Raw genomic sequence first — 138,529 nt, 5'->3', positions numbered from 1 at the left:
GTTACACTACACACTACCACCGGCCCCTACGCTTCCCCTCCAGGGTCAGTTACACTACACACTACCACCGACCCCTACGCTCCCCCTTCAGGGTCAGTTACACTACACACTACCACCGGCCCCTACGCTTCCCCTTCAGGGTCAGTTACACTACACACTACCACCGGCCCCTACGCTTCCCCTCCAGGGTCAGTTACACTACACACTACCACCGACCCCTACGCTTCCCCTTCAGGGTCAGTTACACTACACACTACCACCGATCCCTACGCTTCCCCTTCAGGGTCAGTTACACTACACACTACCACCGACCCCTACGCTTCCCCTCCAGGGTCAGTTACACTACACACTACCACCGACCCCTACGCTTCCCCTTCAGGGTCAGTTACACTACACACTACCACCGACCCCTACGCTTCCCCTCCAGGGTCAGTTACACTACACACTACCACCGGCCCCTACGCTTCCCCTTCAGGACATGTAACCACTTGAATGTCTCTCTCTCCTGTCTGTAGATCGTCCTGCTGATAGGGTTCATGTGTGTCACCCTGCTGGTTTCCAGTCTGGTGTGTCTGACGTTACCAGGTGAGACACCAACCTTAAGTCATTGTTGGGGGAGTCATGTAGTTCAACTAGTAATTTAACTATATTTTGCAGTAGCTCAGTGGGAAGTTGAACTAAATTCAAATCTTGCAGTAGAGGCTGGTGGGAGGAGCTATTGGAGGACGGGGTCACTTAGGGCTGGAATGGAATGAATGGAACGGTATCAAACACAGCAAAGATATGGAAGCCACATGTTTGATGCAGTTCCATGTATTCTATTCCAGCCTTTACAGTGACCCCGTCCTCCTATAGCTCCTCCCACCAGCCTCCACGGAAATGTTTTCAGTAATGAATAACTTATTTATTTTTTTACATGTAGCTAACTACTGGAACTACACACAAGTATTTTTATTTTTTTGCAAAAATAAAATATGGGTAAATAGTTAAGAATGTCCTTTTCTTTTTCGGCATTAGACTGGCCTAGTTCTCAGTTGAAACTTTTTTTTTAATAGGCTAAATTACACATTGTGTTAACATCTGACTCTGTAGGGATATGTTTAGATATGATAACCTATCACAAAGTAGCTTGTTTTCAAATGAACTTGAACGGATCAGCTAGTCCGAAGCACCCTAAAACCGGTGGGAGGTATGACATGAACAGACCCGAGCCAGTGCTTGTGGTTCCTTTTCTTTTGTATCGTTTACTAAACGGGTCTTCTTTCGCACGAGTAAATAACTCCAGTACAGGTAACGTCCAGCTCTGAAACGCCAGCGTAACAAAACAAACATAAACTAAGCCGTTGACCAAAAGGCTGTGGCCGAAAAGGGAACGCAAAACAACAAACGGCTACTCCTGTCTTAGACTGTCGTCTACACATAACAGTTACAGGAGGACGCTTCTCTCTACCTAAAACCTGCCTAGATTAACAGAGAGACAGGTACCCAGTCACAGAAGCTTTCTCTGAGGTAGGAAACACTGACGTCCTCACAGGTCCCCGTCTCTACTCCCCATCCTCACCCAGCTCCTCTCCTGGCACTCCTATATAGAGGAAGACGCAAAGCAATTAGTGGGCCCAGGTGTGTACTAATCCCCTTTACACTGAGTACCAATCCCCTTTACACCGAGTACCAATCCCCTTTACACCGAGTACCAATCCCCTTTACACCGAGTACCAATCCCCTTTACACCGAGTACCAATCCCCTTTACACCGAGTACCAATCCCCTTTACACCGAGTACCAATCCCCTTTACACTGAGTACCAATCCCCTTTACACCGAGTACCAATCCCCTTTACACCGAGTACCAATCCCCTTTACACCGAGTACCAATCCCCTTTACACCGAGTACCAATCCCCTTTACACCGAGTACCAATCCCCTTTACACCGAGTACCAATCCCCTTTACACCGAGTACCAATCCCCTTTACACCGAGTACCAATCCCCTTTACACCGAGTACCAATCCTCTTTACACCGAGTACCAATCCCCTTTACACCGAGTACCAATCCCCTTTACACCGAGTACCAATCCCCTTTACACCGAGTACCAATCCCCTTTACACCGAGTACCAATCCCCTTTACACCGAGTACCAATCCCCTTTACACCGAGTACCAATCCCCTTTACACCGAGTACCTTTACACCGAGTACCAGGAGGGTGCTGTCGCATCGTCTTCCTCCAACTGGTCACTGAACTCTCACATTTAGTTCAGTAAACTATATTTTTCTTAAGGGTAGCTTGACTTCTTCCAGTGTTAAGTAATTGGTAGCTTGGTAAGCTATATTTTCAGAATAGCTTCCCCAACACTAATCTCTCTCATCTATCGACACACCTTCTTAGTATTGTTTTAAATCTAATTGAACTGCGTGGAAATAAGTGGACTTATATGATCTAAATACTAGAGTAGTTGTAAAGGAATCTCACCTGGAATGACTAACCTGAATGTTTGGAAAGGACACTAAAGGCCATGGTTCTGTTTTTAATGTGTGTGTTGAAGTGTTTGCGGGCCGATGGCTGATGTCGTTCTGGACAGGCAGCTCGAAGATCCATGAGCTGTATACCGCAGCGTGTGGTCTGTACGTGTGCTGGCTGTCCATCCGCGGTGCCACCGTGCTGTTGGCCTGGATGCCCCAGGGACGCACCATCATCATGGTCAAAGTCCAGGAGTGGAGCCTCATGGTAAGAGTAGCCCCAGAGGGTTTTCCTCTCTCGAGCAAATTCAGTTAAGTGTGGCAACCGGCCTTGAAATTAAGCCTGTGTGTCTATGTGGACTCTGTGTCTATGTGGACTCTGTGTCTATGTGGACTCTGTGTCTATGTGGACTCTGTGTCTATGTACGCTGACGACTCAACAGTAAAGTAAAACAGAGAGCTCCAGTCAGTTTTAGAATGGGTATGTAGCAATAGGCTGCCGCTAAATAGCTCAACTAAAAGCATCATTTTGGAGACAAATCACTCTCTCAACGCTAAACCTTGTTTACACCTATTGTTGAATAATGTGGCTATTGAGCAAGTTGAGGAGACGACTGCTAGGTGTCACCCTAGATAGCAAGCTGTCATGGTCAAAACATATCAACTCTATGGTTGCTAAAAGGGGAGGAGGTCTGTCCATGATGGGGTGTTGCTCTGCCTTGACATCTCAGTCGACCAGACATGTCCAACAGGTCTACGTTTTGTCACACCTGGACTACTGCCTAGCTGTGGGGTCATGTGCGGCAAAGCAGGACATGGGTAAATTACAGTTGGTCCAGAACAAAGCAGGACATGGGTAAATTACAGTTGGTCCAGAACAAAGCAGGACATGGGTAAATTACAGTTGGTCCAGAACAAAGCAGGACATAGGTAAATTACAGTTGGTCCAGGACAAAGCAGGACATAGGTAAATTACAGTTGGTCCAGGACAAAGCAGGACATGGGTAAATTACAGTTGGTCCAGAACAAAGCAGGACATGGGTAAATTACAGTTGGTCCAGAACAAAGCAGGACATAGGTAAATTACAGTTGGGTCCAGAACAAAGCAGGACATAGGTAAATTACAGTTGGTCCAGGACAAAGCAGGACATGGGTAAATTACAGTTGGTCCAGAACAAAGCAGGACATGGGTAAATTACAGTTGGTCCAGAACAAAGCAGGACATAGGTAAATTACAGTTGGTCCAGAACAAAGCAGGACATGGGTAAATTACAGTTGGTCCAGAACAAAGCAGGACATGGGTAAATTACAGTTGGTCCAGAACAAAGCAGGACATGGGTAAATTACAGTTGGTCCAGAACAAAGCAGGACATGGGTAAATTACAGTTGGTCCAGAACAAAGCAGGACATAGGTAAATTACAGTTGGTCCAGGACAAAGCAGGACATAGGTAAATTACAGTTGGTCCAGAACAAAGCAGCACGTATCTCACTTAATGTACATGGAGGGGAAGTTACAGCTCAAAGATGAGGAGAGATTGACTGCATCACTGTTGGTCTTGGTGTGAGGTGTTGATGTGTTGAAGGTACCGACCTGTCTGTCCAAGCAGTTGGCTCACAGTTCGGACTGCAACACCAGACATGCAACCAAAGGTGTCTTCACCGTCTCCAGGTCCAGAACAGAGGCTGGGGAACACACAGTATTAAACAGAGCCATGACTACATGGAACTCTCTGGTAACCCAGGTAACTCAGGCTAGTAATAAAACCAGTTAAAAAAAACAGATAAAGAACACCTTACTGCACAAACGGCACTGTGAAGAGAGACAGCCATTTTAGGGATCTTGTATTTTAATTTGCACTGTAGTGCTGTATGTATTACAGCTAGATATTGTTTGTATGTACTAATATATAGACTGTGATCTTTTTAGATTTGTGTTTCAGTCCTTTAATTATATTCTGTACTATGTATCATGTCCTGTTTCATGTGGACCCCAGGAAGAGTAGCGAATGCTTTTGCAGCGGCTAATTGGGACCCTAAATCCTCTTTTCTGGAGGTGTGTATAGAGGAAGATGGACTGTAGTAGACTGTACTGGTTATGTATAGAGGAAGATGGACTGTAGTAGGCTGTACTGGTTATGTATAGAGGAAGATGGACTGTAGTAGGCTGTACTGGTTATGTATAGAGGAAGATGGACTGTAGTAGGCTGTACTGGTTATGTATAGAGGAAGATGGACTGTAGTAGGCTGTACTGGTTATGTATAGAGGAAGATGGACTGTAGTAGGCTGTACTGGTTATGTATAGAGGAAGATGGACTGTAGTAGGCTGTACTGGTTACGTATAGAGGAAGATGGGCTGTAGTAGGCTGTACTGGTTATGTATAGAGGAAGATGGACTGTAGTAGGCTGTACTGGTTATGTATAGAGGAAGATGGACTGTAGTAGGCTGTACTGGTTATGTATAGAGGAAGATGGACTGTAGTAGGCTGTACTGGTTATGTATAGAGGAAGATGGACTGTAGTAGGCTGTACTAGTTATGTATAGAGGAAGATGGACTGTAGTAGACTGTACTGGTTATGTATAGAGGAAGATGGACTGTAGTAGGCTGTACTAGTTATGGAGGTGGCTGTATGTCCAGGGTCAAGATCTTCATGCCATTATCATTTATATTTCAACATCCAATCATGTCTTACCTTTTAATGTTTGTGTGTGTGTGTGTGTGTGTGTGTGTGTGTGTGTGTGTGTGTGTGTGTGTGTGTGTGTGTGTGTGTGTGTAGATTCTGAAGACCCTGGTAGTAGCGTTGCTGGTGGCTGGTGTTATCCCTCTACTACTGGGCCTGCTGTTTGAACTGGTCATCGTTGCTCCCCTACGTGTTCCTCTGGACCAGACGCCTCTCTTCTACCCCTGGCAGGTACTGTGTGTGTGTGATAGTAAAGGTCACTGTTTTTTTTATATGGTATCTTGTGTGTGTGTGTGGTGTATGTGTGTGTGTGATAGTAAAGGTCACTGTGTTTTTATATTGTGTGTGTAGGACTGGGCTCTGGGGGTGCTCCATGCCAAAATCATCGCTGCCATCACCCTCATGGGTCCACAGTGGTGGCTGAAGACTGTCATAGAGCAGGTGTGTTACCCTACACCACGCCATTATCCCTTACACAATGATCAATCTCACACGAAGTTTGACCAACTCTTTCCGTTGTGACTAATTGAATTGCTCGGCCTCTGACCGTAAGGCGCTACAGAGGGTAGTGCGTAGGGCCCAGTACATCACTGGGGCCAACCTTCCTGCCATCCAGGACCTCTATACCAGGCGATGTCAGAGGAAGGCCCTAAAAATTGTCAAAGACTCCAGCCACCCTAGTCATAGACTGTTCTCTCTGTAACTGCACCTCAAGCGGTACCGGAGTGCCAAGTCTAGGTCCAAAAGGCTTCTTAACAGCTTCTACACCCAAGCCATAAGACTGCTGAACAATTCATCAAATGGCCACCGGACTATTTACATTTGTTTTTACACTGCTGCTACTCGCTGTTCATTATCTATGCATAGTCACTTTACAAATGACCTTGACTAACCTGTCCCCTGCACATTGACTCGGTACCGGTTCCCCCTGTATATAACCTCCACATTGACTCTGTACCGGTACCCCCTGTATATAGCCTCCACATTGACTCTGTACCGGTACCCCCTGTATATAGCCTCCACATTGACTCTGTACCGGTTCCCCCTGTATATAGCCTCCACATTGACTCTGTACCGGTACCCCCTGTATATAGCCTCCACATTGACTCTGTACCGGTACCCCCTGTATTTAACCTCCACATTGACTCTGTACCGGTACCCCCTGTATATAACCTCCACATTGACTCTGTACCGGTACCCCCTGTATATAACCTCCACATTGACTCTGTACCGGTACCCCCCCTGTATAGCCTCCACATTGACTCTGTACCGGTACCCCCTGTATATAACCTCCACATTGACTCAGTACCAGTACTCCCTGTATATAACCTCCACATTGACTCTGTACCGGTACCCCCTGTATATACCTACACATTGACTCTGTATACCGGTACCCCCCTGTATATACCTCCACATTTGACCTGTAAACCGGTACCCCCTGTATATACCTCCACAGTAGAATCTGTACCGTACCACCCTGTTATAACCTCCACATTGACTCGTAACCGGTACTCCCTGTATATAACCTCCACATTGACTCTGTACCGGTACCCCATGATATACTCCACATTGACTCTGTACCGGGACCCCCTGTATATAACCTCCACATTGACTCTGTCGGACCCCTGTAATATAAACTCCACTTGACTCTGTACCGGTACCCATCCCTGTATATAACCTCGCACATTGACATCCTGTAAACTGGTACCCTCCCTATATACACCTCCACAGTGACTCTGAACAGGTACCCCCTGTATATAACCTCAACATTGACTCTGTCCGTACCCCCTGTATATAGCCCCTCCACATTGAATCTGTACCGGGTACCTCCCTGTATATAACCCTCCACATGACTCTGTACCGGTACCCCTGTATATAACCTCACATTGACTCTGTACCGGTACCCCCTGTATATAAGCCTCCACATTGACTGTACCGGTACTCCCTGTATATAACCTCACATTGACTCTGTACCGGTACCCCCTGTATATAGCCTCCACATTGACTCTGTACCGGTACCCCCTGTATATAGCCTCCACATTGACTGTACCGGTACTCCCTGTATATAACCTCCACATTGACTCTGTACCGGTACCCCCCCTGTATATAACCTCCACATTGACTCTGTACCGGTACCCCCTGTATATAACCTCCACATTGACTCTGTACCGGTACCCCCTGTATATAACCTCCACATTGACTCTGTACCGGTACCCCCTGTATATAACCTCCACATTGACTCTGTACCGGTACTCCCTGTATATAACCTCCACATTGACTCTGTACCGGTACCCCTGTATATAACCTCCACATTGACTCTGTACCGGTACCCCCTGTATATAACCTCCACATTGACTCTGTACCGGTACCCCCTGTATATAGCCTCCACATTGACTGTACCGGTACTCCCTGTATATAACCTCCACATTGACTCTGTACCGGTACCCCCTGTATATAACCTCCACATTGACTCTGTACCGGTACCCCCTGTATATAGCCTCCACATTGACTGTACCGGTACTCCCTGTATATAACCTCCACATTGACTCTGTACCGGTACCCCCTGTATATAACCTCCACATTGACTCTGTACCGGTACCCCCTGTATATAACCTCCACATTGACTCAGTACCAGTACCCCCTGTATATAACCTCCACATTGACTCTGTACCGGTACCCCCTGTATATACCCTCCACATTGACTCTGTACCGGTACCCCCTGTATATAACCTCCACATTGACTCTGTACCGGTACCCCCTGTATATAACCTCCACATTGACTCTGTACCGGTACCCCCTGTATATAACCTCCACATTGACTCTGTACCGGTACCCCCTGTATATAACCTCCACATTGACTCTGTACGGTACCCCCTGTATATAACCTCCACATTGACTCTGTACCGGTACCCCCTGTATATAGCCTCCACATTGACTCTGTACCGGTACTCCCTGTATATAACCTCCACATTGACTCTGTACCGGTACCCCCTGTATATAACCTCCACATTGACTCTGTACCGTACCCCCTGTATATAACCTCCACATTGACTCTGTACCGGTACCCCCTGTATATAACCTCCACATTGACTCAGTACCAGTACCCCCTGTATATAACCTCCACATTGACTCTGTACCGGTACCCCCTGTATATAACCTCCACATTGACTCTGTACCGGTACTCCCTGTATATAACCTCCACATTGACTCTGTACCGGTACCCCCTGTATATAACCTCCACATTGACTCAGTACCGGTACTCCCTGTATATAACCTCCACATTGACTCTGTACCAGTACTCCCTGTATATAACCTCCACATTGACTCTGTACCGGTACCCCCCTGTATATAGCCTCCACATTGACTCTGTACCGGTACCCCCCTGTATATAGCCTCCAACATTGACTCTGTACCGGTACCCCCTGTATATAGCCTCCACATTGACTCTGTACCGGTACCCCCTGTATATAACCTCCACATTGACTCTGTACCGGTACCCCCTGTATATAGCCTCCACATTGACTCTGTACCGGTACCCTCTGTATATAACCTCCACATTGACTCTGTACCGGTACCCTCTGTATATAACCTCCACATTGACTCTGTACCAGTACCCCCTGTATATAGCCTCCACATTGACTCTGTACCGGTACCCCCTGTATATAACCTCGTTATTGACTCTGTACCGGTACCCCCTGTATATAACCTCCACATTGACTCTGTACCGGTACCCCCTGTATATAGCCTCCACATTGACTCTGTACCGGTACCCCCTGTATATAACCTCCACATTGACTCTGTACCGGTACCCCCTGTATATAGTCTCCACATTGACTCTGTACCGGTACCCCCTGTATATAGCCTCCACATTGACTCTGTACCGGTACCCCCTGTATATAACCTCCACATTGACTCTGTACCGGTACCCCCTGTATATAACCTCGTTATTGTTATGTAATTTTCTTCTGTTACTTATTTTTTTCACTTTAGTTTATTTTGTAAATATATTCCTAACTGCATTGTTGGTTAGGGGTTTGAAAGTAAACATTTCACTGTAAGGTCTAAACATGTTGTATTCAGCACTTGTGACAAATACCTTTTCCCCCTACGTGAACAATACATTTCGACCCTGTGTAAAGTGACCGGCGAGGGGTAACATCGCCACCTCTCCTCCTGTCAGGTGTATGCTAACGGCATCAGGAACATCGACCTCCATTTCATCATCTGTAAGCTGGCTGCCCCTGTCATCTCGGTGCTGCTGCTGTCCCTGTGTGTCCCCTACGTCATAGCAGCTGGGGTCGTACCTGCCGTAGGTCAGTCAACAGTGTGTGTGTGCACGTGTGTGTGTGCACGTGTTTGTTTGTTTGCGTGCATGTTCATGGGAAGTGTTTGCATGCACACCTGTGGGTGAGTATGAAGTGTTTAGCTCTAACTCTACTAATAGATCTGTACCCCTCCTGGTGTGACTCCAGATATAACTCTACTAATAGATCTGTACCCCTCCTGGTGTGACTCCAGATATAACTCTACTAATAGATCTGTACCCCTCCTGGTGTGACTCCAGATATAACTCTACTAATAGATCTGTTCCCCTCCTGGTGTGACTCCAGATATAACTCTACTAATAGATCTGTACCCCTCCTGGTGTGACTCCAGATTTAACTCTACTAATAGATCTGTACCCCTCCTGGTGTGACTCCAGATATAACTCTACTAATAGATCTGTACCCCTCCTGGTGTGACTCCAGATATAACTCTACTAATAGATCTGTACCCCTCCTGGTGTGACTCCAGATATAACTCTACTAATAGATCTGTTCCCCTCCTGGTGTGACTCCAGATATAACTCTACTAATAGATCTGTTCCACTCCTGGTGTGACTCCAGATATAACTCTACTAATAGATCTGTACCCCTCCTGGTGTGACTCCAGATATAACTCTACTAATAGATCTGTTCCCCTCCTGGTGTGACTCCAGATATAACTCTACTAATAGATCTGTACCCCTCCTGGTGTGACTCCAGATTTAACTCTACTAATAGATCTGTACCCCTCCTGGTGTGACTCCAGATATAACTCTACTAATAGATCTGTATCCCTCCTGGTGTGACTCCAGATATAACTCTACTAATAGATCTGTACCCCTCCTGGTGTGACTCCAGATATAACTCTACTAATAGATCTGTTACCCTCCTGGTGTGACTCCAGATATAACTCTACTAATAGATCTGTTACCCTCCTGGTGTGACTCCAGATATAACTCTACTAATAGATCTGTACCCCTCCTGGTGTGACTCCAGATATAACTCTACTAATAGATCTGTACCCCTCCTGGTGTGACTCCAGATATATCTCTACTAATAGATCTGTTCCCCTCCTGGTGTGACTCCAGATATAACTCTACTAATAGATCTGTACCCCTCCTGGTGTGACTCCAGATATAACTCTACTAATAGATCTGTACCCCTCCTGGTGTGACTCCAGATATAACTCTACTAATAGATCTGTTCCCCTCCTGGTGTGACTCCAGATATAACTCTACTAATAGATCTGTACCCCTCCTGGTGTGACTCCAGATATAACTCTACTAATAGATCTGTTACCCTCCTGGTGTGGCAGGTCTGTCAGGTGTGTCAGGTATGACCCCAGAGATGCAGATTCTGATACAGAGGAGGATCTACCCATTCCTCCTGATGGTAGTGTCCATCATCGGCATCCTCTCCTTCCAGATACGACAGTTCAAACGCCTTTATGAACACATCAAGAACGACAAGTAAGCACCCACCCCTATCTCCATACCTGGCCTGTTCCTTCAAAGCTCCTTGTACAGCGATAGTACAACCCTGGTCCCAGGGAGTGTCAGGATATGCAGGCTTTTGTTCCAGCCCAGCACTTCCACACCTGATTTGAACTATTCAAGGTCTTGATCTGCAGCTGACACACAAACTAGGTAAATGCTCTAGTATTGTGATTGACATGTGACTGTTTTTTTAACCCCCGTGCCCTCTTTGCCTTCCTGCAGGTACCTGGTTGGCCAGCGGCTTGTCAACTACGAACGCAAGGCTAGGGGAACCAGCTCTGTCCCGCCACCTAACTCTATCCCAGAGTAGTCAAATTTACTTTTGGAAACCACCCATCTCCCTCCCTCCCTCTCTCTCCCCCCTCCCTCCCTCTCTCTCCCCCCTCCCTCCCTCTCTCTCCCCCCCTCCCTCCCTCTCTCTCTCCCCCTCCCTCCCTCTCTCTCTCCCCCCTCCCTCCCTCTCTCTCTCCCCCTCCCTCCCTTCTCTCTCCCCCTCCCTCCCTTTCTCTCTCCCCCTCCCTCCCTTTCTCTCTCCCCCCTCCCTCTCTCTCTCCCCCTCCCTCCCTCTCTCTCTCCCCCTCCCTCCCTTTCTCTCTCCCCCCCCTCCCTCTCTCTCTCCCCCCCTCCCTCTCTCTCTCCCCCTCCCTCTCTCTCTCCCCCTCTCTCCCCCCTCCCTCTCTCCCCCTCTCTCCCCCCCTCCCTCTCTCTCCCTCCCCTCCTCTCCCAGTCATGTTCATGCCTTGCTAAGTGTTAAGTGCAGCCTGAGGATTGTACATATGTAAATACTTTGGATGCAGACTTGTCTGAAATTGGACAGATTTGGATTAATGCAATGACCATTGTACATCTTAAGTGTATGTATATTAATTTATTAAATCAAACTGACAATTTGTTTCTGTCTTGTTGTTTATCATGAAGAAGAAAAAATACATTTAAAAAAAATTAGAGGGGTGGTGTGATAGTTTCATCCTTTGGGACAAGTTGAGATTCCAGCATTATTCCAAACTCCTCCTTTAGTATGTCAGGTATCTCTTCATCAGTCAGCTCTCTGGTGGTTTTAGTCACAGTCCCAGCTTCATCTGAGGGAAACTGGCTGGTGATGAGTTTATGGCCTATGTAGGTGAGCCTCCCGGTAGGCTTCAGGATGGAGCACAGAGACTTACAGAAGAAGATGGAGCTAGGGGAGCTCTGATGGTAGTCGCACATCTCTATGAAGTCTCCTCTGTGTCTTGTGTCCAGAGTGAACTTGTATAGCTCAGTCCATTGCCCAGTTTCCCTCTCTTCATCTTGCCACTCCAGAAAGTGCATCTCTCCGGCTTGTCTGATCCTGTACACTCTGTGGCCCTGCTTCTGAGGTTCTTCCGTCTCTAAGGACATGGGGAACTCGAACCCTGATCCACCAAATGCCACGTCACACAGCCACCGATGCCCCTCGAGCGTCACCATCGAGATGAAGTGGTCGAATGGCGGGCCATACAACCCTGTGATGGCGTTTCTCACTTGTCCCGCTAGGATGTTGACCTCAAATCCCATTTCTGACAGAAGCCAGGAGAACAGACCGTTATTCTCGAAGCAGAACCCTCCGCGGCGGTGGTTAACGATTTTATCATAGAGGTGCGGGAGGTCGAGTCGTACGCGCCCCCCGCTGTGGACGGTGAGATTCTCGAACGGGACAGTGCTCAGATGACAGCGGTGTACACGCTGGAGCGCGGCCAAGGTCGGCGTTGGCAAAGCAGGTCCCTCGTACCCAATGCGTAGCAAATACTTCTGAACATCCATTTCTAATCGAGAACTTTCTAATCGAAAAAAAAACAAGTAAATCGTATTTTGTATAAAGTGAACGAAATATTTTATCTTTAAGAACAAAATGTCGATAGGAAGAAATGCTATGCCTCGGATTTTGAAAATAGATTAGGCGAAATGTGCAGTTCCTGTGTGTGGAGGATATTCCTTTCGGTTTGCTTTCAGTCCTGCCAAAGGTTAATGTTACACTAGTAAACGGTCGCGCTGCCTCCTGGCGGACACCAATCAGTAGTGATTAGGAAAGAATAGTCCAAGCTGACTGAAGGATTATAAAGCAGGTACTCTAGGTCCAGGTCTAAGACGAATATAATATACAATCCTAATAAAATAGACGCCTAGATTAGTAGAATATGTCTAGAGACCTGATTAAGGTTACTTTTACAAAGGCATCCAAAATCGAAACAAAAAATCAAGAGATTAACAAAAGCATGCAACACAGTTGGCACTCCAAAGCTTCTCCTTTTATTTTCGGCCCAGGGTTTATTCATTACCGTTTATCGTTTAAGAACCAGACGGAAGCAAACAGAGAACAGGGCGAAACAGAAAGGGACCTACCGTTGCATGTAATCGGTTTCGCAACAGACAGAACATTTTGCAACAGAATCGGCGTAATGAATACACCCCAGATATACTAGCGCGGGAATACAACAGGTGTAAACCTTGCAGATATATATATAAAAGTGTGGGCCACTTGCACCCTCTACCGGGAGACGAAGGGAAATGCACAGGGGAGCGTGGTCGGTGACGTCACGCAAAGTCTCCCATGGGGTGGGGTCGTCACGAGATACCACAGCTACGAAATTATAATCCCCGACCATTTCTACTATCTATCTCTTTCAAATGTGATTTTAAACCTAACTTTAACCTCACTGCTAACCTTAAATTGAGACCCCCCCCCAAATATATATATATATATTTCATGCATTTTTACGATATAGTAGTGCTTAATTTGTAAATCGGGAGGGCCCGGAACACAGTGAGGAAAAAAGTGTCCAAAACAACGTAGCAGCCAAGTAGCCTACTATCTATGGTGGTGAAACAGACAGCACACTCCAAGGTTTTTTTTTCTTAAAAAAAGTAATAATTAACAACAAATCAATACAGAGAGTACATGAGGGAACACACGTATATATAGATTATATACAATGGACAATTGGGCTAGGGGGTACAATATCACATTACACACGGACCTTAAGGGACATGCATACACTTATAATTCTAACAGCCTTTTTGTTAGTAGAGTATTTCATTGTCTTAAAATACAGTTCAATTTCTTTTTGTACGGTAAGAAAATGTGTTTTTTTTGTTGTTGTAAATTTACATTTGTGAATATGAAATTTGGCCAAAAGAATAATGAAATTAATTAAATAAAAATGTTTCATCTTATTCATATCGTAGGTAAAGAATCCAAGCAGTAACATCTCTCCACAATAGTGTAAGACCTTCATAAATGTGTTCAATTATAAATCTACTGATGTCTTGCCACAGTTTTCTTACATGAATACAATGCCAAAAAAGATGCAACACTGTCTCTGGGTGGTCATTACAAAAGGAGCAATTTGGTTGATGTTTTCCTTAAACATCTTCATATAGTGGTTGGCAGGATAATATTTATGAATAATTTTAAAGGAAACTTCCTTAATTTTGTTAACACCTGATAACCAGGTGGCGAATCGCATCTCTGCATGTCTGACAGACATATCAGTGTGGATGACGGATCACCACCTCAAGCTGAACCTCGGCAAGACGGAGCTGCTTTTCCTCCCGGGGAAGGACTGCCCGTTCCATGATCTCGCCATCACGGTTGACAACTCCATTGTGTCCTCCTCCCAGAGTGCTAAGAACCTTGGCGTGACCCTGGACAACACCCTATTGTTCTCCACTAACATCAAGGCGGTGACCCGATCCTGTAGGTTCATGCTCTACAACATTCGCAGAGTACGACCCTGCCTCACACAGGAAGCGGCGCAGGTCCTAATCCAGGCACTTGTCATCTCCCGTCTGGATTACTGCAACTCGCTGCTGGCGGGGCTCCCTGCCTGTGCCATTAAACCCCTACAACTCATCCAGAACGCCGCAGCCCGTCTGGTGTTCAACCTTCCCAAGTTCTCTCACGTCACCCCGCTCCTCCGCTCTCTCCACTGGCTTCCAGTTGAAGCTCGCATCCGCTACAAGACCATGGTGCTTGCCTACGGAGCCGTGAGGGGAACGGCACCTCCGTACCTTCAGGCTCTGATCAGGCCCTACACCCAAACAAGGGCACTGCGTTCATCCACCTCTGGCCTGCTCGCCTCCCTACCTCTGAGGAAGCACAGTTCCCGCTCAGCCCAGTCAAAACTGTTCGCTGCTCTGGCACCCCTATGGTGGAACAAGCTCCCTCACGACGCCAGGACAGCGGAGTCAATCACCCCCTTCCGGAGACACCTGAAACCCCACCTCTTTAAGGAATACCTGGGATAGGACAAAGTAATCCTTCTAACCCCCCCTAAAAGATTTAGATGCACTATTGTAAAGTGGTTGTTCCACTGGATATCATAAGGTGAATGCACCTATTTGTAAGTCGCTCTGGATAAGAGCATCTGGTAAATGACCAATAAATCCATTCCAATAAGGCATGACATTTTAATCATTTAGCAGACACTCTTATCCAGAGCAACTTACAGTAGTGAATGCATACATTTCATTTCATGCATATTTTTAGTTTTTTTGTACTGGCCCCCCGTGGGAATCAAACCCACAACCCTGGCGTTGCACACACCATGCACTACCAACTGAGCTACAGGGAAGACATAAGGTATACAACATCCTGCTGAAGCAAGGTTCGTATCGCTCTGTTGTTGAATGGACCAAAAGAGAAACAAATCTTTCCTACTGATGAGTCAACAGGGTTAATGGAAGGTAGGCTCTGAGAGTCAGGTCTTGACATGTTCCTGAATAACAGAGCAACACCTGAGGGAATGGCATCTAAAACAATGGCAAAATCTTTAGGTGTTACAGGGACCTTTACATTTACATTTACATTTGTCATTTAGCAGACGCTCTTATCCAGAGCGACTTACAGTAGTGAATGCATACATTTTCATACATTTTATTTTATACATTTTATACATTTTATTTTTCATACATTTTCATACATTTTATTTTTCACCTTGTAAAGTGATAAGAATTCCTTATAACTGGGTAAAAGACCCTCTGCATTTACCAGTTGGCTCACCAATAGGACATTATTTACCAGTTGGCTCACCAATAGAATATTATTTACCAGTTGGCTCACCAATAGGACATTATTTACCAGTTGGCTCACCAATTGGACATTATTTACCAGTTGGCTCACCAATAGGATATTATTTACCAGTTGGCTCACCAATAGGACATTATTTACCAGTTGGCTCACCAATAGGATATTATTTACCAGTTGGCTCACCAATAGGATATTATTTACCAGTTGGCTCACCAATAGGATATTATTTACCAGTTGGCTCACCAATAGGATATTATTTACGAGTTGGCTCACCAATAGGATATTATTTACCAGTTGGCTCACCAATAGGATATTATTTACCAGTTGGCTCACCAATAGGATATTATTTACCAGTTGGCTCACCAATAGGATATTATTTACCAGTTGGCTCACCAATAGGATATTATTTACCAGTTGGCTCACCAATAGGATATTATTTACCAGTTGGCTCACCAATAGGACATTATTTACCAGTTGGCTCACCAATAGGATATTATTTACCAGTTGGCTCACCAATAGGATATTATTTCGGAACCAATATTCTAAAAACAAATAAGTATTTTTATACATATATCCCGATTATTCCATATATAATATCTGTGTGGAGAAAAATTGTGTTTATAAATTAAGGACCATGACAAGAAAACCTGCCGATGAAAAGCAGAAAGTTTCACTGGAACATTGTCAATATTATAATTGCAAAACAACTTGAAGTTAAGGCCACCAAAAGTAGAGAAGACATGATGAGGAATAAAATTCCATATAGAAGTGGGTCTTAGGAATTGTTTTATCCAATTGACCACTTCCAGCACCCGACAGAGATGGCCGCCTCACTTCGCGTTCCTAGGAAACTATGCAGTATTTAGTTTTTTGTACTCACTTCCGTCATCATGAAGTGCTTTGAGAGACTAGTCAAGGACCATATCTCCTCCACCCTACCTGACACCCTAGACCCACTCCAATTTGCTTATAGGTCCACAGACGATGCAATCGCCATCACACTGCACACTGCCCTAACCCATCTGGACAAGAGGAATACCTATGTAAGAATGCTGTTCATTGATTACAGCTCAGCATTTAACACCATAGTACCCTCCAAACTCGTCATTAAGCTCGAGACCCTGGGTCTCGACCCCGCCCTGTACAACTGGGTCCTGTACTTCCTGACGGGCCGCCCCCAGGTGGTGAGGGTAGGTAACAACATCTCCACCCCGCTGATCCTCAACACTGGGTCCCCACAAGGGTGTTCTCAGCCCTCTCCTGTACTCCCTGTTCACCCACGACTGCGTGGCCATGCACGCCTCCAACTCAATCATCAAGTTTAAAATGTAAAATGTAAGTTTGCAGACGACACTACAGTGGTAGGCTTGATTACCAACAACGACGAGACGGCCTACAGGGAGGAGGTGAGGGCCCTCGGAGTGTGGTTTCACGAAAATAACCTCACACTCAATGTCAACAAAACAAAGGAGATGATTGTGGACTTCAGGAAACAGCAGAGGGAGCAGCCCCCTATCTACATTGACGGGACAGTAGTGGAGAGGGTGGAGAGTTTTAAGTTCCTCGGTGTACACATCACGGACAAACTGAAATGGTCCACCCACACAGACAGTGTGGCGAAGAAGGTCGCAACAGAGCCTCTTCAACCTCAGGAGGCTGAAGAAATTCGGCTTGTCACCAAAAACCCTCACAAACATTTACAGATGCACAATCGAGAGCATCCTGTCGGGCTGTATCACCGCCTGGTACGGCAGCTGCTCCGCCCATAACCGGAAGGCTCTCCAGAGGGTAGTGAGGTCTGCACAACGCATCACCGGGTGCAAACTACCTGCCCTCCAGGACACCTACACCACCCGCTGTCACAGGAAGGCCAAAAAGATCATCAAGGACAACAACCACCCGAGCCACTGCCTGTTCACCCCGCTATCATCCAGAAGGCGAGGTCCATACAGGTGCATCAAAGCGGGGACCGAGAGACTGAAAAACAGCTTCTATCTCAAGGCCATCAGACTGTTAAACAGCCATCACTAACATTGAGTGGCTGCTGCCAACATACTGACTCAACTCCAGCCACTTTAATAATGGAAAAATTGATGTAAACAATTTATCACTAGCCACTTTATATTATATAATGTTTACTTACCCTACATTACTCATCTCATATGTATATACTGTACGCTATACCATCTACTGCATCTTGCCATCTTGATGTAATAAATGTATCACTAGCCACCTTAAACAATGCTGCTTTATATGTTTTCATACCCTACATTACTCATCTCATATGTATATACTGTACTCTATACCATCTATTACATCTTGTCTATGCCGTTCGGCCATCACTCATTTATATATTTATATGTACATATTCGTATTCATTCCTTTACACTTGTGTGTATAAGGTAGTTGTTGTGGAATTGGTAGATTACTTGTTAGATATTACTACATGGTCGGAACTAGAAGCACAAGCATTTCGCTACACTTGCATGAACACCTGCTAACCATGTGTATGTGACAAATACATTTGATTTGATTTGATCTTAAAAGTATTATTTAAGGTAGTAAAGTCCAGAAAATTCAGCCCACCATTTTCATAAGTGTTCTTTACAACAGTTTTCCTAATGTAATGGGTGCGGTTTCTCCACAGAAAGTTGAAAAGCATCTGGTCTATCTCCTTGCTTATTTTACTGTCAAGATATAAAGATAGAGTGCCATATATTAGTCTAGAGATACCTTCAGCCTTGGTTATTAGGACTCTACCTTTTAAAGATAAGTCCCTCTTTAGCCATTGATTTAGCTTCTTCTGGGGTTTTTTAATAAGAGGGTTAATATTTAGTAAGCCTCTAGACATCTGATCCTTTGTAATGGATATGCCTAAATATGTAAGTTCTTCTTTTACTGGAATACCATAATAGGAAGGTGTCACACAATCTTTGACAGCTATGAGTTCACATTTATTAATGTTAAGATATACCAGATGCTTTGGAAAAGGATTGTATCACATTGATCGATATGGGAATTTGGTTTGCGTCTTTCAGATAAAAGTGTAGTATCGTCAGCCAGCTGGCTTATAATCATTTCTTTACCAGCTCTGGAAATACCTTGTACAGGACTATTATTTAAATAATTTGCAAGAAGTTGGATGATTAATAAAAACAGGTACGGAGAGATTGGACAACCTTGCCTAATTCCTCTCTTTAACTCAAATCTAGGTGAGGTGCCATATTTCAATTTGATAGAGCTGTTACCATTTGCATAGAGAGTCTTAATAGCCTTACAGAAACAAATCCCCAAAGCCAAGTCTCACAAGGGAGTGGAAGAGGAACTGATGCTCTACTGTGTCAAATGCTTTATAAAAATCTAAAAATAATATGAAGCTATCCTCGGTTATTAGGTCTGAGTAGTCAAGTATGTCTAATACTAGTCTGACATTGTTAGAAATATGTCTGTTCCTCATGAAGCCAGACTGTGTTTCATCAATGATTGCATCCAGGACTTCTTTAATTATTTTTGCAAGTAGTAAGGCTAAATGAGGGAAAGGCTGCTTACTTCGTCAGAGGACGAGGCTTCATCAACGGTTTAGAAATCCATGTTCCTCCCTAAAATCTCACCAGAAGGAACAGATTGATGGTTTCAGCCATGGTATTCTCATTTTCCTTGTATTGTTTAACTAACAAGCATCAGGTGACTTTTTTTCAGAATACTCAGGTACTTCAATTTATTAGTTTGTTCTTGTATGACCAGAAGGCCTATTTTGTTTACAAACTTACGAAGAAGACTGAAAGCTGTATTTATTTTTCATGTACACAGTAACTAAGATACTGTTTTAAAGGGCATACATGTCTGCTCTGACTTTACATGGGTATTGTTCTATTTAGTTATTAATACTTATTTCCAAGTTAAAAAGGTCTTAGGAACATGTATATGTAAAACATTTTTTATTCAATTTTTTTAATGATCAGTTTTCATATGCACTTAAAATAGTAGGCACTCTTTTATTTAAATTATTATTTTGTATTTTATTTCTCAGAATAGTTCCTGATTACACTAAAGAGGGTTTTTAGTCTCTCTTACTGCAAGAACCCTTGGTTTGGTCTTTTCAGTTGAGTTGAATTTCAAAGCCGGATAACGTCTAGCTCAAAGATTATGGAATAAGCTATTTTCACTTTAAATTGACTTAAATGGTGCAGATCTCGGTTCCTTGTCGTCTTTGACTCATCCTACAGTTTATACTTTTATATAATCTTTGTTGTTTTGTCTTTGTCTATAGTTTCTCTTAATGCTAAGGGGTTACGAAACAATGTGAAGCGCAAGGCCTTATTTTTATTTGCTAAGCAATTTCTTCAAGAGTCTCACTCAAATTTCGGCTGATGCCAACTTCTGGAGGTCGCAGTGGGGCAACGGTATTTGGCTTTCCCATGGATCTGAACGCTCCGCTGGTGTCACTGCAATGAAAAATACCTTTGGTGGTAATATTCTACACTCGGAATGTGACCCCATTGGTCACTTTATTTGTCTTGTGATCAGTAACAATGACATTACGCTCATTACTGTAAACTTCTATGGGTACAACACCAAACATGAGAATGATGAGTTGCTTGAGTCTATAGAGAAACATATACTTCATTGGTTATCTACATTTCCCAATTCGTTATTATTGATAGGAGGAGACTTCAACATTACTATAGATAATTCAACTGATAGATGGCCCCCAGGTTGGCCAACCAATCAGAATTTGGGTTTAATACTTTTTATGGAAAAGTTTGATCTTACTGATATATGGAGAGAGAGGTTTCCGGCCGACAGATCATTCACTTGAAGTAACAAAACAGGTTCCAGACAATCCAGAATAGATTTTTGGCTTATATCCAAATGTATTGATGATGAGTGTGTTACTACAAATATTTGTACTACTCCCCTCACAGACCACAGGGCCATTTACATTGATATCAAAATATTTACCCCTGATACTAACCTTGGTAGAGCATCCTACTGGAAGCTAAATAGCTCGTTATTAAATAATGATATAGTTAAATTTGAGGTTAAAGATCTGCTCTCACACTTCTGGGAAAGGGCTTGTGAAGAAAAATCTTATTGCAAGAACTGTGAGCTCTTTAAATTTGAGGTGTCCAAATACCTTATAAAATATGGTAGTAATCTTGCTAAGACCAGAAGAGCTGAGGAGGAAAAGGTGATCATTAAGATACCTTCCCTTTCTCAGAGGTCCCCAGCCGGCCTCTCGGGGGAGGAGAAGATGGAACTGATTGAGTTACAAAATAACCGGGATAATTTAATATAGATTAAATAAACTGGATAATATATATAGATTAAATAAACTGGATAATTTAATATAGATTAAATAAACTGGATAATATATATAGATTAAATAAACTGGATAATATATAAATAGATTAAATAAACTGGATAAAACATATAGATTAAATAAACTGGATAATATAAATAGATTAAATAAACTGGATAATTTAATATAGATTAAATAAACTGGATAATATAAATAGATTAAATAAACTGGATAATATAAATAGATTAAATAAACTGGATAATATATATATAGATTAAATAAACTGGATAATTTAAATAGATTAAATAAACTGGATAATTTAAATAGATTAAATAAACTGGATAATTTATATAGATTATATAAACTGGATAATATATATAGATTAAATAAACTGGATAATATAAATAGATTAAATAAACTGGATAATTTAAATAGATTAAATAAACTGGATAATTTAAATAGATTAAATAAACTGGATAATTTATATAGATTATATAAACTGGATAATATATATAGATTAAATAAACTGGATAATATAAATAGATTAAATAAACTGGATAATTTAAATAGATTAAATAAACTGGATAATTTAAATAGATTAAATAAACTGGATAATTTATATAGATTATATAAACTGGATAATATATATAGATTAAATAAACTGGATAAAACATATAGATTAAAATCAGAAGGAACCTTTATTAGATCTAGGAAAAAATGGATTTAGGAGGGAGAACAGAATTCATCCTATTTCTTTAGACTTGAGATATTTCACTCTACAAATAACACTATCCATAAGTTAAACATTGATGGTGTTATTACAGGTGACCAAAAATGTATCGCTAAATACTGTAGCAATTTTTACAGAAAATTGTATAGCTCTACGTACTGTCAGGAATACACAGATATGATTTTTAACTCACTGAATAATGTTCACTCTATCAGTGATATAGAATCTAAACAATGAGATGAACCCATCAACGTTGAAGAGATTATAGAGTCTATCAAACATCTAAAGAACAATAAATCACCAGGTGTTGATGGAATTACATCAGAATTTGACCAATTATTTTCTGAACAAGTAGCTCCCTTCCTATTTGAAGTCTTTAGAGAGTATTAAAAACAATGTTCTCCCTCCAACAGTGAGTCAGGGTTTAATAACACTAAGCCTAAAAAAGTAGTGCTGCTCATCGATAACTGGCGTCCAATTTGCCTTCTTAATACTGACTATAAGATATCAGCACTCTCCAAGGTGCTAATTCATTCTAAGTATTTTAGACGTCACTGCAGTATGCCTACATACTTGAGTATAGCGCGGCTTACACAAGTCCGAATTTCATGGAGCCTAATTTTCTAGACATCAATGTACAACAACATTTTTAGAAGACATTGCAGAACACCCGCAGTGGGGCTTACAAGACCCGAATTTCATATCATTTTCAAGACATCGATGTAGCAACAGAACATATAGCGCAATATCGGAATATAACTTCAAATGAAATAAATCAACGTAGCCTACAGCAGAACACACATATGAGAATATATAGGCCTGCCTATGTGATAATATGAAGCACATATTCAGATTACAAGTTAAAGGGAAAAAAATGTCCTGCCTTAGTTTTCAAAACCACCCACAATTACTCTCCCCATGTCGAGTCCATTTAACTTCTGGGAGTCATCTTGTTGCTCAAAGCCATGAGCGGACATGTGGCTGTGATGTTTAGCCTCCTTCTAAGGCTGTTCTGAAGACTTCGGCTGTAGTTTCTATTTTCTTCTTCTTTGTCTTGAGTGTTAACCTGGGTGTCTTCTTTAGCCTTGTCTACAAGGCTTGCTGCCACAAAATGCGCCTTGGTTCAGGCATGTTCAAAAATCTTTTTTACCGAGGGCTCTTCGTTGTTGTTGTTTTAACGTCTGATGCGTAGGATGTTCATTTACTGTACATTCCACCCACTCTTTTGCTAGTTTAATCCCTCCAGGTGTTTCTAGACCCAAGCGCCATACCTTTCTGCATGTTGTACAGCCCAACTTTGAATTCCGCATGACAAGCCAGGGGTTCTACTTTTGCAGTGTGGGTGGATGCGCTGCACCCCTCCCCCAGCTCCCCGTCTCCCTCTCCGGCTGAGTCTGACTCGCTAGCAGGCCTACTAGCTGGTGGAGGTGCCGGTGGTCATGCTGAACTGGAGGGATTATTATCGCTATCAGGAACAGTTTGCCCCTCACTCCGCTCCTCCGGCACGGACAGTTCTCTGGCTCGTTCTGGATTCAATTCACCATCTTTCTCTTTGATTTTTGACTTGAAAAATGTCAAACTCGATTGTCTTTTCTTATACATTTTTTATTTGGCTTCAGATTCAGTAGGGAGATGACTTGATTAGGCTACGGGACGTGATTACGTAGGGACCTTAACGCTGATCGCTTTTATTACAATGTCTACCGTGCGAACAGTGAAATAATTAATCAATCATGCTGCGAGAGGTCAAATCTGAGTGGTACCGGATCTGGGCAAATAGGTGCCGGAACAAACAGTCAAATCTGAGATGTGCCGGATCCTGTTCTGGCAGGATCCAGCTCAAATGAAGCACTGGTGCTATCTAGTGGAAACCCTTCAGATGGGAGAGTAAAGATGGCGCCCACCCACATACTGCGATGCTGTCAACAGGGCTTAGCTTGGATACCTGTGGTTTTTATCATCCTAGTCATATGTTGATGATATTAGAGACCATGTGAGGATATGACAGAGCTGAGTGACTTGGTGTGTAGAGAGAAGAGGAGAGGTCCTAGAAGCGTGCAGAGCCTGAGATGCCCTGACAGGGTTGAGAGGAGGATCTGATGGTTCACGATGTCCAAGGCAGCGGATAGATCTAGGAGGATGAGAACAGAGGAGAGATTCAGTTTTTGCAGTGCGGAGAACCTCTGTGGCTCACGCAAACACACACACTCAGTTCAGAGTCAATTTAGAAACTACTACAAAATGCAACCCTTCGTAGACTTGTCCTGAATGTTTTGACTGTGTTTTCTGCAATGTGTGTCTGACTGTGACTGTGTGTGGCGCTTGCAGTCATCTACATCGTGTTCTTCCAGCTGTCCTTCATCATGTTTGTGTGGTCCTACTGGAACACCATCTAACCCGTCCTGCCAACCCCTCCAAAGAGGTACCTTTCCTTTAGATAACTGCCCTGAAACATCTACAATGACGTGTAAGTGTCCAAACTGTTGTAATGTTCAGATGAAGTAAGGTCATAACTCAACTTCGTTTTTGACTCTCTCTCTCTCTCTCTCTCTCTCTCTCTCTCTAATTTATATATATATTTCTCTCTCTCTCTCTCGCGCGCGCGCTCAATTTCAATTCAATTTAAGGGCTTTATTGCCATGGGAAACATGTTCACATTGCCAAAGAAAGTGAAATAGATAAACAAAAGTGAAATAAACAATAACAAATGAACAGTAAACATTACACTCACAAAAGTTTCAAAGGAATAGACATTTCACATTTCATATTATCTCTATATACAGCGTTGTAACGATGTGAAAATTGTACGAAAGGGAAAATAAATAAACATAAATATGGGTTGTATTTACAGTAGTGTTTGTTCTTCACTGGTTGTCACAAATCTTGCTGCTGTGATGGCACACTGTGGTATTTCACCCAATAGATATGAGAGTTTATCAAAATTGGATTTATCAAAGTCTCTCTTTCAGGGTGAACAACTGTGTGGGATTTTTCTGTTTGTTCATTGCAGCCACGTACTGCAGTATTTCATCAAGTTCTGGACAGCGAGTAATGGTTTCCCATCTCCTCCATTTCTCAGTCTGTTCACATTCTGCCTCCCCTCTGACCCCCCCCCCCCCCCCCCTTCTCTCTCCCTCTCACACAGACATGATTATTGTCCTCTGGTCTGTCTGTTCATTTCTACCCTGCCCCCCCCCCTCCTGCCCCCCCCCCCCCTTCCTCTCTGTTCATTCTACCCTGCCCTCCTGTCCCCCCCCTTCCTCTCTGTTCATTCTACCCTGTCCCCCCCCCTCCTTCCTCTCTGTTCATTCTACCCTGTCCCCCCCCTCCTGTCCCCCCCTCCTCTCTGTTCATTTCTACCCTGCCCTCCTGTCCCCCCCCCCCTCCTCTCTGTTCATTTCTACCCTGCCCTCCTGTCCCCCCCTTCCTCTCTGTTCATTTCTACCCTGCCCTCCTGTCCCCCCCCCCCTCCTCTCTGTTCATTTCTACCCTGCCCTCCTGTCCCCCCCCCTCCTCTCTGTTCATTTCTACCCTGCCCTCCTGTCCCCCCCCCTCCTCTCTGTTCATTTCTACCCTGCCCTCCTGTCCCCCCCTTCCTCTCTGTTCATTTCTACCCTGCCCTCCTGTCCCCCCCCCCTCCTCTCTGTTCATTTCTACCCTGCCCTCCTGTCCCCCCCCCTCCTCTCTGTTCATTTCTACCCTGCCCTCCTGTCCCCCCCCCTCCTCTCTGTTCATTTCTACCCTGCCCTCCTGTCCCCCCCCTCCTCTCTGTTCATTTCTACCCTGCCCTCCTGCCCCCCCCCCCCTCCTCTCTGTTAATTTCTACCCTGCCCTCCTGTCTGTGGCATCTCACCACCCCTGACTTTGCCACCTCCCTGCTCCTCTGTTCTCCTCTGTCCTCCTCACCTACAGTCCCACCGTGAAGCCGGTGCATTTTGGACTTCTAACCCCTTTTAACACTGTGTTTAACGGGGGCTGAGCTAGAGAGGTGTTTGTGAGACAAGGGCAGATCCTGAATGTGGAGTTCGAATGGTAATCATTTCTTTAAAATACTTCATTGTAGGGCTGGACATGCAGAAAAAGTCTGTTCTTTTTGCAGGGGTCTCAGGACTGATAGGGTTAACACACGTTCTCTCTTTCACCCCCTCACATACACATGGTTAGCAGATGTTCTTGGTCACATACACATGGTTAGCAGATGATATTGCGAGTGTAGCGAAATGATTGTGCTTCTAATTCCGACCGTGCAGTAATATCTAACAAGTAATCTAACAAATTCCAACCTTTCCCCCTCTCATTCGCTCGCTCTCTCTCTCTCTACCCTACGTTTCTCTCCCCTATCCTACCACCCACCCTCCCTCTCTCTCTCTCTCTCTACCCTACGTCTCTCTCCCCTATCCTACCACCCACCCTCCCTCTCTCCCTCCCTCCCTCCTCTCCCTCCTCTTCACTCTCTCCCCCTCTCTCCCTCCCTCTCTCACTCCCTCCCTCTCTCTCCCCCTCCTTCCCTCTCTCTCCTTACCTCTCTCTCTCCCTTTCTCTCTCTCTCCCTTTCTCTCCCCCTCCCTCTCTCTCCCCCTTCCTCAGAGGCATTCAAAGCTCCACAGGAAGAACTTCTGGCAGCTACCCATCTTCACCAGGTTGGAGGGAGGGAGGAGATGGTGGGAGGGATGAAATCTGAATCAGATGTATGGATGTGCACTACTTGTAACAACCAGTCTCTAGACCAGAGTGTCTTCTCTCTGCCGGTGTGGTGTGGTACTGTGGTGTGGTACTGTGGTACTGTGGGGTGGTACTGTGGGGTGGTGTGGTACTGTGGGGTGGTGTGGTGGTGTGGTGTGGTACTGTGGGGTGGTGTGGTACTGTGGGGTGGTACTGTGGGGTGGTACTGTGTGGTACTGTGGTGTGGTACTGTGGTGTGGTACTGTGGTACTGTGGGGTGGTACTGTGGGGTGGTGTGGTACTGTGGTGTGGTACTGTGGTACTGTGGGGTGGTACTGTGGGGTGGTGTGGTGGTGTGGTGTGGTACTGTGGGGTGGTGTGGTGGTGTGGTGTGGTACTGTGGGGTGGTACTGTGGGGTGGGGTGGTACTGTGTGGTGGTGTGGTACTGTGGGGTGGTGTGGTACTGTGGGGTGGTACTGTGGGGTGGTGTGGTACTGTGTGGTGGTGTGGTACTGTGGGGTGGTGTGGTGTGGTGGGGTGGTGTGGTGGTGTGGTACTGTGGTGTGGTACTGTGGGGTGGTGTGGTGGTGTGGTACTGTGTGGTGGTGTGGTACTGTGTGGTGTGGTACTGTGGTGTGGTACTGTGGGGTGGTGTGGTACTGTGTGGTGGTGTGGTGGTGTGGTGTGGTGGTGTGGTACTGTGGTACTGTGTGGTGTGGTACTGTGGTGTGGTACTGTGGTGTGGTACTGTGGTGTGGTACTGTGTGGTACTGTGGTGTGGTACTGTGTGGTACTATGGTGTGGTGTGGTACTGTGGTACTGTGGTGTGGTACTGTGGTGTGGTACTGTGTGGTACTGTGGTGTGGTACTGTGTGGTATTGTGGTGTGGTGATGTGGTACTGTGTAGTACTGTGGTGTGGTACTGTGTGGTACTGTGGTGTGTGGTACTGTGGTGTGGTACTGTGTGGTACTGTGGTGTGGTACTGTGGTACTGTGGTGTGGTACTGTGTGGTACTGTGTGGTACTGTGTGGTGTGGTACTCTGTGGTGTGGTACTGTGGTAGTGTGGTACTGTGTGGTGTGGTACTGTGTGGTACTGTGGTACTGTGGTGTGGTGTGGTACTATGGTGTGGTGTGGTACTATGGTGTGGTGTGGTACTATGGTGTGGTACTGTGGTGTGGTACTGTGGTGTGGTACTGTGTGGTACTGTGGTGTGTGGTACTGTGTGGTATTGTGTGGTGTGGTACTGTGTGGTATTGTGGTGTGGTAGTGTGGTGTGGTACTGTGTGGTGTGGTACTGTGGTGTGGTATTGTGGGGTGTGGTACAGTGGTGTCGTACTGTGTGGTGTCGTACTGTGGGGTGTGGTACAGTGGTGTCGTACTGTGTGGTGTCGTACTGTGTGGTGTGGTACTGTGTGGTGTGGTACTGTGTGGTGTGGTACTGTGGTGTGGGATGGGGTGTCGTACTGTGGTGTGGTACTAAGGTGTGGTGTGGTACTGTGTGGTGTGGTACTGTGTGGTGTGGTACTGTGTGGTGTGGTACTGTGTGGTGTGGTGTGGTACTGTGTGGTGTGGTACTGTGTGGTGTGGTACTGTGGTGTGGTACTGTGGTGTGGTATGAATGGTGTGCTGTGTGGTGTATTACAGTCAGGGAGATGGACTGATGTTCCCAGCAGCGGCTAGTCAATATTGACCCAGAACAGCCCACTATCCCCCGGCAGCCAGAGGCCAATAAAAGGTCATCAAAACTGATCAGTCGATCAGAAGGTCAATCAATGTGACAGTACCAACAAACGGTTATCAGATGTAGATGAACAAACTGAAACGTGAGAGATTAAAACTGTTTTATCTAGTGAAACGTCAGATATTATTATCTAAATATGTTCAGTAATGCGTAAACAGTCAGATGTTGGTAAATCTATCATTTTATTCCCAAGACGTCCCAGGCCAGTCCTCTCAGCGAGTCTCAGAACTGTCCCCTAGGCAACGAACAACACGCCAACGTGACAGAACACCTGGAGAATGACACCCTGAACTTTGGTAGGTATCTGGTCTGGTCAACATTAATCTTTGCCTCCATGACATTTGGTACGTCCTGAGTGGCTCAGTGGGTAGAGCATGGCGCTTGCAACGCCAGGGTTGTGGGTTTGATTCCCACGTGGGACCAGTATGAGAAAAAGTTTTAAAAAAATAAAATGATCCATTCACTACTGTAAGTAGCCCTGAATAACAGCTAAATGACTAAAATGTGAATGTACATTCTGCTCAGGCACTTTTAACCCCTGACCCTTGGTCTCTGTTGGAGAATGAGTTATGAGGTGAGCCAACCAGATTTCTGCACCTGTTTACAGCTGTCTTCTATGTGACTAGATTTCATAAACTCAGTTTTGTCTCAGGAGAAGAAACCAGCCATCTTACATGATGCCTTAAGCAACGTCACACTTTTGTTGAACAGCATCCCGATGCATACCTGTAGCTATAGAAACGTCCCACAGCATAGCCATGTAAACACACTCCTTTCACTCATCTCCGTAGTCGCACCCTCCAGCCTGGTCTTTTAATCATCAGTTACACACGCACACACACAACCATACATGCAGTTGTACGGAAGAACCACATACGGTGGTTCACACAGAGTGGCTATTTAACTGTGCCAAAAGCTGAGTGTTACATGGACCAGGGCTGAGGAAGGACCTGAACTGGGAGAAGACTATATCTGAGCTGGGACCTACTGGAACATAATGGTTTTGTACAGATTTTTCACCCAACATTTATAAAATTGATGGTATGAATCTGGAAGATATCACCAAGACTACATGGAAGAAACATTATTTTGTTAACACATCATTTAGAAGAGTGTTTGGATTGTTGGATGGGTGGACTGTGCAAAGAAGACCCAATCGAGGGGATGCTGGACTAAACCATTGCTGGAGTGAAATGGGGGGGGACTCCTACCGGGTGTTGATAATGGCATAGCACAAGATGGCACGGTTGCACTTTCAATATTACATTTTAATGTCCATCACATTATGTGCTGCATTCTTGATGTCCAAAATCATAGATTTAAGAAAGGTACAGTTTGTCTTAAGAAGGTGTGTGTTGTCAGATTTGATAAGAGAGAGAAAGTCTGTTTGCCTACATGCATGTGGGCAGAATTGTTAGGACAGAGACATAGTGTGCGCAGGAAAGCAGGTGCTTGCTGTACCTGACAGCATACAAGGACCAGCTTTACGTTTTAGTGAAGGGTGAATAAATAGTTTGGCTTACATGCATTCACAAGCTGCTTGTCGACCCTGAAGGTCATGTCATGTGAGAGTATACATAAGTATAGCCTCAAGCTCCTCCTCAACCAGTTCCACCTCATGGTCAGAGGTTTATTACACGCTGATCAATGATTGTTTTAATTTGACTGGAATTGAAATGGAATTGATCACAACCTTGCTTGAACATGACCTTTTACGAGGGATGTGTCTCAAAATACACCCTATTTCTCAATATAGTGCACTACCAGAGCCACATAGGTGTTAGGGGTTAAAGTAGTGTGCAGGCTGGGGAATAGGGTGTGAATTGGGATCAGTCTGAGATCACCGTTGGTTGCCAAATAAAGGGCTGACCAATCAGCTGCTCCGACCTCTGAACTGGAAGTGTTTCCAGCACGTGCGCGATCCCATAAAATCTTAATCATAGACCATTGAAAGGGAATGTCTTGTAGTATTGTAGTCGTTCTTATTCTATGCTTGATACCTTAATGCTTTCACATCATTGGCCAGTGTCATGGAAACTAAGTGACTTGATGTTTAAGGTTTACCTGTGTGTTCCCAGTGTCTGGGCCACCTTGCAGTACTGGTGCTGGCCAGCAGGTGGTGAAACCTCCCAGCCTGTCTAGCTACCTTCTTTCTGTTGTACAGTGCTTGTTCTTCCTCGAAAATGAGTTGCCTCACAGTTAAGGTCTATAGTGGACCAGTATGTGTCCTATGCAGTAAGATTCCCTGTGATGTTAAAGTATGCGGGGCTCAGCTTGTGTGACCTTTGATGGTGAGGTGTTATTTAAAATAAAATAAAAAATATTTGTTTTTATTTCACCTTTATTTAACCAGGTAGGCCAGTTGAGAACAAGTTCTCATTTACAACTGCGACCTGGCCAAGATAAAGCAAAGCAGTGCGACAGAAACAACAACACATAGTTACACGTGGAATAAACAAAAGTACAGTCAATAACACAATAGAAAAAGTCTATATACAGTGTGTGCAAATGGAGTAAGGTGGTAAGGCAATAAATACGCCATAGTAGCGAAGTAATTACAATTGAGCAAATTTACACTGGAGTGATAGATGTGCAGATGATGATGTGCAAGTAGAAATACTGGTGTGCAAAAGAGCAAAAAAGTAAATAAAAACAATATGGGGATGAGGTAGGTAATTGGAGGGGTATTTACAGATGGGCTATGTACAGCTGCAGAGATCGGTAAGCTGCTCAGATAGCTGATGCTTAAAGTTAGTGAGGGAGATATAAGTCTCCAACTTCATCGATTTTTGCAATTCGTTCCAGTCATTGGCAGCAGAGAACTGGAAGGAAAGGCGGCCAAAGGACGAATTGGCTTTGGGGATGACCAGTGAGATATACCTGCTGGAGCGCGTGCTACGGGTGGGTGTTGTTATGGTGACCAGTGAGCTGAGATAAGGTGGAGCTTTACCTAGCAAAGACTTATAGATGACCTGGAGCCAGTGGGTCTGGTGACGAATATGTAGCAAAAAATGGTGTAGTGTATCCACTTGTTATGCCAGTCACTGACAGTCACTCAATTAGCCCAAGTCAGCTAACATTTTTTTGATTGCTAGGTAAGGTATTCTAGCCAGCTATCTAAAATTACCGACCGGGTACACAGGGTATGTGCCTAGGGGCCCTGGCCACGGTGTTGTAGTAGTCCAGACCAAGACCACATATTGAGTGTCTTGGTGTCGGAAACATTTGTGCTCTGTCTTGAATCAGTCTTGGACAGTGAGACTCTTCATTTCTTCCTGAGACCAGCAGAGTAAAAACCTCATAATTATCAGTTTCCATTCAGTCAGCGCCTAAAACCGGTTCGCCAGGCCAAATATATACACTCCTTTCTTGAAACAATATCTTAACAGCCTTTATATATTTCATAGGCATGTTTGCTCAGTGTCAAACTTAGACAGGTTGGGGATTCTGAAAGGACAGCAACCGTAATACCTGTGCACTCATGTAAGAGAGTGCACTTTTTGTAAAACACAAAGGGCCAGTGGTGTAGTGGAGGGCAGGTATAAGCTGTTTACCCACTTTTTCCGTGGGCATTGCTTACTGACTTCTTAATCCCTACTGATGTGTATCTAAGTAGTGTAGTGGAGGTGTATGACTTATCTGTTATGTAGTACAATAGAGAAAGTACACAAAGTAGCCTACACAATCGCAAAGCATGTGAAATATATTCACATGGGCGCAGCACACGGACTAGTTTCAGCAGAATATGCCGGCAGCAAGAGTATGCAGCTCTCAACTGGTTTTGACATGGATCAGCTCACAGAATAATTAGCCTGTAGGGTATGAAAGACATTTTAGCTGATAATATCTAGCAGTAAATGCTATCTAAGGCAACAATGGGTATACGAACCAGGTATTGAAAAAGTTTAGTCTGAAGTGTTGGTTAGCAATTGCCATCATCAAATCAAATTTGATTTGTCACATGAGCCTATACAACAGGTGTAGACCTTACTGTGACATGCTAACTTACAAGTCCTTAACCAACAATGCACTTTTAAGGAAAATAACAGTTAAGAAAACATTTACACAATAAACTAAAGTATAAAATAACAATAAGGAGGCTATATAGAGGGGGTACCGGTAGAGTCAGTCTGCCAGGTACAGGTTAGTCGAGGTAATTGAGCTGTACATGTAGGTAGGGATAAAGTGACTATGCATAGATAATAAACAGCGAGTATCAGCAGAGTAAAAAAAAGGGGGGTGGGGGGGGGGTCAATGCAAATAGTCCGGGTAGCCATTTGATTAGCTGTTCGGGAGTTTTTTGGCTTGGGGGTAGATGCTGACAAGAAGCCTTTTGGACCTAGACTTGGCGCACCGGTACCGCTTGTCGTGCGGTTGCAGAAAGAACAGTCTATGACTAGGGTGGCTAGAGTGAAGGCACACTGCTGGTCAGTGCTGGGGGGGTTCCTCAGAGAGTCAAGGCAGCAGGCAGGGCACTATCGTGTCACCCCAGGTGAGTCGGCACCAGGCTCACCCAGAGCCCCCTGTTGCTCACATGTATGTGTTTATTACATTTCCTGTATTTTCCCCGCGTTCCCAGCATAAGGCGCTCGTAGATTCAGGCGCAGCTGGGATTTTTATTGACCGTTCATTTGCACATAGTTTAGAGATCCCCCTTGTTCCTGTGGATATGCCCTTCCCTGTGCATGCCCTAGATAGTCGACCATTAGGGTCAGGGCTAATTAGGGAGGCCACCGCGCCACTAGACATGTTTATGCAGGAGGGTCACAAGGATAGAATCAGTCTCTTCCTTATTGATTATCCTGCGTTTCCCGTGGCGCTGGGCCTACCCTGGTTGGCCTGTCATGACCCCACTATTTTGTGCCAACAGAGGGCTCTCAAGGAGTGGTCATGAAAGTGCTCAGGGAGGTGTGTAGGGGTTTTCATCGGTGCGACTACGGTGGAAAGTCCAGACCAGGTCTCCACCGTGCGCATCCCCTCAGAATATGCCGATTTGGCTCTCGCCTCTGTAAGAAGAAGGCGACTCAATTACCACCCCATCGACGGGGGGAATTGTGCGATAAATCTCCTGGTAGACGCAGAACTTCCCAGGAGTCACGTGTCTCCCCTGTCACAGGAGCCTTCCCTGTAGCTCAGTTGGTAGAGCATGGTGTTCGCAACACCAGGGTTGTGGGTTCGATTCCCACGGGGGGCCAGCACAGAAAAAAAGAAATAAAAAATGTATGAAATTGTATGAAATGTATGCATTCACTACTGTAAGTCACTCTGGATAAGAGTGTCTGTTAAATGACTAAAATGAGACGGCGGCTATGGAAACATATGTCTCCGAATCCCTGGGGCAGGGATACATTCGGCCCTCCACTTCACCTGCCTCCTCGAGTTTCTTTTTTTGTGAAGAAGAAGGATGGAGGTCTGCGCCCGTGTATTGACTATCGTGGGCTCAATCAGATCACGGTGAGGTACAGCTACCCGCTGCCTCTCATTGCCAGTGCAATCGAGTCAATGCATGGGGTGGGCTTCTTCACAAAAATTGGATCTCAGGAGCGCTTACAACCTGATGCGTATCCGGGAGGGGGACGAGTGGAAGACGGCATTTAGTACCACCTCAGGGCACTATGAGTACCTCGTCATGCCGTACGGGTTGATGAATGCTCCATCAGTCTTCCAGGCCTTTGTTGACGAGATTTTCCGGGACCTACACGGGCAGGGTGTAGTGGTGTATATTGATGACATTCTGATATACTCCGCTACACGCGCCGAGCATGTCTCCCTGGTCCGTAGGGTGCTTGGTTGACTGTTGGAGCGTGACCTGTACGTCAAGGCTAAGAAATGTCTGTTCTTCCAACAGTCCGTCTCCTTCCTAGGGTACCGCATTTCCACGTCAGGGGTGGAGATGGAGAGTGACATTACAATAGTTTACTTTCACTTGCCCATTGTAACGTCAAATTAGCCTACGGGTGGGCAGCTATAGGTCTCAGTGGGCCACTATAGGTTTCTAACGGACCGAAAAATCGCTATAGGTTTCTAACAGACTGAAATATCCCTATAGGTTTCTAACAGACTGAAAAATTGCTATAGGTTTCTAACAGACTGAAATATCCCTATAGGTTTCTAACAGACTGACATATCCCTATAGGTTTTTTTAACAGACTGAAATATCCCTATAGGTTTCTAACAGACTGAAATATCCCTATAGGTTTCTAACAGACTGAAAAATCACTATAGGTTTCTAACGGACTGAAATATCCCTATAGGTTTCTAACAGACTGAAATATCCCTATAGGTTTCTAACAGACTGAAATATCCCTATAGGTTTCTAACAGACTGACATATCCCTATAGGTTTTTTTAACAGACTGAAATATCCCTATAGGTTTCTAACAGACTGAAAAATCTCTATAGGTTTCTAACGGACTGAAATATCCCTATAGGTTTCTAACGGCCTGAAAAATCGCTATAGGTTTCTAACAGACTGAAATATCCCTATAGGTTTCTAACAGACTGACATATCCCTATAGGTTTTTTTAACAGACTGAAATATCCCTATAGGTTTCTAACAGACTGAAATATCCCTATAGGTTTCTAACAGACTGAAAAATCACTATAGGTTTCTAACGGACTGAAATATCCCTATAGGTTTCTAACAGACTGAAATATCCCTATAGGTTTCTAACAGACTGAAATATCCCTATAGGTTTCTAACAGACTGACATATCCCTATAGGTTTTTTTAACAGACTGAAATATCCCTATAGGTTTCTAACAGACTGAAAAATCTCTATAGGTTTCTAACGGACTGAAATATCCCTATAGGTTTCTAACGGCCTGAAAAATCGCTATAGGTTTCTAACAGACTGAAATATCCCTATAGGTTTCTAACGGCCTGAAATATCCCTATAGGTTTCTAACGGCCTGAAAAATCACTATAGGTTTCTAACGGCCTGAAATATCCCTATAGGTTTCTAACAGACTGAAATATCCCTATAGGTTTCTAACAGACTGAAATATCCCTATAGGTTTCTAACGGACTGAAATATCCCTATAGGTTTCTAACAGACTGAAATATCCCTATAGGTTTCTAACAGACTGAAAAATCGTGGTGTTTTAGCGAATTTGGAGAGCAACTTGACTTGGGACAGTGTTGTGTTGGAGACACACGGGCAGAGCCACAGGTCTCCACCAGGATCCCAAGACAATGTACTCCCGTAGCCTAATAGCCTATAGTCGTTAGAAGGATAGTTTCCTTAAGGGGGAATCACTGCTGTTAGTAAAGCATCATGGATAAGGTTGTTAATAGATGCCATTATGCAGACATTTTTTTTGCAAGGTGTTTACCCCTAGGCTACGCAACAGAGCATTGTAGAGCGAATTCGGAGGGCAGACTGACAGGGACTCAACCACAGTTCTTTTCGCATTCAATGACCGTGCCAAGAACGTTTTTTTTGTTGGTGCTCATAACGCACCATGGACGTGTATGTCTATAGTCTGAAATTGCCAGGGGGAGCTTGGTGTGTGTGTGTGTGTGTGTGTGTGTGTGTGTGTGTGTGTGTGTGTGTGTGTGTGTGTGTGTGTGTGTGTGTGTGTGTGTGTGTGTGTGTGTGTGTGTGTGTGTGTGTGTGTGTGAGAGAGAGAGTCATTAGATGCAGGGGTGTAAATTTCACTGGGGACATGTCCCCCCCACACATGTTCTGAAATTGCATTTTTGTCCCCAGTCTCATCATTGGAATGTCATACAAAATTAGGCGACGGTGTGCTTTAGGACCATGTGGACACATCTGAGCGGTTGAGTGGGCTGTTTGGAGACTTTATCCAACTGGGAGAAAAAAAATTAAGAATAATAAAATTATGTCCCCCCCACTTCTAAAACCAAAGTTGCGCCCCTGATTAGATGATTGATAATCGTGAGTGCACACTGCGCAGTGACGCCTGTTTGAACTAGTGTATCAGATCATTAGATTGATGGCCATTCTTTTGTTTTGCCCTTACTTGTTACCGCCTCCACACACACACCTGCATACACACACAAGCCACCCATCTCTACCTATATGTAACCACGGTCCCTCTATCTGAAAATAATCTGTGGCACAACCTCTTCCTGATCCTAATACTTATATGTGCTAAAAGAGCAAGGATTTCCTTGTTACTAAAGCCAATTCTAAAGTATACTTTCACCAGGTCATCTAACACAGGCATTTCAACAGTGGTGGGCACAGTAACAGGGAGCCAAGGAGACATGCAACCGACATTAATCTTGAAATATAACCGCAACGTCATTGTCAAAATGGTGTCTTTATTATTTTGCCATTTTATTCTCTAAATATTGCCACAAATACCACCACCACTCCATTTTTTTTCTCCTCTCTTGGCCTTAATACTCTTCTGTATGTTTCCACAGCCATGTTTCTCACCAAATTTATTATAAAAACACAAAAAGATCTCACCATGTTGAACAAACAAATTGTCTGTTGGCATTTAAAATTATACCAGCATTTCATGTTTCCATCAGCCTGGTTGTGACTTTTCTTATGCGCCAGGTATTCATCAACATGAAGGTAAGCATGACTTACCCCAGGGGGCTAGCTAACCCCTACTAGCCTACTACTGCACTGTTGGAGCAAGGAACACAAACTTTTCGCTACATGCGCTACATATACCATAACTTCCTGTTTCCATCACAGCAGTCTTGATATTTTTTTATATGGTATGACTTTACTCAAAAACTGTTGATGGAAACATGGTTAGTGGTACTGATCCAATGATAAAGACATTGAATTTCTCACCAGGGGTTTGACTGATGATGTCTTCTGGTACCAATAAGATAGGGTACTGTTCGCTTAATTTGGAGTTGAGCATTTTGATAACTAGAAACATATTCGTTTTGTCTTTGTCTTCTCTATTCAGCATTAGCCATTTGTTTTCTGAACTATGTTTTTCCAAAGATTGTGGTTTGAAGTAATGCAAAATACCTATTTAAGTGCTTTTCACTGACCGTTGCAACTCAACAATCAGCTATTTGGTAGGCAATTTGATGCGCAAATTTAATTCAATTTACTTTAGGTGAAGCGTATTTTCTTCTTGCCGCCGATGCCGACATCAATGTTAAAGTAACCGGTGCATAAAACAGCTGGCAGTGAGGCTTACAAGGCCGAGTTCAAATGTCAACATCAATTCAAAGCAACACGCACTGCCTAAACGGCTGACTGACAAAGCGAACAGGCTGGCAGCCTCTCTGAGCGACCCTCTGCATGGTCCTAGAGCCATTATTTCCTTTACACTAAACAGCTGTTGTATTTTAATCGAGATTGGAATGATTTTTGTCCATTTTTTTCTAGCCTACTTTTACATTTTTGGTCTTGAGCTAGCTGCCCTACCCAACTGAAGCCGCTTGTAATAATCTGTATTGTGCTGTATTACTAGGCAGAGCTCCCCATGCTCTTGTTTACACCTGGGGTGGCATTGGCATAGATCATCAACATACTACAACTATGTGTGTGTGTGTATGTGTGTGTATGTGTGTGTGTGTGTGTGTGTGTGTGTGTGTGTGTGTGTGTGTGTGTGTGTGTGTGTGTGTGTGTGTGTGTGTATTTATATTTATATTACATGATATGATTTTCTTTTCATCAACAAGTACCGTAATTTCCGGACTATAAGCCGTAACTTTTTTCCCACGCTTTGAACCTCGCGGCTTAAAAAATGACGCGGCTAATATATGGATTTTTCCCGCTTTCAATTTTTTTTTCTAAAAAAAAAAACATTCTGTGACGTGCTCAGTTTTTTGGCGGCATGAAGCTTTCATTAGACCAATGAAATTGCCGAACGGGTTAAGGTCAAACAACTTTTTTGTTTACTGTTTAGATTAAATCGAGCGCTCTCAAACTTCCCATCATTCTGATTACGGTAGTCATTTTGTCACCCTCATCATGGCAAAGACACGGAGAAATGCATATGATGCAGCTTTCAAGTTGAAGGCGATTGATCTGGCTGTTGGAAAAGGAAATAGAGCTGCTGCACGGGAGCTTGGTCTTAATGAGTCGATGATAAGACGTTGGAAACAGCAGCGTGAGGAATTGACTCAGTGCAAAAAGACAACTAAAGCTTACTGCTAATTTTAAATGTTTTGTTACAAGCCGTGTTTCGTTAAAGCCTATTTATTTTTGTTACAAGCCGCGTTTCGTTAAAGCCTGTGTAAAGTTCATTTGTTTCAATGTACCTGCGGCTTATAGACATGTGCGGCTTATTTATGTTAAAAAATAAATAAATAAAAAAATTCAGTGGGTGCGGCTTATATTCAGGTGCGCTCAATAGTCCAGAAATTACGGTAATATTATATCGATAGAAAACCCTGCAAAGTGCACATCTTGTGGAACTGGCACCAAAATCAAAGAAAAAACATTTGTAACACTTGTTATTTTGACCATTGCAACTGTCAATGCAGGAAAACATATCCCAATGTAGCACACACAGACGTTTATGTAAATGATTAATGAGATACATAATGACTTGCCTAGTTAAATAAAGGTTATATAAAAAATTAGATCAAAATAAAAGCATTATATAACAGCATGGAAATGGCAGTGTATTTGGAACGGTATTGGCAATGCATGTGCCAAACAAGACTGGTATAGAGACAGCAGTCAGGATTTATTCAATCATATCAGGAAACAAAATATGTAGCCAACATGTAATGAATCATTAGTTTATGAGAAAACAGTTTCAATCAAACAATCACTTTTTATTCACTTTTTAGTCTATCTCGTGAGGGTTAATGTTCTGGTGGTTTCCGTTTGATAAACACCTGTCAAAACAGACAGCCTCTTGTGTAATTATGCCTTTTGAAGCATTTGGGTTGGGCAGGATCCCTCACAGCAGTGCGTGCCTTTTCTTGTCATGGTGGAGACTGTTGTAGACCATAGCTGCAGCCACCTCTTTCACTTGAGCTTGAGTTTGTGGTGTGTGGCATTCATCCAGTTCTCTCATGGAAAGGAATTAAAAAAAAAAAACTGCAGTATGAGTCAACACATGTCGTACTGTTAGAAGTATCTTCAATGGCACTGAACACGGACTGTAGTGTGTGCAGCTTATAGTGGGAGCAGCGTGTCGTTACTGCAGTCTGCAGATATTATAGTGGGCTAGCTAGTCATAAAGATAAACCACTTTAGTCAGGAAAAATACATGTTGAATTGAGTGGGTAACTGCCCTTTCAGTGCTTTATCAGATTACGTTTTGACATTCAACATTCATGAATTGGAGATATTCATTAGAACAAATAACACATTTAACATAGCAAAGTGCCAACTGGCTACATAGACAGACTGGAATACAGATAACTAGGCTAGCTGAGTAGGGGCTATCTGTGGACCGCAGACTAGGGTGCGTGGCGTGTGGTGCACAGTGTTGTGTTGCTAGCTAGATAGTGTTGTGCTAGCTATCGTGTACTAACTAGCTAGTGTAGCACACTCCTCAGCCTGAAGTGTCCCCACTTGCGCCAGCGAACAGCTTGCTTTTCGACTGGTAAGATGCCAGGAGGGCGGTCACGTGTGCTAGCAAAGCAGAGGTCCTGAGTTTGCGTCAGGTATGGGACGAATCAAGAGGAAATGGTAGCCGGCTGAGAGTCAGACTTGGCCGACGTCATGTGGCCCGAGTCTGGGCCGCCTTCGGCAGTATTACTTATGGCTAGGATGCGGGGATGGACCTCGGGCCGATTCCTGTGTGAGTTATCTGGCCCAAATGTATTACTTGGGACTCGGGCCGATTCCGGTGAGAGTTATCTGGCCCAAATGTATTACTTGGGACTCGGGCCGATTCCGGTGAGAGTTATCTGGCCCAAATGTATTACTTGGGACTCGGGCCGATTCCGGTGAGAGTTATCTGGCCCAAATGTATTACTTGGCGCTCGGGCCGATTCCGGTGTGAGTTATCTGGCCCAAATGTATTACTTGGGACTCGGGCCGATTCCGGTGAGAGTTATCTGGCCCAAATGTATTACTTGGGACTCGGGCCGATTCCGGTGAGAGTTATCTGGCCCAAATGTATTACTTGGGACTCGGGCCGATTCCGGTGAGAGTTATCTGGCCCAAATGTATTACTTGGGACTCGGGCTGATTATGCTCTCTGGCAGATGATTACACGGGCTGCTTTATATAATTAACATTTCATTATTTATTTATTTTTAAATATTTTCCTCATTGTTTCTGTGATCAGAAAAACACAATTAACATTTTAAAGAAATTCTTTAAGAGTCCTGTGTAGTATTTTAGTATTTTGATACTTTGCGCATATTGATAAGCATTAAAAACTTTGTGGATGGAGCCTCCCGAGTGGCGCAGCGGTCTAAGACACTGAATCGCAACTGCGTTTCTACAGATGCTGGTTCGAGACCCGTGCCGGCCGTGACCGGGAGTCCCATGAGGCGACGCACAATTGGCCCAGCGTCGTCTGAGTTAGGGGAGGGTTTGGCCGGCTGGGATGGTCACCAGGTGTATGGTGTTTCCTCTGACATAAAAACATTTTAGTGGATGCGTATAATTTGTATGTATAAATATTTAGAATAGTAATATTTAAAATGACTAAATCAGGTAATTTTATATACATTTATTTAAATTTGCATCGGGCCACTTCTGGGGGGATTCTTGTAAGATGCTGGCAAAGTCGGCTGAATTCCGGTCGACGGAAACCATCGGGCCGATTCTGGGCAGTCATTCAATTTGATTCCGGTCCGACACCTGATTCCGGGCTGATTCAATCAGTTCCGCTTCTGGGCCGATTCCTCATTGCTAGCTGGGTAGCTAGTGTGCACGCAGTGACGTAATGCTAGTGGGCGCGGCATGTAGTGACGTCATGCTAGATATTATTGGGCTAGCAAAATTATTAGCTAAATGGTGCTACAAACTCCAAAATAGCACTTATAGCTATATGAAGCTACTTTTGGTCATGAAATTCACAACGAGTTCACAACATAACAGGTTAACAACAAGCCTCTTAACTATAGACATGCAGTATAGGCTACACACAAAATGTCTGCCACAAGTACTGTAGTGAGCTAGTAATCCGAATGTCCACTAACCACTAGCATGCTAGCAAAATTAGTTGACAAATTCATGTATAACCAACACATTTTGCAACAATCAATTATATATCTTAATATGTTTATGTTTTCGTTAATATGTTGTTTGTGGGGGATACTTTCTGATACAGATGTAAAAGGAATGGACAGGATCAGATTAGTGTCATTTACTGCACTGGCTTCATGAGTTGTGTAACCAGGAAGCTTCACCTCAGTGGATTCCTGGAGTAGCTACTGGACACGTGGTGAACCTAGTCTGATGAGCCAATGTACACTTTGTTACTTCTGATCAACAAATCATACAAACACAGCTAATGGATTCCTGGAGTAGCTACTGGACACTTGGTGAGCCTAGCCTGATGAGCCAATGTACACTTTGTTACTTCTGATCAACATATCATACAAACACAGCTAATGGATTCCTGGAGTAGCTACTGGACACTTGGTGAACCTAGCCTGATGAGCCAATGTACACTTTGTTACTTCTGATCAACATATCATACAAACACAGCTAATGGATTCCTGGAGTAGCTACTGGAGACTTGGTGAACCTAGCCTGATGAGCCAATGTACACTTTGTTACTTCTGATCAACATATCATACAAACACAGCTAATGGATTCCTGGAGTAGCTACTGGACACTTGGTGAACCTAGCCTGATGAGCCAATGTACACTTTGTTACTTCTGATCAACATATCATACAAACACAGCTAATGGATTCCTGGAGTAGCTACTGGACACTTGGTGAACCTAGCCTGATGAGCCAATGTACACTTTGTTACTTCTGATCAACATATCATACAAACATAGCTAATTGCCTTCAATAGGCTATACATAATAATGAATACTCTAAGCATCGCATTGAATAAATGTATAATTAGTGTGTGCATTTTGAAATAAATATTGAATCAGTAGGCTATGATACAGCAATAAAAAAAGTCCCGCTCAGTCTTTGTAAATTACACTAAACTAGTTTTGAAGTGTGTGGAACACAAGCTTACCAAATACAATACCACCGCAGAGTTTACGTCATACAAGTGCAGCTAATTGCATTCTGAGGTCAAGTGTTAAAAATTCCACCACATAATTAACCAATAAAGCATGAGGGGGTGTGGTATATGGCCAATAAACGACAGCTAAGGGCTGTTCTTAGACACAATGCAACAGCCCTCAATGTGGTATATTGGTCATATACCACAAACCACCGAGGTGCCTTATTGCTATTAAAAACGAGTGGTACTTGCTAAGCAAGCACCGTGATTACAAAACTGAGTGAACAAAACATTAGGAACACCAATTCTTTTTCCATGACCTGGTGAATCCAGGTGAAAGCTATGATCCCATATAGACTGGTTGATTGTTTATCAACAAAACCTACATCTGGGGGAAGACAGACAGGGTTGGCCTAGAATATTGACAACATATATTTGGTCTCCAATGTTTATTGAAAACATAAATACATTTGCACAATGAGCACTTGTCTCTCAAATAAATAATTACAGTTGTTGGTTAGCTAGCTAGCAAATTTTAGCCATATTATCATTGACATGAAATCAGTCAAAACACCTCAAGCATCTGAGTGTATGGTTGTTTGTGGGGGAAAGGGGTTGTGTCACATCCTGATCTGTTTCACCTGTTCTTGTGCTTGTCTCCACCCGTCCTGTACCTTTGCCTCTACTCTGGATTATCGACCACTGCCTGCCTGGTCGTCTGCCTGCCCCTGTTACAATACACATTGTTACTTCACATAGTCTGCACTTGGCTCTTACCTTGATTCCTGATAGGTTGAGTGATAATGTGTGTGTGTGTGTGTGTGTGTGTGTGTGTGTGTGTGTGTGTGTATCACACAACTGTTGCTAGGGAGGAAAGATGTTAGGGACAATATAGGATGAATCACAATTGTTTGCTAAAATAATAATTGCTTGCCTTTAGGTAATTTTTGTAATGGCAATACTGGTAAGAGGTAACAATCCTTTGCAATCCTACCAACAATCCTACCTACATTATTACAAATATTAATAGTTTATTATGGACATTAAGATAAGCAGGATTTTATATATATATTATTTTTTATATGGATGTGTATATATATATATATATATATATATATATACTGCTCAAAAAATAAAGGGAACACTCAAACAACACATTTTACATCCTGAATGAAAGAAATAATCTTATGAAATACTTTTTTCTTTACATAGTTGAATGTGCTGACAACAAAATCACACAAAAATAATCAATGGAAATCCAATTTATCAACCCATGGAGGTCTGGATTTGGAGTCACACTCAAAATTAAAGTGGAAAACCACACTACGGGCTGATCCAACTTTGATGTAATGTCCTTAAAACAAGTCAAAATGAGGCTCAGTAGTGTGTGTGGCCTCCACGTGCCTGTATGACGTCCCTACAATGCCTGGGCATGCTCCTGATGAGGTGGCGGATGGTCTCCTGAGGGATCTCCTCCCAGACCTGGACTAAAGCATCCGCCAACTCCTGGACAGTCTGTGGTGCAACGTGGCGTTGGTGGATGGAGTGAGACATGATGTCCCAGATGTGCTCAATTGGATTCAGGTCTGGGGAACGGGCGGGCCAGTCCATAGCATCAATGCCTTCCTCTTGCAGGAACTGCTGACACACTCCAGCCACATGAGGTCTAGCATTGTCTTGCATTAGGAGGAACCCAGGGCCAACCGCACCAGCATATGGTCTCACAAGGGGTCTGAGGATCTCATCTCGGTACCTAATGGCAGTCAGGCTACCTCTGGCGAGCACATGGAGGGCTGTGCGGCCCCCCAAAGAAATGCCACCCCACACCATGACTGACCCACCGCCAAACCGGTCATGCTGGAGGATGTTGCAGGCAGCAGAACGTTCTCCACGGCGTCTCCAGACTCTGTCACGACTGTCACGTGCTCAGTGTGAACCTGCTTTCATCTGTGAAGAGCACAGGGCGCCAGTGGCGAATTTGCCAATCTTGGTGTTCTCTGGCAAATGCCAAACGTCCTGCATGGTGTTGGGCTGTAAGCACAACCCCCACCTGTGGACGTCGGGCCCTCATACCACCCTCATGGAGTCTGTTTCTGACCGTTTGAGCAGACACATGCACATTTGTGGCCTGCTGGAGGTCATTTTGCAGGGCTCTGGCAGTGCTCCTCCTGCTCCTCCTTGCACAAAGGCAGAGGTAGCGGTCCTGCTGCTGGGTTGTTGCCCTCCTACGGCCTCCTCCACGTCTCCTGATGTACTGGCCTGTCTCCTGGTAACGCCTCCATGCTCTGGACACTACGCTGACAGACACAGCAAACCTTCTTGCCACAGCTCGCATTGATGTGCCATCCTGGATGAGCTGCACTAGCTGAGCCTCTTGTGTGGGTTGTAGACTCCGTCTCATGCTACCACTAGAGTGAAAAGCACCGCCAGCATTCAAAAGTGACCAAAACATCAGCCAGGAAGCATAGGAACTGAGAAGTGGTCTGTGGTCCCCACCTGCAGAACCACTCCTTTATTGGGGGTCTCTTTCTAATTGCCTATAATTTCCACCTGTTGTCTATTCCATTTGCACAACAGCATGTGAAATTTATTGTCAATCAGTGTTGCTTCCTAAATGGACAGTTTGATTTCACAGAAGTGTGATTGACTTGGAGTTACATTGTGTTGTTTAAGTGTTCCCTTTATTTTTTTGAGCAGTGTATATATATATATATATATATATATATACAGTTGAAGTCAGAAGTTTACATACACTTAGGTTGGAGTCATTAAAACTCGTTTTTCAACCACTCCACAAATTTCTTGTTAACAAACTATAGTTTTGTCAAGTCGGTTAGGATATCTACTTTGTGCATGACACAAGTTATTTTTTCAACAATTGTTTACAGACAGATTATTTCACTTATAATTCACTGCATCACAATTCCACTGGGTCAAAAGTTTACATACACTAAGTTGACTGTGTCTTTAAACAGCTTGGAAAATTCCAGAAAGTTATGTCATGGTTTTATAAGCTTCTGATAGGCTAATTGACATCATTTGAGTCAATTGGAGGTGTACCTGTGGATGTATTTAAAGGCCTACCTTCAAACTCAGTGCCTCTTTGCTTGACATCATGGGAAAATCTAAAAAAAAATCAGCCAAGACCTGAGAAAAAAAACTGTAGACCTCCACAGGTCTGGTTCATCCTTAGGAGCAATTTCCAAATGCCTGAAGGTATCACGTTCATCTGTACAAACAATAGTACGCAAGTATAAACACCATGAGACCACGCAGCCGTCATACCGCTCAGGAAGGAGACGCGTTCTGTCTCCTAGAGTTGAATGTACTTTGGTGAGAAAAGTGCAAATCAATCCCAGAACAACAGCAAAGGGCCTTGTGAAGATGCTGGAGGAAACAGCTACAAAAGTATCTATATCCACAGTAAAACGAGTCCTATATCGACATAACCTGAAAGGCCGCTCATCAAGGAAGAAGCCACTGCTCCAAAACTGCCATAAAAAGCCAGACTACGGTTTGCAACTTAAATATCAGGAATTGTGAAAAACTGAGTTTAAATGTATTTGGCTAAGGTGTACGTAAACTTCCGACTTCAACTGTATATATACACATACACCACCGTTCAAAGTTTGGGGTTACTTAGAAATGTCCATGTTTTTGAAAGAAAAGCTATTTTTTTGTCCATTAAAATAACATCAAATTGATCAGAAATACAGTGTACACATTGTTAATGTTGTAAATGACTACTTGTAGCTGAAAACGACTGATTTTTAATGGAATATCTACATAGACGTACAGAGGCCCATTATCAGCAACCATCACTCTTGTGTTCCAATGGCACGTTGTGTTCGCTAATCCAAGTTTAACATTTTAAAAGTCTAATTGATCATTAGAAAACCCTTTTGCAATTATGTTAGCACAGCTGAAAACTGTTAAAGAAGGAATAAAACAGGCCTTCTTTAGACTAGTTGAGTATCTGGAGCATCAGCATTTGTAGGTTCGATTACAGGCTCAAATTGGCCAGAAACAAAGACCTTTCTTCTGAAACTCATCAGTCTATTCTTGTTCTGAGAAATGAAGGCAATTCCATGCGAGAAATTGCCAAGAAACTGAAGATCTCGTACAACGTTGTGTACTACTCCCTTCACAGAACAGCGCAAACTGGCTCTAACCAGAATAGAAAGAGTAGTGGGAGGCCCCGGTGCACAACTGAGAAAGAGGACAAGTACATTAGAGTGTCTAGTTTGAGAAACAGACGCCTCACAATTCCTCAACTGGCAGCTTCATTAAATTGTACCTGCAAAACACCAGTCTCAACGTCAACAGTGAAGAGGCGACTCCGGGATGCTGGCCTACACTATATACTATATTGATAATGTAATAAAATTCAGAATATGTCCACCTATCTATTTCTCTAGTCTGATTATGTTTTCATGTTCCTATTTTGTGAATGAAGTACATGCCTCTATAAACTGTTAAGGTGTAGAAATAATAACGCATGTTTTGTTTTAATCCACTGGGATTCATTCTCTTCCCTTCTGCATCTTCTATTTAGTTAAGTCGCAATTTAGCATGGCACAGCAGGTAATTAGCGTTCTATACTAGAAAAGTAGAAAAAGCCACACGTTAGCTTTCCAGGAAGTGGGTCGCTGACCACTGTTCTAGAGTCAGAGAGAGAAAGGGATAGACGAGTCAGTCTTGGTATTGCAAAATTGGTCAGTCACTCTCACGCACACAAATCATCCAACCTTGAATCATTCTAGTTTCATTCTAATCAGGGATGCACACGGTCTTCGAGAGGGACCCATCCCAGCTGGGTCAGAGCAGTGGTACATATAATCCTTATCCTCTCTCCAAACCAGTAACATTACTGGCTGCTACCGTGTTACTTACCTGATGGTGTTAACACCGCCATGGTTACGCCAGCTCAGGTAGACGGACAGTGAAATAACATTTTGATCTGTCTGAGGATGAGTGGGGAGGAAGTGATGAAGAATGACTGGTTTGGTGAAATACTTTCGTTGCTGACACTGGCATGTCCTTCACACTGACGTGTCCTTTTCACTGACACAGTTTTTTGTACAGTAACGTAATATTTGCACGTGTAAAGACGTGTGTGTGTGTGTGTGTGTGTGTGTGTGTGTGTGTGTGTGTGTGTGAATAGCGGCTGTGCTGTTATCTGACACACAGAGTTTAGGAAGAACGCAAACACCACTCAGTTCAATACCAGACACACTGGAAACCCCACAAGGACAGGTAAGGTGTGCCACAGGTGTGTGTGATCACCAGTCTTGTACACACCTGTCTGGACTCAAGTGTGGTGATTCAGGTGTCATTCAGGTAAACACACACCCTCAGTTCGACCTGATCAGACCAGCATGGACTAGGGTACGTGTGTGTGTGTCCTTGCGTCTTTAAATGTGTTTGCACATGCAGCTCAGAGATCCTAGATTTAGAAAAGAAAGCGAGAGAGAGAGAGAGAGAGAGGGGAGAAACAGAGAGAGGGGGAGGAGAAAGAGAGAGAGGGGGGAGAAAGAGAGAGGAGAGAGAGAGAGAGAGAGAGAGAGAGAGAGAGAGAGAGGGGAAGAGGGGGGAGAAAGAGAGAGGGGAGAGGGACAGGGGGGAGAAAGGGAGGGGGGAGAGCGAGAGAGAGCGAGAGAAAGAGAGAAAGAGAGGTGGGAGAAAGAGAGGGAAAGGGGGACAAAAGAGAGCGAGAGAAAGGGGGGGAGACAGGGAGAGTTTTTAGTTTCATCCCCATGTGGCGTAAGAAGCGCACATTTTTTTTATCTGAGCATTTGAAGGAGCCATGGTCAGAAAAAAATTCAGGGTAGGGTATAATTTATGGTAAAGGTGTCTGGGGGAAACAGCAGGGTAGGGTGGTATGTATGGTCAGGTATCTGGGGGAAACAGCAGGGTAGGGTGGTATGTATGGTCAGGTATCTGGGGGAAACAGCAGGGTAGGGTCATATGTATGGTCAGGTATCTGGGGGAAACAGCAGGGTAGGGTGGTATGTATGGTCAGGTATCTGGAGGAAACAGCAGGGTAGGGTGGTATGTATGGTCAGGTATCTGGGGGAAACAGCAGGGTAGGGTGGTATGTATGGTCAAGTATCTGGGGGAAACAGCAGGGTAGGGTCATATTTATGGTCAGGTATCTGGGGGAAACAGCAGGGTAGGGTGGTATGTATGGTCAGGTATCTGGGGGAATTAGCAGGGTAGGGTCATATGTATGGTCAGGTATCTGGGGGAAACAGCAGGGTAGGGTCATATGTATGGTCAGGTATCTGGAGGAAACAGCAGGGTAGGGTCATATGTATGGTCAGGTATCTGGGGGAAACAGCAGGGTAGGGTGGTATGTATGGTCAGGTATCTGGGGGAAACAGCAGGGTAGGGTGGTATGTATGGTCAGGTATCTGGGGGAAACAGCAGGGTAGGGTCATATGTATGGTCAGGTATCTGGGGGAAACAGCAGGGTAGGGTGGTATGTATGGTCAGGTATCTGGGGGAAACAGCAGGGTAGGGTGGTATGTATGGTCAGGTATCTGGGGGAAACAGCAGGGTAGGGTGTATGTATGGTCAGGTATCTGGAGGAAACAGCAGGGTAGGGTGGTATGTATGGTCAGGTATCTGGGGGAAACAGCAGGGTAGGGTGGTATGTATGGTCAGGTATCTGGGGGAAACAGCAGGGTAGGGTCATATGTATGGTCAGGTATCTGGGGGAAACAGCAGGGTAGGGTGGTATGTATGGTCAGGTATCTGGGGGAATCAGCAGGGTAGGGTCATATGTATGGTCAGGTATCTGGGGGAAACAGCAGGGTAGGGTCATATGTATGGTCAGGTATCTGGAGGAAACAGCAGGGTAGGGTCATATGTATGGTCAGGTATCTGGGGGAAACAGCAGGGTAGGGTGGTATGTATGGTCAGGTATCTGGAGAAAACAGCAGGGTGGGGTCATATGTATGGTCAGGTATCTGGGGGAAACAGCAGGGTAGGGTCATATGTATGGTCAGGTATCTGGGGGAAACAGCAGGGTAGGGTGGTATGTATGGTCAGGTATCTGGAGGAAACAGCAGGGTAGGGTGGTATGTATGGTCAGGTATCTGGAGGAAACAGCAGGGTAGGGTGGTATGTATGGTCAGGTATCTGGGGGAAACAGCAGGGTAGGGTCATATGTATGGTCAGGTATCTGGGGGAAACAGCAGGGTAGGGTCATATGTATGGTCAGGTATCAGGGGGAAACAGCAGGGTAGGGTGGTATGTATGGTCAGGTATCTGGGGGAAACAGCAGGGTAGGGTCATATGTATGGTCAGGTATCTGGGGGAAACAGCAAGAGATGGGGGGGTTAGTACTATCAAATCAAATGTTATTGGTCACATACACATGGTTAGCACATGGTTAGCTGTCTGTGTGGGTGGATCATTTCAATCTTTTTGTGATCCGTGATTGACTGTAGACCCTGCCACATACGTCTCGTGTTTGAGCTGTTGAATTGCTACTCTACTTTGACTCTATACTGACACTTTGCTTGTTTGATTGCCTTGCGGAGGGAATAGCTACACTGTTTGTATTCGGTCATGTTTTCTGTCGCCTTGCCATGTTTAAAAGTAGAAGTTCGCGCTTTCAGTTTAGCGCAAATGCTGCCATCAATCCACAGTTTCTGGTTAGGAAATGTTTTAATAGTCACAGTGGGTACCACATCTCCGATACACTTGCTAATAAACTCACTCACCGAGTCAGTGTATACATCAATATTATTGTCCAAGGCTATGCAGAACATATGCCAGTCCGTGTGATCGAAGCAATCTTGAAGCGTGGAATCCGATTGGTCGGACCAGCGTTGGATGGACCTGAGCACGGGCGTTTCCTGTTTTAGTTTTTGTCTATAGCAGGGGAGCAATAAAATGGAGTCATGATCGCTGGAGACTTACTTATATTTCCCTCACTAACTTTAAACATCAGCTATCTGAGCAGCTAACCGATCGCTGCAGCTGTACATAGCCCATCTGTAAATAGCCCACCCAATCTACCTACCTCATCCCCATATTGTTTTTATTTACTTTTCTGCTCTTTTGCACACCAGTATCTCTACTTGCACATCATCATCTGCTCATCTATCACTCCAGTGTTAATTTGCTAAATTGTAATTACTTCGCTACTATGGCCTATTTATTGCCTTACCTCCTCACACCATTTGCACACACTGTATATAGACTTTCTTTATTTCTACTGAGTTATTGACTGTACGCTTGTTTATTCCATGTGTAACTCTGTGTTGTTGTTTGTGGTGCACTGCTTTGCTTTATCTTGGCCAAGTCGCAGTTCTAAATGAGAACTTGTTCTCAACTGGCCAACCTGGTTAAATAAAGGTGAAATAAAAAAAATACAAAATAAACTATCAGCAGTGGTGTAAAGTACTTAAGTAAAAATACTTTAAAGTACTACTTAAGTAGTTTTTGGGGGTATCTGTACTTTACTTTACTATTTATATTTTTGACAACTTTTACTTCACTACATTCGTAAAGAAAATAATTAACTTTTTACCCCATACATTTAGCCTGACACCCAAAAGTACTCGTTACATTTTGACAGGACAATAGTCAAATTCACACACTTATCAAGAGAACATCCCTGGTTATCCCTATTGTCTCTGATCTGGCAGACTCACTAAACATAAAATGCTTCATTTGTAAATGATGAGTGTTGGGGTGGGCCCCTGGCCATCCGTCAAAAAACAAAAAAAACTAAATTGTGCCATCTGGTTTGCTTAATATAAAGAATTTGAAATGGTTTATACTTTTACTTTAAATTTTAGCAACTCCATTTACTTTTGATACTTTAGTATATTTAAAACAAAATACGTTTACACTTTAACACAAGTAATATTTTACTGGGTGCCTTTCACTTTTACTTTTCTATTAAGGTATCTTTATCTTTACTTTTACCTAAGTATGACAATTGAGTACTTTTTCCACCACCGACTATCAGGTAGGTACATCTCTCTCTCTCTCTCTCTCTCTCTCTCTCTCTCTCTCTCTCTCTCTCACATGTTAGCAGTACTGAATGTTTTCTTTGAGTTGAGAAGAAGAAATAGAGCCGTTGGCTATTGTTTCAGAATGGAGGACGCTACAGAGTCATGTTCAATCATGAGTTATTATCATTGTGTAACACCGTAAACTAGTCAGGCATAGCAATTATAAAAGGCATTTTCTCACATGAAATGATAGATAGCAGGGTAGCCTAGTGGTTAGAGTGTTGGACTAGCAATTGCAAGGTTGCAAGTTCAAATCCCTGAGCTGACAAGGTACAAATCTGTCATTCTGCCCCTGAACAAGGCAGTTAACCCACTATTCCTAGGCTGTCATTGAAAATAAGAATTTGTTCTTAACTGACCTGCCTGGTAAAATAATAACATTAAACTGTCACTTGGATATGAAACAGACAGTAAGGCTGAACTGTCTGATGGATTGTTCCCTAGAATATACAGTTGAAGTGGGAAGTTTAAATACACTTAGGTTGGAGTCATTGAAACTCATTTTTCAACCACTCCACAAATTTCTTGTTAACAAACTATAGTTTTGGCAAGTTGGTTAGGACATCTACTTTGTGCATGACAAGTAATTTTTTCAACAATTGTTTACAGACAGATTATTTCACTTATAATTCACTGCATCACAATTAAAGTGGGTCAGAAGTTTACATACACTAAGTTGACTGTGCCTTTAAACAGCTTGGAAAATTCCAGAAAGTTATGTCATGGCTTTAGGAACTAGGCTAATTGACGTCAATTGGAGGTGTACCAATTGGAGGTGTACATGTTAATGTATTTCAAGGCCTACCTTCAAACTCAGTGCCTCTTTGCTTGACATCATGGGAAAATCAAAAGAAATCAGCCAACACATCATAAAATAAATTGTAGATCTCCACAAGTCTGTTTCATCCTTGGGAGCAATTTCCAAATGTCTGAAGGTACCACGTTCATCTGTACAAATAATAGTACGCAAGCATAAACACCATGGGACCACGCAGAAGTCATACTGCTCAGGAAGGAGACACGTTCTGTCTCCTAGAGATGAACGTCCTTTGGTGAGAAAAGTGAAAATCAATCCCAGAACAACAGCAAAGGAACTTGTGAAGATGCTGGAGGAAACAGGTCCAAAATTATTTATATCCACAGCATAAAAAGTCCTATATCGACATAACCTGAAAGGCCGCTCAGCAAGGAAGAAGCCACTGCTCCAAAACCGCCATAAAAAAAGCTAGACTACGGTTTGCAACTGCACATGGTGAAAAAAATCGTACTTTTTGGAGAAATGTCCTCTGGTCTGATGAAACAAAAATAGAACTGTTTGGCCATAATGACCATCGTTATGGTTGGAGGAAAAAGGGGGATGCTTGCAAGACAAAGAACACCATCCCAGCCATGAAGCACATGGGGTGGCAGCATCATGTTGTGGGGGTGCTTTGCTGCAGCAGAGACTGGTGCACTTCACAAAATAGATGGCTTCATGAGGAAGGAAAATTATGTGGATATATTGAAGCAACATCTCAAGACATCAGTCAGGAAGTTAAAGCTTGGTCGCAAATGGGTCTTCCAAATAGACAATGACCCCAAGCATACTTCCAAAGTTGTGGCAAAATGGCTTAAGGACAATGAAGTCAAGGTATTGGAGTGGCCATCACAAACCTCAAACCTATAGAAAATTTGTGGGCAGAACTGAAAAAGCGTGTCCGAGCAAGGAGGTCTACAAACCTGACTCAGTTACACCAGATCGATCAGGAGGAACGGGCCAAAATTCACCTAACTTATTGTGGGAAGCTTCTGGAAGGCTACCCGAAACGTTTGACCCAAGTTAAACAATTAAAGGCAATGCTACCAAATACTAATTGAGTGTATGTAAACTTCTGACCCACTGGGAATGTGATGAAAGAAATAAAAGCTGAAATAAATCATTCTCTCTACTATTATTCTGACATTTCACATTCTTAAAATAAAGTGGTGATCCTAACTGACCTAAGACAGGGAATTTGTACTTGGATTAAATGTCAGGAATTGTGAAAAACTGAGTTTAAATGTATTTGGCTAAGGTGTATGTAAACTTCCCGACTTCAACTGTATATAGAATAGAATAGAGTGAATGCAACTTTATTAGCCACTCAGGTATGTACACTGCCTGTATATTCAATTCTGCTTTTCTAAGGAAGTGGGGAACAAGTTATAAATACCTCACATGATGACACCACTGTGCTCATCTCCATAGCAGCCAGCGGCATGTGATGGGGGAACGCTAGGGATAAAGTTGGCTTCGGCACCTACTCAGGAATGCCCCCCCTCTCCCTCTCTTTCACCCCTCCTTAACCACATTGTGTCTCAATTATTATTTTTTTAATTTAACCTTTATTTCATTAGTCAAGCCAGTTATGAACAAATTCTTATTTTACAATGACGCCCTACCCCGGCCAACGCTGGACCAATTGTGCGCCGCCTTATGGAACTCCCAATCACAGCCAGTTGTTTTACAGTCTGGAGTTGAACCAGTGTCTGAAGTGACACATCTAGCACTGAGATGCAGTGCCTTAGACCGCTGCGCCACTCAGGAGCCATTACCGTGAATTAAGTGGTTAACTGCCAGTGATAAACTCTCACAAACACACATCCTAGTTATTTCATGTCTTTTAAATAAATAGAGCTTTTTTCCATCAAAAGTGTACTTTGTTCTGATGGAAATAGAAAGTTTAGACAAGTTATTTCTGTGAGCCTACTCATGTAGCACGCAGCACCTTCACAGAATCCGCTCTGCACGTAGATAGATAAAGGATTCATCTTTATACTGTATATGTACCATTATAGCCTATGTGACAGCATGGGCAACGCCATTGATGCTACAACTCAATTGACTACTTTGACTAGGCTACTTTAAAATGGCGGAAACATGATGGAAGCCCTCAATGGCGCTGCCCATGTTAAGACAGCCTTTTGGCTACCAAATGCCTCTATAATTTTCTATGGCTCTTAACTGCAGAGAGAGCGAAAGAGAGAGGGGAGTGCGAACTAGTAGGCAAACGTTTGAGTAATTCACCGCGCGCTGGGCATGATTGCACAATTGGTCCCGTGGAGGGGTCCCTAGCCCTACAACGAGCAGAGACAAGCCTGTGAGTTCCCTGAAAGCGACCGTGCGATGAAGCCGGAGCAGAAGGCAGGTCCAACTATTTCTCAAGTGTTTAGAAATCCGTGATTCCTCTCTGATTTCGCCCGCAGTTGCGCATTCCAGAGGGGAGCCGGAGCGGATGCCCCTAGCAGCAGCACTCCACGCATACTTTATTTATTCATTCATTTCCTATCACCACTGACTGCTGCCAACTGAATGCGTCTGAGTGGTTGAGGGATAGATACCTCTTTGTTTTCGTCCCCCGCCTCCCTCTCTCTACTTGCTCCAGAACTTCTAACCAAGCTGACTAAGGATGGACGGGAACCGAACCATCGACCCAAGCTGCAGTGAAAAACCTCCCGTGGCCATCGACATCATTCTCCGTGAGTTGAGCCGCTCGTCTAGGCCCGTAGCTGCGCTTTCATAACTAGCCAACGAGAACTTTTTAGCTGCCCAGCTACTTTTTTCTGACTGATTGATTGCGCTTGTCCTGTAAACATTGAAAATACATTGCCAATTTGCCACCAGGTCCATGGGCTATTAAACACACATTCAGGTTGGTTACATTCTAGGCTACGTTAGCTAAGTTTCCATCGAATTGAGGACAGATTTTCATGCGAATATTCTAAAATCCGCACGAAAACAATGCTATCGTCTAATTGAGATGTTTCCATTAAATGGACTTCTTGTGACTAGGGTACTACGGGGTAACTAGCCCCCACTAAGAACAATGTCTAATTGCTGACTCAAAAAATAAATGTTTGGAGAAAAAAAAATGTGTATGTGGATGAAGGTCATTCTTAGGCTAATAAACTGTGAAGGGAAATAAATGGCTACAGGTTACACTTTTTTTTAGTTATTTAATGAAATGTTGTTTTTAGAAAAGGGATGCTTTTTTTAAGTGGTGGGGAGCAGTTATCCCATAATTTTATAGGGTAAGGTTTCACAGAAGTGTTAAAATCAATTTAATCCGTTTTATTTAGTAAGTAAAACTTAGAAGCCAAGTCTAGTTATCTTATTTTAATCATTTAAATAAAATATGGGTGGGAAATGTTGTTGCACATGTCACCATTAATACCAGCAGTATGAGGAGATTTGATATAAAGCCCCTCTTTTTATCTCAGCTGCACAATCATTCTCTTTGTTCTTTCTTTGATGTTCCTTTTCCATACAATCCATTTTGAGGTGGTGGAAAAACTACCCAATTTTCATACTTGTGTAAAAGTATAGGCACCTTTTTAAAAGAAAATTACTCAAGTAAAAGTTAAGGTTACCCAGTAAAATACTACTTGAGTAAAAGTCGAAAAGTATTTGGTTTTAAATGTACATGAATATCAAAAGTAAAAGTATAAATCATTTAAAATGTCTTATATTAAGCAAACCAGATGACACAATTTTCTTTTTTTTTTTTAAATTTACGGTAGCCAGGGTCACAGTTCAACACTCAGACATAATTTACAAACAAAGCATTTGTGTTTAGTGAGTCTGCCAGATCAGAGGCAGTAGGGATGACCAGGGATGTTCTCTTGATAAGTGCGTGAATTAGACAAATTTACTGTCCTGCTAAGCATTCAAAATGTAACGAGTACTTTTGGGTGTCAGGCAAAATGTAAAGAGTAAAAAGTACATTATTTTCTTTAGGAATGTGGTGGAGTAAAAGTTGTCAAATATATAAATAGTAAAGTACCAATACAAAAAAAACGACTTAAGTAGTACTTAAAATATTTTTACTTATGTACTTTACACCACTGCTATTATGTACAATTGCACTAAATCCCAGCAGTCTTTAAAATGACATTCGAGGGCAAAAGGTTTTAAAATAGTTATTTTTAATTCATTATAATAAAAAAATGGAATATAATGTTGTAATGGAATATAACGAATAACATTAACATTGAAATTGCACATTTAATAATTAACTTAACTAATTAATTCAGTGTAACATTGATGTGGCAACTGTCTTATGCTCTGCTATTGGACGATTCTAATTTGTACATAAATCACAAATAAATCTATCCCCGGTAAAATTGGAGCACAACTCATGAGCATATGTACTTCCTGCACTGCTCACACCTAATCCAGGTCATATCTGTGACTGAAAACAGCTCTCTTAAGGATCGTACCTTTTTTTTCTTTCAATTTTCTCCTAAAATGACATACCCTAATCTAACTGCATGTAGCTCAGGACCTGAAGCAAGGATATGCATATTCTTGATACTATGTGAAAGGAAATACTTTGAATTTTGTAGAAATGTGAAGTGAATGTAGGAGAATATAACACATTAGATCTGGTAAAAGATAATACAAACAAAAAATCATGCGCTTTCACATTTTTGTTTAGTTTTTTCGTCATCTTTTAAATGTAGAGAAAGGCCATCATAATGTTGCAGTTTAGGCGCAATTTAGACGTTGGCCACTAGATGGCAGCAGTGTGTGTGCAAAGTTTCAGATTGATCCAGTGAAGCATGGCAGTACTGGACAATATTTTGTATCAAGTTTGCCCAAATGTGCCGAATTGGTCAATTGATACATTTTCAAGTACATAACTATAGAGAAAATACAAAAATGATATGGTAATACAACATTTAAATTGACATACACCCAGGAATGCCACACATGATGGATCATTAGCTTATAGACTTACTTTCACACATCTAGATGGCCGGGTGGGGTGGGTGTGGAGCCAGAGACAGCAGGGGTTCAGAATGTAGATCCCAGTTCCTACATTTGAATAAAAAAAAGTATTTTATCGAACAAAACTATGCTACATTTTAGCTCTGGGACCCTCAGGATGACTAATCAGAGCAAGATTACTGAATGTAAAAACATTATCAGGACATTTTTTGTTGTTGAGCAAGAGCAGTGGCAGCCTGGTAGTCGGAAAAAATAATTTGTTCACATCGTGTGGTCTTAGTGTGAATTACAGGGTGGGGGCAGTTACCCCAGGGGGCTAGTTACCCTCTAGTACCCTAAAAGTTTGTGTGTAATACAAGCGCAGTTAAATACCCATGTATCCAATTAAAAATACAAGTCAAATGGGTTTGCTTCGCATTTTCAACTTTACATAGCGAATGTGGCCACATGGTTCACCTTTTTGCATTTCTGTTTTCTGGAACCATATTTTCAGTTCACATTTGGTTCAAATTTTACTTCGATATGATGGTTATGATATCAATATTTGCGCATAAAGGTGTTACTGCCACCATTTCTTGCATAATTAATTCTGCAGACACAAAAATATCCCACCTTGTATTTAGTTTTGTCGACATTTGGAAAGTTTAAGAAACAGCACTTTATCAGACGTGTACTTTCCTCACATAAACAGGCCGGATGGAAACCCAACCTGGACTCAGAGATAGACGTACCCTAGTAAATGTAAATCCGAGACATTTAATTAGTATGTTATGTTTTGTATGGTATGTATTAATTAGTAGAGGTCCGTCATCCATATTAACCATACCAAACGTAACTTATCGTGCCAGATCGAATCCCCGAGTTGACAAGGTTAAAAATCTGTCGTTCTGCCCCTGAACAAGGCAGTTAACCCACTGTTCCCTGGTAGACCATCATTGAAAATAAGAATTTGTTCTTAACTGACTTGCCTAGTTAAATAAAGGTAAAAAAACGTATAATAATACTAATTTGAGTATCCTGGTATGTAGGCCTGCTTACAATCCTAAAGTATTGTCACGCAAAGTAGTTTCCCTCTACAGCACCCCATGGTTCCAGTAGGAACAGTATAAATAGGATGTGACGGATGCTCTGTTTGGACGACATAACTGTTGGTCTGACCAACAGCAGGCAGGCATAGCATGTGTGTACTGCAGATCTGCCCATCCCTGACGTTTGACCGCATGGTCAACAGTCCTACATCATACCCCTGCTCTGCATCACTCTGGATAACCTGAGTTCTGAATCCGGTCTTGGTGTTGATATAGTGTGTGTTGGAAAGGAGGGTGCATTTTCCTCCCTAATGGCTAAATTACAGTAAGCAGACCCTAGATCTGAAGAAGCAACAATTTCATGACACTGTGTTAAAAACACATCTGTAACTCGCTGGAGTGGACTGAAACACAATCCTCTCCCCATCCCTCCCCTCGCTCTTCTCTAATCATGTCCTTATGGGTTTCTCATCTCCCCCCTTCCTCCCTCTCTTCTCTAATCTTGTCCTTATGGGTTTGTCTCATCTCCCTCCCCTCCTCTCTCGCTCCTCTCTAATCATGTCCTTATGCCTCTTTCACAAACCAAGATGCTCTCCCAGAAATCAGGGAGCAAGGGCTTCCTTCCCCCACTTCCCTAAGGAATTAACATGGTCCACACACACCCACACAGTTGTGAAGAGAAGACGACAGCGCCTCTTCCCCCTCAGGAGGCTGAAAAGATTTGTCATGGGCCCTCAGATCCTCAAAAAGTTCTACAACTGCACCATTGAGAGCATCTTGACTGGCTGCATCACCGCTTGGTACAGCAACTGCTTGGCATCCGACCGCAAGGCGCTTCAGAGAGTAGTGCGTACAGCCCAGTACATCACTGGGGCTGAGCTCCCTGCCATCCAGGACCTCTATACCAGGCGGTGTCAGAGAAAGGCCCAGAGCTAAATGGCTACCCAGACTACCTGCATTGAGACGACAGTGGGCCGCAGGATCTCGTCACGGTATCTCAGTGCATTCAAATTGCCGTCGAGACAATGTAATTGTGTTTGTTGTCCGTAGCTTATGCCTGCCCATACCATAACCTCACCGCCACCATGGGTCACTCTATTCACAATGTTGACATCAGCAAACTGCTCGCCCACACGATGCCATAAACACTATCTGCCATCTCCCCGGTACAGTTGAAACTGGGATTCATCCGTGAAGGGCACACTTCTCCAGTGTGCCACTGACCATCGAAGGTGAGCATTTGCCCACTGAAGTCAGTTACGACGCCAAACTGCATTCAGGTGAAGACCGTGGTGAGGGCGACGAGCACGCAGATGAACTTCCTTGAGATGGTTTCTGACAGTTTGTGCAGAAATTCTTCAGTTGTTCAAACCCACAGTTGCATTAGCTGTCCGGGTGGCTGGTCTCAGATGATCCCGCAGGTAAAGAAGCTGTATGTGGAGGTCCTGGGCTGGCGTGTTTACACGTGGTCTGCAGTTGTGAGGCCGGTTGGACATACTACCAAATTCTCTAAAACTACGTTTAGAGAGAAATTAAGATTAAATTCTCTGCAATAGCTCTGGGAGACATTCCTGCAGTCAGCATGCCAATTCCACGCTCCCTCAATTTGAGACATCTGTGGCATTATGTTGCACATTCTACTGGCCTTTTATTGTCCCAAGCAGAAGGTCCACTTATGTAATGATCATGCTGTTTAATCAGCTTCTTGATATGTCACACCTGTCAGGTGGATGGATTATCTTGACAAAGGAGAAATGCTCACTAACAGGGATGTAAGCAAATTTGTGCACATAATCTGAGATTATTTTTGGTGTGTATATGGAACAATCCTGGGATCTTTTATTTCAGCTCACGAAACAACACTTTACATGTTGTGTTTATATTTTTGTTCAGTACATTTGCATACACTTCAAACAGACATACCTCACCAGACACGCCACTGTGGATTTCTTCACTGTACCCAAACCAAAAACAGATTTAATGTTTCGCTCAGTTATGTATTGAGCCATGTCATCATGGAAAGCTCTGCCATCAGCTCAGGGAAAAAACAAGTTTAGCTTTAAAAAACGGATATCAGATTTTTGTTTTTATCACAGTGCCTCGCCTGTTTTTTAGATCTAATTTAACTATATATAATAATTTGTATTAATTATTAGTATGTGTATATATGAATAGTGTGTAAATAGTAGTTATTGTCTGTTGGTGTCTTTCCTATATTAATGTAATATCATATGTTGGTCTTGTGTATTACTGTACTTTGTCATGTATTTGTACGTTTTTTTATTTGGACCCCAGGAAGAGTAGCTTCTACACGTGCAGTAGCTAATGGGGATCCTAATAAACTAGACTGAAAGTTGACTCGGTTCTCCCTGTATATATCCATGTTATTTTTACTTGTTATTCCTTATTCACTGTGTATTTATTTACACACCTACTCATTCAAGGGTTTTTCTTTAGTTGTACTATTTTCTACATTGTAGAATAATAGTGAAGACATCAACACTATGAAATGACACATCATGTAGTAACCAAAAAAGTGTTAAACAAATCAACTTTTTTTATTTAAGATTTTTCAAAGTAGCCACCCTTTACCTTGATGACAGCTTTGCACACGCTTGGCATTCTCACAACCAGGTGAAGTTCCCACATATGCTGAGCACTTGTTGGCTGCTTTTCCTTCACTCTGCGGTCCAACTCATCCCAAACCATCTCAATTGGGTTGAGATCAGGTGATTGTGGTGGCCAGGTCATCTGATGCAGCACTCCATCACTCTCCGTCTTGGCCAAATAGCCCTTACACAGCCTGAAGGTGTGTTTTGGGTCATTGTCCTGTTGAAAAACAAATGATAGTCCCACTAAATGCAAACCAGATGGGATGGCGGATTGCTGCAGAATGCTGTGGTAGCCATGCTGGTTAAGTGGGCCTTGAATGTCACCAGCAAAGCACCATCACACCTCCTCCATGCTTCACGGTGGGAACCACACATGCAGAGATCATCCGTTCACCTACTCTGCGTCTCACCAAGACATGGCGGTTGGAACGAAAAATGTAATTTGGACTCATCAGACCAAGGGACAGATTTCCACTGGTCTAATGTCCATTACTTGTGTTACTTGGCCCAAGCAAGTCGATTTTTCTTATTGGTGTCCTTTTAGGAGTGGTTTCCTTGCAGCAATTTGACCATGAAGGCCTTATTCATTAAGTCCCCTCTGAATAGTTGATGTTGAGATGTTTGTTACTTGAACTCTGCAAAGCATTTATTTGGGCTGCAATTTCTGAGGCTGGTAACTTTAATTAATTTATCCTCTGCAGCAGAGGTAACTCTGGGTCTTCTTTTCCTGTGGCGATCCTCATGAGAGCCAGTTTCATCATAGCGATTGATGGTTTTTGCGACTACACTTGAAGAAACTTTCGAAGTTCTTGAAATGTTCCTTATTGACTGACCTTCATGTCTTAAAGTAATGATGGACTGTTTTTTTTCTTTGCTTATTTGAGCTGTTCTTGCCATAATATGGACTTGGTATTTTACCAAATAGGGCTGTCTTCTGTATACCACCCCTACCTTGTCACAACACAACTGATTGGCACAAACGCTTTAAGAAGGAAAGATATTTACAAATGTAACTTTTAACAAGGCACACCTGTTAATTGAAATGTATTCTAGGTGACTACCCCATGAAGCTGGTTGAGAGAATGCCTAGAGTGTGCAAAGCTGTCAAGGTAAAGGGTGGCTAGTCAAGAATTTCAAATATAAAATCAATTTTGATTTGTTTAACACTTGTTTTGGTTACTACATGATTCCATATGTGGTATTTCATAGTTTTGATGTCTTCACTATTATTCTACAATGTCAAAATAGTAAAAAAAAAGAAAACCCCTTGAATGAGTAGGTGTGTCCAACCTTTGTATATACACAGTACTATTCAAATCTTAACTCTTCATTGTCGGAAAAGGATACATAAGTAAGCATTTCACTGTTAGTCTAAACCTGTTGTTTATCCTCTCTGGTATAAGTGGGACGGTAGCGTTCCACCTCGACAACAGCCAGTGAAATTGCAGGGCGCCAAATTCAAAACAACAGAAATCCCATAATTACAATTCCTCTAACATACAAGTATTATACACCATTTTATAGATAAACTTCTTGTTAATCCAACCACAGTGTCCGATTTCAAAAAGGCTTTACGGCGAAAGCACACCATACGATTATGTTAGGTCAGCGCCTAGTCACAGAAAACCTTGGCTGGAAAAAGGCTTTATGGAGAGGACTCACAAAAGTCAGAAATAGCGATTAAATTAATCACTAACCTTTGATCTTCATCAGATGGCACTCACAGGACTTCATGTTACACAATAAATGTTTGTTTTGTTCGATAATGTCCCTCTTTATGTCCAAAAACTCGCCAATTTCAAGTGAGGTTATGTTCAGTATTCATTGTCTCAAACAAACATCCGGTGAAATTTCAGAGAGCCACATAAAATTACAGAAATACTCATCATAAATATTGATGAAAGATACAAGTTTTATACATAGGATTAAAGATAAACATCTTGTTAATCCAGCCGCTGTGTCAGATTTCAAAAAGGCTTTACGGCAAAAGCACACCATGCGATTATGTTAGGTCAGCGCCTAGCAACAAAAACTATAGACATTTTCCAACCAAGGAGAGGTGTCAGAAATAGCATTAAAATGAATCACTTACCTTTGATGATTTTCATCTGGTGGCACTCCCAGGACTCCATGTTACACAATAAATGTTTGTTTTGTTCGATAATGTCCCTTTTTATGTCCAAAAACCTCCATTTTGTTGGTGCGTTTAGTTCAGTAATCCAAAGGCACAGTGTGCTCTCAACATCCAGACGAAAAGTCAAAAAAGTACAGTGAAAGTTCGTAGAAACATGTCAAACGATGTTTAAAATCAATCCTCAGGTTGCTTTTGTCATAAATAATCAAGAATATTTCAACCGGACAAAAACTTCGTCAATAGAAAAGGAGAAACAAGAAAGGTGCGCTCCCGATCACGCGCTGGACTCATGTCTGGAAATGTCCACTGTCCACTCATTGAAAGTGCTGTATATCCCTCATTTTTCAGAGTAAAAGTCTGAAACAATGCCTAAAGACTGGCCACATGTAGAAGAAGCCATAGAGATCGTGAACTGGGTCCTAAGTCTTTGTATGGTGGATAGGCTTTCAATGGAAAAACAGCCTTTCAAAATAATAGTACTTCCTGGTTTTTGCCTGCCATATCAGTTCTGTTATACTCACCGACATTATTTTAACAGTTTTGGAAACTTCAGAGTGTTTTCTATCCAAATCTACTAATTATATGCATATCCTAGCTTCTGGGCCTGAGTAGCAGGCAGTTTAATTTGGGCACGCTTTTCATCCAAAATTCCGAATGCTGCCCCCTACCCCAGTGAAGTTATGAAGCATGTGACAAATAACATTTTGTTTGACATGGCTCTCTGCAGACATGTATACAAGTGTATTTGTGTATGTGTCAGTTTATTCTTAGTTAATTGTGTGCGTGCGTTTGCATGTGTGAGTTAGTTACTCTGTGTTTGGCAGAGGGGATGGTGCTGTTTTTGATTTCCTGTTCACTACTTTTCATTGTCTTCCCATAAACACCTCCTCTCTCTCTGTCTCTGTCTCTGTCTGTCCTTAGAGTTGGACATCTTTGGTATCATCCTGTTCTCAGTGCTGACCTTCATGGCTGCGGTGTCCATGCTGGTCTACATAGAGGAGTGTTGGTACGTCTACCGGAAGATTCCCTCCCACAAGAAGAGCGCCATCATCTGGGTCAACGGGGCAGCGCCGGTAAGAACACACTGAAGGCAGTCTTTAATCTGGTTCCTACTGGTACTACTGCTCTGTCCCCCTACAGTAGAAACACATGTGGTAAGAACACACTGAAGGCAGCATTTAATCTGGTTCCTACTGGTACTACTGCTCTGTCCCCCTACAGTAGAAACACATGTGGTAAGAACACACTGAAGGCAGCATTTAATCTGGTTCCTACTGGTACTACTGCTCTGTCCCCCTACAGTAGAAACACATGTGGTAAGAACACACTGAAGGCAGCATTTAATCTGGTTCCTACTGGTACTACTGCTCTGTCCCTCTACAGTAGAAACACATGCGGCCAAGGAGCAAAATAAAAACTTTAGTTATGACCCATCCCATCAGTTTACTAGGAAATTCTAGGGCAGTAGCACGGTTAGGAAGACTGCATTGTTAAAGTATCCAAACTAAGGCTGAATGTCTCGGCTGTGTGTGTCAGGTGATTGGCACCATGTCCTGTCTGGGGATGTGGATTCCCCGAGCCACCATGTTTACTGACATGACCTCCGCCTGGTATGTTACTCATCCTCCGCTCTCTTCCTCTCTCTCTCCTGTCTTTCATTTTCTCTACCTATCAGTTTTTCTCTCATATTGTCTCTGTCTCTCCTATCCTCTTTCCTCTCTTCCACCTTCTATCTCTTCCTGTGTCTGAGTGGATCTGGGGTTCTCTTGATCTCAGACTCCTTCTGTGACAGGCAGGAAACCCTTTAGAGAGCAGGAAGAGGTACCCTGTGTCAACAAAACAAAGAGATACTAAAGACACCATTACAATAGTCTGTGTAGATCTTTCCAAACCCATCTCTCCCTCTGTCTATCTTCCCTCCTTCACTGCTTGGTGTTCTTGATGTGTGTAACATGTTTGTGTCTGTCTCCACAGCTACTTTGCGATCGTAGTGTTTAAATTCCTGGTGCTAATGATCGAGGAGGTCGGAGGCGACGAGGCCTTTCTACGGCGAGCAGGGAGGAACAAACTGAAGATCAGTACTGGTCCCTGTTGCTGCTGCTGCCTCTGTCTACCCCATGTTAACATCACACGGTAACACACACTGTTTAGTAGTAAAACTATCTGTATTGGTTCAGGCCCCGGCAGGTTGAATGTACCCCTGGCCACTCACCCTGTCTCTATATGGACCCATACATGTCAGAAAACATTATCACCCCAAATATACCCCTTACTGGTCATTGCACCCTATAGGACTCAGTAAAGAGGCATGACATATTACAAAATCATACTAATATGTTAAAAAAATTGCGGTATTACACTCCGTTATAATTCTCTGTATTAAATATATGTTGATGGAATGTTTTCCTCTGGTTTTCTCCAGACGGAGTTTGTTCCTGCTGAAGTTGGGATCGTTCCAGTTCGCCCTGATGAAAGTTGTCTTCACCATTCTGTCAGTCATCCTCTGGACCAATGGCAACTTCGATGTTACAGATGTGAGTGTGGGGCTTCAACACACGCATACCTACAATCACACATACAGAACCATGTTCTTCCCAAACGCACATGCCCATATGAAAACACACACACACACACACACACACACACACACACACACACACACACACACACACACACACACACTCTCTCACAGACGCAACAGTGTTGCCTCTGTCCCACTCATCTCCACAACCGGGGCTTGAACCAGGGATCTCCACACACATACACTCCCAACACCGTATGTGTTTCAGACAGCGGTATCGGGAGTGTCTATCTGGATATCCCTGGGAGTGGGGGTCCTGACCATCATAGCACTGTGGCCTGTAGCCATCATGTTCATGCATCTCAGGACCGTGCTGCGCAGCCTCAAGATCATTCCCAAATACGCCATGTACCAGGTGAGATTACACACACACACACACACAAACATTATGTAAGTGAGCCAATCAGAGGAAAGACGTAAAGCACGGCTCTCCAACCCTGTTCCTGGAGAGCTACCGTCCTGTAGGTTTTAACTCCAACCCTGTTCCTGGAGAGCTACCCTCCTGTAGGTTTTAACTCCAACCCTGTTCCTGGAGAGCTACCCTCCTGTAGGTTTTAACTCCAACCCTGTTCCTGGAGAGCTACCCTCCTGTAGGTTTTAACTCCAACCCTGTTCCTGGAGACCTCCCTCCTGTAGGTTTTAACTCCAACCCTGTTCCTGGAGACCTCCCTCCTGTAGGTTTTAACTCCAACCCTGTTCCTGGAGACCTCCCTCCTGTAGGTTTTAACTCCAACCCTGTTCCTGGAGAGCTACCCTCCTGTAGGTTTTAACTCTAACCCTGTTCCTGGAGAGCTGCCGTCCTGCAGGTTTTAACTCCAATCAAGGAACAGGGTTGGAGTTAAAACCTACAGGATGGTAGCTCTCCAGGAACAGGGTTGGAGAACTCTGGTATACAGTAAGGCCCTCCTCAACCAATCCAGGAACAGGGTTGGAGAACTCTGGTATACAGTAAGGCCCTCCTCAACCAATCCAGGAACAGGGTTGGAGTTAAAACCTACAGGATGGTAGCTCTCCAGGAACAGGGTTGGAGAACTCTGGTATACAGTAAGGCCCTCCTCAACCAATCAGAGGTCAGTTAATACCCTGAAACAGCAAATGATAACATGTGTTTACTCATGCTGACCAGTGTTTTTATGTTTTACCCATGATGCTGTGTGTGTAGCTGGTGCTAGTGCTGAGTCAGCTCCAGTCAGCCATCATCAACATCCTGGCTATGATGGGAACTATCGCCTGCACCCCTCCATACTCCTCTCAGGCCAGGGGATACTGTGAGACTCTCTCCTCATCTCCATCCATCCCTTCAACACTATATCCCTTATTAAACATACACAGACTATCCTCATAGGCCAGAAGATACCGGAAGTAACCTCTCTTTCTCTCCCATCTCTCTCCCATCTCTCTCGCCCTTCTCTTTCCCTCCCACGCCCTCCCCCTCTCTCTTCCCCCCTCTCTCTTCCCCCCCTCTCTCTTCCCCCCCTCTCTCTTCCCCCCCTCTCTCTTCCCCCCCTCTCTCTTCCCCCCCTCTCTCTTCCCCCCTCTCTCTTCCCCCCTCTCTCTTCCCCCCTCTCTCTTCCCCCTCTCTCTTCCCCCCTCTCTCTTCCCCCCTCTCTCTTCCCCCCCTCTCTCTTCCCCCCTCTCTCTTCCCCCCCTCTCTCTTCCCCCCCTCTCTCTCCCTTCTCTTTCCCTCCCACGCCCTCCTCCTCTCTTCCCCCCTCTCTCTCTCCCATCTCTCTCTCCCCCTCTCTCCCTCCCCCCTCTCTCTCGCTCTCTCCCACTCCCTCCTCCTCTCTCTCTCCCACGCCCTCCTCCTCTCTCTCTCCCACCCCCTCCTCCTCTCTCTCTCCCACCCCCTCCTCCTCTCTCTCTCCCACGCCCTCCTCCTCTCTCTCTCCCACCCCCTCCTCCTCTCTCTCTCCCACGCCCTCCTCTTCTCTCTCTCCCCCTCTCTCTCCCACGCCCTCCTCCTCTCTCTTCCCCCCTCTCCCTCCCTTCCCCCTCTCTCTCCCCCTCTCTCTCTCCCACGCCCTCCTCCTCTCTCTTCCCCCCTCTCTCTCTCCCATCTCTCTCTCTCTCTCACCCCCTCCTCCTCTCTCTTCCGCCCTCTCTCTCTCCCATCTCTCTCCCCCTCCCACGCCTTCCTCCTCTCTCTCCCTCCTCCTCTCTCTTCCCCCCTCTCTCTCTCCCATCTCTCTCTCTCTCTCCCCCTCCCACGCCCTCCTCCTCTCTCTCCCTCCTCCTCTCTCTTCCCCCCTCTCTCTCTCCCATCTCTCTCCCCCTCCCACGCCCTCCTCCTCTCTCTCCCATCTCTCTCTCTCTTCCCCCCTCTCTCTCTCCCCATCTCTCTCTCTCTTCCCTCCTCTCTCTCTCCCATCTCTCTCTCTCTCCCACGCCCTCCTCCTCTCTCTTCCCCCCTCTCTCTCTCCCATCTCTCTCTCTCCCCCACGCCCTCCTCCTCTCTCTTCCCCCCTCTCTCTCTCCCATCTCTCTCTCTCCCCCACGCCCTCCTCCTCTCTCTTCCCCCCTCTCTCTCTCCCATCTCTCTCTCTCCCCCACGCCCTCCTCCTCTCTCTGTAGTAATGAGTCAACAGTTGTTAATCCTGGAGATGTTCATCATCACCTTGGTAACCCGCATGTTGTATCGTCGCCAGTACGAGCCACTCCCTGACGACGAGCATGATGACGACCACACTAAGATGGTTCTATCAGGCGAGAACTCTGGCATAGCGTGAGGAAGAGAGTGTGTGTGTGTGTGTGTGTGTGTGTGTGTGTGTGTGTGTGTGTGCGCGCGCACGTTTAAGGGAGAATTATGTGGGATCAGGGTCCATTGGAGAATACTGATATATTCTCAAATGTGTATATGGACTAAACTGACAGAACGCAATGGATGACCTGAGCTTATTGTGTTCTGTTACACTGAATTGTGCAATAAGAAATCAGTTCAGTACTTTTCTTGGTGAGCAAAGTGGTTAAGATGGATCAGAATTCTTCATCTCTCAGCCAGTGTGTTTGGATGTGATAGTGTTGCTGTTATGTAACTGTAATATAAGAATGATTTCAGAAATGTATTTTTATCACAAGTTATGTTTTGCCATTGTGAACTTTGTACTGTATCATAATGATCAATTTATAATGTATACATATTTTTTTTTACGTTTTAATTTGAGGATTTGTATTTTGTCATTTGTTTTTCAGTAGGCATGCACACCCACACACAGGTCTGGGTTATGGTGGGCAGATTAGTTGTAGAGGAGAAACCTGTATTTGTTGCAGTGGCATGATTGACAGAGTGACACTGAGCAAGAAGTAGCCTACATTGACAACATTTGGGTAAGGTTATGCCAACATTACCAAGGTTACTGACAGATCACCACAGCTCGTTGTCCTCTCATCCTCTTCAGATCTGTATCTTGTGGAATCTGAGTTATCACAACAACCCAGATACAGGTTTAGATTAGAAGTCCTGGTAAACATACAGTACCAGTCAAAAGTTTGGACCCACTAATTCATTACTATTTTCTACATAGTAGAATAATAGTGAAGACATCAAAACTATGAAATGGCACATATGGAATCATGTAGTGAACGAAGTGTTAAACAAATAATGTTATATTTGAGATTCTTCTAAGTAGCCACACTTTGCCTTGATGACAGCTTTGCACACTCAGCATTCTCTCAACCAGCTTCACCTGGAATGCTTTTCCAACAGTGTTGAAGGAGTTCCCACATATGCTGAGCACTTGTTGGCGGCTTTTCCTTCACTCTGCGGTCCAACTCATCCCAAACCATCTCAATTGGGTTGAGGTCGGGTGATTCTGGAGGCCAGGTCATCGGATGCAGCACTCCATCACTCCTTCTTGGTCAAATAGCCTTTACAAATCTGATTGTATTTGTCACATGCACCGAATACAACAGGTGTAGACTTTACAGTGAAATGCTTACTTACAAGCCCCTAACCAACAACGCAGTTTTAAGAAAAATACCTAATAAAAGTAACAAATAATTAAAGAGCAGCAGTAAAATAACAATTGCGAGGCTATATACAGGGGGTACCGGTGCAGAGTCAGTGTCCGAGGGCACCGGTTAGTCTAGTTAATATGTACATGTACAGTAGGTAGAGTTATTAAAGTGACTGCAGAGATAATAAACAGAGAGTAGCAGCAGCTTAAAAGAGGGGGGGCAATGCAAATAGTCTGGGTAGCCACTTGATTAGATGTTCAAGATTCTTATGGCTTGGGGGTAGAAGCTGTTTAGAAGCCTCTTAGACCTAGACTTGGTTCTCCGGTACCTCTTGCCGTGCAATAGCAGAGAGAACAGTCTATGACTTGGGTGGCTGGAGTCTTTGACAATTTTTAGGGCATTCCCTGACACGGCCTGGTATAGAGGTCCTGGATGTCTGGAAGCTTGGCCCCAGTGATGTACTGGGCCGTACGCACTACCCTCTGTAGTGCCTTGCAGTTGGAGGCTGAGCAGTTTCCATGCCAGGCAGTGATGCAACCAGTCAGGATGCTCTCGATGGTACAGCTGTAGAACCTTTTGAGGACCCATGCCAAATCTTTTCTGTCTCCTGAGTGGGAATAGGTTTTGTCGTGCCCTCTTCACGACGGTCTTGGTGTGCTTGGACCATGTTAGTTTGTTGGTGATGCAGATACTAAGGAACTTGAAACTCTCAACTTGTTCCACTACAGCCCCGTCGATGAGAATGGGGGCGTGCTCCGTCCTCCTTTCCCTGTAGTCCACAATCAACTCCTTTGTCTTGATCATGTTGAGGGAGAGGTTGTTGTCCTGGCACTACACGGCCAGGTCTCTGACCTCCCTATAGGCTGTGTTGTCGGTGATCAGGCCTACCACTGTTGTCATCGGCAAACTTAACGATGGTGTTGGAGTCGTGCCTGGCCGTGCAGTCGTTAGTGAACAGGGAGTACAGGAGAGGACTGAGTATGCACCCCTGAGGGGCCCCTGTGTTGAGGATCAGCATGGCGGATGTGTTGTTGTCTACCCTCACCACCTGGGGGCGGCCTGTCAGGAAGTCCAGGATCCAGTTGCAAAGGGAGGTGTTCAGTCCCAGGGTCCTTAGCTTAGTGACGAGCTTTGTGAGCTCTATGGTGTTGAACGCTGAGCTGTAGTCAATGAATAGCATTCTCACGTAGGTGTTCCTTTTGTCCAGGTGGGAAAGGGCAGTGTGGAGTGCGATTTGAGATTGCGTCATCTGTGGATCTGTTGGGGCGGTATGCGAATTGGAGTGGGTCTAGGGTTTCCGGGATAATGGTGTTGTGAGCTTTTCAAAGCACTTCATGGCTGCTGATGTGAGTGCTACGGGGAGGTAATCATTTAGGCAGGTTACCTTCACTTTCTTGGGCACAGCAACTATGGTGGTCTGCTTGAAACATGTAGGTATTACAGACTAGGTCAGGGAAATGTTGTAAATGTCAGTAAAGGCACTTGCCAGTCGGTCCGTGCATGCTTTGAGTACACATCATGGTAATCCGTCTGGCCGAGCAGCTTTGTGAATGTTGACCTGTTTAAAGGTCTTGCTCACATCGGCTCCAAAAAGTGTGATCACACAGTCATCCAGAACAGCTGGTGCTCTCATGCATGCTTCAGTGTTGCTTGCCTCAAAGCGAGCATAAAAGGCATTTAACTTGTTTGATAGGCTCGTGTCACTGGGCAGCTCGCGGCTGTGTTTCCCTTTGTAGTCCGTAATAGTTTGCAAGCCCTGCCACATCCGACGAGCATCAGAGCCAGTGTAGTAGGACTCAATCTTAGTCCTGTATTGAAGCTTTGCCTGTTTGATTGTTCGTCGGAGGGCATAGCGGCATTTCTTATAAGCGTCCGAATTAGTGTCCAGCTCCAGTCTCAGATTGTTCAGTCCCACGGAATAGAACCAGTGTTCCTCTCCCCTACAAAGCATCAGGCTGAGACAGAGGCCGAGGGTTTGGTTTCAGACCCGATGGAGAAAACGGAAAAGAAGCTTTCCTTTCCTCCCTTTGGGGACACAGTTTTGATTGGGCACAGATGGCATCAGTTTGGGCCATTGTCATAGTTAACGATTGGTATGATTGTCATAGTTACAGTGGCATGCTCTGACAGCAAGTTACAGAAAAGAGAGAGAGTTGCAGTAAATAACTATATGAACATTATAAGAACACTTTATTAAAATTTTTGTTGTAATATTTACCTTATTTTTCTTCCCAATTTTGTGATTACGATCTTGTCTCATAGCTGCAACTCCCCAACGGGCTCGGGAGAGGGGAAGGTCGAGTCATGCGTCCTCAGAAACATGGCCTGCCAAGCCGCGCTTCTTAACACACGCTTGCTTAACCTGGAAGCCAGCTGCACCAATGTGTCAGAGGAAACACTGTGCAACTGAAGACCAAGGTCAGCCTGCAGGCGCCCGGCCCGCCACAGAGTCGCTAGAGCGTGGTGAGCCAAGTAAAGCCCCCCCCTGGCCAAACCCTCCCCTTACCCGGACGACGCTGGGCCAATTGTGTACCGCCCTATGGGACTCCTAGTCACGCCGCAACACTGCGATGCAGTGCCTTAGTCCACTGCGCCACTTGGGTATAAGAACACTTTAAGTTATTTCAGGAACAACGGGAATAAACTAAATAGATTTATTATGCATTAAGTATGTTATATTTATGTTTCTGAAAGAATCCAGAACAAACGGATGCATTTTTATTATTCTATTGTCTCAGAAAGCGTGTCAGGACGTGCCCTGGGGGAAGGATCATAAATACCTGGTAGAAACTGCCATAAAGATAGACTTGGCCAAACTCCTAAATCCCCAAAATGGGATAATTAAACAATATTTCCACTTTTGAGAATGTGGGAATGGTCTGTGGACAATTAAAGGACAGTTATGACGAGTGTGTTTCTTTTGGTGATCTCATGAAGGACAGGAAACACATTTCTCAGCTGTCAGGTTTACATCTAAATATTGTGTGTAAAGCGTCTGTGTGTAGCTTGTGAGATGAGTCAGGCACAGGACAGCAGATATGAGTAATGAAAGTAATTTTACTCAATAAATCACAATACACGTTGTATAAATACAAGGCCACAAATACGGACTTCAATACAAAAAACAATGACTCACAAACAAACGGGGGAACAGAGGGTTAAATAATGAACAAGTAATTGGGGAATTGAAACCAGGTGTGTAAGACAAAGACAAAACAAATGGAAAATTAAAAGTGGATCGGCGATGGCTAGAAGGCCAGTGACGCCGAACGCCGCCCGAACAAGGAGAGTGACCGACTTCGGCGGAAGTCGTGACAATTGTGAAACATATATGATTAAACATGAGACTATTTGTGAAAAGATGTTTTGTTAACCTTCTAAATGAGAGTATGGATTTTCATATGAAGATTAGCTAGTCAGTGGCCACGCCCACGTGAGCATAGACATTACGTCGGCATCATGGAACCGCCCTTTTCTACTTAAATGTATAAAACCCACCCAAATGGTTGAATTTTTAAGACTAGAAAACATGCAGCTGAAATAGTTGGCACTACAACTCTACCAAAGGACAAGACCATACCACGTGGAGCATTGGCTACACGTCTGGAAATGGTTAAACTCTGAGACTATCGATCACTACAGAATAAGAGCAAATCTTAGACCTATAATTACTAGTCTGCACATAGAAATTACGTAAATATAGAACGAGAAAACCGACAACCGTCGAAGCATTTATGAGAACATTTCCGAATGGTACTCTGAAGTATGCAATCTAACCACGTACATCCACGAAATACATTTGTGACTTCTGGGAAACCAGAGACCCTGATGGACCCTAAAGGACGATCGAGGATTCCAACAGGGAAGACAACAACGACATACGGGCGTAAATATATAAATTGCAACTATTCTCGAATTAGCGGCCGTTCATGTGCAAAGAATTAGCATTTCAATGAATATAATTATAGACTGTGTGTAGTGAATCCATGTTGTCTTTCCCACTCTTTCTCAGTCCCCACCCCTTTCCTTTGTCTACCAAGCCATCATATTGGCTTAGCCCACTAGGGACTTTTCTATCATTGTTAGTAACCAATATCTACTGTTTGTTTGTTTGTTTTATGTATTTCTGTGATTTATTTAGTTAGTAAATAAATAATTAAGCCAATTTGTATATTGCTGATTCATATGGAAACTAGGGTTCGTGCAGGTAACCAAGAATTTTACGACATTCAGATGAGACTGATAGAAGGTAAATAATAATAATAATTAATGACTGATTGATGAATGAAATGTAAGAGATCTTTAGTGCTCTAAGAGTTCATTCGGAAGACGGAACTCCTTAAATAAACTTCTCTGTGGTGCCCCTTGTTACTAATGAGTTAATTGTTGCATGATTAAATTCAATATTGTAATAAATTAAACGTTAGGTAGTCAATTTGGAAAAATAGCATGTCATCACATTAAGGATTCTAAAGACCCGACGAGAGGGAGACATAGAAGAAATGCCCTGGTGGTTAGTTTCAGTCCAAGTCCATTCCCTGCTGCTTCCACACCCGGATACGACCGTGCTAACGGTACATGACCAATTCTAATGATGGCCATGTCACCTGTGGCACCATCAACCCGGCAAGCAACTATGAACATTCTCACGCTAACCAAGACTATCGCTAACGACGCCACACTGACTCAGCCTTGTATTTAAAGTAACTGTCCAGTGTTTCAAGATTTCTATGAAACAGTTACAATATGAGTGAAATAATTGCCATTTTTTAGTAGGAAGGTTAAGTATGGTAAAAAGCTGTGCATCAGCAATTTTTCTCGTTATGTCAGCCAGTTACCACGTTTCAATTCACAGTTTTTATGTGAATAAAGTCATACCGTATAAAAAAACACGACAGCTGTGATGGACAGTTTTGTCACAATTTTATAAATGCCGACAGATAAGTACTTCTTTCGACATGATAGGATCTTTATTTATGCAATAAATGGTGAGGGAAACCCCTTTATGCACAAATATTGATATAACCATCATATCGAAAACTTGTGTGGTCCTCCCACTACGACTCAGAAAACCATGCAGTTTATTAGGCTATAGATTAAATAAGTTCTGATGGACTTCACAGGGGGGTGAAAGTGCACTGTGATCTTGATGGTCCTTTCCAATAAATATCGAGGGTGTTATTCTGGTGACATGATGCTTGACTGCCGTTTGACAAATTCTCGCTCTTATCCAATATCATCATGTAGACTAGCCTACCTGCACTGTATCTGCAAGCTGTTGGCTAGAGAGCATGTGCAAAGACCAGAGTAGGTACATTTGCTTTTATATATTTTTTTGTTTTACAGTTTTTGTGACAAAACTATCAGTAGAGTTGTAAATGCAATGGAAACATTGAAATGTAGAATTTTTAATACATTCTTTTACATTTTTGAAATAAATATAAATAGATTTCTTATGTATCCTACTGTATCTCTGATGTAAGGAGATGGCTGAGCACTTGGCATATATGACATCCTCCCCGTAGAGAGAGATCATGCATATGTATACTACCAGAAAACAAACAGTAACTTGTGGATGCATACATGGTACAGTAGCGGTTAGCTTATACAACACAATACAATACAACAACATACTGTAGAGGTATTCAGCATGAGATCAAGTTGCAATAACTACTGTAATACTTACAGAATACCTACTGCAATACCTACTGTAATACCTACTGTAATACCTACCTTAATACCTACTACAATACCTACTGTAATACCTACTACAATACCTACTGTAATACCTACTACAATACCTACTGTAATACCTACTGTAATACCTACTGTAATACCTACTGTAATACCCACTTTAATACCTACTGTATACCTACTGTAATACCTACTGCAATACCAACTGCAATACCCACTGTAATACCTACTGTATACCTACTGTAATACCTACTGCAATACCCACTGTAATACCTACTGTATACCTACTGTAATACCTACTACAAAACCTACTGTAATACCTACTGCAATACCCACTGTAATACCTACTGTAATACCTACTGCAATACCCACTGCAATGCCTACTGTAATACCCACTTTAACTACTGCAATACCTACTACAACGCCTACTGTAATACCCACTTTAACTACTGCAATACCTACTACAAAACCTACTGTAATACCCACTTTAATAACTACTACAATAACTACTGTAATACCTACTGCAATACCTACTGTATACCTACGGTAATACCCACTTTAATACCTACTACAATAACTACTGTAATATCCACTAATACCTACTACAATAACTACTGTAATATCCACTAATACCTACTACAATTACTACTGTAATATCCACTTTAATACCCACTGTAATACCTACTGTAATACCCACTGTAATACCCACTGTAATACCTACTGTAATACCTACTACAAAAACTACTGTAATACCCACTTTAATACCTACTACAATAACTACTGTAATACCCACTTTAATACCTACTGCTATACTTTCTACAATACCCACTGCAATACCTACTACAAAACCTACTGTAATACCTACAATACCTGCTGTAATACCTACTACAATACCTACTGTAATACCCACTTTAACTACTGCAATACCTACTGTAATACGTACTGCAATGCCCACTTTAATAACTACTACAATATCTACTAAGATACCTACTGTAAAACCTACCTTAATACCTACTACAATACCTGCTGTAATACCTACTACAATACCTACAGTAATACCTACTGCAATACCTACTGTAAACGTACTTTAATACCTACTGCAATACCTACTGTATACCCACTTTAACTACTGCAATACCTACTGTAATACCTACTGCAAAACCTACTGTAATATCCACTTTAACTACTGCAAAACCTACCTTAATACCTACTGTAATACCTACTGTAATACGTACTGCAATGCCCACTTTAATAACTACTACAATATCTACTAAGATACCTACCTTAATACCTACTACAATACCTACTACAAAACCTACTGTAATACCTACTACAATACCTACAGTAATACCTACTGCAATACCTACTGTATACCTACTTTAATACCTACTGCAATTCCTACTGTATACCTACTTTAATACCTACTTTAATACCTACTGTAATACCCACTGTCATCCCTACTGTAATACCTACTGTATACCTACTGTAATACCTACTGCAATACCTACTGTATACCTACTTTAATACCCACTGTAATACCTACTACAATATCTACTGTAATACCCACTGTAATACCTACTACAATACCTGCTGTAATACCCACTGTAATACCCACTTTAACTACTGCAATACCTACTGTAATACGTACTGTAATACGTACTGCAATGCCCACTTTAATAACTACTACAATATCTACTAAGATACCTACTGTAAAACCTACCTTAATACCCACTGTAATACCTACTACAATATCTACTGTAATACCCACTGTAATACCTACTACAATACCTACTACAATACCCACTGTAATACCTACTACAAAACCTACTGTAATACGTACTGCAATGCCCACTTTAATAACTACTACAATATCTACTAAGAGACCTACTGTAATACCTACTACAATATCTACTGTAATACCCACTGCAATACCTACTACAATACCCACTGTAATACCTACTACAATACCTACTGTATACCTACTTTAATACCTACTACAATTCCTACTACAATATCTACTGTATACCTACTTTAATACCTACTACAATTCCTACTACAATATCTACTGTAATACCCACTTTAATACCTACTGTAATACATACTGTAATACCTACTGCAGTACCTACTGTAAATTATTCAAACCTACAGTAAAAAGAAAAACAACTGCCACTGTTCTGTTCTGTTCCGCTCTGCGTGTGTGTGTGTGTGTGTGTGTGTGTGTGTGTGTGAGAGAGAGTGTGTGCAAGTCTGTATCTGCTGAAAAAGAGAGAGATTGAGCGGAAACAATCACCAAGCTGCTTCTCTTTCAAGGATTTTCCTTTTCTATTTATTTACATCTGAAGCCATTAGAAAATAAGACAATACAAAGAAACAGACATTCCAAAGTTTGTACATACAGTGCAGGGTTACATACGTTACATACAGGACACGAACATCTCCAAGGTGGATCAGGAGTTCTGTGGTAGCAAGTGGCTTCATGTTTTCTAATGTGGCTTTCTGCCGTGGAACAGTTGTGTCATAGCGAGAGACATTAGGTTGAAGAGTTCACAGTTCTGTGTGGTGTTGTGACTAGCTAGGCCAGAGACCATGATGGTTCGACCACAGCAGAGGTGAACAAGCCAATCCACAAATGGCCGCTACTAGTTTTTGTTCCAGCCACCTGATTCTATGGCCACGCCTGCCTTTTGTGGATAACACTGGCCATCCCTGGACTATAACCTTTGTTCTCTGGTATCTAAGGAAGTTCCCTGAATAAGCTCAGTCACAATTGTACATTCTAAATGCTACTGAATAGCTAGATCAGTTTCTGTAGCTGTTTACAGGAGATGGGCCGGGCAGGCGGCCACATTGGGAACGGGGGGAGACAAACCTCTCTGATACTGAAGTTCCAAGTGTTCAGTTAATTATGCAATCACCAATCGGGTACTGAGTTCCATGGTGTTACCATTGTTGAGTCATTTAGCAGATGCTCTTATCCAGCGCAATTAGGGTTAAGTGCCTTGCTCAAGGGCACGTCTACAGATTTTTCACCTCGTCAGCTCGAGGATTCACCTAGTCAGCTCGAGGATTCGAACCAGCGACATTTCAGTTACAGGCCCAACACTCTTAACTGCCACCCCCCATTTTTTAAATTTTTTTACATCCATCATTTATGCAGTCCCTATGGCAAATAATCTGGTACAGAAGAATTTGTGATTCAGTGGGGTGCATTTCAATAGTCTTAAGTAGCCATCTCTCCTCGTCTCCCAGGAAGGATGCAGTTACACTACAACTCCTCTAGAGGACAGTGTTTCTCTCTGTTAAGTCTCCACTAGGGCACAGTCAGTCAGCAGGCACCTTGTTACAGAATGATGCAGGTAGAAACAGAATGTATAGGGCAGACACAGTCTATTACCTTATTCTATAAGCATAGAGAACTGTGTCTGTTTGTCTATGAAGTCAGTCTCTATCTGGAGAGCTCTGTAACAGTGTAGGCCTGCTCACTGGATATCGCACTGCAAAAAGTCACACTGCAGTCGAGCACTGTACAATATCTCCTATCATGTTCACCCTAGTTGAGATAAAACAAAACTAATAGAAAGGATGGAGAAAAGAAAGGGAGGACGTAAAAGGATGGAGTGATATGATCAACAGGCACTATTTTATTTACTGCCTCTGTCAGACCTGAGCAATCGAAAACAGATCAGTCGCATCATCTTCTCTACACTCCCATCTGCTTCATTGCCCAGGCAACAGAGACTGTGATGGCTTCTTTGTGCTATAGCACTAGACTACATTTCCCATGACCCACCTCTGTCTTGCATATCTACTTCCTGGAAGATACAGTTTCAGCATCCCGTCATTGCTGTCAGTGTGTGGAAGAAGATGACAGTGTGTGTGTGTGTGTGTGTGTGTGTGTGGGGGGGGGCAAATCATGACATCAGTGATCTACAGGTTGGAGTTCTAGAAAGATGTCAGAGTTTCCGATTTGGAATTCCGAGTTAGTTGACTGTTCAAAAGGATTTTACCAGTCGGAGCTGGTTTTTTCCCCACGTTCTAAATTGTCTTGAATTGACAAAAGTTGGAAGTCAAAGATTTCTGACTTCCCAGTTATTTTGAACATGGCATGTGTTCCACAGTCCGGGGCACTACTTCTCGTTCTCATCTTCTTCACTCACTGAAGGAGGCTGAGGCCTCTTTGGGTGAGGAGGGGGAGGCTGGCCTGGGCTGAGACCAGCGAGAGGGAGGAGATAGATCATGAGGCCTCTTTGGGTGAGGAGGGGGAGGCTGGCCTGGGCTGAGACCAGCGAGAGGGAGGAGATAGATCATGAGGCCTCTTTGGGTGAGGAGGGGGAGGCTGGCCTGGGCTGAGACCAGCGAGAGGGAGGAGATAGATCATGAGGCCTCTTTGGGTGAGGAGGGGGAGGCTGGCCTGGGCTGAGACCAGCGAGAGGGAGGAGATAGATCATGAGGCCTCTTTGGGTGAGGAGGGGGAGGCTGGCCTGGGCTGAGACCAGCGAGAGGGAGGAGATAGGGAACGGGATGGAGACAGTTGCCTGGGTGGACTGTTGCTAGGTGACCCGCGTGGTGACATGGCGTAGGAGATCATCCGACCACTACGCTCACTAAACACCTGTTTCTGTTGGGGGGGGTGGTAGAGGGATGGAGAGAGAGAGAGAGGGCAAGAGGAGAATGATGGAAAGAGAGGAAGAGAGAGTGGAGAGAGGATAGGGGGAGGGATAGAGAGAGAGTTAAGAGAGGGATGGAGGGAGGGGGGCGGGGGAGAGTGGAGAGAGGATAGGGTGGAGGGATAGCGAGGATATGGTGGAGAGAGAGAGAGAGAGACCGGTATGTGAGAGTACTTTCACTTCAAAGACTAGTCTAGTTGGAGGTACACAGTTTAGTTCATACATTAGATTTGTGAACAAAGAAGTGACATGTCAGATGAGTGATTGTAAAATTTGCATGAGTGGAGCATGAGAGACAGGCCTTACTTACCCATGTTCCATCTGGGCCGAACAGTTCCAGGAAGTTCCCAATGAACTCCCGTGATTTCTCTTCCCACTTCTGTATGAGGTCATGGCTCTTCTCCTCCACGCGGTAGACAAAGTGTTTACTCTTTTCCTCCACCGTCTTCACTTTCTCCTTCATACGGTCCACCTGGTTCTGAAGGCGGTACTTCTTCTCCTGAGGAAGGTTGGAGGAAGGTTGGATGGAGGTTGGAGGGAGAGAGGTTGGAGGGAGGTTGGGAGAGGTTGGAGGGAGAGAGCTTGGAGGGAGGGAGGGAGGTTGGGAAAGGTTGGAGGGAGGGAGGTTGGGAGAAGATGGAGGAATGTTGGCGGTTGGGAGAATGTTGGAGGGAGGGAGGTTGGGAGAATGTTGGAGGGAGCTTGGAGAGAGGTTGGAGGGAGGTTGGTTGGGAGAATGTTGGAGGGAGCTTGGAGGAAATTTGAAGGAATGAGAGAGGGAGGCAGGAAGGTTGGGGGAATGTTGGAGGGAGGGAGGCAGGAAGGTTGGAGGAAAGTTGAAGGGAGGTTGGGGAGATGTTGGAGGAAGGTTGGAGGGAGTTGGAGGAAGCTGAATTCCTTGGCGTTACCATCGTTGAAATTATGTAACATCTATTCATTTATGCAGTCGCTATGGCAATGGGGTGCATCTCAATAGTCCAAAGGGCTCGCCACAGTGACTTCATGTGTTACAAAAATTCAGCTGCACATAAGTACGTAGAACTACGTAGAGAGCTACGTTCCATCAGATCCATCGTGTAGACTGTGTGGAGCCCTTAGTGGCCATCTCTCCTCGTCTCCCAGGAAGGATGCAGTTACACTACAACTCCTCTAGTGGACAGTGTTTCTCTCTGTTAAGTCTCCACTAGGGCACAGTCAGTCAGCAGGCACCATGTTACAGAATGATGCAGGTAGAAACAGAATGTATAGGGCAGACACAGTCTATTACCTTATTCTATAAGCATAGAGAACTGTGTCTGTTTGTCTATGAAGTCAGTCTCTATCTGGAGAGCTCTGTAACAGTGTAGGCCTGCTCACTGGATATCACACTGCAAAAAGTCACACTGCAGTCGAGCACTGTACAATATCTCCTATCATGTTCACCCTAGTTGAGATAAAAAAAAAAACTAATAGAAAGGATGGAGAAAAGGGAGGATGTAAAATGATGGAGTGATATGATCAACAAGTTGGAGGGAGGTTGGGGGTGAAAGGAAGGTTGGAGGAAGGTTGGAGGGAGGTTGAGGGGAGATTGGAGGAAGGTTGGAGGGAGGTTGGAGGAAGGTTGTAGGAATGTTGGAGGGAGGTTGTAGGAAGGTTGGAGGAAGGTTGGAGGGAGGTTGAGGGGAGATTGGAGGAAGTTTGGAGGGAGGTTGGAGGAAGGTTGTAGGAATGTTGGAGGGAGGTTGTAGGAAGGTTGGAGGAAGGTTGAAGGAATGTTGCCTCCTTCATACGGTCCACCTGGTTCTGCAGGCGGTACTTCTTCTCCTGAGAAAGGTTAGAGGGAGGTTGAAGAGAGGGAGGTTGAAGAGAGATTGGAGGAAGGTTGAAGGGAAGGAGGTTGGAGGAAGTTGGAGAGAGGTTGGAGGAAGGTGGAAGGAGGTTGAAGGAAGGGAGGTTGGAGGAAGTTGGAGAGAGATTGGAGGAAGTTGGAAGGAGGTTGGAGGAAGGTTGAAGGGAGGGAGGTTGGAGGAAGGTTGAAGGAAGTTGGAGAGAGGTTGGAGGAAGTTGGAGAGAGGTTGGAGGAAGGTGGAAGGAGGTTGGAGGAAGGTTGAAGGGAGGGAGGTTGGAGAGAGATTGGAGGAAGGTGAAAGGAGGTTGAAGGGAAGGTGGAAGGAAGGTTGAAGGGAGGGAGGTTGGAGGAAGGTTGAAGGGAGGGAGGTTGGAGGAAGGTTGGCTGTACTGTATGTCTGTGTGTTTTTTGAAAGTCATCAGTTATGTTCCAAGTGTACAGTGTACACGGACACACATGCGCACAAAGGGACAGTTCTGTTAAGGGTAGACAGCACACAGACACACACACTTACGTTGATGAAGCTGACGTTGAGCTCTTTAGCGGTGTAGCCTCGCTGTAGGTTGCGTCTAGCGTAGAGGTCGTAGTCTCGTACGATACGAGTGATCAGGTCAGAGGTCGAGATACCCTCTGTCCGCTGGGTCGGCACGAACATGCCTGGAACACACACACATACATATATATATATATATATATATATATATTATAAATAAACACACACACATATTCTATATATATTATAAATAAACACACACACATATTCTATATATATTATAAATAAACACACACACAGATGAACATGCGCACGCACACACACACACACACACACACACACACACACACATATATATATTATAAATAAACACATACACAGATGAACATGCGCACACACACACACACACACACACACACACACATATATATATATATATATATATATTATAAATAAACACCCACACATATTCTATATATATTATAAATCAACACCCACACATATTCTATATATATTATAAATAAACACACACACAGATGAACATGCGCGCACACACACAGGAACACACACACATATCGTCGAGAATCATCCTTCCCTAATTGGAAAGCCTGGTGAAGTCAATGGCAGAAAGTCGCTAAAAAGTGGTGGAAACCCCATTGTAAATTAGTGAAGCCTCGCAACACATCAAACCAATCAAACGCCTTGCTTGCTTGGGAGGAGAGTGTTGAAGCCATACAATCGTTTGTTCAAGCAGAGGAGATGTAATGCCTTCAAAGACTACAGCAGAATTCTGGCAAAACAGAATTATGTTTTTCATATATTTTCTGCAAAATTGCAAACTAGCAAAAGTCGGTAAACAGTAACAAACATGACACGCGGCACCCTTCCTACGGGCACGCGGGGGAGGGTTCTTAAAATGTAACATCTAATCAAATTGTAGCTGCTGGAAGTCGGCGGAACATTCTAGCCATTTCGGGCTAATACAAGAATCTCCAGACGTATGGATACCTGAGACGGATTCTGAATAGAGCTTTACACACACACATACACACACCTGCCTCCTTGATGTGTTTGTAGACATCCTCAGTTCCTGCTGAGGAGTATGGGATATCGTCATGAGCCACAAAATCGATCTAAGAAACAATCAGAACACAGGAAGACAAGAATCACAGAACAGGAAGACAAGAATCACAGAACAGGAAGACAAGAATCACAGAACGGGAAGACAAGAATCACAGAACAGGAAGACAAGAATCACAGAACAGGAAGACAAGAATCACAGAACAGGAAGACAAGAATCACAGAACATGAAGACAAGAATCACAGAACGGGAAGACAAGAATCACAGAACGGGAAGACAAGAATCACAGAACGGGAAGACAAGAATCACAGAACAGGAAGACAAGAATCACAGAACAGGAAGACAAGAATCACAGAACAGGAAGACAAGAATCACAGAACATGAAGACAAGAATCACAGAACGGGAAGACAAGAATCACAGAACAGGAAGACAAGAATCACAGAACAGGAAGACAAGAATCACAGAACAGGAAGACAAGAATCACAGAACGGGAAGACAAGAATCACAGAACAGGAAGACAAGAATCACAGAACAGGAAGACAAGAATCACAGAACAGGAAGACAAGAATCACAGAACAGGAAGACAAGAATCACAGAACAGGAAAAAAGCACATACAGATAAAGTGACACCCAGAAAAGAGCCATGCAGGCTAGCACATTACCCTACATACACAAACAGTCAAGAGAACGCTGAATAAACAGGTGTGATGGAAACAGTCGGACACACCTGGTGTTTCTCCAGGAAGTCCTGTGTGAGCGTCCATGGTGCGTCTCGGACCACCTCGTCGACATAGCGACAGTGTCTCAGTGCCTCGTACCTCTCATCCTCCGTCATCACCGTGAAACCCTTGTACTTGTGGGTCAGCTCATCACTGCACACTGACACACACACACAGACAGTCACAAAGGTACACAGTAACAGAGAGTATGAGGAACATATATGTTTAGCTAAGAGTCATTACATCCACATGTTTATAAATGTATGTCAGTACATATCTACATACCTCCCACTATGAGGTATGCATTGGGGAAGAGGTTCTTGGCCTGCATCAGGGCTCTGGCATGGCCGGAGTGGAAGAGATCAAATATTCCATCTGCATATACACGCACGGGACGGTCCACTGAAGAGGACACACAGAGAGTTTACATCTAGAGGACACACAGAGAGTTTACATCTAGAGGACACACAGAGAGTTTACATCTAGAGGACACACAGAGAGTTTACATCTAGAGGACACACAGAGAGTTTACATCTAGAGGACACACAGAGAGTTTACATCTAGAGGACACACAGAGAGTTTACATCTAGAGGACACACAGAGAGTTTACATCTAGAGGACACACAGAGTTTACATCTAGAGAACACACAGAGAGTTTACATCTAGAGAACACACAGAGAGTTTACATCTAGAGGACACAGAGAGTTTACAGCTAGAGGACACACAGAGAGTTTACATCTAGAGGACACAGAGAGTTTACATCTAGAGGACACACACAGAGTTTACATCTAGAGGACACACAGAGAGTTTACATCTAGAGGACACACAGATGTAACATCTAGAGGACACACAGAGTTTACATCTAGAGCACACACAGAGAGTTTACATCTAGAGGACACACAGAGAGTTTACATCTAGAGAACACACAGAGAGTTTACATCTAGAGGACACACAGAGAGTTTACATCTAGAGAACACACAGAGAGTTTACATCTAGAGGACACACAGAGAGTTTACATCTAGAGGACACACAGAGAGTTTACATCTAGAGGACACAGAGAGTTTACATCTAGAGGACACAGAGAGTTTACATCTAGAGGACACACAGAGTTTACATCTAGAGGACACACAGAGAGTTTACATCTAGAGGACACACAGATGTAACATCTAGAGGACACACACAGAGTTTACATCTAGAGGACACACAGAGAGTTTACATCTAGAGGACACAGAGAGTTTACATCTAGAGGACACACAGAGAGTTTACATCTAGAGGACACACAGATGTAACATCTAACACATATGTATCACTATCAGAGAGGAGGGGAGGAGGAGGAAGTGAGTGAATGTGAGGAGGATGTGGAAAAGAAGGGATGGTTATGAGTGAAAATACTGAGGAGGGGAAGAAGAGAGGATGAAGAATGAGGATAAGAGGATGAACAGTGATGAACTGGTGATGGAGCTTGGAACAGAAGAGGAGGTATACTTGGGGTGCCTCTGCGGGCCTGAGCGATGGAGAGTTTCTCATGAGGGGCGCGGCACTCACAGCTGGTGTCCTTGGCAAAGATAGCAGGCTCTGTCAGCACCTGAGAGAGAGAGAGAGAGAGAGACTTTTGTACCTTAACTATTTGCACATCATTATAACACTCTATATAGACATATGACATTTGAAATGTCTTTATTCTTTTGAAACTTTTGAGTGTAATGTTTACGGTTCATTTTTTATTGTTTATTTCACTTTTGTTTATCTTTTGTTTGCTTTGACAATGTATATATGTTTCCCATGCCAATAAAGCCAATTGAATTGAATTGATTTAACAGAGGGAGATATTTAACTGTTAGTCACTTTATTGGTTCAGCGTTATAGTGTTAACATCAGCATATTAAAACAGCACATGCATCAAATTCACATCTACAAAACCATTTTACTCTTCGCAACAAACCACAAATGGTATGGATTTACAGAGGAACAACATGATAGATGAAAAGTGGCAAAGAGGAGAAGAAAAGAAGGGAGAGGAAAGATTAACCTCAAAAGCAAAAGAGGCAGAAAGAATCCAATAGAATTTGAAAGGGGGACGGAGAGAGGAGCGGGAGACGGAGAGAGGAGCGGGAGACGGAGAGAGGAGACAGAGAGGAGCAGGAGACGGAGAGAGGAGCGGGAGACGGAGAGAGGAGCGGGAGACGGAGAGAGGAGCAGGAGACGGAGAGAGGAGACAGAGAGGAGCAGGAGACGGAGAGAGGAGACAGAGAGGAGCAGGAGACGGAGAGAGGAGCGGGAGACGGAGAGAGGAGCGGGAGACGGAGAGAGGAGACAGAGAGGAGCAGGAGACGGAGAGAGGAGCGGGAGACGGAGAGAGGAGCGGGAGACGGAGAGAGGAGCGGGAGACGGAGAGAGGAGCGGGAGACGGAGAGAGGAGATGGAGAGAGGAGACGGAGAGAGGAGCAGGAGACGGAGAGAGGAGCGGGAGACGGAGAGAGGAGACGGAGAGAGGAGCGGGAGACGGAGAGAGGAGCGGGAGACGGAGAGAGGAGCGGGAGACGGAGAGAGGAGCGGGAGACGGAGAGAGGAGCGGGAGACGAAGAGAGGAGCGGGAGACGGAGAGAGGAGACAGAGATGGAGAGAGGAGACGGAGAGAGGAGCAGGAGACGGAGCGGGAGACGGAGAGAGGAGACGGAGAGAGGAGCAGGAGACGGAGAGAGGAGCAGGAGACGGAGAGAGGAGACGGAGAGAGGAGCGGGAGACGGAGAGAGGAGACGGAGAGAGGAGCAGGAGACGGAGAGAGGAGACGGAGAGAGGAGCGGGAGACGGAGAGAGGAGACGGAGAGAGGAGCGGGAGACGGAGAGAGGAGACGGAGAGAGGAGCAGGAGACGGAGAGAGGAGCGGGAGACGGAGAGAGGAGACAGAGATGGAGAGAGGAGACGGAGAGAGGAGCAGGAGACGGAGCGGGAGACGGAGAGAGGAGACGGAGAGAGGAGCAGGAGACGGAGAGAGGAGCAGGAGACGGAGAGAGGAGACGGAGAGAGGAGCGGGAGACGGAGAGAGGAGACGGAGAGAGGAGCAGGAGACGGAGAGAGGAGACGGAGAGAGGAGCGGGAGACGGAGAGAGGAGACGGAGAGAGGAGCGGGAGACGGAGAGAGGAGCGGGAGATGGAGAGAGGAGCGGGAGACGGAGAGAGGAGCGGGAGACGGAGAGAGGAGCGGGAGACGGAGAGAGGAGACAGAGATGGAGAGAGGAGACGGAGAGAGGAGCAGGAGACGGAGAGAGGAGCGGGAGACGGAGAGAGGAGACGGAGAGAGGAGCAGGAGACGGAGAGAGGAGACGGAGAGAGGAGCGGGAGACGGAGAGAGGAGACGGAGAGAGGAGCGGGAGACGGAGAGAGGAGACGGAGAGAGGAGTGGGAGACGGAGAGAGGAGACGGAGAGAGGAGCGGGAGACGGAGAGAGGAGCGGGAGATGGAGAGAGGAGCGGGAGACGGAGAGAGGAGCGGGAGACGGAGAGAGGAGCGGGAGACGGAGAGAGGAGCGGGAGACGGAGAGAGGAGCGGGAGATGGAGAGAGGAGCGGGAGACGGAGAGAGGAGACGGGAGATGGAGAGAGGAGCGGGAGATGGAGAGAGGAGCGGGAGACAGAGACGGAAAGAGGAGCGGGAGACAGAGAGAGGAGCGGGAGACGGAGAGAGGAGCGGGAGACGGAGAGAGGAGCGGGAGACAGAGACGGAGAGAGGAGCGGGAGACGGAGAGAGGAGCGGGAGACGGAGAGAGGAGCGGGAGACGGAGAGAGGAGCGGGAGACGGAGAGAGGAGCGGGAGACGGAGAGGGAAAGCGAGAGATGGAGGAGATAAAAAAAGTTGAATGACACTCATGTCCCCTTCTTGATTGCCATCGCCTCTCTCTGGCTTAGTAATATCCATTAGATTATTGATCAGGACTAATATCTATTCTCTATCACAACTATCGATTACATGGTGATGGGACAAGCAGCACTCAGTGGTATTGATTTACTTCTGCCTAAAATGGAACTCCATCGCTCTCTATCTCTCTCTCTCAATTCAATTCAATTCAATTCAAAGGGCTTTATTGGCATGAGAAACATATGTTAACATTGTTGACATGTCTCTGGCTCTCAATCTCTACAGCAGGAAAGAAAGAGAAAATATAGCATGCATGACTTTCCCAGTGACCTCCCCAATGACATCATAGATCCACTCCCATAACACAAGACATATGAAGGTAATTCCACCTCTATGTATTCCATCCGGATAAGGGATGAACAAAGAGGAGGTAGAGCGAGCTCCCTTGTGAGCTCCCATCCCCATGGCAACAGATGGGGAGAACGGAACAGTGAGGAGGACGCACTGAGGTAACTTTTCTCCCACAATCCACTGCAAGGTGAAATCGGGGAGGAGCCCAGAGAAGACAAAGGGCAGGCGGATGCCTCGGTCGATCGGCCAATCAAAGTGACCGCAGCGAGCATGCTTACTACAGCCTTACACTGGCACAAGCAGAGAACGTCTAGAGTAAGAAGGATTAACTAAGAAAACAACGCTGTGATGGAGTAAAGAAAGAGAGAGACAGAGGGAGAGGGGGAGAGGATGAAGAGCAGGAGAGAGGCACAAAGAATAAAAGGGAGAGATGCAAACAGACGAGAGAGAGAGAGCGAGAGACTGAATGGGGCTGGCATCGCCCCTGTTTTCTTGAGCTTTTGTGTCCATGTCAGGAGATCTATGCTAGGCTGCTTATACACACGTACCCCTGCCAATACTGGGAAACACACCCAACCCCCACCCTCCCCCAACACACAGAAACACACAGTTCACTCAGCATTCAGAACATCCCCAAAGGCACACAGACAGTGGATCTGTTTCATAACAACAAGGAGACGAGCTAGCCCCCCTCTCCTCCACACACACAGACCCTACCGTGACCAGCTGGGGGCAGGTGTGCTCGAGCTCCTCCATGTTTCCCCTAAAGGCTCATGGGATACAGCGGCTGCACCCCGTCTGTGACTCAGCATCAGTGAGATGATGTCTCTCCCCCTCTCTCTATTTCTCTCTACCTCCCCCTCTCTCTATTTCTCTCTACCTCCCCCTCTCTCTATTTCTCTCTACCTCCCCCTCTCTCTCTTCCTCTCTACCTCCCCCTCTCTCTTCCTCTCTCAGCCTCTTTCCCATCTCTTCACTTCCCCCTGTATCCCCGCCCACTCTGCCCTACTCTCTCTCCTCTCTCCCTCCCTATACTCTACCTCTCCTCCTCCCTTTGGCAGAGTGATCCCTCGCTCACAGACCAGCAGCCAAGCGTCTTCAAACTCTTGCCATGGCGATGACAAAGGGGAGAGAGAGAGCTCCAATCAGTGCACAGCTCCCACCGTCTCATTTGCATGGGTGATACGGATTGGCTGAGCTGGCTTGGACCACCAGTGAAGGATGGCAGTGAGCATTAGCGTCTAGGAGGCTAAATGTCAATAGTCTACAGTAGCTCCTCTCCTCTCCTCTCCTCTGAAAACACACTATAGGTGAAAGTAATCATGGCACATACACGCACACTAAGGAGGTTGCTTTCATATACCCAGTTCTTTCACATTAGTGCAAATGAAGGAAACCCTCTTTAGAGTAGACTATTGAGACACCACTATGTGTTCAAAGGTTGGAATGGTTCCTCCCTGTGCTGTGTCCCAACAGTCTTCATCAGCTCCAGTTTCTTGTCACCTTTCCTCTTTGACCACATCAGGATAGGTGAAAGCAGAAGGCTGTTATAGTAGTAGACACCTATCCAGTGCTTTTGGGGATCAGGTGTTATGAGAGAAAACAAGGGGGGGGGGGGCGTTTAAGAATATACAGGAACAGTATACTGTTTCCTACTGAATTGCAATGATATACAGTACAGAGAAGAGAGCTTTAACCTTATTCTATTCCTAAGAACCAGAAGGAACATGGAAGTGAATCTTTCTAACTTTACTTCTCTCCCCTCTCAATCTTTCTAACTTTACTTATCTCTCCCCTCTCAATCTTTCTAACTTTACTTCTGTCTCCATCTCTTTATCTTTCTAACTTTACTTCTGTCTCCATCTCTCTATCTTTACTTCTCTCTCCATCTATGCAATCTGGTTTCAGAGCTGGTCATGGGTGCACCTCAGCCACGCTCAAGGTCCTAAACGACATCTTAACCGCCATCGATAAGAGACAGTACTGTGCAGCCGTCTTCATCAACCTGGCCAAGGCTTTCGACTCTGTCAATCACCACATTCTTATTGGCAGACTCGACAGCCTTGGTTTCTCAAATGATTGCCTCGCCTGGTTTACCAACTACTTCTCTGATAGAGTTCAGTGTGTCAAATCGGAGGGCCTGTTGTCCAGACCTCTGGCAGTCTCTATGGGTGTGCCACAGGGTTCAATTCTCGGGCCCACTCTCTTCTCTGTATACATCAATGATGTTGCTCTTGCTGCTGGTGATTCTCTGATCCACCTCTACGCAGACGGCACCATTCTGTATACATCTGGCCCTTCTTTGGACACTATGTTAACAAACCTCCAGACGAGCTTCAATGCCATACAACTCTCCTTCCGTGGCCTCCAACTGCTCTTAAACGCAAGTAAAACTAAATGCATGCTATTCAATTGATCACTGCCCGCACCTGCTCGCCCGTCCAGCATCACTACTCTGGACAGCTCTGACTTAGAATATGTGTACAACTACAAATACCTGGGTGTCGGATTAGACTGTAAACTCTCCTTCCAGACTCACATTAAGCATCTCCAATCCAAAATTAAATCTAGAATCGGCTTCCTATATCCCAACAAAGCATCCATCACTCATGCTGTCAAACATACCCACGTAAAACTGACCATCCTACCGATCCTCGACTTCAGTGATGTCATCTATAAAATAGCCTCCAACACTCTACTCAACAAACTGGATGCAGTCTATCACAGTGCCATCCGTTTTGTCACCAAAGCCCCATACACTACCCACCATTGCGACCTGTACGCTCTCGTTGGTTGGCCCTCGCTTCATACTCGTCGCCAAACCCACTGCCTACAGGTTATCTACAAGTCTCTGCTAGGTAAAGCCCCCCCTTATCTCAGCTCACTGGTCACCATAGCAGCACCCACCCGTTGCACGCGCTCCAGCATGTATATCTCACTGGTCACCCCCAAAGCCAATTCCTCCTTTGGTCGTCTTCCCTTCCAGTTCTCTGCTGCCAATGACTGGAACGAACTGCAAAAATCTCTGAAGCTGGAGACTCATATCTCCCTCACTAGCTTTAAGCACCAGCTGTCAGAGCAGCTCACAGATCACTGCACCTGTACATAGCCCATCTATAAATAGCCCAAACAACTACCTCTTCCCCTACTGTATTTATTTATTTATCTTGCTCCTTTGCACCCCAGTATCTCTACTTGCACATTCATCTTCTGCACATCTACCATTCCATTGTTTATTTGCTATATTGTAATTACTTTGCCACCATGGCCTATTTATTGCCTTAACTTACCTCATTTGCACTCACTGTATATAGACTTTTTGTTTTCTTTTGTTCTACTGTATTATTGACTATGTTTGTTTATTCCATGTGTAACTCTGTGTTGATGTATGTGTCGAATTGCTACGCTTTATCTTGGCCAGGTCGCAGTTGCAAATGAGAACTTGTTCTCAACTAGCCTACCTGGTTAAATAAAGGTGAAATAAAATAAAATAAATAAAATCTCTCTCCATATATCTATCTTTACTTCTGTCTCCATCTCTCTAAATATTAGAGGTCGGCCGATTAATTAGGGCCGATTTCAAGTTTTCATAACAATCGGACATCGATTTGGCAGATTATTATTTACGGCTCTCTCACCTCTCATCTAGGACCTTCATCTTACATGGGGCTTGTGAGAGAGCTGACAATTTCTGTAGATTTAATTATTTATTTATTTGACCTTTATTTAACTTGGCAAGTCAGTTAAGAACAAATTCTTATTTTCAGTGACGGCCTAGGAACGGTGGGTTAACTGCCTTGTTCAGGGGCAGAACGACAGATTTTTACCTTGTCAGCTCGGGGATTCAATCTTGCAAATCAATCTTAAAATCAATACACAAGTATATATTTTTAAATCTGCATATTTAGTTAATATTGCCTGCTAACATGAATTTCTTTTAACTAGGAAAATTGTGTCAATTCTCTTGCAACAGAGTCAGGGTATATGCAGCAGTTTGGGCCGCCTGGCTCGTTGCGAACTGTGTGAAGACTATTTCTTCCTAACAAAGACAGCCAACTTCGCCAAACGGGGGATGATTTAACAAAAGCGCATTTGCGAAAAAAGCACAATCGTTGCACGACTGTACCTAACCATAAACATCAATGCCTTTCTTAAAATCAATACACAGAAGTATATATTTTTAAACCTGCATATTTAGCTAAAATAAATCCAGGTTAGCAGGCAATATTAACCAGGTGAAATTGTGTCACTTCTCTTGCGTTCATTGCACGCAGAGTCAGGGTATATGCAACAGTTTGGGCCGCCTGGCTCGTTGCGAACTAATTTGCCAGAATTTTCCGTAAGTATGACATAACATTGAAGGTTGTTCAATGTAACAGGAATATTTAGACTTATGGATGCCACCCGTTAGATAAAATACGGAACAGTTCCGTATTTCACTGAAAGAATAAACGTTTTGTTTTCGAGATGATAGTTTCCGGATTCGACCATATTAATGACCTAAGGCTCGTATTTCTGTGTGTTATTACAGTGAGGGAAAAAAGTATTTGATCCCCTGCTGATTTTGTACGTTTGCCCACTGACAAAGAAATGATCAGTCTATAATTTTAATGGTAGGTTTATTTGAACAGTGAGAGACAGAATAACAACAAAAGAATCCAGAAAAACACATGTCAAAAATGTTATAAAATGATTTGCATTTTAATGAGGGAAATAAGTATTTGACCCCTCTGCAAAACATGACTTAGGTCAGACGTTTCTTGTAGTTGGCCACCAGGTTTGCACACATCTCAGGAGGGATTTTGTCCCACTCCTCTTTGCAGATCTTCTCCAAGTCATTAAGGTTTCAAGGCTGACGTTTGGCAACTCGAACCTTCAGGTCCCCCACAGATTCTCTATGGGATTAAGGTCTGGAGACTGGCTAGGCCACTCCAGGACCTTAATGTGCTTCTTCTTGAGCCACTCCTTTGCAGGGGCGGAAATCCCGGGGGGGACACAACCCCCCCCATCCTGGGAAAAATATGATTTGTCCCCCCCAATATATCACTGAAATATAACTATGTAATTTAGATAATATTAATAATACGCAATGAAAGCAATTGTGCGGATTATAGCCACTTAATAGCGCGTTTTTAAGTTTCAAAAGATTGCGACCCCCCCACCCTTTGCCTCACAATGGTTTGATCCACTGCCAGTTCCTTAGTTGGCAAGGTAACAGAGGGGTTGTATCTACTGTCTGAAAGGCACTCAATGAACGTAACTGACGTGAGGTTAATCCAGTCAATCGCGCACACACACTAGCTGAATATGCAGAGCTAGCGCGCAAATATTAACTATTAAGCTAGCTAGTACCTATTCCATTTATGTGGCCTCGTCAAAGATGGAATCTTTGCTATCGTCAATTTATTCCAAGATCAGCATGCAGATGATGTAAATTAGTGCTTCAAAGTCCCTGTGATAAGGTTAGCGATAAACTGAAGTCCAAACTGAACAGAACTACACTCTCTTCCACCATTGTCTTAAATATATTTAATGGTCTCGTTACAAAAGCTAAATTGTCGCAAGGGAACTTGTATTTATTTATTTTATTTCACCTTTATTTAACCCGGGTAGCAAAGATTATAGCAAACACCACTGAAACGGAATTGGTGCTCGCTAGCTTTGCAAATTCAGCTATTGTTGGAAGCCAGCCAATATGAAACAAACTATTAAAATTACAAAAGGTTGCAGCATATGTTGTGTAAATGGTGAACTCATACAGCTGTCAACTCTTGTCATTTTAATCCATTTCACATTTGCTAGCTACCTTTTAGATCGAAGCCCAAATAGAATGATAAAAGATAAGATGATAGAAGCCCATCTCCTACTGTAAATAGTGTGTAGCCAGCCAGCCAGGTAGAAAAATGGCAGAAAAATAAAAGACGGACATCAGAGTATTTTTCAGTACACCAAAACGCAAAGTAAGAACCCTAGTAGCCTAATATCGCAAAGACTAGTTGATAAAATGTTCATAAGAAAGAAATTAAATTCTAATGGAAATGTTTCACAATGATGACATTAGGCAGAGCAGGCAACAGATGGCACACAGACAGCAGAGTTGGGGACAGATATGCAGGGACAGACTGGCAGAGACAGGGAGTCTCAGGTAAGTTGGTTGAGTCTTTGTTTGGCAACATTATGAAAGGTTCTCAATTTTTTTTTACTTGTAAAATAGGAACATAATTGGAAAATGCCATGGATACTCCCACTCTCAACTTAAACTGGTGACTGAACTAAGATTTGTTAAAGGCAATGGTATTGCTGTTGTGATTAGTTGTGTAGTTTTGGGTACCGGTAGTTAGGAGTACGGCAAACACCTTATTTCTTTGGTTCCTCAATATACATTTACCATATTACAATGTAGGCTATGTGTTACAGCACTACTTTTGGTGTCCCCCTCAGGAATTGCTCTTGAGAAAATTTCATGTAATTGTCCCCTCCAAAGTTGATATCAGATTTTCGCCCCTGCTCCTTTGTTGCCTTGGCCGTGTGTTTTGGGTCATTGTCATGCTGGAATACCCATCCACAACCCATTTTCAATGCCCTGGCTGAGGGAAGGAGGTTCTCACCCAAGATTTGACGGTACATGGCCCCGTCCACCGTCTCTTTGATGCGGTAAAGTTGTCCTGTCCCCTTAGCAGAAAAACACCCCCAAAGCATAATGTTTCCACCTCCATGTTTGACGGTGGGGATGGTGTTCTTGGGGTCATACGCAGCATTCCTCCTCCTCCAAACACGGCGAGTTGAGTTGATGCCAAAGAGCTCCATTTTGGTCTCATCTGACCACAACACTTTCACCCAGTTGTCCTCTGAATCATTCAGATGTTCATTGGCATTCAGGCCAAAGAGTTCAATCTTGGTTTCATAAGACAAGAGAATCTTGTTTTTTTGTGGTCTGACAGTCCTTTAGGTGCTTTTGGCGAACTCCAAGCGAGATGTCATGTGCCTTTTACTGAGGAGTGGCTTCCGTCTTGTCACTCTACCATAAAGGCCTGATTGGTGGAGTGCTGCAGATATGGTTGTCCTTCTGGAAGGTTCTCTCATCTCCACAGAGAAACTCTGGAGCTCTGTCAGGTTCTTGGTCACATCTCTGACCAAGGCCCTTCTTCCACGATTGCTCAGTTTGGCCCGGCAGTCAGCTCTAGGAAGAGTCTTGGTGGTTCCAAACTTCCTCCATTTAAGAATGATGGAGGCCACTGTGTTCTTGGGGACCTTCAATGCTGCAGAAATGTTTTGGTACCCTTCCCCACATCTGTGCCTCTACACAATCCTGTCTCAGTGCTCTACGGACAATTCTTGGCTTGGTTTTTGCTCTGACATGCACTGTCAACTGTGGGACCTTATATAGACAGGTGTGTGCTTTTCAAAATCATTTCCAATCAATTGAATTTACCACAGGTGGACTCCAATCAAGTTGTAGAAACATCTCAAGGATGATCAATGGAAACAGGATGCACCTGAGCTCAATTTCGAGTTTCATAGCAAATGGTCTGAATACTTATGTAAATAAGGTATTTCTGTTATTATTTTTAATACATTTGCAAAAATGTCTAAAAACCTGTTTTCGCTTTGTCATTAGTGTGGACAGTGTGAATGATGTACTGTTAAAACCATGACCTGGAAGCGATTGACAGGAGACACCATCTGCGGTGTGGGGTTACAGCACCTTAACCATGAGAGCTGTAACCTTGTGACACATTCCAGAGGTTAGGTTGGACACCTTTTTATTTTCTAAATCTATTGTGTGTAGATTGCTGAGGATTTTTTCAATTTAATCCATTTTAGAATAAGGCTGTAACGTAACAAAATGTGGAAAAAGTGAAGTGGTCTGAATACTTTCTGAATGCACTGTATATTTACATTTCTCTCCATCTCTCCACCTCTCTCTCCTCTCTTTCCATCTTTCTATATTTACTTCTCACCCCATCTTTACTTCTCTCTCCATCTTTACTTCTCTCTCCATCTTTACTTCTCTCGCCATCTTTACTTCTCTCTCCATCTTTACTTCTCTCTCCATCTTTACTTCTCTCTCCATCTTTAATTCTCTCTCCATCTTTAAGTCTCTCTCCATCTTTACTTCTCTCTCCATCTTTAATTCTCTCTCCATCTTTCCATCTTTACTTCTCTCTCCATCTTTACTTCTCTCTCCATCTTTACTTCTCTCTCCATCTTTCCATCTTTACTTCTCTCTCCATCTTTACTTCTCTCTCCATCTTTACGTCTCTCTCCATCTTTCCATCTTTACTTCTCTCTCCATCTTTCCATCTTTACTTCTCTCTCCATCTTTAAGTCTCTCTCCATCTTTACTTCTCTCTCCATCTTTACGTCTCTCTCCATCTTTACTTCTCTCTCCATCTTTACTTCTCTCTCCATCTTTACTTCTCTCTCCATCTTTACTTCTCTCTCCATCTTTACTTCTCTCTCCATCTTTACTTCTCTCTCCATCTTTACTTCTCTCTCCATCTTTACTTCTCTCTCCATCTTTACTTCTCTCTCCATCTTTACTTCTCTCTCCATCTTTACTTCTCTCTCTCCTGGACCATTCTCTCACTTCATTTTTTGGATCACTTTTAACCACTTTATATAAGTCTCTCTGACTCTACATCTGTCCTTCTTTAAATACCTCTACAAGAACATAAAGGACACTGTTGCATAGTCAGAGAGAGACTACAGCCACTACCTTTCTACAGCCAGAGACTACAGCCACTACCTTTCTACAGCCAGAGACTACAGCCACTACCTTTCTACAGCCAGAGACTACAGCCACTACCTTTCTACAGCCAGAGACTACAGCCACTACCTTTCTACAGCCAGAGACTACAGCCACTACCTTTCTACAGCCAGAGACTACAGCCACTACCTTTCTACAGCCAGAGACTACAGCCACTACCTTTCTACAGCCAGAGACTACAGCCACTACCTTTCTACAGCCAGAGACTACAGCCACTACCTTTCTACAGCCAGAGACTACAGCCACAAAAGTAATCTGGGAAAAAGTAGGCCTACTTCATAGGTCTACTTCATTTTTTACATGACTGACATCTAAAGGCTTGAACCAGCAACCACAATTAAAGGATAGCCCAACTCCACTATGTCCTGTACCATAAAGGTCCAGACATCTTGGCTGAGGCCATAGTACAGGTAGAGGTTACAAGTATACTATTGTTGGTTGGCTGACTTACCGTGCCTGCTCCTCTCCTGCGTCCGGGCGCACAGGGTGCACCAGAAGCACCTGCGTAATCATGCGTTCCATTGCTTGTCCGCCCCACCATGATTAGAGACGCGTATCTGTCCGTCAAAAACGTTGACTGTATAAAAACGGTCCTGGCTTTTCCCTTCCCTCGTTCCAACCGTCACCAACAGGCACCGAGGCACGGGCACTCCGACACTCAGCGCGCGAGTGTAGCCGAGTGAGGCGTGCACGTTCGTTTTTAAAAACCGCCAGCCTGGGTCGGACATGCATGCATGAGCAAACACACATGCGTGACCGGCCACACCGGGGGACAGCGGGCACATGGTTCACCAACTACAGGCATGTCCAATTAGTGGATCTTGTTCTGTGGCTAAGTGGGCTAAATGAACGAGTAGCTAGCTATGTGTCCAGGTTACTAACGTTGTGGCCACATTTGGTATCTTGAAACAAAATCAGCATGTCCTGAATATCTTTAAAACAAATACTCTCACGCCCTAAATATCCATATACGTCACACATCGGCTCTCTGACGTTGTCTCTCAGTCTAGCCTACATGAACCTAGTTCAATAATTCATTGCGTAACACAGAAGGCACAACACTGTGTGCCCAAAGTTGATGTTTTATAGCAGATAGAGTGTGCTATAGGCAGTGGTGGAAAAAGTACCCAATTGTCATACTTGAGTTAAAGTAAAGATACCTGCATAGAGGATTACTCAAGTAAAAGTGAAAGTCACCCAGTAAAATACTTCTTGAGTAAAAGTCTAAAAGTATTTGGTTTTAAATATACTAAAGTATCAAAAGTAAATGTAATTGCTCAAATATACTTATGCAATAAGGCACGAGGGGGTGTGGTATATGGCCAATATACCATGGCCAATGGCTGTTCTAAGGCACAACGCAATGCAGAGTGCCTGGATACAGCCCTTAGCCATGAATGGCCATATACCACAAACCAACGAGGTGCCTTATTGTTATTATGAACTGATTACTAACATAATAAGAGCAGTAAAAATACATGTTTTGTCATACTGTGGTATATGGTCTGATATACCACAGCTTTTAGCCAATCAGCATTCATGGCTCAAACCACCCAGTTTATAATTAAGTACAAATATTAAATGATATATTATTTAAAATTCCTTATATTAAGCAAACCAGAGGGCACCATTTTATTTTATTTTTTGGATGGCCAGGAGCACACTCCAAAACTCAAACATAATTTACAAACGAAGCACATGTGTTTAGTGAGTCTGCCAGATCAGAGGCAATAGGGATGACCAGGGATGTTCTCTTGATAACTGTGTGAATTTGATAATTTTACTGTCATGCTAAGGACTCAAAAAGTACTTTTGGGTGTCAGGCTAAATGTATGGAGTAAAAAGTACATTATTTTCATTAGGAATGTAGTGAAGTAAAAGTAAAAGTTGTCCAAAATATAAATAGTAAAGTAAAATACAGATACTCCAAAAAACGACTTAAGTAGTCCTTTTAAGTATTTTTACTTAAATACTTTACACCACTGGCTATAGGGTATTATTTTCTAAAGCTCAGATGCCCAGAAAATGTCATCCTGAACCTGGACTCTGTTCTACAGAATATGCCTAGGCCTATCACACGTTGACAACGTTGTCTGTGTTAATTCCTTCAATAATCCAAAAAACAAGAACAAAGATGAATAGTAGAGACCTGCACTTGCATAGGCTACAATGGATCTTTTGTAGGACTTATGTTTGAACGCATTGTAGAACCACTGTGCCAATATGAGTCTGCGTGTCCCACAAACCCGAGCGCGCTTTCATCCTCCAAATCTGGGACAGGGGAATCTTTTGTGCCCGCACAGAGTCCCGCCAGGGTCACCATGGAAACAAGGTTCATTGCGATAAAAAGGCGACACTTTCTGCAGCCAAAGCATCTGTAGAGGGGCCTCGCCTCTCTTCAGAGAAATGTTCCCTAACTTGTCAAAAGAGAGGTGGGAGATACGGGTCATGGACGGAGGTTGGACTGTGTGTGTGTGAGAGAGAGAGTGAGTGAGTGAGATATATATATATATATAGAGAGAGAGAGCGAGAGAGCGAGAAAGAGATAGAGAGACAACACTGTCTATATACATAATATTACATTTGTAATGTCTTTATTCTTTTGAAACTTCTGTATGTTAAATGTTTACTGTTCATTTGTATTGTTTATTTCACTTTTGTATATTATCTACCTCACTTGCTTTGGCAATGTTAACATATGTTTACCATGCCAATAAAGCCCCTTGAATTGAATTGAGAGAGAGAGAGAGAGAGAGAGAGAGAGAGAGAGAGAGAGAGAGAGAGAGAGAGAGAGATGGTGTGCGTATTGGCATCATGTGGTCGAGAGCACGAGTGTTCTTGATGATGAAACAAGCAATAAACAAACTTTAACTCACCATCACCAACATTCCTTACAGTCCAGATCCCTGACTAATAAAGTGATGAATACATTGTAAATTGCATTCAAGGTTAACTAGGTTGTAACGACGATGAAACAACATTGCCATCAAGCGGACATTGGACCACACACATTGTTCTACCAAGCGCCAAGCCAAAGATTATATATTAAAAGAGACCGCTCAAACAATGGAAATACATGTCCTCTAAAATGGAAGCCAGACGGGAGAGGCGAGACAAGATGGGATCACTCTAGCCAATGAGAGGGCAGACATGCGTGTGAATGAATAGGCAGAACTCCGATTTAAAGTCGTGTTGTTTTTAATTGCCAGGTGAGTCCACTTAAATCAGTGCATTCTTAACAACCTAACCATTACGGAACTTCTATTCGATCAAATAAACATCACGTAGCAATGCATTTTTTGTTGACCAAATTCTACACTCTCTCATTGACGTCCATACATAAAATCTTGAATTAGTGGTTTTATTTTCGTGGACAGATTTCGAGCGGAGTAAATCCTCTCGCTTTGCCTCTTCCTCTCTGGACCAGCTTCAACAATCCCAGCGATTGGCTGCTTTCATGCTGCGTCATTTCCTGGAAATAACTTTCACCGGAAAGAATATTTGACGCGGAAACTTCTGTTGTGTTGAGCTGTGTACCAAGAGAGAGATGAAGGTTGTCAATAAATAGCAATGGCTCCTAACACAAAGAAGGACAAACCAGGCGGCAGTGAGTCTGAACGGAAAGTTACTGTAAACAAACAAACATGTTAGCGAGCCAGACAAGAGTGAACATGCAAATACGGCTTAGCCAGCAAACTCTTGCTGTCAGCTAACGTTACAGTAGCTCTCACTAACAACAAACTATTAGCCAGTTAACTTTTCCAAAATTACTCGATTTAGTTACATTACATTTACACTGAATGCTCGTAAAATGAATAATTACCTACAGTTAGCTGGCTAGCTACTCTGTGGTGTTGACATTTTAGAAAGTGGTCTGTCGCTTCCTTGCTGTGTTTACATACATTAGCGTTACTCCTATTGTAATTGGGTTACACCGAAACAGGAAGTCAGAAGTTTCATTTCAACTTTTTTTTTTTTTTAAGCCCTCGATTTTCATTGAGTTGTCGCCAACCATTTTCTCTAAGGCATCGCACTTTGCATTGATGAGCCTGGAATGAGATAACATCATTATTGGCAGTGGCATCTGGGCCCAGTTCAAACATGCCTTTCTTGGAAGCTGGAGGTTTACTTGGGGTTATAGGCAAAGAAGGAAAATCCTCGTCTGACACGATAAGTGTCAGAGTCTGTCAGACCAGTATAGTTGTTGCAGTTGTCAATCAAAGCATTTGCTTCCTGTGTAACGACATTGGATGATGCCTGAGCATTTCTAGCTGAGGAGTTAGCCATAAGATTTCTCTTTCTGTCAGCGCGCTGTGACATGTTGGAAAATATAATCTTAAATCATTAATAACCTGGTGTTTTTAGCAAGCAAAGTATTCGTTTGGTAGTTCAAAATAATACACTTTTCACTATCTTTCAAAAGTCCGTAGGAAGTGTGCGTTCAAGCTGCCATCTTGGAGCCTCCCCAAGTTCCATTTCAACTGTGCCATGACGGTTGGTCATTAAGACGGGGTGAATTTGAGACAATATCTAAAGAAATGTATTATTAAACAGACTTTCCAAACTTCCTCAGCTTACAACAGACCCACGTTTGGAAAGTCTCCTATTAATATACTGAATAAAAAATATAAACGCAATGATTTTACTGAGTTACAGTTCATATAAGGAAATCAGTTAATTGAAATAATTTCATTTGGCCCTAATCTGGATTTCACATGACTGGGCAGGGGCGTGGGCCTGGGAGGGCATAGGCCCACCCACTTGGGAGCAAGGTCCATCCACTGGGGATCCAGGCCCAGCCAATTAGAATGAGTTTTTCCCCACAAAAGGGCTTTATTATGGACAGAAATACTCCTCGGTTTCATCAGCTGTCCGAGTGGCTGGTCTCAGACGATCCTGCAGGTGAAGAAGTCTGTTGTGGAGGTCCTGGGCTGGTGGTTACACGTGGCTGCGGTTGTAAGGCCGGATGGATGTACTGCCATATTCTCTAAAATGACTTTGGTGGTGGCTTATGGTAGAGAAATTAACATTAAATTCTTGCAACAGCTCTGGTGGACATTCCTGCAGTGAGCATGCCAATTGCTCACTCCTTCAAAACTTGAGACATCTGTAGCATTGTGTTGTTTGACAATACTGCACATTTTAGAGTGGCCTTGTATTGTCGCCCAGCTCAAGGTGCACCTGTGTAATGATCAGGCTGTTTAATCAACTTCTTGTTATGCCACACCTGTCAGGTGGATGGATTATCTTGGCAAATTAGAAATGCTCACTAACAGGTATGTAAACAGATTTCTGCACAAAGTTGGAGAGAGAAGGTTTTTGTGTGTATGGAACTTTTCTGGGATCTTTTATTTGTGCTCATAAAACATGGGACCAACACTTTACATGTTGCGTTTATATTTTTGTTCAGTATAATATGTTACTTTAGATATTGTCTCAAATTCCCCAGTCATAATGACCAACGGATTTTTTTATTTATTTTCATTTTATTTAACTTCTGGCTTCCCACAGACTGTTCTTGTGCAACCCAATACAATAGGAAGTAACGCTAGTGTATGTAAATACACCCGCCTGGCTAAAAGCAGCTAGTCACTTGCCTGCCCTGAACATGCTTTCAGGGGATGACTGTGGTCTGGCAGCTCAAGAGAGCCAAGGGAGAGAAGGTCAAATACGAGGTGAGAGTCGTGTGTGTGTGTGTGTTCGTTGTCCAAGCCCTGTTCTGACAGGTGTGTTAACAGTTTCGCCACTTTTAATCTGTGTGTTTAGTGAACAAGTTGTCTAGGGTGTGTTATAGCCTTGTTTTGATGTGTGTGCTGTGTCTAGGTGGCAGATTTGACCAGTGTGTATGAAGGGGTGGACGAGGAACTCTCGGATGGTGAGAGAGGCAGGACGATGACTGGATCATTGATGGTTAGTGTAAAACACCTCCAGATCCTTTCTGCTTATCAGTCACACACACACACACAGTCAGCCAGACAGACAGCCAGTCAGACAGACAGACAGACAGACAGACAGACAGACAGACAGACAGACAGACTTGATCCGTGAGACACATTTGATAGAAGTGCCGAAAGTAACACATTCTAACACCAAATCGTTTTTCATGTTCTACTATCGAAAAAGTATCAACGTTTCGGTATACCGTGCAACACTACCGCATACCAGCCTTTCTTAAAGTATGGGTCGGTCGCGGACTTGTTAATGGTGAGTCGTGACGTGTCAGAGTAAATTTATAATTATTTCATTAATTACTGAAATTGATTTGGCCAAGTGCATCTGCACTCTGCTCAGTTTGGCAGCAGTGTGAGAGGGAGAAGCCCGTGTGCTTCGTGGTTTACCAGATCTATTTTTCTGCAATTTTCTTGAAGATCACTCCGCGACACACACGATGCAGCGCTGTGGTTCAGCAGAAGAGGATGCACTGTCTGCCGCTGACTTGTCATTCCCACTCGCCATCACTCAACGCTGTCATCAAATGGACTCATGCTAGCAACAAGTTCTGACTGAGCTCAATCGTCATGAAACGCCAATACACCGATGAGTTTCTCTCTTTCATACAAACTTATAACGAGGAGCGCCCACAATGTGTTTTGTGCTGGGAAGTGCTTACTAATGAGTCTCTCATAACGAACAAATGAATAAAACGACACGTCCTGACCAAACATCCACAACATGATGGTAAACCCAGAGTTTTTTTCAGAACAGGGCAGAATGCTTCAGGAAACATTGCTTCAACAGTGGAAAAGTAAGTCATCTAGCAAGGAATTATTGTCATTTTATAACAGGTGATGATAAGCAGAAATAAGGGAGTACTAACTAACTCTCATAGTAGTAGATATGAGTTTCTCTTTCAAACAATCCCCTGGCCTTGTACACAATTAATAGCTAACATTCACCAAAGCCAGCTAGCTACTGATAGTGCAACCCTAGTAACAGTACAGATGAAGATGAAAAATGATCAGGCCTACTGTACATCTTACTGTAGAAATGATCAGGCCTACTGTACATCTTACTGTAGAAATGATCACGCCTACTGTACATCTTACTGTAGAAATGATCAGGCCCACTGTACATCTTACTGTAGAAATGATCAGGCCTACTGTACATCTTACTGTAGAAATGATCAGGCCTACTGTACATCTTGCTGTAGAAATGATCAGGCCTACTGTACATCTTACTGTAGAAATGATCACGCCTACTGTACATCTTACTGTAGAAATGATCAGGCCCACTGTACATCTTACTGTAGAAATGATCAGGCCTACTGTACATCTTACTGTAGAAATGATCAGGCCTACTGTACATCTTGCTGTAGAAATGATCAGGCCTACTGTACATCTTGCTGTAGAAATGATCAGGCCTACTGTACATCTTACTGTAGAAATGATCAGGCCCACTGTACATCTTACTGTAGAAATGATCAGGCCTACTGTACATCTTGCTGTAGAAATGATCAGGCCTACTGTACATCTTACTGTAGAAATGATCAGGCCTACTGTACATCTTACTGTAGAAATGATCAGGCCTACTGTACATCTTGCTGTAGAAATGATCAGGCCTACTGTACATCTTACTGTAGAAATGATCACGCCTACTGTACATCTTACTGTAGAAATGATCAGGCCCACTGTACATCTTACTGTAGAAATGATCAGGCCTACTGTACATCTTGCTGTAGAAATGATCAGGCCTACTGTACATCTTACTGTAGAAATGATCACGCCTACTGTACATCTTACTGTAGAAATGATCAGGCCTACTGTACATCTTACTGTAGAAATTATCAGGCCTATTGTACATCTTACTGTAGAAATGATTGTTGAAAACTAGTCTAGATTGGAACTGTTGCTGTTAAAATACAATAATAATTAGTATTCTTAACTGGAATAAACTGATTGAAGCAAGATGCTTTTTGAGGTAACACACTCACACAGTTCTGGGTTGTTCATCCGCAGCAGGAAGTGGTCTCCCACCTGACTGAGAAAGCAGTAGATGTTCTGGTCCAGTTTGGCACCACATACCTATGTGAGTCAGGGTGTTCAACTCTGACATATTTAAATGTACAGAAACGGTTTCAAGGCTGAGCATGACCTCAGTGTTGTACTTTCTAAAACAGAGGCCAGAATAGACCTGCTTGTTGGTCTACATCTGTGTGATGTGATCAATCTGTTTATTCCAGTTTAGAATGAAAATGATTTATTGTATTTTAACAGCAACAGTTCCAACCTAGACAGATATGTAAGGGTGTTTTTTAAAGGGGGAAAATAAACATTAATATATATTTATATGGATATTTCATTATTTGTTTTTCAAATCAAATTTATTTATATAGCCCTTCTTACGTCAGCTGATATATCAAAGTGCTGTACAGAAACCCAGCCTAAAACCCCAAACAGCAAGCAATGCAGGTGTAGAAGCACGGTGGCTAGGAAAAACTCCCTAGAAAGGCCGAAACCTAGAGAGGAACCAGGCTATGAGGGGTGGCCAGTCCTCTTCTGGCTGTGCCGGGTGGAGATTATAACAGAACATGGCCAAGATGTTCAAATGGTCATAAATGACCAGCAGGGTCAGATAATAGTAATCACAGTGAACAGGTCAGGGTTCCATAGCCGCAGGCAGAACAGTTGAAACTGGAGCAGCAGCATGGCCAGGTGGACAACAAGGAGTCATCATGCCGAGTGAGTGAGTGACTCACTCACTCACTCACTCACTGGAGAAATACTCCAGATATAACAGACTGACCCTAGCCCCCCGACGCATAAATACTGGAGGCTGAGACAGGTTTTGTCTATATTGCATTTGTTTTAGGCATAAGGGCAATGAAATGTACCTTTATTTATGTATAGTTGCATGTTTTTGCTTGGGTCCCAGGAAAACACAGCATTTCTAATTTGGGTCCCATTCTGAAAAAGTTTAAGAACCCCTGCCGTAGACCATTAGTGCCAACCAAGTCAGTTCCTAAACTGATATGTGGCTGAAAACGTCAGTTATGATGTGGCTGAAAACGTCAGTTAAGATGTGGCTGAAAACGTCAGTTAAGATGTGGATTGAGTCGGCCAGGGCCCACGTGGGTCGGTGAAGAACATCGAGAGGACCATGTACTTCCTGCCCAGTGAACACCTGAGTTTCATGACACATGATCATCTACTTCAAAATGGGCAACTTTTTATGGCATTTTACACTATTGAGATTCAGCTGTCAAATGTAACCCAAACCAGCCCAGTTGAACGTATTAAGGAAAGGTTGAAGTTTCCAGTTAAGCCTCTCTACTGATTTGGTTTTGTGATTTCTTTTGATGGGTCTTAGACACATGCAGCTTTCCCATTCTGTTCCCTTCACCCAGAAGTGTGCACGTGTTCACTCTCCCTAATGCGTTGACAAGCATCACATTTTATTGGTCACATACACATGGTTAGCAGATGTTATTAAGAGTGTAGCGAAATGCTTGTGCTTCTATGTTCCGACCGTGCAGTAATATCTAACAATTTCACAACAACTAACTTTATACACACAAGTTTAAAGGAATGAATAAGAATATGTATATATAAATATATGGATGAGCGATGGTCATGCGTCATAGGCAAGATGCAGAAGATGGTATAGAGTACAGCATGTACATCTGAGATGAGTAATGTAGAGTATGTAAACATTATATAAAGTGGCATGGTTTAAAGTGACTAGTGATATATTTATTACATCAAATTTGTAATTATTAAAGTGGTTAGAGATGAGTCAGTATGTTGGCAGCAGCCACTCAATGTTAGTGATGGCTGTTTAACAGTCTGATGGCCTTGAGATAGAAGCTATTTCTCGATCCCAGCTTTGATGCACCTGTACTGACCTCGCGTTCTGGATGATAGCGGGGTGAACAGGCAGTGGCTCAGGTGGTTGTTGTCCTTGATGATCTTTTTGGCCTTCACATTGGATCGGTGCAAGGATGGCTGGGAGTTTCCACCATATACCTCACACCTTTTAAATCCCGAGGGGGAGTGTATGAGTGCACTTTTTGTGAAAGGGCTCAAGAATCGTAGCGTACCCTCGTAAAGAGACCACGAAGATGCCTACACACGGGAACCAGTCTTGAACATGTGCTGTTGGAGAGGCAATCAATCAATTTCCATCTGATTCATGTATTTGTTCATCAACTGACTGTTTCCCTCTATAGAAAGTGGACTAGAGCTACAGTTGTTCCTCAATTAAGTTTCGATCTTATAGCGCGACCATTTGTGTATACTGCGTCATTCCTTCATTGCACCATGCTATCACAATGGGGAGTTAGATCAACGTTCTATCTGTAGTCTAAATTGTGGCACAAATAAGATGGCGCCGTTAGAAGAAGGCAGGCGTTTTACGTGCCCTCAACCGATTGTTTTTTTTGTCCGTTTATTTGCGTTGTTTGTAACTTATTTTTTGAAACTTATTTTGTACATAATGTTGCCGCTACCGTCTCTTATGACCGAAAATACCTTCTAGACATCAGGACTGCGATTACTCACCACGGACTAGCAAAATCCTTTGATTACTCACCACGGACTGGCAGAATCCTTTTTTTCCTTTAACGAGTCTGACGAGGCCGACGCGAACAATATACTACTTTCTCGGGAACAGGCCCAGATCCCCGTGATTTGCGTGAAGAGGAGGCTGAGAAAAAGGGTCCGGAGCGTAGGCTATCTTCTGAGAATTCATAGGCGATCGAAAAAAATAAAAAAAACACTTCCTTCCATTCTGCTAGCAAACGTGCAATCTTTGGACGATAAAATAGATGACCTACGCAGAAAATTAAACTACCAACGGGTCATTGAAAACTGTAATATCTTATGCTTCACGTAGACGTGACTGAACGACGACGCTATCAACGTACCGGCAGGATAGAACAGCGGCGTCTGGTAAGACAAGGGGCGGCGGACTATGTATTTTTGTAAATAACAGCTGGTGCACAATATCTAAGGAAGTCTCGAGCTATTGCTCGCCTGAGGTAGAGTATCTCATGATAAGCTGTAGACCACACTACCTACCAAGAGTTTTCATCTCTATTTTTCGTAGCTGTTTACATATCACCACAGTCAGAGGCTGGCACTAAGACAGCATTGAATGAGCTGTATTCCACCATAAGCAAACAAGAAAACGCTCACCCAGAGGCGGTGTTCCAAGTAGCCGGGGACTTTAATGCAGGGAAACTTAAATCCATTTTACCAAATTTCTGTCAACATGTTAAATGTGCAACCAGAGGAAAAATAACTCTGGACCACCTATACTCCACACACAGAGACGCATACAAAGCTCTCCCTCGCCCTCCATTTGGCAAATCTGACCATAATTCTATCCTCCCTATTTCCTGCTTACAAGCAAAAATTAAAGCAGGACGCACCAGTGACGAGATCAATAAAAAAGTGGTCAGATGAAGCAGATGCTAAGCTACAGGACTGTTTTGCTAGCACAGACTGGAATATGTTCCGTGATTCCTCCGATGGCATTGAGGAGTACACCACATCATTCATTGGCTTCATCAATAAGTGCATCGACGATGACGTTGTCCCCACAGTGACCGTACATACAGTTGAAGTCGGAAGTTTACATACACCTTAGCCAGATACATTTAAACACATTTTTTTCACAATTCCTGACATTTAATCCAAGTGTAAATTCCCTGTTTTAGGTCAGTTAGGATCACCACTTTATTTTAAGAATGTGAAATGTCAGAATAATAGTATAGAGAAGGATTTATTTCAGCTTTTAGTTCTTCATCACATTCCCAGTGGGTCAGAAATGTACATGCACTCAATTAGTATTTGGAGCATTGCCTTTAAAATGTTTATCTTGGGTCAAACGTTTTGGGTAGCCCTCCACAAGCTTCCCACAATAAGTTGGGTGAATTTTGGCCCATTCCTCCTGACAGAGCTGGTGTAACTGAGTCAGGTTTGTATGCCTCCTTGCTTGCACATATTTTTTCAGTTCTGCCCTCAAATTTTCTATAGGATTGAGGTCAGAGCTTTGTGATGGCCATTCCAATACCTTAACTTTGTTGTCCTTAAGCCATTTTGCCACAACTTTGGAGTATGCTTGGGGTCATTGTCCATTTGGAAGACCCATTTGCGACCAACTTTAACTTCCTGACTGATGTCTTGAGATGTTGCTTCAATATATGCACATAATTTTCCTGCCTCATGATGCCATCTATTTTGTGAAGTGCACCAGCCCCTCCTGCAGCAAAGCTCCCCCACAACATGAGGTTGCCACCCCCGTCCTTCACTGTTGGGATGGTGTTCTTCGACTTGCAAGACTCCCCCTTTTTCCTCCAAACATAACGATGGTCATTATGGCCAAACAGTTCTATTTTTGTTTATCAGACCAGAGGACATTTCTCCAAAAAGTACAATCTTTTTCCCCATGTGCAGTTGCAAACCGTAGTCTGGCTTTATTATGGGAATTTTGGAGCAGTGGCTTCTTCCTTGCTGATCGGCCTTTCAGGTTATGTCGATATAGGACTCATTTTACTGTGGATATTGATAGTTTTGTACCCGTTTCCTCCAGCATTTTCACAAGGTCCTTTGCTGCTGTTCTGGGATTGAGTTGCACTTTTCGCACCAAAGTACGTTCATCTCTAGGAGACAGAACATGTCTCCTTCCTGCGTGGTCCCAGGGTGTTTATACTTGCGTACTATTGTTTGTACAGTTGAATGTGGTTACCTTCAGGCGTTTGGAAATTGCTCCCAAGGATGAACCAGACTTGTGGAGGTCTACCATTTTTTTTTCTGAGGTCTTGGCTGATTTCTTGTGACGTTCCCATGATGTCAAGCAAAGAGGCACTGAGTTTAAAGGTAGGCCTTGAAATACATCCACAGGTATACAAATATTGTCAATTAGCCTATCAGAAGCTTCTAAAGCCATGACATAATCTTTTAGAATTTCCCAAGCTGTTTAAAGGCAGTCAATTTAGTGTATGTAATCTTCTGACCCACTGGAATTGTGATACAGTGAAATAATCTGTCTGTAAACAATTGTTGGAAAAAATTACTTGTGTCATGCACAAAGTCGATGTCTTATCCGACTTGCCAAAACTATAGTTTGTTAACAAGAAATGTGTAGAATGGTTGAAAAACGAGTTTTAATGACTCCAACCTAAGTGTATGTAAACTTCCGACTTCAACTCTACCACAACCAGAAGCCATGGATTACAGGCAACATCCGCACTGAGCTAAAGGCTAGAGCTGCCGCTTTCAAGGAGCGGAAGCTTATAAGAAATCCCGCTATGCCTTCTGACGAACCATCAAACAAGCAAAGCGTGAATACAGGACCAAGATCGAGTAGTACTGCACCGGCCCTGACGCTCGTCGTATGTGGCAGGGCTTGCAAACCATTACAGACTACAAAGGGAAGCACAGCCGAGAGCTGCCCAGTGACAAGAGCCTACCAGATGAGCTAAACTACTATACTCTCTTCGAGGCAAATGACACTGAAACCGGACAACTGTGTGATCACGCTCTCCGCAGCCGATGTGAGAAAGACCTTTTAAACCTCTCTGGGGTATGTGGGACGCTAGTGTCCCACCCGCGGGACACACTATTCAACAGCCAGTGAAATAGCAGGGCGGCAAATTCAAAACAACAAAAATCTCATAATTCACTATTATATCCCATTTTAAAGATACAATTCTCGTTAATCCAAACACATTGTCCGATTTCAAAAAGGCTTTACGGCGAAAGCATAACATAAGATTATGTTAGGACAGCGCCAAGACAAGAAAAACCACACAGCCATTTTCCAAGCAAGGAGAGGCATCACAATAACCAGATATACAGCTAAAATGAATCACTAACCTTTGATGATCTTCATCAGATGGCACTCATAGGACTTCATGTTACACAATACATGTATGTTTTGCTCGATAAAGTTCATATTTATATCCAAAAACCCCATTTTACATTGGCGTGTAATGTTCAGAAATGTTTTGCCTCCCAAAACTTCCGGTGAATGAGCACATCAATTTACAGAAATACTCATCATAAACGTTGATAAAATATTCAACAGTTATTCAAAGAATTATAGATACACTTCTCCTTAATGCAACCGCTGTGTCAGATTTCAAAAAAGCTTTACGGCGAAAGCAAATTTTGCAATAATCTGAGTACAGTGCTCAGACAACAACAAGCAATACAGATACCTGCCATTTTGGAGTCAACTAAAATCAGAAATAGCATTATACATCTTCACTTACCTTTGATCTTCATCAGAATGGAATCCCAGTTCCACAATAAATGTTTGTTTTGTTCGATAAAGTCCATAATTTATGTCCAAATACCTCCTTTTTGTTTGCGCGTTTAGTCCACTACTCCAAATGCAGGAACCGCGCGCAAAATGTCACGACGAAAAGTCAAACAAAGTTCTATTTACGTTCGTAGAAACATGTGAAACGATGTATAGCATCAATCTTTAGGATGTTTTTATCATAAATCGTCAGTAATATTCCAACCGGAGAATTCCATGGTCTTCAAAAAAGAAAAGGAACACAGCTAACTCTCACGTGAGTGCGCCACTGAACTCATGTCATTTTCTCAGTCGTCTACTTCCAGGAGCTCTTATTCTCTCCCTATTCACAGTAGAAGCATGAAACAACGTTCTAAAGACTGTTGACATCTAGTGGAAGCCTTAGGAAGTGCAAAATGAACCCTAAGTCACTGTATACTGTATAGGCAATCACTTGAAAAACTACAAACCTCAGATTTCCACACTTCCTGGTTGGATTTTTCTCAAGTTTTTGCCTGTCATATGAGTTCTGTTATACTCACAGACATCATTCAAACAGTTTTAGAAACTTCAGAGTGTTTTCTATCCAAATCTACTAATAATATGCATATCCTAACTTCTGAGCCTGAGTAGCAGGCAGTTTACTACGGGCTCGCCTTTCATCCGGACGTCAAAATACTGCCCTCTACCCTAGAGAAGTTAAACAGGTCAACATTCACAAGCCCGCAGGGCCAGACGGATTACCAGGACGTGTACTGCGAGCATGCGCTGACCAACTGGCAAGTGTCTTCACAGACATTTTCAACCTCTCCCTGTCCGAGTCTGTAATACCAACATGTTTTAAGCAGACCACCATATATAGTGCCTGTGCCCAAGAACACTATGGTAAACTGCCTAAATGACTACCGACCTGTAGCACTCGCATCTGTAGCCATGAAGTGCTTTGAAAGGCTGGTCATGGCTCACATCAATACCATCATCCCAGGAACCCTAGATCCACTCCAATTTGCATTCTGCCCAGATCCACAGATGATGCAATCTCTATTGCACTCCACACTGCCCTTTCCCACCTGGACAAAAGGAACACCTATGTGAGAATGCTATTCATTGACTACAGCTCCGCGTTCAACACCATAGTGCCCTCAAAGCTCATCACTAAGCTAAGGACCCTGGGACTAAACACCTCCCTCTGCAACTGGATCCTGGACTTCCTGACGGGCCGCCCCCAGGTGGTGAGGGTAGGCAACAACACATCTGACACGTTGATCCTCAACACTGGAGCTCCCCAGGGGTGTGTGCTCAGTCCCCTCCTGTACTCCCTGTTCACTCATGACTGCACTGCCGGGCACGACTCCAACACCATCATCAAGCTTGCCGATGACACAACAGTGGTAGGCCTGATCACCGACAACGTCGAGCCAGCCTATAGGGTGGAGGTCAGAGACCTGGCCGTGTGGTGCCAGGACAACAACCTCTCCCTCAACGTGATCAAGACAAATTAGATGATTGTGGACTACAGGAAAAAAAGGACAGAGCACGCCACCATTCTCATCGACGGGGCTGCAGTGGAGCAGGTTGAGAGTTTCAAGTTCCTTAGTATCCACATCACCAACAAACTCAAATGGTCCAAGCACACCAAGACAGTCATGAAGAGGGCACGACAAAACCTATTCCCCCTCAGGAGACTGAAATGATTTGGCATGGGTCCTCAAATCCTCAAAAGGTTCTACAGCTGCACTATCGAGAGCATCCTGACTGGTTGCATCACTGCCTGGCATGGCAACTGTAAGGCCTCCGACTGTAAGGCACTACAGAGGGTAGTACATCACTGGGGCCAAGCTTCCTGCCATCCAGGACCTCTATGTCAAAGAAAAGCCCCAAAAATGGTCAAGTACTCCAGCCACCCGAGTCATAGACTGTTCTCTCTGCTACCGCACGGCAAGCAGTACCGAAGTGCCAAGTCTAGTTCTAAGAGGCTTCTAACCGGCTTCTACCCCGAAGCCATAAGACTCCTGAACAGCTAATCAAATGGCTACCCAGACTATTTGCATTGCCCCCCCCCCCCCCCTTTACACTGCTGTTACTCTATGTTGTTATCATCTATGCATAGTCACTTTTTAATTACTCTACCTACATGTACGTATTACCTCAGCTAACCGGTGCCCCCTCACATTGATTCTGTACTGGTACCCCCCATGTATATAGTCTCGCTATTGTTATTTTACTGCTGCACTTTAATTTGCTTGTTACTTTTTAAATTATTTTTATCCGTATTGTTTTTAAACTACATTGTTGGTTAGGGGCTCGTAAGCAAGCATTTCACTGTAAGGGCTACACCTGTTGGATTTGGCGCATGTGACTAATAAAATTTGATTTGAAATTACTGGAGGTGTGAATGTTTTAGTCTGAGAGTCTCTCTTCTCTGGCACTAGAGTCCTGCATCCGGCAAAACAATAAATAGCTGGCGGGTGGTCCCGGAGTTGAGAGAGAACTTGGGTAAATACAATGGCGCATTTACGCTTGACATGTGGACTGATGACTTCTGAAAAATAGGCACGGTGGGCTTTTGGTTTCTCTCCGTCTAAGAAACATAAATAAATCATTCTAAATAACTGTCTTTATTTACCACAGTGTGAAGGAGTGATAGCCCCTCTTTAGAACGTGAGTTTCTGAAACAGAGTTCTTTGCTGATGTGTAGAAGAAACTGAGTGAGAGTCCAGTGAGGATAGGGAGGGGAAAAAAGGTGAGCTGAGCTACTTTGTTTATTTATGAAATATTCTAGTTTATTTAGGCAATTTAAAATATCTGTTTTTGCTTGGCCTTTTTAGTAGGCTATTTTGCAGCATAAAGCTATATTTGTCGGCATAAAGCTGGGTATTCTTAAAAAAATAAATGTTTTGACCAAGTTAATCTGTGTTAAATTATTTGTAACATTGTAACAATGAAAAATGTATTTAAAATAAATCAAATAAATGCTGTTCATAATGAATAATGCTGTAATGTACTTTCCGTTTGTATGTGTATGTTTTGTATCGTCTAAAAATATATATTTTTAAAATTGTACAAAAAAAATGTAATTAAGAAAGATGACAAGCTTGCGACACACAGATGTGTTTATTCAACATTTGGCCAAAAATAAATTTTAAATTACAAACGGAAAGTACATTACAGCAGTCCAGACCCACCTGCTCACACCCCATCACACTCGGCCACGTGGCCTCAAACTGCACCGTTTTGTTTCTCTCTGTCGCCCACACGCACTTTCAACATTTGGATAATAGGCTGACATTGGTTGATTTTCAGTTTTTAAGTAGACGTTTTTTTTCAAGATGTTTGGCGAGAACTATCGTCCAACCCGTAGTAGGGTATCTCACTGCACCCTTATGCCATGTCTTGAAATATGCAGACAGACGGATTAAAAGTTCATTTACATTGTAATACTTCTGACAGGCACATTTCTAACCCCTCCCATAACTGTTGGACTTCATAACATTCTCAGAAGGCATTTATTATTATAATCTAATTAAGAATTCCTCTTTTCCTGCATTAATTAATTTGTCTGCATGTTTATTCAACATTTGGCCAAAAATAAACCATGCCATGAATAATATTTTTTCACAATGCCATGCCGCACATTGACAACTCAAATCGCTTTCAAGAGACTTCTAATATTAGACAACAAATGTACTAAAACAGTAACTTCAAAAACAGTCCATCACTGGATTTCTTCAAATTGCTGTGCAGGAATAGGACTTTATCCACCGTGTCTGGTCTCAGCTGGCTTCTCTCTGAAACCACACCTCCATCTGAAGGTGAGGCTTTATCCACCGTGTCTGAACGCAGCTGGCTTCTCTCGGAAACCACACCTCCATCTGAAGGTGAGGCTTTATCCACCGTGTCTGGTCGCAGCTGGCTTCTCTCTGAAACCACACCTCCATCTGAAGGTGAGGCTTTATCCACCGTGTCTGGTCTCAGCTGGCTTCTCTCTGAAACCACACCTCCATCTGAAGGTGAGGCTTTATCCACCGTGTCTGAACGCAGCTGGCTTCTCTCTGAAACCACACCTCCATCTGAAGGTGAGGCTTTTTCCTTTGGAACCACACAATTACCAGGTGGACAGTAGGCCTCTTGACGCGATAGAATACCTGTGGATCTTATTGATTTACTCTATCACAATAGCTCGTCTTATGTTATCTGCAGTTTTGAGCTGCACTGTCCCACTCCGTAGTGGATAACATCCACTCTACGTTTATATAATGGGCTGTAAGGCACAAGTATCCTATTTTTTGATAATCATCAGTCCACATGTCAAGTGTGGACTGATGTTCTCTCAACTCCGGGACCTCCCGCCAGATTATTTTTTTTGCCCGATGCTGGACTTTAGTGTGATAGGAGAGAGACTGACTGAAACATTCACACCTCCATAAATTTACCAAAGGATAGTCTAATAGCTCGACTTGGTGTGAAAAATCCCCCGATTTGTGTCACAGTTTAGACCACTGATAGATGCTGCGGTCAGTCAGTTGAGTCCTATTGTAAAGTGTAGCCCAACGGTCAAAGAAGATGTTTAAGTACTCTAAAGTTTTACATTACTAAATGTCACAGACCGGATTTGCCCTAACGAAAAATGCATCAACTCCTACAAATATATAAATGTATTATAATCCACTTAATTCGTAGAAAATTAGCTGTAGCGAGAGGAGCGACTGAATGCTGAAGACAATCAGAAAGAATGTATTTTACCCTGCATTATAATACCACTTATTTTGAAGGAAGAACACGAATGAGTGAGTCACTCAGCCTTATGCTTTTCCTGCTTCTGTTCCTGCTTCTGTTCCTGCTTCTGTTCCTGTTTCTGTTCCTGCTTCTGTTCCTGCTTCTGTTCCTGCTTCTGTTCCTGTTTCTGTTCCTGCTTCTGTTCCTGTTTCTGTTCCTGTTTCTTTTCCTGCTTCTGTTCCTGTTTCTGTTCCTGTTTCTGTTCCTGCTTCTGTTCCTGTTTCTGTTCCTGCTTCTGTTCCTGCTTCTGTTCCTGCTTCTGTTCCTGCTTCTGCTCCTGCTTCTGTTCCTGCTTCTGTTCCTGCTTCTGTTCCTGCTTTTGTTCCTGCTTCTGTTCCTGCTTCTGTTCCTATTTCTGTTGCCTATTGGAGTGTTTGTTTAATATCCTACTGATTCTGAGATCACCAAGCCTCACGTAACCGCAAAATGTCGGATAAAGCAATTTCACAAATCCGTCTGTTTTTAAACTTTGCTGTGCTGTATTAAAGGCTTTAACATTTTTTTTTCAGTCAAATGCATTTGTGAATTCAATCACTTTAGCCGACGTGTTGCTGTTTTACTCATTGTTTAATTATTCAAGGCTCCCTTTTGTTATTTTGTTTTAGAACTAAAATGCTTCACTGTGTTTAAAGACATGGATGACTTGTATGCTGTGTGATGACATGCACAAATGAATGAATGATTGTATACTGTATACTGTATATTGAAGTAGGTCTTTAAGCCAACAAGTAAGTTACGCTAAAACAGCTACAGTAAATGGCCCTTTTATTAATTTTTTTATTTATTTAACCTTTATTTAACCTTTATTTAACCTTTATTTAACTAGGCAAGTCAGTTAAGAACAAATTCTTATTTACAATGACGCCTAAGAACTGCCTTGTTCAGGGGCAGAACAACAGATTTTTACCTCATCAGCTTGGGGAGTCGATTTATGAACCTTTCATTACTGGCCCAATGCTCTAACCACTAGGCTACCTGCCTCTAACCTAGCCTCTAACCACTAGGCTACCTGCCTCTAACCACTAGGCTACCTGCCTCTAACCTAGCCTCTAACCACTAGGCTACCTGCCTCTAACCAGGCTACCTGCCTCTAACCTAGCCTCTAACCACTAGGCTACCTGCCTCTAACCACTAGGCTACCTGCCACTAGGCTACCTGCCTCTAACCACTAGGCTACCTGCCTCTAACCACTAGGCTACCTGCCTCTAACCTAGCCTCTAACCACTAGGCTACCTGCCTCTAACCACTAGGCTACCTGCCTCTAACCACTAGGCTACCTGCCTCTAACCTAGCCTCTAACCACTAGGCTACCTGCCTCTAACCACTAGGCTACCTGCCTCTAACCACTAGGCTACCTGCCTCTAACCTAGCCTCTAACCACTAGGCTACCTGCCTCTAACCACTAGGCTACCTGCCTACAGCTCCATGTCATTTCAATAACTTAGTTTGACCACCAGAGTGCATCTTTGAGAAGCTAACATTAATGTCAACAAGGGCTGGCAGTAAAATACTATGAGGTCATGCACTCCAACGTGCCATACCATTCCACAGCACCGGGCAAGATGTGCTGCAGTATGGTGCAACTTTTAGAGGAAGAACCACTATATGCCTTTGAGATCACTGACGTCCCTACAGAGTCAGAAGACTTGGAAGTCAGATACTCCGTAAGGGCGTGCGCGCACGCACACACACACACACGCACACACACACGCACGCACGCACACACACACACACACACACACACACGCTCTGACTACACACACGCTCTGACTACACACACGCTCTGAGACGCGCAAACACTCACTGCATACACACTCTCTCAAACACACACGCACATATGCTCACACCCCCTCCCACGCACACACTCCCCTAACACACACCCTAACCCTCTCTCCTGTCCCCTGTAGAGCTGAGCAGCCAGCCAGTGAGTTGGTGGAAGCGATGGCGTTGCGTAACGACCTGGTCACCGAGGTCAAAGACCTGCCTCCTCCACCTCTCACTGTCATGTCCTTCAGCCTGAAGACTGTACAGAACCCCAAAACACCACAACGAGGTGTGTGTGTGATACTGAGTCAGACTTAGGTCTGTTGCGATGACTGTGAGTTATGACCACTGCAATTCCACATGACCTCTGAGCAGTTGTGTAAAGTACTTAAGTAAAAATACTTTACAGTACTACTTAAAACCTTTTTGGGGGTATCTGTACTTTACTATTTATATTTTTTGACTACTTTTACTTCACTACATTCCTAAAGTAAATAATGTACTTTTTACTCCATACATTTTTCCTGACATCCAAAAGTACACAGTTAAATGTTGAATGCTTAGCAGGACAGCAAAATGGTCCCTGGCTTGCCGTAAATAAAAATGTAAAACAATTGTGCTGTCTGGTTTGCTTAATATAAAGAATATGAAATTACATTTACTTTTGATACTTAAGTATATTTAAAATCAAATACTTTTACTCAGGTAGTATTTTACTGGGTGACTTTTCACTTACTTGAGTCATTTTCTATTAAAGTATCTTTACTTTTTACTCAAGTATGACGTTTGGGTAGTTTTTCCACCACTGCCGCTGAGTCACAGTAATCTCTTATGCACTCTGAACTCTGAACTTGCATTAGTACTACCCAACTCAATAACGACCGTTAGGTCACTAACGGCCTGGTACTCAGGGCTCTATTGTCCCTCCATCAGGTCCTCATGGCCTGGTACTCAGGGCTCTATTGTTCCTCCATCAGGTCCTAATGGCCTGGTACTCAGGGCTCTATTGTCCCTCCATCAGGTCCTCATGGCCTGGTACTCAGGGCTCTATTGTTCCTCCATCAGGTCCTAATGGCCTGGTACTCAGGGCTCTATTGTCCCTCCATCAGGTCCTCATGGCCTGGTACTCAGGGCTCTATTGTCTCTCCATCAGGTCCTAATGGTCTGGTACTCAGGGCTCTATTGTTACTCCATCAGGTCACTAATGGTCTGGTACTCGGGGCTCTATTGTTCCTCCATCAGGTCACTAATGGTCTGGTATTCAGAGCTCTATTGTTCCTCCATCAGGTCACTAATGGTCTGGTATTCAGAGCTCTATTGTTCCTCCATCAGGTCACTAATGGTCTGGGACTCAGGGCTCTATTGTTCCTCCATCAGGTCACTAGTGGTCTGGTACTCAGGGCTCTATTGTTACTCCATCAGGTCACTAATGGTCTGGTACTCAGGGCTCTATTGTTACTCCATCAGGCCACTAATGGTCTGGTACTCAGAGCTCTATTGTCCCTCCATCAGGTCACTAATGGTCTGGTACTCAGGGCTCTATTGTCTCTCCATCAGGTCCTAATGGTCTGGTACTCAGGGCTCTATTGTTCCTCCATCAGGTCACTAATGGTCTGGTACTCAGGGCTCTACTGTCCCTCCATCAGGTCACTAATGGTCTGGTACTCAGGGCTCTATTGTTACTCCATCAGGTCCTCATGGCCTGGTACTCAGGGCTCTATTGTTCCTCTATCAGGTCACTAATGGCCTGGTACTCAGAGCTCTACTGTCCCTCCATCAGGTCACTAATGGTCTGGTACTCAGAGCTCTATTGTCCCTCCATCAGGTCCTAATGGTCTGGTACTCAGATCTCTATTGTGCCTCCATCAGGTCCTAATGGTCTGGTACTCAGGGCTCTATTGTCCCTCCATCAGGTCCTAATGGTCTGGTACTCAGAGCTCTACTGTCCCTCCATCAGGTCACTAATGGCCTGGTACTCAGAGCTCTACTGTCCCTCCATCAGGTCACGAATGGTCTGGTACTCAGGGCTCTATTGTTACTCCATCAGGTCACTAATGGTCTGGTACTCAGGGCTCTATTGTTCCTCCATCAGGTCACGAATGGTCTGGTACTCAGGGCTCTATTGTTACTCCATCCGGTCACTAATGGTCTGGTACTCAGGGCTCTATTGTTCCTCCATCAGGTCACTAATGGTCTGGTACTCAGAGCTCTATTGTTCCTCCATCAGGTCACTAATGGTCTGGTACTCAGAGCTCTATTGTTCCTCCATCAGGTCACTAATGGTCTGGTACTCAGAGCTCTATTGTTCCTCCATCAGGTCACTAATGGTCTGGTACTCAGAGCTCTATTGTTCCTCCATCAGGTCACTAATGGTCTGGTACTCAGAGCTCTACTGTTCCTCCATCAGGTCCTAATGGTCTGGTACTCAGAGCTCTACTGTTCCTCTAGCCACTCTGACATAAATTCAAATCCAATTCACATCAAACATTTATCATCAACAGAGTATCCTGCTTTTAAAACTCACATCATTGTGATTGTTATATTTTGTGGAAAGGAGTTCAACAACAGGTTGAAACTGAGTATAAAAGCCTAGTAATGAAATGTACAGCGCTTTCTAAGGTGATTAGTTCAAAACGCCAACGTAGCTTATGCATACGTATAGGCCTATATGAGGCCCCTAACAAAAACCTGTGGTTGTTACTGACCAGAGCACATGGCTGAGCTCTATAATCACCACTTCATTTAAGTCAGGATTCCTATTTCACTCAGCCATGCCTCCTTCTAATGCGACTAGCCCCGATGCTCCTTCTTTTTCCCCCTTCCCTGGTACAAAGTTTCTCCCTGCAGGCAGTCACTGAGTCCGAGGTGCTAAAGGAGCTCCTTAAACTTGACCCCCCAAAAAAACATCTTGGTCAGATGGTTTAGACCCTTCTTGAAGGTTCTTTAAGGTTGCACAAGGACAGAGGTGAGTCTGACACAAGGACAGAGAGGAGAAAGTCTGGATTATGAAATGTAGGGCAAATACCACTAGAGAGCACTCTAAGACCACAAACACACACACACACACACACACACACACACACACACACACACACACACACACACACACACACACACACACACACACACACACACACACACACCACTAGATGTAGTGACAGTATCTGTACTTTCTCTTGTAGCCTCAGACACAGGAGGGAATGCTGAAGAGTGACATCCAGCTGATCACGGTTCTCCCCAGGATTTATTTGACCAAGGAGGCTCTGCTGAGTATGATGGTGGGGGATGGCCCAGAGGAGGGCAGTGCCTCAGATTTTACTATTTTATAACACCTGTAACTAACATTTCCTGCCATCTAGAGCAACAACAAAAAATACCTTCAATTATATAAATAAAGATACAGTACCAGTCAAAAGTTTGGACACACCTACTCATTCAAAGGGTTTTCTTTATTATGACAATTTTCTACATTGTAGAATAATAGTGATGACATCAAAACTGAAATAACACATAGAATCATGTAGTAACCAAAAAAGTGTTAAACAAATCAAAATATATTTAATATTTGAAATAATTGACAGTAGCCACCCTTTGCCTTGATGACAGCTTTGCACAATTTGGGCATTCTCTCAACCAGCTTCACCTGGAATGCTTTTCCAACAGTCTTGAAGGAGTTCCCACATATGCTGAGCACTTATTGGCTGCTTTTCCTTCACTCTGCGTTCCAACTCATTCCAAACCATCTCATTTGTGGGGTCAAATAGCCCTTACACAGCCTGGAGGTGTGTTGGGTCATTGTCCTGTTGAAAAACAAATTATAGTCCCACCGAGCGCAAACCAGATGGGATGGCGTATCGCTGAAGAATGCTGTGGTAGCAATGCTGGTTAAGTGTGCCTTTAATTTTAAATGAATCACTGACAGTGTCACCATCAAAGCACCCCCACACCATCACACTTCCTCTTCCATGGTTTACGGTGGGAACCACACATGCGGAGATCATCTGTTCAAATTTGGACTCATCAGACCAAAGGACAGATTTCCACCGGTCTAATGTCCATTGCTTGTGTTTCTTGGCCGAAACAAGTCTCTTCTTCTTATTGGTGTCCTTTAGTAGTGGTTTCTTTGCATCCATTTGACCATGACGGCCTGATTCACGCAGTCTCCTCTGAACAGTTGATGTTGAGATGTGTCTGTTACTTGAACTCTGTGAAGCATTTATTTAGGCTTCAATTGCTGATACTGGTAACTAATGAACTTACCCTCTGCAGCAGAGGTAACTCTGGATCTTCCTTTACTTTGGCGGTCTTCATGAGAGCCAGTTTCACCATAGCGCTTTATGGTTTTTAGGACTGTACTTTCAAAGTTCTTTACATTTTCCAAATTGACTGACCTTCATGTCTTAAAGTAATGATGGACTGTCGTTTCTCTTTGCTTATTTGAGCTGTTCTTGCCATAATATGGACTTGGTATTTTACCAAATAGGGCTATCTTCTGTATACCACCCCTACCTTGTCACAACACAACTGATTGGCTCAAATGCATTAAGAAGGAAAGAAATTCTACAAAATAACTTTTAACAATGCACACCTGTTAATTGAAATGCATTCCAGGTGACTACCTCATGAAGCTGGTTGAGAGAATGCCAAGAGTGTGCAAAGCTGTCATCAAGGCAAAGGGTGGTTACTTTGAAGATTAGATTTGTTTAGCACTTTTTTGGTTACTACATGATTCCATGTGTTATTTCATAGTGTTGATATCTTCACTATTATTCTACAATGTAGAAAATAGTAAAAATAAAGAAAAACCCTTGAATGAGTAGGTCTGTCCAAACCTTTGGTACTGTATACACATATTTGTATTGTTATTGTATTTTGTAAATACTTGCACAGTCAATCTACAAGGTGGTGCAGCAACCCTCTTACATTCTTTGGGCAGAACCCTGTTAATAGACCATACACACAGTGACATAAAGTGAACATTTTAGTTAGGGGTTTACCTGTAACAGTACACCACGCCTGTGTTCATGTAATGATCTCTCAAAATAACCTCCGTCAGCTCAGTGGTGTTCCAGTGATCCCCGGGGAGATGTTTATTGTGATCCCCTCCCCCGCATTGTGTTCCCTAATAGAGATCAGGGCTTGTGTGTGATGCAGCTGTGTGAGATTGAGTGACTGATACAGGTATCATTAACAGGTGTAATATGTCTATCCCAACCAGTCTACCTCTGTATCTGTGTAGCCCTGAGCCTGGGCTTTGGTGTTTGTCTCTAGCTTCATTATTTGACAGTAGGTAGAATAGATGGGACCAGCCTTAGCCTAGGGCCTTTCCTATATACTTGTTTTAAGAGCTGAGATGATACTTAGTAAGTTATCATTGATGTACACAGGATTCTCCCCTTCTATAGAATTGGAGGAGGTTCTGGTTCTATGGTTGATACAATCCCTACTCAATGGTATAAACTAGAATAGAACACTGAAAATAGCGAGTTCTAAGAAGCCACTTTGAAAAAGAGACCTTGACTCCGATTAGACTTCTGACGGCTGAACGCCAAGTGGTTAGTTTCCAGTGATTGGGAGCCAACAAGGGCAGCTGGGTGTTTGTAGTGTGTTTTCTAGTGTATTTATACACGTCTGAAACCCAATAGCAGTCTTGTATCACCATACACACACTCACATCCCTCATCAATTTAATCGTTCCGTTTGCACTTTCCTTTTATAATCTGATTTAGGGTTTTTGTTTATTGATGAACATTACACAACACCACTGACCTAGAATGCTTTGCTTATAAAGGCCTTTTCGCGGCTCCCTCTGTGGTCCCTTCATCGTGTGCGTGCGTGCACTCATCTGTCTTTCACCCTTGTCTTAGCCAAGTCCTTAACCCTCTGGGAATAGTGGATCAGGCCTGGGGCCACGGTGAGTTTTCAGCCCAGGGAAGGGTTAAGATGCTGGGGCTTAGGAGGGGATGACAGCCCTCTGGCTCTGGATGTTCTGGATCTGATTTATAGGTTAGCGGGGTAATCTCCCTCCGTTATCTCCAGGCTTTTGCCAAGTCTCACTCGCATTAATGAGTTTGTGTGTGTGTGTGCAGAGTGACAACTGCTGCTGTCTGAACTCTGGCCTTTGTAGGGAAATATTTGTTGTTCCCCTCTCCCTGGTATTAGGAGAGATGAAACAGAGTGGATAGGGAGCATTAAAGGGGAAGGGTTTAGGGTTACATGGCTCAGGGTCCGGCAAGGATTGATGTCCCCCAATGTGTTATTTTTGGTTCCTTTGTGTGGTAGCCAGGATCAGGGGTAGAGGGGAGGGAAGAGACGTGATGTAATATACAACCACACATTGGCGCAATGGTTATTTTGGAGAGGTTAGAGGTGAAGGGAGTTCAGGGGTAACATGGTATAGTAGTGAGGAGATAACAGCCGCAGGGGATTGTGTCTGTCTGTCTGTCTGTCTGTCTGTCTGTCTGTTAATGGTTTTGGAGCGCTGGTTAGTGTGTGCGTGTGCATGTGTGTCAGTGTTGTAGGTGGAATATTTCAGAAATGCAGAGGACCCCTAAAACCCATGATGTTGTAATTGAATCCCAGACTGTCCTTGTTTAAAACCAGACAGACATAAGCCTGTAGCTTACATTAGTGAGGTCAGAGGGAAGGTGGAAGGAATGGCCAGGGCCATGGGTAAGGGGTAAGGGGTAAGGGGTAAGGGGTAAGGGGTAAGGGCCGTGGGTAAGGGGTAAGGGGTAAGGGGTAAGGGGTAAGGGGTAAGGGCCGTGGGTAAGGGGTAAGGGCCGTGGGTAAGGGGTAAGGGGTAAGGGGTAAGGGGTAAGGGGTAAGGGCCATGGGTAAGAGGTAAGGGGTAAGGGCCGTGGGTAAGGGGTAAGGGGTAAGGGCCGTGGGTAAGGGGTAAGGGGTAAGGGGTAAGGGTCGTGGGTAAGGGGTAAGGGGTAAGGGGTAAGGGTAAGGGTAAGGGGTAAGGGGTAAGGGGTAAGGGTCGTGGGTAAGGGGTAAGGGTAAGGGGTAAGGGTCGTGGGTAAGGGGTAAGGGTAAGGGGTAAGGGGTAAGGGCCGTGGGTAAGGGGTAAGGGGTAAGGGCCATGGGTAAGGGGTAAGGGCCGTGGGTAAGGGGTAAGGGGTAAGGGCCGTGGGTAAGGGGTAAGGGCCGGGGGTAAGGGGTAAGGGCCATGGGTAAGGGGTAAGGGCCATGGGTAAGGGGTAAGGGGTAAGGGCCGTGGGTAAGGGGTAAGGGCCATGGGTAAGGGGTAAGGGGTAAGGGCCGTGGGTAAGGGGTAAGGGCCGTGGGTAAGGGGTAAGGGGTAGGGGTAAGGGCCAGGGTAAGGGGTAAGGGGTAAGGGCCGTGGGTAAGGGGTAAGGGCCATGGGTAAGGGGTAAGGGCCATGGGTAAGGGGTAAGGGCCATGGGTAAGGGGTAAGGGGTAAGGGCCATGGGTAAGGGGTAAGGGGTAAGGGCCGTGGGTAAGGGGTAAGGGGTAAGGGGTAAGGGGTAAGGGCCGTGGGTAAGGGGTAGGGGTAAGGGGTAAGGGCCGTGGGTAAGGGGTAAGGGGTAAGGGCCGTGGGTAAGGGGTAAGGGGTAAGGGCCGTGGGTAAGGGGTAAGGGCCGTGGGTAAGGGGTAAGGGCCATGGGTAAAGGGGTAAGGGCCGTGGGTAAGGGGTAAGGGCCGTGGGTAAGGGGTAAGGGGTAAGGGCCGTGGGTAAGGGGTAAGGGCCATGGGTAAGGGGTAAGGGCCATGGGTAAGGGGTAAGGGCCGTGGGTAAGGGGTAAGGGGTAAGGGGTAAGGGCCGTGGGTAAGGGGTAAGGGGTAAGGGGTAAGGGCCATGGGTAAGGGGTAAGGGGTAGGGTAAGGGCCGTGGGTAAGGGGTAAGGGCCGTGGGTAAGGGGTAAGGGCCGTGGGTAAGGGGTAAGGGGTAATGGGTAAGGGCCGTGGGTAAGGGGTAAGGGCCAAGGGCCATGGGTAATGGGTAAGGGCCATGGGTAATGGGTAAGGGCCATGGGTAAGGGGTAAGGGCCAAGGGCCATGGGTAATGGGTAAGGGCCATGGGTAAGGGGTAAGGGCCATGGGTAAGGGGTAAGGGCCAAGGGCCATGGGTAAGGGGTAAGGGCCATGGGTAAGGGGTAAGGGCCGTGGGGTAACGGCCGTGGGTAATGGTTAAGAGGGTAGAATGAAAGGAGAGGGATGGCGTCAGGGTTGTTATGGGGGCTTTGGGTGTTCAGGATTAATCCTCTGTGTGTGTGAGATGAGGTAACGGTAAATACTGTTCCCTGTATCCCTCTCCTGTGTTGTTACAATCACTAAATCCATTTATATACTTCCCAGAATTAGAAATGGACGTACAGTATCATATATTAGTTGACACCATAGCTTGGGGGGGGGGGGTTATAGTGGCATTGCTCCCCCAGCTTCCTAAATATAGAGATTTGCTGCTAATATGCCTGAACTTGTCACATTGGGAGAAGTAGCCTATATTTGGATGAGTGTAATAGCTACAATATTTACCTTTATGTTGTGGTCCAGATTGAAGAGCATGATACGGTTAATTCCTTGTGGGAGTGATTCATGACAACGTTAAATGAAAGCCCAAGTTCATGGAATTTGATATTTAATGTAAGGTTATCATTATATGTAGTTATTGGGGTCATTGTTGGGTTATAACAGTGTATGTAATACCACTGAGCTTTCTGGTGTTCTGTGTAGTAAAGTGAGACGGTTAAATTAATTAATACTTGGATTTCTAAACAGATTTACAGTAGATGTTTAATCTCAGGAGTGAAAATAACAGCACTAACATCCAATAACTAGGGCAGGTGTGTGTGTGTGTGTGTGTGTGTGTGTGTGTGTGTGTGTGTGTGTGTGTGTGTGTGTGTGTGTGTGTGTGTGTGTGTGTGTGTGTGTGTGTGTGTGTGTGTGTGTGTGAAAGTAAGAGAGAGCGCCTGTTCGTGTGTCTGCTCTTTGACACCAGAGTTCTGTCGGGTCTATTCCAGTCTGAGTACTGTCGTCCTCAAAATGCTTTTCAGCTGGACACTTTTGAAAACAATCGTAAGCGGAGCCTCACTTTTCCTGGGGCTCTGAGCCTGGACAGGGCTTAACATACCGCCTCTCATCTGGAGAGGGCTGGGGAGGCGGGTCTGTTCGGGGCAGGGGGTGCGGAATACTCTTTCAGTGAGCAAATGACTCTGTAGTGTCTTGGGTGAGGAGATGAGTTAAGGGGACATACAGTGCCTTCGAAAAGTTTTCAAACACCATTACTTTTTCCACATTTTTTTAGGTGACAGCCTTATTCTAAAATGGATGACATTTTTTTCTATCATCAATCTACACAGAATACCCCGTAATGACAAAGCCAAAACTGGTTTTTAGAAACTTTTGATAATTTATAAAAAATTAAACCTAAATATCACATTTACATAAGTATTCAGACCCTTTACTCAGTACTTTGTTGAAACACCTTTGGCAGCGATTTAAAGCCTCAAGTCTTCTTGGGTATGATGCTACAAGCTTGGCACACCAGTATTTGGTCTAGTTTCTCCCATTCTTCTCTGTAGATCCTCTCAAGCTCTGTCATGTTCGATGGGGAGCGTTGCTGCACAGCTATTTTCAGGTCTCTCCAGAGATGTTCGTCGGGTTCAAGTCTGGGCTCTGGCTCGGCCACTCAAGGACATTCTGAGCCGGACTTGAACCCGATCGATGTAGAAATTAGCTTTCAAACGGCAAAATTCTCTCAGCTCTGAAGACGCAATGAAAAAGAGTGAAAGGAGAGAAGTAAAGGGAAAGAGAAGATTGAGTGCCACGTAACTGGCTATACAGGAGTCTAATCATAGTGTAGTTGTGTAAACAGAACAGCATGTCCCTGTGTCAGCACTGCTTGTTTGTTATCTCCGAGTGGTATCATGCTTGTTTGTTATCTCTGAGTGGTGTCATGCTTGTTTGTTATCTCTGAGTGGTGTCATGCTTGTTTGTTATCTCTGAGTGGTGTCATGCTTGTTTGTTATCTCTGAGTGGTGTCATGCTTGTTTATTATCTCTGAGTGATGTCATGCTTGTTTGTTATCTCTGAGTGGTGTCATGCTTGTTTGTTATCTCTGAGTGGTGTCATGCTTGTTTGTTATCTCTGAGTGATGTCATGCTTGTTTGTTATCTCTGAGTGGTGTCATGCTTGTTTGTTATCTCTGAGTGGTGTCAGGCTTGTTTGTTATCTCTGAGTGGTCTCATGCTTGTTTATTATCTCTGAGTGGTGTCATGCTTGTTTGTTATCTCTGAGTGGTGTCATGCTTGTTTGTTATCTCTGAGTGGTCTCATGCTTGTTTATTATCTCTGAGTGGTGTCATGCTTGTTTGTTATCTCTGAGTGGTGTCATGCTTGTTTGTTATCTCTGAGTGGTGTCATGCTTGTTTGTTATCTCTGAGTGGTATCATACTTGTTTGTTATCTCTGAGTGGTGTCATGCTTGTTTGTTATCTCTGAGTGGTGTCATGCTTGTTTGTTATCTCTGAGTGGTCTCATGCTTGTTTATTATCTCTGAGTGGTGTCATGCTTGTTTGTTATCTCTGAGTGGTGTCATGTTGTTTAGGGGTGTGTGTCTGTGAGGTCTGTGAGGTCTATGTGCGGTGGTTAGTACAGTCGTCAGTTTGGACACCACAAACACACTCTGGAGTCATTTTCAGATGATTAGTCTTTCAGCAGGGGTGGCTACTTTAGCGGTCCGTCCTGTGGTCATAGATAGCAGATGGGGAAGTGGCTAAATACGACCAGACCGCCAAGCGATCGATGACATCAACACTACACCTACTCTCTCTCCTTCCCTTCATCTCGTCCCCTCTTTCCTTCCACTTCTTTCTTTCACTTTATTCATTCCCTCTGTCTCTCCTTCTGAGTTTAGGCGGTTTGAGGGTACTTTCCTAAATAACAACAGTACAAACAGTGCATTCGGAAAGTATTCAGACCCCTTGACATTTTCCACATATTGTTACATTGCAGCTTTATTAAAAAAATATATATATATTTTCTTTTCAGTAATCGACACACTACCCCATAATGACGAGGCAAAAACTGTTTTTTAGAAATGTTTGCTCATTTATTAAACATAAAAAACTGAAATATCACATTTACATAAGTATTCAGACCCTTTACTTAGTACTTTGTTTAAGCAGCTTTGGCAGCGATTACAGCCTCGAGTCTTCTTGGGTATGACGCTACAAGCTTGGCACACCTGTATTGGGGAGTTTCTCTCATTCTTCTCTGCAGATCCTCTCAAGCTCTGTCAGGTTGGATCGGGAGCAAAGATATTTTCAGGTCTCCAGAGATGTTCGACCAGGTTCAAGTCCGGGCTCTGGCTGGGCCAGTCTGAGGTCCTGAGTGCTCTGGAGCAGGTTTTCAACAAGGATCTATCTGTACTTTAATCCGTTCGTCTTTACCTCGATCCTGACTAGTCTCCCAGTCCCTGCCGCAGAAAAACACCCACTGCATTATCCTGCCACCACCATGCTTCACCGTAGGTATGGTGCCAGGTTCCTCCAGACGTGACGCTTGGCATTCAGGCCAAAGAGTTCAATCTTGGTTTCGTCAGACCAGAGAATCTTGTTTATCATGGTCTGAGAGTCTTTAGGTTCCTTTTGGCAAACTCCAAGTGGGCTGTCATGTGCCTTTTACTGAGGAGTGGCTTCCGTCGGGCCACTCTACCATAAAGGCTTGATTGGTGGAGTGCTGCAGAGATGGTTGTCCTTCTGGAAGGTTCTCCCATCTCCACAGAGGAACTCTGGAGCTCTGTCAGAGTGACCATTGGGTTCTTGGTCACCTCCCTTAGTAAGGCCCCCGATTGCTCAGTTTGGTCGGGCGGCCAGCTCTCGGAAGAGTCTTGGTGGATCCAAACTTCTTCCATTTAAGAATGAGGGAGGACACTGTGTTCTTGGGGACCTTCAATGCTGCAGACATTTTTTTGGTACCCTTCCCCAGATCTGTGCCCCGACACAATCCTGTCTCTGTGCTCTACGAACAAGTCCTTCGACCTCATGGCTTTGTTTTTGCTCTGACATGCACTGTCTACTGTGGGACCTTATATAGACAGGTGTGCCTTTCCAAATCATGTCTAATCAATTGAATTTACCTCAGGTGGACTCCAGTGAAGTTGTTCCATTGATCATCTCAAGGATAATCAATGGAAACAGGATGCAACTGAGCTCAATTTCGAGTCTCATAGCAAAGGGTCTGAATACTTATGTAAATAAGCTATTTCTGTTTACATTTTTTTATACATTTGCAAAGGATTCTAAAAAACTTTTCACTTCATCATTATGGTAAATTGATGAGGGAAATCTTTTTTTAAATACATTTTAGAATAAGGCTGTAACGTAACAAAATTTGGAAAAAGTCAAGGGGTATGAATACTTTCCGAATGCACTGTATATTCTATTTAGGTGTGTGTGTGTGTGTGTGCGTGCGCGCACGTCTGCGTGTCCACATGTCTGCGCGTCCACATGATGTAGGGTGACCTTGGCGATTGTCTCTAATGGACGAAGCTGTTCTATAATTACTCAAACTTCCCTTCCTCTCCTCCTCACATCTCCCCCCGTCCTGTATTGGAGGTATATAGCAGCCCATAAAGCTTAAGTCCCGATCTAGTTTCAGGGAGGGGAAACCCCTACTCTCCCCACGCTGTCTGCCTCAAATAGCCCTGCCCTTGTGTGTGTGTGTGTGTGTGTGTGAGAGGGAGATGGGACAGATTGCTGATGACAGGTCACATTGCATCCAGTCGCTCTTACCCCCCAGATTTGCGCCCCTGATCCTTGCACCATACAAATGCAGACACACTCTCGACACACACTGTGTAAACACTCATAAACGTACATACCGTGCCTCACTTTCTCTCTTTTAACTGAAGATTGTCCATCTACATTATTTAAAACGTTTTAGTCATTTAGCAGATGCTCTTATCCAGAGCAATTAGGGTTAAGTGCCTTGCTCAAGGGCACGTCTACAGATTTTTCACCTCGTTGGCTTGGGGATTCGAACCAGCGACTGGACCAACGCTCATTAGGCCCTAATCTATAGATTTCAAATGACTGGGAATATAGATACGCATCTGTTGGTCACAGATACCTTTAAAGTAGGTAGGTACGTGGATCAGGAAACCAGTCAGTATCTAGTGTGACCATTTGCCTCATGCATCACGACACATCTCCTTCACATAGAGTTGATCCGACTGTTAACTGTGGAATGTAGTCCCACTCGTCTTCAATGGCTGTACGAAGTTATTGGATATTGGAGGGAACTGGAACACGCTGTCGTACACTTCGATTCAGAGAATCCCGAACATGCTCAACGGGTGACATGTCTGGTGAGTATGCAGGCCATGGAAGAACTGGGACATTTTCAGCTTCCAGGAATTGTGTACAGATCCTTGCGACATGGGGCCGTGCATTATCATGCTGAAACACGAGGGGATAGCAGAGGATGAATGGCACCATAATTGGCCTCAGGATCTCGTAACGTTATTTATTTATTTTGTATTTTTTTATTTTTCTCCCCAATTTCGTGGTATCCAATTGGTAGTTACAGTCTTGTCTCATCGCTGCAACTGCCGGACGGACTCAGGAGAGGCGAAGGTCGAGAGCCGTGCGTCCTCCGAAACACAACCCAACCAAGCGGCACTGCTTCTTGACACAATGCCCGCTAAACCCGGAAGCCAGCTGCATCAATGTGTCGGAGGAAACACCGTACACCTGGCGACCGTGTCAGCTTGCATGCGCCCGGTACGCCACAGGAGTCGCTAGAGCGCGATGGGACAAGGACGTCCCTGCTGGCCAAACCCTCCCTTAACCCGGACGACGCTGGGCTAATTGTGCACCGCCAATTGTGCGCCACCCCATGGGTCTCCCGGTCGCGGCCGGCTGCAACAGAGCCTGGACTTGAACCAGGATCTCTAGTGGCACAGCTAGTACTGCGATGCAGTGCCTTAGACCACTGCGCCACTCGGGAGGCTTCGTCACGGTATTTCTGTGCATTCAAATTGCCATCAATAAAATGCAATTGTGTTCGTTGTCTGTAGCTTATGCCTGCCTATTGTAACGCCCTGGCCATAGAGAGGGGTTTTTGTTCTTTATTTTGGTTAGGCCAGGGTGTTACATTGGGTGGGCGTTCTATGTTCCTTTTTCTATGTTTTTGTATTTCTTTGTTTTGGGCCGTGAGTGTGGCTCCCAATCAGGCACAGCTGAAGCTCGTTGCTGCTGATTGGGAGTCACACATAAGGAGCATGTTTTTTCCTTTGGGTTTGTGGGTAATTGTTTCTGTCAGTGTTTTGTTCCAGACAGGACTGTTTGCTGTCGGTTTGCTCATTTTCTTGTTTTGTATAGTGTTCACGTTGTTTACATTAAATTCTAATAATGAACACTAACTCCGCTGCACCTTGGTCCACTTCTTCAGACGACAGCCGTTACAGAATTACCCACCACCAAGGGACCAAGCAGCGGAAGAGGGAGGTCCGGTCAATGGAGGAGACGCCGGCCAGCAGACGGGGTCGCTGGCGTCGGTCGAGGAAGCCCGGAAGACACCCCCAAGAAAATTTTTTGGGGGGGGCTAATGGGGTGGTCCGGAAGGGCAGAGGAGGAGCCCAGACCACTGCTCTCGTGGGGGATAACGGCAGAGGAAGAGAGGAAGATGATGAGGCAGTTGATTGAGGACCTGCAGATGGATGATCTGGAGGAGCCTTGGTATGCGGAGTTGCGCGCTGTGTCGCCAGTGCGTCCGCACAGCCCGGTGCGTCCGGTGGACATGCCCAGCACATGCCGTGCTAGGAAGGGCATCCAGCCAGGACGAGTGGCAAAACCGGCTCCACGCTTCAGTTCACCAGTGCGTGTTCACAGTCCTGTCTGGCCCGTCCCTGCTCCCCGCACCAAGTCCACAGTGCATGTTCCCAGTCCTGTCCGGTCCGTCCCTGCTCCCCGCACCAGGCCCAAGGTGCGTGTCCACAGTCCTGTCCGGCCCGTCCCTGCTCCCCGCACCAAGCCCAAGGTGCGTGTCCCCAGCCCTGCCAGTCAACAGTCGTCAGAGCTGCCCGCCAGTCAACAGTCGTCAGAGCTGCCCGCCAGTCAACAGTCGTCAGAGCTGCCCGCCAGTCAACAGTCGTCAGAGCTGCCCGCCAGTCAACAGTCGTCAGAGCTGCCCGCCAGTCAACAGTCGTCAGAGCTGCCCGCCAGTCAACAGTCGTCAGAGCTGCCCGCCAGTCAACAGTCGCCAGAGAGGTCAGACTGCGCTGAACTGCCGGAGTGGCCAGACTGCGCTGAACTGCCGGAGTGGCCAGACTGCGCTGAACTGCCGGAGTGGCCAGACTGCGCTGAACTGCCGGAGTGGCCAGACTGCGCTGAACTGCCGGAGTGGCCAGACTGCGCTGAACTGCCGGAGTGGCCAGACTGCGCTGAACTGCCGGAGTGGCCAGACTGCGCTGAACTGCCGGAGTGGCCAGACTGCGCTGAACTGCCGGAGTGGCCAGACTGCGCTGACCTGCCCGAGTGGCCAGACTGCGCTGACCTGCCCGAGTGGCCAGACTGCCCTGACCTGCCCGAGTGGCCAGACTGCCCTGACCTGCCCGAGTGGCCAGACTGCCCTGACCTGCCCGAGTGGCCAGACTGCCCTGACCTGCCCGAGTGGCCAGACTGCCCTGACCTGCCCGAGTGGCCAGACTGCCCTGACCTGCCCGAGTGGCCAGACTGCCCTGACCTGCCCGAGTGGCCAGACTGCCCTGACCTGCCCGAGTGGCCAGACTGCCCTGAACTGCCGGAGTGGCCAGGGACGCCCGCCCGGTGAGTCCGGTGCCTACGCCTAGGGACAGGCCTCTGTCATGTTTCCCCAGCCTGGTGAATCCTGGGTCAGTGCCGTCAGAGCAGCCAGGGTCGCCCGCCAGCCAGGCGCAACCATCGCCGCCCGCCAGCCGGGCGCAACCATCGCCGCCCGCCAGCCGGGCGCAACCATCGCCGCCCGCCAGCCGGGCGCAACCATCGCCGGCCGCCAGCCGGGCGCAGTCAGTGTCGCCCACCAGACCTTCGGCGCGGCCAGGTGCGCCACCGAAGAGGGCGACGTCAAGGGTGGAGCAGAGGCCACGTCCCGCACCTGAGCCGCCGCCGTAAGAGGGCCCACCCGGACCCTCCCCTTCAGAGTCAGGTTTTGCGGCCGGAGTCCGCACCTTTGGGGGGGGGTACTGTAACGCCCTGGCCATAGAGAGGGGTTTTTGTTCTTTATTTTGGTTAGGCCAGGGTGTTACATTGGGTGGGCGTTCTATGTTCCTTTTTCTATGTTTTTGTATTTCTTTGTTTTGGGCCGTGAGTGTGGCTCCCAATCAGGCACAGCTGAAGCTCGTTGCTGCTGATTGGGAGTCACACATAAGGAGCATGTTTTTTCCTTTGGGTTTGTGGGTAATTGTTTCTGTCAGTGTTTTGTTCCAGACAGGACTGTTTGCTGTCGGTTTGCTCATTTTCTTGTTTTGTATAGTGTTCACGTTGTTTACATTAAATTCTAATAATGAACACTAACTCCGCTGCACCTTGGTCCACTTCTTCAGACGACAGCCGTTACACCTATACCATAACCTCACCACCACCATGGGGCACTCTGTTCACAATGTTGACATCAGCAAACTGCCCGCCCATCTCCCCTGTACAGTTGAAACCGTCATTCATCCCGTGAAGATCACACTTCTCCAGCGTGCCAGTGGCCATCGAAGGTGAGCGTTTACCTGCTGAAGTTGGTTATGACACCGAACTGCTGTCAGGTCAAGACTCTGGTGAGGACGACGTGCATGCAGATGAGCTTCCCTGAGACCATTTCTTCAGTTTCATCATTTGTCCGGGTGACTGGTCTCAAACAATCCCGCAGGTGAAGAAGCAGGATGTAAAGGTCTTGGGCTGGCGTGGTTACACGTGGTCTGCCGTTGTGAGGCTGGTTGGATGTACTGCCAAATTCTCTAAAATGACGTTATGGTAGAGAATTTAACATTCAATTCTCTTGCAACAGCTCTGATGGACATTCCTGCAGTCAGCATGCGAATTGCACACTTCCTCATAACTTGAGACATCTGTGGCATTGTGTTGTGACAAAACTGCACATTTTAGAGTGGCCTTTTAGTGTCCCCAGCACAAGGTGCACCTGTGTAATGATCATGCTGTTTAATATATGCCACTCCTGTTAGGGGGATGGATTATCTTGGCAAAGGAGAAATTCTCACTAACTGGGACATTAACAAATTTGTGCGCATAATTTGAGTTCAATAAGTGTTTTGTGCGTATGGAACATTTCTGGGATCTTTTATTTCAGCTCATGAAACACTTTACATGTTCCGTTTATATTTTTGTTCAGTGTATCTCTCCTATCTATCCATCTCTCTTTTCCTTATTCTGTTTCTAATCTCCTACCTCCATCTCTCTTTCCTTATTCTGTCAATCTCTCTCTCTCGCTCCTCTCCTATCCCTCCCTCTCTTTTCCTTATTATGTCCATCTCTCTCTCCTATCCCTCCCTCTCTTTCCGTATTATGTCCATCTCTCTCTCCTATCCCTCCCTCTCTTTTCCTTATTATGTCCATCTCTCTCTCCTATCCCTCCCTCTCTTTTCCTTATTATGTCCATCTCTCTCTCCTATCCCTCCCTCTCTTTTCCTTGTTCTGGCTGTCTCCTACCTCCATCTCTCTTTTCCTTATTCTCTCCATCTCTCTCTCTCCTACCTCCATCTCTATTTTCCTTATTCTGTCTCTCTCTCTCCTATCTCTCCATCTCTCTCTCTTATCTGTCCATCTTTCTCTTACACCTCTCCTTTATGCCTTTGAACAGACACTCTGTTTCTTTCATGTTTCTGTCAGCTGGTTCCCCTCTGAACACAACTCCATTTGTTCTGGCTTGTTCTATTTTACCACTCAGTCGCTCTCTGGTCCGTCACTCACTCTGTTAGCGATTAAGGCCATTAGGAGTCATTCGGTTTTGTGTGTGTGTGTGTGTGTGTGTGTGTGTGTGTGTGTGTGTGTGTGTGTGTGTGTGTGTGTGTGTGTGTGTGTGTGTGTGTGTGTGTGTGTGTGTGTGGGTGGGTTTAAAGGCCTGTTGCAGTGAGACTAATAGCCCTATTAGCCAATGCTCCTACATTTAATAACAAATCACCAAGGCTTGCACACACATGCAACTGGAAGGATTGATTAGTAGATTGACTGACTGGAAGAGTTGATTAGTAGATTGACTGACTGGAAGGCTTGATTAGTAGATTGACTGACTGGAAGGCTGGATTAATAGATTGACTGACTGGAAGGATTGATTAGTAGATTGACTGACTGGAAGACTTGATTAATAGATTGACTGACTGGAAGACTTGATTAATAGATTGACTGACTGGAAGGCTTGATTAATAGATTGACTGACTGGAAGGCTTGATTAATAGATTGACTGACTGGAAGGCTTCATTAGTAGATTGACTGACTGGAAGGCTTGATTAATAGATTGACTGACTGGAAGGCTTGATTAATAGATTGACTGACTGGAAGGCTTGATTAGTAGATTGACTAACTGGAAGGCTTGATTAATAGATTGACTGACTGGAAGGATTGATTAGTAGATTGACTGACTGGAAGGATTGATGAATTGATTGTCTAATTGGTTTCCTTGTGTGCTGGTGTGGGGGTTTGGGAGAGAGAAGTGCATGTGTGTTTGAGGACTTGACAGTTAATTGTTATTAGAGTGCTAGTATTCATGATGTTGTCCTCTGTTCCCCTCAGATCCTGTTACTGTTTGTATTCATGATGTCTGTCTGTCTGTCTGTCTGTCTGTCTGTCTGTCTGTCTGTCTGTCTGTCTGTCTGAGCGGACTTGTCTGTCTGTCTGTCTGAGCGGACTTGTCTGTCTGTCTGAGCGGACTTGTCTGTCTGTCTGAGCTGTCTGTCTGTATGAGCTCTCTGAGGTGTGTGTGAGTGTGTGAGTGAGTGAGAGAGAGAGAGATATGTAGGCCCATGAGCTGAGCCGTAAAGGAGACTAGACATCTACCACCCCACCACCACTATCAGATTAGAGCCATAAAGGAGACTAGACATCTACTACCACTATCAGATTAGAGACATAAAGGAGACTAGACATCTACTACCACTATCAGATTAGAGACATAAAGGAGACTAGACATCTACCACCACTATCAGATTAGAGCCATAAAGGAGACTAGACATCTACCACCACTATCAGATTAGAGCCATAAAGGAGACTAGACATCTACTACCACTATCAGATTAGAGACATAAAGGAGACTAGACATCTTTAGTACAACTTCAGATTCCACCACCATCTCAAAATCAAATGGTTTTGACCGTTTGGAAGTTCTCTCTCCTCTGGCTTCGTCCATGCAGTGCACCTTGTTATGAAATGATCCTGTATATCTGAAACTGACCATGCTCTGATTGTTTAAAGCACAACTACCAAAACTAGTGCTGATGGTGAACCTGAATTGTACTATAAACCCTCCGTTCAGCAGATAGCCAATAGCCAGATGAGAGTTGCTTACTTTTACTAACGGGTAAAACAACATTTTACATTTAGCACATGCTTTTATCCAGAGCGATTTACAGGAACAATTAGGGTCAGATCAAATGTTATTGGTCACGTACACATGGTTAGCAGATGTTATTGGTCACATACACATGGTTAGCAGATGTTATTGGTCACATACACATGGTTAGCAGATGTTATTGCGAGTGTAGTGAAATGCTTATTAATTAAGTGTTTTGCTCAAGGGCACTTGGACAGATATATTTTTCCCACTTAGTAGGCTCAGGGATTCCAACCAGTGACCTTTTGGTTACTGGCCAACGCTCTTCACCACTACCTGCCAACCTTTTTCAACAGCACATAGATAACAACATAGGTTGTCACTCAACGAATAAAGCTAATATCACACAGCATTTAAATGAAGCACCTATGAAGGTACCTTGCAGTTGAGCAAGATCAGGAACCGGCCTCCTACCTCGCCTTGGTCAGCGAGCACGAAGCGGCGCACAGCGTGCCGTTTGACCAGGCTACTGGGGATGTTCAGCACTCACACCAAGTGGATTGTAGATGAATGACTGTCAACGTAGTTCCACCGCAAGATAAAGGGTAAGAGATTTTCTTTAGGTCTGAAGAAAACAATATGAGCAAATAAAATGATTGTGAATCAGTGATTTGTAATGTTTGAATCTGCAAAAAAAAAATTCGCCTCGGGGAGCAATCTGACTCTTGGAGTTTGATCATGATGGAGTCTCTCCCTCCCTCCCTCCCTCCCTCCCTCCCTCCCTCCCTCCCTCCCTACCTACCTACCTACCTACCTACCTACCTACCTACCTACCTACCTTCTTTCCTAGTCTGTAGACCTCCTCTAGACTGGAGCTGTTGGACTTGTCCGTATCGTATCGGAGCCCATGTATCTAGATACGTATTGAATCATCTTGAAAGGGAAAGATGCACACCCCTAATATTTAGTTCACGGAAACTTGAGTCCTTGGTCTTGTCGTCCGTCTGTAGGTGGTGCTGTGTGTTGCTCTGGTCTAGAGGGAGGAGAGGGAGGGGTTCTGTAACAGAGTACTCAACACTGATTTACTAGCACATTATTCACTTAGCTGTGTGTGTGTGTGTGTGTGTTTGGTTTCAACTGGGAATACTAAGTGGGTATTCAGCTGCTCAGCTTCTAATGATATGACGATCTCAGCCACACACAGACACATAGTGATTTCGC

General features: G+C 44.2%; 4 protein-coding genes, 1 long non-coding RNA gene and 1 other non-coding gene across 10 annotated transcripts in view; 3 read left to right on the top strand and 3 right to left on the bottom strand.

The window, feature by feature from the left end:
- LOC115195256 (E3 ubiquitin-protein ligase MARCH6) overlaps positions 1–11,289 on the top strand; it is a 28,931-nt gene extending 17,642 nt beyond the window's left edge. The window contains exons 18-25 of the mRNA XM_029755032.1: positions 9–428; positions 516–585; positions 2,541–2,722; positions 5,232–5,366; positions 5,487–5,576; positions 9,316–9,448; positions 10,755–10,908; positions 11,158–11,289. Coding sequence (XP_029610892.1) covers positions 9–428; positions 516–585; positions 2,541–2,722; positions 5,232–5,366; positions 5,487–5,576; positions 9,316–9,448; positions 10,755–10,908; positions 11,158–11,245 — 1,272 coding nt within the window. The 3' untranslated portion in view covers positions 11,246–11,289. The remainder of the gene's footprint in view (positions 1–8; positions 429–515; positions 586–2,540; positions 2,723–5,231; positions 5,367–5,486; positions 5,577–9,315; positions 9,449–10,754; positions 10,909–11,157) is intronic.
- A 494-nt stretch (positions 11,290–11,783) lies between these two features.
- LOC115195391 (arylamine N-acetyltransferase, liver isozyme-like) lies at positions 11,784–12,935 on the bottom strand. The gene has a single exon (XM_029755200.1). It carries the CDS (start codon positions 12,712–12,714, stop codon positions 11,878–11,880), a length of 837 nt encoding a protein of 278 aa, XP_029611060.1. The 5' UTR covers positions 12,715–12,935; the 3' UTR covers positions 11,784–11,877.
- Positions 12,936–33,536: 20,601 nt separating this feature from the next.
- trnaa-cgc (transfer RNA alanine (anticodon CGC)) lies at positions 33,537–33,612 on the top strand. Its single transcript has one exon. It is a non-coding gene; the product is annotated as a tRNA-Ala (tRNA).
- Positions 33,613–54,547: 20,935 nt separating this feature from the next.
- LOC115195390 (organic solute transporter subunit alpha) lies at positions 54,548–68,771 on the top strand. The gene is made up of 8 exons (XM_029755199.1): positions 54,548–55,002; positions 63,949–64,100; positions 64,564–64,637; positions 65,002–65,160; positions 65,450–65,561; positions 65,817–65,963; positions 66,771–66,876; positions 68,183–68,771. The coding sequence occupies exons 1-8, from the start codon at positions 54,933–54,935 to the stop codon at positions 68,335–68,337; spliced, it is 975 nt and encodes a 324-aa protein (XP_029611059.1). The 5' UTR covers positions 54,548–54,932; the 3' UTR covers positions 68,338–68,771.
- Positions 68,772–77,557: 8,786 nt separating this feature from the next.
- LOC115195389 (choline-phosphate cytidylyltransferase B) lies at positions 77,558–97,843 on the bottom strand. Of its 5 annotated transcripts, XM_029755194.1 has the most exons (9): positions 97,475–97,843; positions 85,534–85,633; positions 84,334–84,450; positions 84,057–84,208; positions 83,302–83,380; positions 82,269–82,411; positions 80,237–80,425; positions 79,753–79,877; positions 77,558–79,682 (listed from the first exon to the last, which is right to left on the bottom strand). In XM_029755194.1, exons 1-9 carry the CDS (start codon positions 97,562–97,564, stop codon positions 79,634–79,636), a joined length of 1,044 nt encoding a protein of 347 aa, XP_029611054.1. In that variant the 5' UTR covers positions 97,565–97,843; the 3' UTR covers positions 77,558–79,633. The 5 variants fall into 5 exon arrangements, with proteins under 5 accessions (XP_029611054.1, XP_029611057.1, XP_029611053.1 ...); XM_029755197.1 differs by having other exon boundaries at positions 77,558–79,877; positions 85,594–85,633; positions 97,475–97,840; XM_029755193.1 differs by having other exon boundaries at positions 77,558–79,877; positions 97,475–97,839.
- Positions 97,844–100,203: 2,360 nt separating this feature from the next.
- Positions 100,204–100,960, bottom strand: LOC115195388 (uncharacterized). The gene is made up of 2 exons (XR_003878686.1): positions 100,851–100,960; positions 100,204–100,552 (listed from the first exon to the last, which is right to left on the bottom strand). It is a non-coding gene; the product is annotated as an uncharacterized LOC115195388 (long non-coding RNA).
- Between the last annotated feature and the right edge of the window lie 37,569 nt (positions 100,961–138,529).

Source organism: Salmo trutta, chromosome 6 (genome assembly GCF_901001165.1).
Source record: "Salmo trutta chromosome 6, fSalTru1.1, whole genome shotgun sequence".
NCBI classification, from domain to species: Eukaryota; Metazoa; Chordata; class Actinopteri; order Salmoniformes; family Salmonidae; genus Salmo; species Salmo trutta.
Note: the sequence above shows the minus strand (reverse complement) of the source record. Positions and strands in the feature narration are given on the sequence as shown.

Coding starts and splice junctions, on each gene's coding strand:
- LOC115195391 (XM_029755200.1), bottom strand. CDS start 12,714: ATGGATGTTCAGAAGTATTTGCTACGCATTGGGTACGAGGGACCTGCT.
- LOC115195390 (XM_029755199.1), top strand. CDS start 54,933: ATGGACGGGAACCGAACCATCGACCCAAGCTGCAGTGAAAAACCTCCC. Junction 55,003..63,948: donor GGCCATCGACATCATTCTCC/GTGAGTTGAGCC, acceptor GTCTGTCCTTAG/AGTTGGACATCTTTGGTATC. Junction 65,562..65,816: donor GCAACTTCGATGTTACAGAT/GTGAGTGTGGGG, acceptor TATGTGTTTCAG/ACAGCGGTATCGGGAGTGTC.
- LOC115195389 (XM_029755194.1), bottom strand. CDS start 97,564: ATGGTGGGGCGGACAAGCAATGGAACGCATGATTACGCAGGTGCTTCT. Junction 79,878..80,236: donor TCGGCCCAGATGGAACATGG/GTAAGTAAGGCC, acceptor CCCCCCCAACAG/AAACAGGTGTTTAGTGAGCG. Junction 79,683..79,752: donor CTATCTCCTCCCTCTCGCTG/GTCTCAGCCCAG, acceptor TCCCTCTCGCTG/GTCTCAGCCCAGGCCAGCCT.